Source organism: Mytilus edulis, chromosome 1 (genome assembly GCF_963676685.1).
Source record: "Mytilus edulis chromosome 1, xbMytEdul2.2, whole genome shotgun sequence".
Classification (NCBI taxonomy): Eukaryota; Metazoa; Mollusca; class Bivalvia; order Mytilida; family Mytilidae; genus Mytilus; species Mytilus edulis.
In genome coordinates, this window is record NC_092344.1 from 80,842,595 (window position 1) to 80,986,773 (window position 144,179).

A 144,179-nucleotide genomic window follows, 5' to 3' on the forward strand; every position below is an offset into this window, starting at 1 on the left:
GCCATCTATAAGTACCAGAATCTATGACAATAGTTATCAAAGGTACCAGGCTTATAATTTAATACGTCAGACGCGCGTTTCATCTTCATGAGAATCATCCGTGACGCTCAGATCGAAAAAGTTAGAAAGCCAAACAAGTACCAAGTTGAAGAGCATTGAGGACCCAAAATTCCCAAAAGTTGTGCCAAATACGGGTAAGGTGATCATTCGTTTGATGTGTTTGAGATTTTGATTTTGCAATATGATTAGGGATTTTCCATTTTAAATCGCATCTATAGCATAAATACATGTAGCAAAGCTATTCAAAGGCTGGGCCTGAGTTCATGATGTTCAAACCTCAAGAAGACCGGAGTGGAATTTCTGTGAATCTGTAACGGAAAGATGTATTATGGTGAGATAATTGCTGGTTCAAATTGCATGAAGAAACTTTCAGTTCACTGAATTGAGTTACTGATGGTAGTAAGGGGCTGGACTTTCCTTAATGTTACTAGAACGATGTTTGCACTAGCCCAAAAAAGCACATATTGACGGGTGATTGATAGTTTCGTACGAAGATAAGCATTAAACAAGGTGATAAGTTGAGCCTCTTCGCAATCTTTAGTAATCATGTGCTCCGGTCGTGCTTCAGTGATTCCCAATATAAGCAACCAATTTTTCCCCAGAAAAGGGGGGACCCGGGCCCCCTGCCCCCCTAAATCCGCCTCTGATATCAGATATTCAATATCCATGATAAGAACTTGAAAAAATACTGCAGCCGAAAAATGAAAATATAATCTTATTTCTAGAAAGAGAATGTTATATGTGATATTGTCAAAGTAAAAAAAAGAAATGATGGGTTGTCACGTCTTTTAAACCAGAAAGTTGTCATCGGCATACTACTCTAGAACGTAGTCCTATAAACATATGACCCCGGGGGCATTATTTACTATTTCTATTTGCTGTTCTGATATTTTATATTTACTATCAATGTGCCACCCGAAAAAAAATAAAAAATGAAAATATCAGTATAAAAACGTTAAAAATTGAATAAGAATGCGAAGTCATATGTTATAGGACTACTCTAGAACGCATTATAATATCTATATGGTCATCTAGCTGGGATCCTTTCATTTCTCTATCCTTAAAAAAATTTAGATCATTGTTTTCCGTTCTTTGACTTGTACGTTTTTTCCCCATTTATCCTCTATTCGGCTTAATGTTTTTGCCACTTTTTGGTCCAATTATCAGAGTTGTCCGATGATTCAGTATTCTCTTTTATGTAAAACTCATCCAGACCCTTATATATATTTCATAATGTCTTCGTGGGGTTCTTTGTGTGCTTAGCGGAGAAGTAGCCGATTCAAATTCAAACATTTGTTTCATTCGTTAGAAAAATTGCTACATAAACTAAATCCACACAAAGCAAGTGGTCCGGATAACATCAGTGGACGTGTATTAAAAGAACTAAAAGCACAAATAGCACCCATGCTTACCACCATATTTACCAAATCTCTGGAATCGGGAAAAACACCAAAAGACTGGAAACATGCAATTGTTGCACCAGCATTTAAAAAGGGTGAACGATACAAGGCTGAAAATTATAGACCGATTTCACTCACTTGTATTTGCAGTAAGTTGATGGAACATATAGTGACAAGTAACATCATGAACTATTTAGAGGCAAATAACATTCTTTACGACCTCCAACATGGTTTCCGAAAATCCAGATCATGCGAATCACAACTTATTCAATTTATACAAGAACTTCATAACAACAACAGCAAAAATATACAAACAGACCTCATTATTATGGATTTTGCCAAGGCCTTTGATAAGGTTCCCCACAAACGTCTACTCTATAAACTAAAATACTATGGCATTCGAGGTAACACTCTAAAATGGATTCAGGCTTTCTTATCAGACCGTACGCAAACAGTGGTAATAGATGGAATCCACACAAACAGTGGTAATAGATGGAATAACATCAAATACAGCACCAGTAACATCAGGTGCTTCATAACCATACTTTAGAACTAGTAACATCTGCAAAATATCTTGGCGTAACCCTACAGTCTAACTTAAAATGGAACATTCACTACAACAACATCGTATCAAATGCAAATAAATCTCTTGGCTTTCTTAGGCGAAACTTAAAAATTTCTAACTCCAGTATCAAATCCCGTGCTTACCAATCAATAGTGAGACCAAAACTTGAATATGCCTGTAGTCTATGGGATCCACACACAGCAGATTATAAAAATAAGCTAGAAATGGTACAGAGGCGTGCGGCCCGATATGTATGTAACAATTACCACAACACCAGTAGTGTTACATCCATGTTAAACGAACTACAATGGCCCTCAGTCAGTGAGCGCCGCCTCAAAACCAGACTTATCATGTTCTACAAGGTCATCCATGGACTCATTGCAATCCCATCACTAGTCCTCATACCATCAGATACTAGAACAAGAAAATTACATACTCAAACATTTCGGCAAATATCCACCTCTAAAGACAGCTACAAATGGTCATTCTTTCCGCAAACAATCATTCAATGGAACATGTTGCCACAAGTTGTGGTAGCAAGTCAAACCATTGAAATTTACAGAGATCAGTTGACACCAACTGTTCTCCACAACAAAATTTAATTCTATAAATAACAATGTACATATTTTTTAATCACTTGTTGTTTTCTTTCATGTAAATATCACCAAGTATTCTACTAAGTTAAAGATAAATTTTTGTTCATATTTTTTAATCATATACTCCGCGCATGCAACAGTTCGTAATCTTCAATAATAATGAAGCTGTGACTGTATATCAGAAGAAGAAGAAGAAGAAGAAATCCAACACACGACACCTCCGCTCCGCACTGGTGAACATCAAGGTGCACTCGATCTGTACAGATATTATATAACCGAGTTTGTCAAATATTCGTAAAATAAGTTGATGGTTTACCTCGGACACTTCGGTTTGAATTTAAAAAAAAACAGTATACGGAAATAGCGTGAAAAAATGTATGAAAACCCTTTACTGTGTTACATAAACACTACATAAATCAATATTTCGAAACAAACTATAGTTTTACTCCAATTAATGATATGCAAGAAATGCTTATTCATCCGCAGCACCGAATTCGTGTTCCTTTGGGAAACAACTACTAAATAAACGAGGAGCAGCATGGAAAATCTGTCTACAAAGAATTTTATGAATAAACATGTTTAAATGTATATTACATAAAAATCAGCCGGGATGAAGTATATATAATCGGGGATATATTTTCGAGTAGTCAGAAAAAATTACAGTGTTATGCGGTCTAAAATGGAAACTAAACGAACACTAGATTATCGAATTAATATTTCCGTTTTATTATTCAAGATAAATCCATAGGACATTTGTAAGGGTAAGAATTGTTTAGTTCGCTCAAAGCTATGTCAGGGAATATCAAATTATTACAATCCTGCTCAACTGTCCTAAATTGTGATGTTGTTTGAGAGCTTAGTGGTTTAGAAATCTCGGGAATACATTTTTGATTGTGTTGTTGTCACGTATTTTCAGGTAACTGTGACAAAATGAGAAATTATAAGTCAGCACAGTGCTGAGATGGTATGGAGTATCTTATATTTAATTGCAAGTGTCGAATTAACGATGCATAGTGACAGTTTGGTCAAAAGTTACTTGAACTATGTAAGCAAACGTTCCAGCGGCCGCCATATTGAACGAAGTATGCTGCGTTTCCTGTTTACAAATACTGATGGGGAATAATGGTTTATAATCCTATTCTGTATTTGTCATATGACAATTATACGTCCCCAATTACACTAATTGCATAATCAAAACAAGTATGTCGCTTAATGACTGGGGAGATGATTGAGATTCAAGAAAGAACTATTCTGTGGTCATATTTAGTATTTTGCCGGGACTACTTTTCATATTGGTGATCACCGGTACCCCCAACTTGGGCAGAGAAATAATAATAAAAAAAAAATTTGAAAGTTAAAATTACATTCTCAATATGACTATTCTTTACCGAACAGAAATTCTTGTATTTGGAAACTTCTGAGGTCAAGTTGTTAAAAATCAAAACAGCTGATCTGTAAACCTTCTGCAGACTTCTTTAGGAGGGTGGCAATGGGGATACCTTCATGACGAATAACGGTAAAAATTCTTGCCAAATGACGATAATGGTAATTTTTGGTGCATGACGATATACTATGCACTCTCTTTTAGACGATAAGAAAAGCGAATGATTTTGATGAATCGCGTTAATTTTTTTCCAAAAATAACAGTAACGTAAACGATAATTATTTGAGACCTCTGACGAATCACAACAGGATATCTTGACAAATCACAGTAATCTTTTAATCAATTTGACACTAACGGTAGCCTTAAATGGCCATTTGACGCCTGATAGTAAAGGGCATTACTACCCTCCTTCAGGGATATATCAGTATATCTCATCATCTGTGTCCCTTGATGGACTATGATGCGCAAAGTTTTCCCAAAAAGTAAATTTAATTAATTGAACTACTTGAATAATAATTAGTAATCAATGCCTAGTGATCTAAGTAGTCTTACTACTTTATCACTAATCATGCTAATCTAGTCAACACTGAGGCTGTTTATTAACCAGTGGAAAAAATACAATTATACAACAGTCTACAAATGAAAGTTGAAGTTATAAACTGAGACAATTGTAGTAATATTCTCAGGTCACAGAATAAAACATGCAGGGTTTCCTCTGGGTCAATTATTTTTTTCGTCATCACTTTCACCGAAATTATACATTTTTCGCCAATTTTTTTCTCTTTTTTTCGCCAAGTAACGTAATTGATTTTTCGTTCAAAAATTTCCCCCCCCCCCCTTTCAATAAGATGAGTTTGTCCCATTGTTGTCCATGATCAATCTCTCAAACTTTTTTTTTGCTTCGAACACGTGCGTCGCAGAGTGGATAATAAATCCTTTATGTGACATGTTACAGACGCCATTTAACCATATTATTTTGTCAAACAATACTATCAACACCTTAATTAATTAGACATTTGTTGTAGATAGCTATAAAATGCAATCAGCTGATTATTGATTTTCTGTCAAAATCGTAACGAGTTCAAGGTGAATTCCGAGTATTGTCTGATCAGGTAAAGTTCGAGAAACCCCCCAAAAAAGTAAATAAACAACATGGATGAAAATAAATTGTTTTCTATATATTTCTTTCGCCAATGACAAATTTTAATCGCCACAACTGTTATTTTTTCGCAAATTGTGAAAACCGTGACCGCCAGCAGTCACCCTGAAAGCATGCAATATAGCGTTGAACAGTCAATGACAGTACAAAAAATAATGAACTTATTATAGTAGTATACAATTGCACTGCACTTTCTACATAGATGTATATGATCATTAAAACTAAACTATAAAAAATGTTAACCAGGAGCGAATAATCTCTCGTAATTTAAGTCTCACCACTTCTCCATATGATTCTGAAGGAGAAGAAACCCTCTTATTCTCGAGTATGACTTCTGCAACTCAAATTATGTCTTTCCAACAAATGAAACAACATGTGTTTAATGTGCATTATATCAAGTGTCTTTAATGTATTAAATGGGTATCTTATGAGTTATTGGACAGTATACATGGTACACTGTATATGAGCTGACATAGAATAATATACAAAGATGCATAAATCATTGTAACCATTTGCTCTTCAATCCAGGTGTCATGGTAGCTTAGGACCTTGTATGAAACTTAAAATGGAAAAGTTGAAATGCTTCATATTAAGCATTGAACATATACTAGTACATGTAGTTCTATATACTAGCCCAAACAATTCAATTATATGAATTGCTTACATGTTATTGTATATACAAGTAGATCCTGTAATGTTTAGAAAATAGGAGCCCATATTCAACATGTCTTTTGAGCTTCTAACAAAATATTCAGTAGCCCATCTGGTTGTGAAAGTTTCCTCTAAGTACATACATTGTACATGTATATAGGCTGGGCTAACAAATAAAATATTTCTCGAGTCAAACTTGATACACAATGCAATCTATCTATTTACCTCATTAATTAAGTGGAAACATGTTTATAATTATTAAATCTGATTTGTTTCTTTCAGATCATGGAGTCATCTAGTGGGGGAAGTAACATCCCCAAAATTATGGTGTTTAGACCTACCATGGAAGAATTTAAAGACTTTGCCAAATACATCACATATATAGAATCACAAGGTGCACAAAAAGCTGGCATAGCAAAGGTAATATATAAATTAATATATATTTACTTGTTTACAATAATGACAATGTTAACCTTTATTTTTATTTATTTTGTTCAAATATGATTACATAGCATACATATATGTATATAGTTGAAAATACTTCAGATGCTTAGCATTACATTACATATGTAAATAGTATATTATGGAAATGGACAAAATGTTCTTTCTGTGTATTTTGCATTGTATTTTGCTAGATTTTTAATATTGACGGTCAATATATATATTAAAAAAAACAGCATTCATATAGTTAGTTTAAATATATATGTTTAAACTAACTATGTAAATATTATTGTTATACTTGAAAAAAAAAGGCTTCATGTGATGGTGATAATCAAAGAAAAAAGAAGACACCATATATGTATTATGTAATATATTAAGATATTTTAAAATGGCTCCCTTGAAATGACATGTACATGATGTAAAATAATTTTGAATTTTAATTATTTAAGATTATTCCACCAGCAGAATGGAAGCCGAGAAGAAATGGTTATGACGACCTTGAAATGACTATTCCTTCGCCCATTACTCAAGTGGTTACAGGATGTCAGGGCTTATATCAGCAGTATAATATACAAAAGAAAGGTCTGACTGTGAAAGAATTTGAAAAATTAGCCAACAGTGAAAGGTACGAGAAGATAGCAGTGACAATCCGTTTAACTGTTAATTATATGATTCAAATTTTTCGTCGTATATTGCTATCACGGCGTCGTCGTCTGCGTCGTCGTCTGCGTCGTCGTCGAAGTCCGACTACTTTTAGTTTTCGCACTCTAACTTTAGTAAAAGTGAATGGAAATCTATGAAATTTTAACACAAGGTTTATGACCACAAAAGGAAGGTTGGTATTGATTTTGGGAGTTTTGGTCCCAACATTTTAGGAATTAGGGGCCAAAAAGGGCCCAAATAAGCATTTTCTTGGTTTTCACACTATAACTTTAGTTTAAGTTAATAGAAATCTATGAAATTTTGACACAAGGTTTATGACCACAAAAGAACGGTTGGGATTGATTTTGGGAGTTTTGGTTTCAACAGTTTAGGAATTAGGGGCCAAAAAAGGGCCCAAATAAGCATTATTCTTGGTTTTCGCACAATAACTTTAGTTTAAGTAAATAGAAATCAATGAAATTTAAACACAATGTTAATGACTACAAAAGGAAGGTTGGTATTGATTTTGGGAGTTTAGGTCCCAACAGTTTAGGAATTAGGGGCCAAAAAGGGACCCAAATAAGCATTTTTCTTGGTTTTCGCACCATAACGTTAGTATAAGTAAATAGAAATCTATGAAATTTATACACAAGGTTTATGACCATAAAAGGAAGGTTGGTATTGATTTTGGGAGTTTTGGTCCCAACAGAATAAGGGGCCCAAAGGGTCCAAAATTAAACTTTGTTTGATTTCATCAAAATTGAATAATTGGGGTTCTTTGATATGCCGAATCTAACTGTCATGACTGTGTATGTAGATTCTTAACTTTTGGTCCCGTTTTCAAATTGGTCTACATTAAGGTCCAAAGGGTCCAAAATTAAACTTAGTTTGATTTTGACAAAAAAGGAATCAGTTAGGTTTTTTGATATGCTGAATCTAAAAATGTACTTAGATTCTTGATTATTGGCCCAGTTTTCAAGTTGGTCCAAATCGGGGTCCAAAAGTAAACTTTGTTTGATTTCATCAAAAATTGAATAACTGGGGTTCTTTGATATACCAAATCTAACTGTGTATGTAGATTCTTCATTTTTGGTCCTGTTTTCAAATTGGTCTACACTAAAGTCCAAATGGTCCAAAATTAAACTTAGTCTGATTTTAACAAAAATTGAAATCTTGGGGTTCTTTGATATGCTGAATCCAAAAATGTACTTAGATTTTTTATTATGGGCCCAGTTTTCAAGTTGGTCCAAATCAGGATCTAAAATTATTATATTAAGTATTGTGCAATAGCAAGTCTTCTCAATTGCAAAGTATTGCGCAATGGCAAGAAATATCTAATTGCACAATATTGTGAAATAGCAAATTTTTTTTTAATTAGAGTTATCTTTCTTTGTCCAGAATAGTAAGCAAGAAATATCTAATTGCAAAATATTGTGCAATAGCAAGATTTTTTTTTAATTGGAGTTATCTTTCTTTGTCCAGAATCAACTTAAATCTTTGTTATATACAATATACAATGTATATTCACTTTTTACTACCAACTGATAAATTAAAATAATCTTTACCATTCAGTGATAACAAGCAGTTTTTTTTACATCTTAATATTTTATGATGTATTTAAATGAGTAGTTATTGTTGCAAATTCCATTAGAAATTTTAATTGAGATTAGTTTTGTAATAAGGGAAAGGGGGATGTGATTAAAAAAATTGGGTTCAATTTTTATCATTTGAAATTTCATAAATAAAAAAAAAAAATTCTTCAAACATTTTTTTGAGAGGATTAATATTCAACAGCATAGTGAATTGCTCTAAGAGAAAACAAAAATTTTAAGTTCATTAGAACACATACATTCTGTGTCAGAAACCTATGCTGTGTCAACTATTTAATCACAATCCAAATTTAGAGCTGAATCCAGCTTGAATGTTGTGTCCATACTTGCCCCAACCGTTCAGGGTTCAACCTCTGCAGTCGTATAAAGCTACGCCCTGCGGAGCATCTGGTTCACATTTGAAACATTGATACACTGAAATTTCTTAAGGGTTATTGTTTATTAATTGTATGGGGGATTTGTTCAAAGGCATCTAATAGTAATAATGAAGTTGAGTTGGAAACAACTTTTCACACAATAATTCATAATATATCTCAAATTAAATGGATTTAGGTTTTAAGAAAATGTGTCTTCCAAACTTGCATTACATTTAACAAGTTAACAAAACAGAAATTAAAATAACCAAACATCTAGAGGTCAATGTAAAAAAAGACATAGCTCTGTCTAAACTCGAGGTTCAACTAGAAGTTGATATATATTCTACACTGTATGCAAAGTGATCAGTCCTCAAAACTAATTAATGTAGTATTGAATGCTTGTAACGCACTCTGTATTTTCTAATTATACAACACAGATACCGTCAGAACTAAATTGGTAATTCACTAGCTGACCAAACCATTAAACAGCAAATCATTCTTCAAAACTAACATTATTTTCCTGTTATATTTACATAACATGACCATACTGAAGTTATGTAGTTAATTAATTTATTTTATATTTTTTATCCAATAGATACAAGACTCCTAGACATTTTGACTATGAAGAACTTGAAAGAAAGTATTGGAAGAACATAACATTTGTGAATCCAATCTACGGAGCTGACATATCAGGAAGTCTGTATGATCCTGATCAAGATATATGGAACATTAATCGTCTTGGAACCATCCTGGATTATGTTAATGGAGATTATGGTATCAAGATAGAAGGCGTTAACACAGCTTACTTATACTTTGGAATGTGGAAGACGACTTTTCCTTGGCATACTGAGGATATGGATTTATACAGCATTAATTATGTTCATTTTGGTGCACCAAAGAGTTGGTATGCCATACCCCCAGAACATGGAAGAAGACTAGAAAGATTAGCTGCAGGTAAAATATTTTTAATTAAGTAAATCTGTCTGTGTTAAGAGAAATGAGATTCTATAGCAGTAAGATGAGTTATTAACTTAGTCTATTTTGATAAGCATGAATGAATATAAATCATTTTGAAATTGTCCTAATTGTTGTACATGTATTTGATTTTTTTTTTTCTTCAAAGATAATTTGATTGGAATTTTAACGTTATTTTAGCTCAAGTTTTTACAGATGCATATTAAATTGAGATATAACTGATTTAATTATATTTATTTCTTATATATTTTTGTTTGTAAGATTGTGATGTCTTTTAAACATTAAGTCAGATTACATAAGCAGATTCTTTCTTTTTCAGGGTTTTTCCCTAGCAGTTACCAATCTTGTCCAGCTTTCCTGAGACATAAAATGACACTTATCTCACCAGCAATCCTGAAGCAATACTCTATACCCTTTAACAAGGTAAGAATATCTGAATTAGTAAATTACTAAATATTCAATATAGGATAGCTATCCATCAGACTATAATATAGATCTGAAAAGTGGATTTATAGATAAAGTAAAAAAAAGTTGTCCTCACAATCTCAATAAAAGGAAAGTTGCCCTCACTATCTCAATAAAGATAGATTTTCGTTGACATAAGTTGAGTTATACTATACATTTATTTCCACATACATAAATTTGGTTAGTAAAAACTAACCAGTTTGCTCTTCATCAACATGGCCAAGGGGAATAACTGTTAACTCATTATGGAAAACTTTCTACGTAATGATGTAAATGGCATCGAAGAACTTAGGTAATCATTATGAGCAATTTCCCTAAACATAGAAGTTAGAATTGTAAGCTTTTATAAATAATATAATATTTTGACATTGAATAGAAATGACAAGTTTGATTGTATTTGGACCCAGGGATTTTGACTGCTTGCTTGTCTAAATTTTAAAAAGTGGTAAAAATTAGTGAAACAGTTAAAAATTTAACTGGAATTTGGAGCCAAGAATTAACAAATGTTTAGGATTTGAAGTGAGAGGAACTTAAAATTTTAAGTATGTATAATTCATTGTTTTTATTTTCAGATCACACAAGAGGCTGGAGAATTTATGGTCACATTTCCTTTTGGTTACCATGCAGGATATAACCATGGATTTAACTGTGCTGAATCTACTAACTTTGCAACAGAAAGATGGATTGAGTATGGAAAAAGATGTCATCAGGTAAGGTTGCAACAATTCAATTTTCAGAAAGAAAATGGTTGATTCTATTTTTACTCTCTGCTCAATAATTTTAGCAAATACCACTAGATGGAAAATAGATAAAATAAAATATAGTAACTATATGAATAATAGAATGTTTTTTTTCCTTCTTAATTTAATTGCAAAATGAAACCAAAATTATGGAAAGGGGTATTATGTTTGTGTTATTGTTTACAGGAAAATTTGAGATAAAAGAAACTTTGTGATAACTTTTAATTTGTGACACTTTTCTGTTCTCTTTCTAAATCAGATATAAGATTAATTTGTATCTAATTCTAAACAAAATTACAGGACATTCAAAATTCTTAATTGTTTATATTTGCAATTTTTTAAAAGTTTTGTAAATAAATATATTAACCATAAATCTTATACATTATAGTGCAAATGTAGGAAAGATGGAGTTAAAATAAGCATGGATACATTTGTTAAAAGATTCCAGCCTGAAAGATATCCTTTTTGGAAAGAGGGCAAGGATATAGGACATCACCCTGAAGATGATCAGAGCAAATTATATCACAAAAACAGGTATCTATTTTATTTTTTACACACTTGTCAACAATAGACCTATACTTGTATTTCACTGCCATTCAGAAGGCTTTTGAAGAATTCTTTAAAACAATCTCGCTGTGACTTTAAGATGAAGAACAGAAATAAAAGCGCTGTTCCTTTGTCTTTTATGTTTTTTGCTGTGTATATACTGATTTTGTGTCATGAATGGATACCCCATATTCTTTCTTTTTATACGACCGCAAATTTTGAAAAAATTTTCGTCGTATATTGCTATCATGTTGGCGTCTGCGTCGTCGTCGTCGTCGTCGTCGTCCGGCGTCCGAATACTTTTAGTTTTCGCACTCTAACTTTAGTAAAAGTGAATGGAAATCTATGAAATTTTAACACAAGGTTTATGACCACAAAAGGAAGGTTGGTATTGATTTTGGGAGTTTTGGTCCCAACATTTTAGGAATTAGGGGCCAAAAAGGGCCCAAATAAGCATTTTCTTGGTTTTCGCACTATAACTTTAGTTTAAGTTAATAGAAATCTATGAAATTTTGACACAAGGTTTATGACCACAAAAGAACGGTTGGGATTGATTTTGGGAGTTTTGGTCTCAACAGTTTAGGAATTAGGGGCCAAAAAAGGGCCCAAATAAGCATTATTCTTGGTTTTCGCACAATAACATTAGTTTAAGTAAATAGAAATCAATGAAATTTAAACACAATGTTAATGACTACAAAAGGAAGGTTTGTATTGATTTTGGGAGTTTAGGTCCCAACAGTTTAGGAATTAGGGGCCAAAAAGGGACCCAAATAAGCATTTTTCTTGGTTTTCGCACCATAACGTTAGTAGAAGTAAATAGAAATCTATGAAATTTAAACACAAGGTTTATGACCATAAAAGAAAGGTTGGGTTTGATTTTGGGAGTTTTGGTCCCAACATATTAAGGGGCCCAAAGGGTCCAAAATTAAACTTTTGTTTGATTTCATCAAAATTGAATAATTGGGGTTCTTTGATATGCTGAATCTAACTGTCATGACTGTGTATGTAGATTCTTAACTTTTGGTCCCGTTTTCAAATTGGTCTACATTAAGGTCCAAAGGGTCCAAAATTAAACTTAGTTTGATTTTGACAAAAAATGAATCAGTTAGGTTCTTTGATATGCTGAATCTAAAAATGTACTTAGATTCTTGATTATTGGCCCAGTTTTCAAGTTGGTCCAAATCGGGGTCCAAAAGTAAACTTTGTTTGATTTCATCAAAAATTGAATAAATGGGGTTCTTTGATATTCCAAATCTAACTGTGTATGTAGATTCTTCATTTTTGGTCCTGTTTTCAAATTGGTCTACACTAAAGTCCAAAGGGTCCAAAATTAAACTTAGTCTGATTTTAACAAAAATTGAAATCTTGAAGTTCTTTGATATGCTGAATCCAAAAATGTACTTAGATTTTTTATTATGGGCCCAGTTTTCAAGTTGGTCCAAATCAGGATCTAAAATTATTATATTAAGTATTGTGTAATAGCAAGTCTTTTCAATTGCACAGTATTGCGCAATGGCAAGAAATATCTAATTGCACAATATTGTGAAATATCAAAAAAAAAATTAATTAGAGTTATCTTTCTTTGTCCAGAATAGTAAGCAAGAAATATCTAATTGCAAAATATTGTGCAATAGCAAGATTTTTTTTTAATTGGAGTTATCTTTCTTTGTCCAGAATCAACTTAAATCTTTGTTATATACAATATACAATGTATATTCACTTTTTACTACCAACTGATAAATTAAAATAATCTTTACCATTCAGTGATAACAAGCAGTTTTTTTACATATTAATATTTTATGATGTATTTAAATGAGTAGTTATTGTTGCAAACTCCATTAGAAATTTTAATTGAGATTAGTTTTGGAATAAGGGAAAGGGGGATGTGATTAAAAAAATTGGGTTCAATTTTTCTCATTTGAAATTTCATAAATAAAAAAGAAAATTTCTTCAAACATTTTTTTGAGAGGATTAATATTCAACAGCATAGTGAATTGCTCTAAGAGAAACAAAAATTTTAAGTTCATTAGAACACATTCATTCTGTGTCAGAAACCTATGCTGTGTCAACTATTTAATCACAATCCAAATTTAGAGCTGAATCCAGCTTGAATGTTGTGTCCATACTTACCCTAACCGTTCAGGGTTCAACCTCTGCGGTCGTATAAAGCTACGCCCTGCGGAGCATCTGGTTTTACTTTATTATTGTACTCTCACTCAAGGAGGGGGTGCTATATTGCATTTGTCTTTTCCACCCATCCAAAATATTTCTCATCAGACTTTTGAACTGAACAACTTTATATTTGGTTAGCAGACCTCAAGTGATTAGCTAAAGATTGTAAGCACTCTATGGATCTGCTGACAATATTTTCCTACTTGCTAATACTTTTAAATTTCAATACATTAAAGAATTTAAACATTTTCTACATACATTTAATGAACAGACAATTTTCTGACATGGTTAAAGAATGGTCAATGTTTATTTACATTATTTGTTCATTTGTAGAGATACCAGCAAATTGATTGGAGCTAACAGTTCAGGGACAGTTTCCAAGAGACATCCAATTTCTACTTCTACAGATGATTCACCAAAGAAAAGAGGTCGACCTAAAACTGAAGATACATCAACAGATATTAAATCAGAAGTAACAGAACAGAAAGTGCAAAATATTATCAAAAAGATAAAAGAAGATATGGAAAAGAAAACAGATGGTACCTTTCATTTCTTATCCATGTGAATTCTAACCTCTTAACAACTAAAAGTGCATTTCTTTTATATTTGGACAAAATGCTGCAAAATTAACATAAATAAAAACATTTTTACATGTCCAAGTGAATTAGATCCCCTGCTGGGATAAACAAAGACAATTGGTGTTTGCCACAGTCCCTCTATATGGAATGGTGTAGAGTTCATCAGATTTGTTCACCTACTCAGTTTATGTATGAATTTAACATGTTAAGTGGTAAATAAACTAAGACAATTTATTTTGTGGTTTGCCAGATAACAAACAAATTGAAAATTCTAGTTCACTGTTGTACTATCAGAATTGTTTAATTAATTTACATTGATGATATATTTTTTCAACATACACATGTCACATGTGAAATTGGTCTTTAACTTCGCTATTTCTTTTATATTTTTCTGAAATTCTGGTGATTTTTAATTTTAGAAACAGATAAGAGTGGAGATGAAGCAGATGGAGGTAATTCAGCTTCTGATACAGAAGACGAAGAAGTGGATATTTGTGGGAAGGAAGATACCAAAAATTTACCGTCCAGAAAAAAAATAGATATGTACTTAGAAGATGTCAGAAAACCCAAAGAGGAAAAACAAAAACACAGTCCAAAGTCATTTCAAGCAGCTTTTGAATCCTTAGTAGCAGCAAAAGGTACTAGTTTTTACTTACCTTCACAGAAAAAAGATGCAAATTTCAAAATCCCAAAGAAACGAAAATCAGATGAAAGTGTATCTTCTGATTCATTAGATGATCAGCCTCCTAGTGCTCAAAAGTCTGCTAGCGCAACATTATCATCTCCAACAAAGAAAGTTCGACATGATTCAGGAGAAGTTAAGACAAAGCATAGACAGAGTTATCCTCCATCTTCTAGTTCTAGCTACTCTTTTATGCCATTATCACAGCAGGAATCCACTCAAAGCAAAGAAGATGAATTCAATAGACTTAATTTCTTAATGCCAACAATTAGATGGATAAAACAACAGAAAATGCTTCAAAATTGTACCAGTAAACCAGGAACAAGTCCTCTTCAAATGCCTTCTCCATTTATTCAGACAACAGGTGATCATTTATCATTCAGTGACCTTTCTAGAGGTCAAACAAAGGACAATGAGATTATTGTATATCCCCAAGGAGTCATGGTTTCAAAACAGCAGACCACCAACATAGCTCCTAAATCACCAAGATCACAGCAGGCTTTATCACCAAGATTACAACAGGCTCTTTCACCAAGATTACAACAAGTTATATCACCAAGGTCACATCAAGCTATATCACCAAGGTCACATCAAGCTTTATCACCAAGATCACAACAGGCATTACCACCAAAGTCTAAACAGGCATTATCACCAAGAACTCACACAATGATATCTCCAAAGTCAAACCCTACTGTTTCGTCTAAGGTTTATGATCCGTATTCTAAGCTTGGTTTACATTCACTTGGAGCATCTATTAAATCAGAACATCAATATTGTAATAGTTACAATGATCACAAATCACAAGTATTGGATTTGTCTGTTTCTACTGCCATGTCTACAGCCAATGATCATATGAAAAACTCACCTTTGTTTAGATCATTACTAACAAGAGATAGTCCTTCAATATCCACCAATATTACTGTAGCTACAGCCACAATAAAACAGGAACCATCCATAAAAACAGAAAAACACGAATTATCCACATCTACCGTTACTTCTACTACAGAGACTTATCAAAATACTTCTGCTAGTATGACAGCTGTTACACAAGTTTCAAATAGTATCTCTGTCAGTCATTCACCATCAGGAAATTTAATGAATTTATCATCGGTAGTTTCTTCGTCAGATACTACACCATCTCCTGTAGTTGTCAAACCACCAATGAAACTAACAGGAAGTCAACAAGACTTATTTTCTAATATGAATCAGGTGTTTGAATTAGCTTCTAGTGTACTTAACCCTAAAAAGGAGGTAACTGAGTCAGAATCAAAGGACAAATGTTTAAGTAGTAGTACCGTATCCTCTATATCAAATGTGTCATTAGTTCAATCTGCATCAGATCAAAAGAGAACACCGGGACATGTTAGAATTATTCAACAACAACCAAGAGCAGCTGGTCAATCACTTTTATCACCTGATATTAATTCTAGACAAGTTAATTTATTAAGTAGTCCACCAAGATTGGTACAGCAAACAAATTTAATGGGAAGACAGAATATTGCCAGAGGCTCCACAGTCATTTCTCCAAGATCTCAGAATACCACTGCAACCCAGAGACCAGCATTTTCTAATGTTGGCCGTGTGATTCAGAATCCCATTCGCTTGGGATCTCCTGGGAATTTTCTACCAGGTCAGAATATTGTTCTGCAACAGAATACCTCTCAGCCGCAGACTTTTTTAGTGAGTATACCTGTGATGACTACCTCTGGTACTGGCGCTCCCTCTATGCCTACTACAATTATTTCCAGTACTAGGGCATCACAGGTTAATAGCATAGTAGGCAGTGTTAATAAGGGTGTAACTGAGACGAAACCAACTCCTCAGCCAATTCAAGTCATTAATAAGGCTACAAATTCACTGACAGTCAACCAACTCTTAAAGGCTTCAAGGGAAAAGGCAGCTTCTGTGAAAGTAGGTTCAGCACCTAATAATGGCAACACTAATACCATATTGGTATCTGCAGGAAATCCCATTGTCTTAGGAAGTAAAGTTGTGCAGGTACAACCAAATCTGTGTCTAAATTCTCAAACAACAAATGCGACAAAGACTGTGAATGTTGTAAATGTGATACCTACACCGTCTCAAAGGAATGTTATACCGACACCATCTCAAAGGAATGTATCATATATCCTTACACCTTCAGGTGGCTCTGTGCAAGGAAAACAAGTGATTAATGTTAGTACAACTCCAACTAGTGTTGTTCAAACACCGACTACTTCCAAACCAGCATCAGCTCTTGTCAAAAATATTGTAAATCAGACAACTGTTAAACCAGGATCTCTTTTATCCAAATCTGTGCCACAGTTTGGTGGTAGTCCACAATTTGGAACTACTCAGTTTTTATTACAAGGTGTAACACAGATTCATCCAGCACCAGCAAAACATTTTCAGGTAGATTCTAAAACGCCATTATTTCAATCCATAGTGTCAAAAACTCCATCTCAAGCCATAAGTTTAGCCAAATCAGTAAATAGTGCTTCAATTCAAAATAGTGTAAATAAAACTCCTATTTCTGTTATATCACCACACAATGTACAGAGTTCTGTAACATCAAGTAAATCACTTGATACAATGGACAGTGATCAAGCTTATGGGGCAATTGTTAGTCCTAATAAGGTGTTACAACTGGTACCTCAACCTATTGTTCCAATCTCACAAGCATCAAGTAAATCTAGTGCTGAAACTATTAAACCAGTTGTCTCATCCAGTAATTCATCAATGGTTGTCAAGGAAGTGGAAAGTTGTAAGGAGGTGAAAAAGGAAAAACCTCCAAAGAAACAGTCATTATACAAAGGTGGCCCTAATGGAGAATTACTTCAAACAATGGTTCAGACTTCTAGTTATAGCTCATTTTCTGGTAGTGGAGCGAAATCAAAGGGAAGGAAATCAGAGCCAAGTGAAGCCTCAAACTCTGATGACTCACCAAAAAAGGTAAATTATGTTAATAAGGAGGTGCTCTTAATTAATACCTTTCAGGATAAGTTTCAGCTGTAAATGAAATTACAAAACACAAATTCAAAATAATTGTTCAGTGTAAAATAAAGCATTTGTTTTGGATTGAGATGATTTTTGGTTATGCATATCAATTGTTTCAAATTAAAATTGAACAACATGGTCATTATGAAGGAGGTGCAGAACAGGATGTAACATATGGTTTATGTTAAAATGAAAAGTTTCTTTGAAGATAATACACATGAAGCATAGATAAATACTCTATATAAATAAATATTCCATAATACATATTTCTGCAATAATTTTAATCAGGTATTCTGTAGACCAGAACTTCAAAACATGTAAAACCACGAAAACAGAGTGAGTCATAATGAACAATCAATTCACTCAACAAGAAAGAAACAACTATCTTCAACAAAGCTTAGAGTAGACTTTTTGGGTACAAAAATACATAAAGGATTATTGATTCGATTAAAAAGTTTAAATAAATTGTTTCCGGTTCATTAAAACTTACAGATTAAGAAGTCTACAAAGTATAGGATTTTCATTTTATTTGTGGATTTTTAATGCTCATAAAAAATTGTGTATGTTGGTACGAAGTCCTTATATAAATACATTTTAGGCAATGAAAAGATCTCAGCAGTCTAAGCAAACAGCTGATGAACAGAAGAGAAATCTGAAAATGCTAACAGAAACATTAAAGAATCGGTTAGATGAAAATCAGAATCCCACAAGTCAGTCTGAGGCTTCATACTCATCGTCTGAAGAGGTACCTAAAAGGAAGAAGAGAAAAAGTGGCGAAAAGACACCAAAAGTAGAAAAGAGGAAAAGAAATGATTCAGAAAAAGGTATTTTATATTTTCTTAGTAAAACATTTAGATTTGTAAGAGAAAAATTTTGCAGTTAGGGAGATTGTACAACAATACAAACAACAAAACCATACTGACACTCAATCGAAATTGAACTCCTCAATATGCACATCTACAGCAGATTTATTTCATTTGATCATCGTGGGTTTATATGGGAATTAAAATAATACTGATATGTCTATTTCATTGATTGAACTACTGGTACATTGTATACCAGCAGATATAAAACTGAACTGAACATATCTTGGGTAATTATACAATACCTGGCATGTCTGGTATCTATTTTATATGTATGTTTATAAAAGATATTTTAAATTTGATATAAAGCAATCATCGTTGATAATTTTGGTTAATGAAATTCTTTTTAAGTAGATGTCTTTTTCTTAGAATATCTTCTGTTCAAGTTACAAAAGTATTATTTTGGTTTGAAAATAGTTTACCAATACATCAGAAACAAGTAAAATTTGACATTTAAAGATTAAATCATAAAAAAAAGTTCAGTTTGTTTTTTAAAGAAAAAATCTTTTAAAAATCAAGGGCAGATAAGTATATTGAATTTGATAGGACAATATGTTTAAATTTAATTTTTAAATAAATTTTTCAAGAAAATATGGCCTGTGACCCCTTATATTTTGGGAGTGTTTATGAAAGGCAATTCTCTCATTGAATTTTAAACAAATCTATGTAAAATATTTCCTCAATAAAGAACCCAATTAAAAATCAAAATATGATAGTCCACATCTTTAACAAGTTTCATATTATCAGCCTTGTTGAATTTTTTTTTTAGATATTGGTGTAGAACCTGTGATAATACCCACAAGCATTACAACAGAGCCATGGACAAAACCTATCAGAAATTTATGGCAACATTTACTACTGAACTTTGCTGCAGAACAGACATTTAATCAGACATTAGCCAAGGTGGAACCTTATTGTAGCATCTGTGCACTGTTCAAACCACTATCTGTAAGTAATTCTTATTAAAATATATCATACCTAAGAGTAGGGAAAACATTCAGTAAATATGAAAATATATGGGAAAGATTTACTGAGACAGTACAACAACATTTACAAACATTTTTAATAAAGATCAGAAAAAAAATGTAAAATTATTATTATTATTATTAGTTATATGTTGGAGTACAGGCTCACTGATTTTTTACATATATAAAATTACAATTTTTAAACAAAACACTTTCTTTTAAATATATCAATTTTTTTAGGTAAACAGATAAGAAGGGAAACAAATTGACAAAACAAAGCAAAAAATATTTATTAAAAACAAAAATTTATGTTAGTAAATATTAAATTATTATATTTTTTGTTACAACAGTTGCACTTTCCCACTGATTACCAAAAATGATCACCAAAATAATGTTTTTCACAGCCTGACACAGGTAACACCTGCCTGATATAAGCAATGCATATGCTCAGATATAGATAGCAAGTCTTGTAATAGTATATTTTTATTTGAACTTTCAGAGAATATCTTCTTCAAAGGATGGAAGCAAACCAGCAAAGAATGTGCGTACCTTACCAATGATTCCTGAAATGTGTTTTGCTTGTAGTAAGGACAATAAGAGACCATTTGCTGTGAATTCATCAGTAGACAAAGAAGGCCTCAGCCAAATTTTGACTTGTGAAAACTGTAAAGTAACAGTTCATGCCAGTAAGTTTGATAATTAGCTATCAGTCTGATATCTCCTGGGGTCTAAAAAACAACAAATGGAAGGGTATTTTGGATTATCATAGTAATCTAAATTGCAGTTTTATTACTGAAAAAGTTGTGCAGGATTAGTTTCCGGTTATAGCAATTTTATAAAACAAAAAGGGTGTTAAAATTTTTGGATCTTCGTTAACTGACAAAAAAATTCTTTCTTTAGTATTTTAATTTAAATTCCCTCATGATTTGCAATTTTAAGTTTCCATACCCTATTTTACAAAACTAGAGCAAATGAAAATGATTATTGTTATGTGATACATTTTATTAATTTATATTTCAGGTTGTTATGGTGTGTCAGATGTACCCAGGAATAAAAAGAACTGGACATGTACAAGATGTACTAGAAATCAGTTGTCAGCTGTAAGTCTTTAACTAATCACACACATCAAAATAAATAAATCTCGCACACATCTTTCAAGGAAAAATGAAAAGAATGGATGCAAACCTTCCAATGTAAAACGTGTTTGTAATATATTAGTTGAAAACAGTAATCCTTTTTTAATGACATATAATTTAAAAAATGCTAAATACAACAGAAACCTTTCATAAGCTAACTGATTTATTTTTTTGACCAGTGCAAATTAAATTTTAACCACAGCTATTCAAACAAGAGACCATTTTCATAATACTGACTTTTGACTCTGGAATTTATATTTTTTCAACCGGTTAATTGTTCTGTAAGACATCCTGGTACTAGGTCAAGTAAAAGCAACGTAAACAAGTAGAATCAAGCTTTAAATTGGTACAATTTGGGGGAAAATTAACTGTTATAAGTTTTCTATTCATGACAAAATCATCAGAAAACAGTAAATTTCCCCCCAAAATTGCACCAATTATACATTTGATTTACGATTTTGTTTATTCTTGACTGAGTACTAGGATGTTCAACTGCAGAGTAGGTAAAATTGAGAATGGAATTAGAAAGGACCAAAGACAGGTAACCTGTTAAAAAATTATATAATACAGTCAAAAGTCAGTAATATGAAAATAGTCTTATTGATTTTGATTTATAAAGAGCTGTTCATACAATACAGATTTGATATTATGAAGAGTCATTTAGAATTTTTTAGGTAAATTTGGATAACACATAGACAGTGTCTGGTGTTTGGATTTGACCTATCAATTTGTGTATTATTGTTTCCTTTAAATGTTTACAGGAATGCTGTTTATGTTGTCTACGAGGTGGTGCATTAAAACCTACTACAAATGGTAAATGGTGTCATGTTGTTTGTGCTTTAGCTCTGCCAGAAGTTAAATTTGTAAATATTCACAAGAGAGAACCTATAAATGTAGATACTATCACAGTGGAAAGGGCTAGGCTGGTAGGTTTTGTTTTAAAATTCTCTGGAAATCGTAACTATGAAGAGCATTTTTTTAATTTTGCTTCATTTTATTTTGACTGCAGCTTTGTTTATTAATTTTTCTTTAAATGATTGAGAATTGAATGGAAATAGACCTTAGTATTTATTTGTCTATAAATGTATTCTTGATGTCAGTATGATTACCTGTTTTTAACCTGCTTGTGTTAGACTCATTAACAAACAAGTTGCATGTTGTCAATGTATATTGCTAATACAAGACATTCAAGCAAATGCTTTAATAGATGATTACCTTTTTTTCAGAAATGTATGTTTTGCCAACCTTTACAAAACAGTGATAAATCTTATGGAGCATGTATCCAGTGCTCCAATGGTAGATGTACCTCTTCCTTCCATGTGACATGTGCTTATGCTGCCGGAGTAATGTTTGAAACAAGTGACTGGCCTTATCCTGTCTATATCACATGTAACAAACACAATACAAAGGAAAAGGTCAGTTGACGGCAATTCCTTAAAAAAGAATGTATTGGGTTAATAAAGAATTCAACTTCCATCTGTTAATGATGTTGTGCAGTCTTTGTGTCCTTTTGAATGCTGTTTGGTCCAATGATAACTTTAAAAGCAATGACATTCCCTTTATATGACACCTCATCAAAAAAGATCCTTCCAGATGATTAAGAAAACTTTGTGTAAATGTACATTGCTGGAAGTGGTTTGACACCATACGTAATTCTGCATCAGAATTTTAACATTTGGATGTTTAGCAAACAACAATATATCAATCAATCCAGCATACTTTGTACTATACCGTCATTCCCGATGTAATCAATTATTGTAGTAACTTCTAATATTACCTCGTATTTGTCCTAAAATTATCTAAGTGCTGATTTGAAATTATTGAGGTTTCAGTAGAAATTATATGCTGGTATAACCAGTTCTATGTATTAAAATGCTTTCTAAAAGTTCTAATTTGACTTTTAAAATCTTATTTGTTTGTCTTTGATTTAAATCGGATAATCAATGAATTTGATAACAAATGTAGTTAGTAATATATCTGATTCCAGGTGGCTAGAGACAGAGAGTTGACAGAATTAAAAGTAGGAGATAAAGCCTATGTAAAACACAAAAACACAAGATATTACCTTTGTAATATTGTAAAAGTAGAAGGCCAGACATATTATAGTGTGGACTTTGAGGATGGCTCATTTAGTGATGATTTGTATCCAGAAGATCTCGATGTAAGTTATATAATAGGAGGTTATTTAAGGATAATAGTATGATGAATATCTTTGATTTCTAGGATGAAAACGGAGGGTTTAATTTTACACACAATGTTGTGTATTCATGAAAAAGTATGAATGAGGTCAAGATGGAATGCCATTTTGCATTAAATTCAGACAAACTTTTTGAAACAAGACCAAGTTCATTTTCTTTTAGGTTGTAATTTTCTTTTGGATGTAATACCCCTTCTGATTGGCTGTAAGTTTATAGTCTACCGGCTCCAAGACATAATTTTGTGAGGTCATCAACGTCTTTTTCATGATTTACTCCTTATAAATGAAATCTAGAATTAAATTTTAAGGAATAACTGAAATATTTTTTTCTCTCTGTAATAACCTTTAAAATGTGGTGCACACTTTTAGATAACCCTTGTGTCAGTTTACACCACTTTTCTGATGTCATTTCTTCATAGACAGAAAAAAAATTGTAATAATTCCTCTAGTAAACATTAACAGAACAAAAGATAACAGTTAAATTCTGATGTCAATAGACATGAACCCATATAAAGTGAGGGATATTTCAGAACTGGATATTGATAATTTGAAAGTAAAATTTGGGATTTTTTATTTCAGAACTATGATGTGTCTGATGGTCCACCTCCTGTTGGTGCCAAAGTATGGGTCAAATGGACAGATGGTGATTTATATGGAGCAACATTCAGGGGAACCAAAGATCACTGCATGTATACAGTAAGTACACACTATTGTATGACTTTTCATTATATCATTGTTATAAAATTGATGATATCTTCTGCAATCACAATCTTAGTCTTACCTGATGGGCTGTAATCAGCAAAATTGTAAGTCAATAAGGAGGAAACGGTTTATTAGAAAATACAAAAAGCAATCTTGTTCAAAATTATTGAGCTATTTTACTTTAAAATAATTGTAAAAATATAGATCATTAAATAAAAGATTTGACCAAATTCTGAGTTATAAATAAAGTTCCATGTTTAATAGGTGTGTGTTGGTGGCCTATGTATAAAGTATATAGTTTTTTTTAAAATTACACAAGTAGAAAGTAGTGCACAGTGTATGAATTATTTTTTTACCAACAACTTTTTATATTGTTTAAGGGAGATAACTCAACTCAAAAAATGGCCTGATTATGTTTCTATGCCGAATACGATGCTGATAGATTTAAGTTGTAAATGAAATGTAAAGGCAAAAAAGTATACTAATACTAAGATGGTTCACTTGGCAATAGTTTTAATTTATGTTTTCATAGAAAAATTTCAGAAATTAAGATTATGTATAGTATATGAATGATAGATAAATAATTGAAAAAAAATGTGGGAGAAAGGACAAGGTACGATAAGGCTGTTTTTGAAGTTCATTCAAACAAACTCAAAATCTAAGGGAATATTTAATAAGTAGCTCTCCAAAACAAAATTTAGAAAATGAGAAAATAGGGGGGCCAAAAACAGGCCTTATCGTACCTTGTCCTTAAGGATGACTGTATTAGTTGTTGGTTGGTAGGTGACATGATGCAAATGCACCGCAAAATGATTATAAATGAGTTAGATATTTTGGAGTCCATAGGAATAGAAAAACAATGAATTTTAATGATGTTATTTGTATTTAAGATTGAAATGGCTGATGGTACCGAAAAACCACATAAACGAGATGAACTATGGCTGCAGACGGAAGAACTACCAAAACAAGTCAAATCAAGACTGGTAAGTTACAGTTTCTGGAAACATTAAATGAAGAAATTAGTTTAAAATTTAAAAAATAATAAGACATGAATTGATAAGAGATACAAAAGTAAATTATCAAGCAATACAGATAAAATATGTCATCTCATGGATTTGTATATCTTTCTATACAAAATTTGTGAAAAATGTGATTTAAGATAGTTTAGAACCCCATTGGGATAGGTTGAAAATATAGCAAATTTTAATTAAAATCTGAAGACTTCTTAATTAAAATAAATGAAAAAATTTACATCCAATTGGGATTTTTACTTGAATATTATCAAATGAACATTTTTTTTTCCAGTCAACTGCAACAGAGAGAAGATTTAATTTATTCTATGATGATGAAATTGAACATGAAATTGCAGAGCATGGAAGGAGAGTCAAACCAAAGATCTCCTATTCTAAGTTACTTGGTGACAAATGAAGATATTGTGCAATAACATGGCAGCTTAGATTGCATGAACTAGTTCTACTGATATCACATCTCCCTTTATCCACTGAATAGCATTGGTCTTCCCCTGAAGGATGTTAAGTTTTATTCAGCCAAATAAAATAACATTGTTAGTGAACAGATTCACACAGTTAAATTGACAGAGAAATTATTTTTTTGACAGTTGTATTAAGAATTCATAAGTTAGAGTTGTTGTTTGGATTATGTTTGTTACAAAATTGTTTTAGGTGTTAAAAGTTGGATCTTCATTTGTATTCCATTTTTGTGGAAACCAAGAAGGATTTATTTCATGCTGATAGTTAAAGTCAGAGGTGAAAATATGTTTTTTCTCCCTTTTGGGTAATCCCAACTTTTTTTCAGTCATTTCAATATTACACTTTGTAAGGAAAAAGAAAAAGTAACAATTTTGTGTTGTTTTTTGTTCTTGTCTTATTTACTTAATTATTTATTGACCAGGACAGTGTGAACTATAAGAAAGATGATTTTACAAAGCTGACTACTGTGATGATTATTTATTTTTACTAGAACAAGTTTTATTAACTTTTGTCTTGTGGAAAAAAAATCTCTGATCATCTTTGTATGATTAATTTCATGAATGTAAAGTATTCTAAAACAATATTATGTGAAAATTAAATTAACTTTCTTTTAAAAGTGAATACAGAAATTATTTTTTTTACAGGGTTTACTATATTGTAACAGGCCTCCAAGTTAAGTTTTCCAGCATTCTTTTAAAGCAGGTTCCCAATTTGCCATATTTGGGGAGTGATAAAAAAAAACACAAGATGATGTATAATAACTGGATCAAAGTCTGATTATGAAAACTATCAATAGTTAACACACATGCAAAACAGAAGACTTAAAAATGTTGACAAATTGGTTGTATTTTTTATTTCACATGTAAACAACATGTTTTCCTTAGTTTTACATGTCTATTGCTTTTTATGAAAGCTTAATTATGCTTTTTATTGAAGTTGATATCTGTAGTTTATTTCTGTACTCTACTTAATATTTATGTTTGTAACTATCACTTATGACTGTCATTTATATGACAAGTGAATTGAGATATTGTGCAGAAAATTCCTGTAAATTTATTTCATAACCTTTGTAGATACACTCCTCAGGAACACTGTTATAATTATATATATAGAACAAGTATATAATATTTTCATAAAGGCAGCAAGAATTTTAACATGTAAAAATTCAAAAATGTATTTATTGGTTTATAGATAAATTTCATTATATAAATAACCAATTCATTGAAAATTTAAATATATAAAGCATTCTATTTGGCTCCACATCTACCCTAGGCTTGTTTTACAGTCTGTTAGTTTTTTTTCTTTTTTAACCCTGTTTGTGCTACTTTTGAATTACATCACTTGTTGAAGTAACCTTAAAGTGATTTTATACTTCATTTTTTTTAAGATTTTAACATGATTCCTATTTAAAGAATAGGTCTCATATGATTTGATTTTAAATGTATATTTTCTTTTATTAATATGCATTAAATGACTATCAACAATCTAACATTTTCTTAACATTATTGTATACCTTTTTCTTGTACAGTTCATATTATGATTTGTAATATGAATTTCATATTTTGTATATTTGTACTCTTGTAATAGATCAGTAAGCGGTATCACCTGACAATATCATTGAGTTTTTTTGAGGCATTTTTTCAACAGTTTATTTTCATTATTTCATCGCCTTGATCACTCTTATAAGTATAAAAAATATTTTCACCTAGATGAAAGTGCACAGTTTTTGGGGTTTATGGATATAATGATATTATTTTGAAATACTTACTAAAAGTATGGTATAACCATTCCAGAAAATTGATATGAAATAAATGGATGGTAATAAGTTTTAATTCCACAGGGACAGATAGCTCAGACATGTTATTCATACCCTATGAATACAGTAGTTCTGAGGGTTAAGGACAAGATCTTTTCGTCTTTTAACTTTGTATGAGACAAAGTGTACGATCGAACAGTCTTTTGAATTGTCTCTTTCTTGAAAATATTATGAGTTTTCAAAATTAATACTTAATGACCTAGATTTCCTGAATCTTATCTTACTTCAATATATATATATAGTAAACAAAATTGCTTCATCCAACAGAAAGGTGAACCATTTCAACAGTACCATTAGACAGAAACAGTAGTATGTTTAGTTTATTTCTCTTCTTGAACATGACAAGATGTTTATTTTTTGTTCCCCCTCCCCTTTTAATTTAAAGTATTTATTAATTTTATTAGGAGTAATGAATTATGACATTATTGAGGAGAATTAAGCAGTTGTAAATTTGCGATTGTATATTTATTACCTAGAAGAGGTGAATTGTTTATATATACTTTTGTATATATTGGTACCATTGTGTTGTGTGTGTGATTATCATGCATTAAAATCAATAAACATGTGAAACTTAATCTTTCAGGTTTGTTCTGGTTTTCATTATGTTCTTTGCCTCAAATTTGGAAGATAAATTAGCAATAAAAAGATCATCACTTGTGATGTAAAACATGTGTCTTCACCTTAAAAAACGAATACTGTGGTGTACTAGAACAATTGTTATCAAATCACCTGGCTAAAACAGGTAGTTTGAGCTATTGCCATCACATGGTATGTGTTATCTTTTTATGTACATCAACTTTCTTCTTGGAAATTGCCAAATGAAACCAAACTTGACCACAATCATCCTTAGGGTAACTAGTTGTTGAGAGAAGTTGCGGCAGTGTTGAAAAACGTCTTAAAAGCTTTATATTTAAGAAGGTAGAAGACCTGGATCCTTCATACTTTGTATATAGATGCCTTTTGTTTTGAAATTTCTGTTGATCCTATTGTCCTTGACCTAATTTTCATTGTTCAGTGATCAAGCCCACTAACCATCAGCCACATTAACTTGAAACTCAGTACACATATAGAAATAAGAAGATGAGCTATGGTTGCCAATGAGACAACTTGAGAACAGAACATTGATAAAATATGTAGACAGCAAGCAAAAACCCTGTCAAAATATAAGTGCATACACTACAGGCACCAGGACACATTCTACTGCATCCACACAGCACATGTTTATTATGATGGGAACTTTAAATTTATGTCATATTATGTTATTTTCCAAATGTGAAAGAGTGAAACCAGTACATTCTGGGTTAAAACAAATGGTACCGGTAGTTTACCTCAAAGTTTGGATCTGATCAACTTGTAACTTAGTTAATTAGGACATAAAACATAATATTAAAGAATCATTATTATATCAAAATAAACTGTTTACAACACTTTAAATAGTTTTTTCTACATGGGAATAGATTATAATACCTTAGCTGTAATTTATACAACCTTAAATTTGTTCTTTTTTTACCAATTGACTTTTTCTATAAGTGCATCATTGATGAGTTATGAAGATAAAACAATCAGCTGGCTACAAAATTATATTCCTGGCCCAAAATTGGTCTTCAGGCGCAGAAAGCGTAAATTTTGATATTTTTTCATCCTATATCTTGACTTGGAAGACTGAGTTATGCTGATAGATGTATGAAGAGTGGACCCAAGTGAACACATTAACCACAACAAAGCTTAGGTCAAAGTGAAATAATCTGAGTTCAGCAGTCTAATAAAGAATATTTGGAATTTATTGATTTTTTATACGCCCGTCAAAATTTTGACGGGACGTATTATGGTATACAAATGTCCGGTGTCCGTCCGTCCGTCTGTCTGTCCGGCGTAAACATGTCGCACCGTAACTTGAGAACAACTTATCCAAATTTCATGAAACTTAACATAGTTGTTTCTTATGATGGTCAAATGATCTGTATACTTTTGGTGAAAATAAGATTAAAAATTTTTGAGTTACGGCACTTTGTAACTAAAACAGGGGAGTGTTTTTTTTTCACATGTCGCACTGTATCTCAAAAACGATTCTTGATTATGGCTTAAAACTTTACACACTTCTTAGTTATATTAATCTTAATATCTGTATACTTATTGGTGATGATTCAAAAATTATTTTTGAGTTATTGAGTATTTTGTAAAAAAGGGGGAGGGTTTTTTTTACATGTCGCACCATATCTCATAAACAATTTATGATTATTGCTTAAAACTTTACACATGTCTTTGTTTAATTAATCTAAAGATCTGTATACTTTTTGGTGATGATTTAAAATTTCATTTTTGAGTTATTGAGTATTTTGTAAAAAAGGGGGAGTTTTTTTTTTACATGTTGTGCCGTATCTCAAAAACAATTTATGATTATTGCTTAAAACTTTACACACTTCTTTGTTATATTAATCTAAAGATCTGTATACTTTTTGTTGATGATTCAAAACTTTATTTTGGAGTTATTGAGTATTTTGTTAAACAGGGGAGGGTTTTTTTTACATGTCTCGCCGTATCTCAAAAATAATTTATGATTATTGCTTAAAACTTTACACACTTCTTTGTTATATTAATCTAAAGATCTGTATACTTTTTGGTTTTGATTCAAAATTTTATTTTAGTGATATTTAGTTTATGAAAAAAAAACAGGGTTAGGGGTTTCATATGTCCCACCGTGTCTCAAAAACAATATATGGTTATTGCTTAAAACTTTCTCAGAAACTATTTATGATATGTATAAAACTTCCACACAAGACGTCGGGCGTATCATGCGCTCATGGCGCAGCTGTTTATTACATTTTTTGGCTTCAACTGGAAGCAGTCGTACCCTTAATGTATTTCAATTATAAACATGATCAGTACTTATTTTCCTGTGGGTTTACACAATTTTTGGAAGTTATAGGCCTCTGAACTGTGTGTGTCTGGACGCTGAAGGGAAACCCACCCCTCGCATTTAAGTTCAAAATGTACCTTAAACCTGAGAAACACGTCAATAAATAATAAATAAAGCTAATACTAACAATGACCACTGCCCTTTTCTCGATCTTGATATCTATATCACTAATGGAAAGCTGAATACTAAAATTTATGATAAAAGGGATGATTTTACATTTCCTATCGTTAATTATCCGTTTTTAGATGGTGACGTTCCCTTGTCACCATCTTACGGTGTTTATATATCTCAACTTGTACGATTCGCTCGTGTATGTAACAATGTTTTAGATTTTAACGAGAGAAATTTATGTATTACTGAAAAATTATTACACCAGGGTTTTCGATATCACAAACTAGTCAAAACATTTACTAAATTTTATCATCGGTATAAAGACATCATTCGTAAATATAGCTCAACATGCAGACTTCTAATACGTTCAGGTATTTCACATCCAATTTTTTATGGAAATATTCTTTATAAAGCACAAAGGTGTCAGTATTCACCTCAGAAACTTACAAAACCTTTGAATAGACTTATTAAGAAGGGATATAATTACGATACTGTTGTCAAGTCATTAAAGATTGCATATTTTGGCGTTAATATTGAGTCACTGATAAGGTCTTTGCATCGGAACTAAACACATTTATTCTAAAAACAGTTGTTGGCATGACACAGGTTATGTTCTTCTCATATATGTTATGATGGTATGATACTAAACCCCTAACAGGAAGGATTGTGCCTGATGTTCATATGATGAAATCATAATCTTTCAGTCAGTTTAATTGAAGTCTGGAGCTGGCATGTCAGTTAACTGCTAGTAGTCTGTTGTTATTTATGTATTATTGTCATTTTGTTTATTTTCTTTGGTTACATCTTCTGACATCAGACTTTGACTACTCTTGAACTGAATTTTAATGTGCGTATTGTTATGCGTTTACTTTTCTACATTGGTTAGAGATATAGGGGGAGGGTTGAAATCTCACAAACATGTTAAACCCTGCCGCATTTTTGCGCCTGTCCCAAGTCAGGAGCCTCTGGCCTTTGTTAGTCTTGTATTATTTTAATTTTAGTTTCTTGTGTACAATTTGGAAATTAGTATGGCGTTCATTATCACTGGACTAGTATATATTTGTTTAGGGACCAGCTGAAGGACGCCTCCAGGTGCGGGAATTTCTCGCTACATTGAAGACCTGTTGGTGACCCTCTGCTGTTGTTTTTTATTTGGTCGGGTTGTTGTCTCTTTGACACATTCCCCATTTCCATTCTCAATTTTATTAGAGTGAGGGAACATGAATCAACTTCAAAGTTAATGTCATACAGTTGACCTCTAAAAGTATGGAGAGCCTTTGGAGCCAAATAACAGCATTTTGGAAATATATGGCTCCTGCATGGTAAGGGTTACCACTACTTATACACGAAAGGACCATGTTTTTATGAAAGGTCTTTTATTGTAGTGTGTTTTTTTAGAGCCAGGCTATGATTAAAATTACAATAGTTAAATTTATACAAGAATCAACAAATTTTTACTTTCTGAATGTGGTAAAACATTAAAGGCTATAAACTACTTTGATTTAATACCTTGTTAAGAACTAAAATAATATTTCATCAGATAAGGGAAGTTGGTAATGTAAGTATGTATGGACATAGATACCTCCGTTTACAGAGCACCCCTCAATAGCTGCAAGTGTACAGTGGAATCTGTGTACACTCCTCCCTATTGGGATTAATGGTGATGTGTCACTAATATATTTACAATGTTTAATATTTACAAGGACAATCCCCACCCCAACAACCGGGGAGTGATGGGACACTGGGCAGAATCTGTTATTATGGTGGAGGAAGCCAAAGTACTCTGAGAGAACCCAGGGCTGCTCGGCAGGAACATACAAACCGAAGAGATATCCAGCAGATTGATCCCAAGGTCAAAGTCGGGAGAAACTTTGACCAACTGAGCCCCCCCCCCCCCCCCATACTACCCATTATTTATTTAAACTCCAGTGTAGGTACCAGAGATGTGTGTGAGAGGGTGAATTTTACCATTCTGATGTACTGATATTTTTAGCACCCTGAGTGAGAATCTAACTCAGGACCTTTAGCACTGTAGCCATCAGTCTTAAACACTAGACCACGAACTCACATAGTACAATTCAGGAAAGTTTGAAGTTTAATTAAACTTAATAACTAGAATTGTGTACACTTATGATAAGAATATGGGAGTAACTTCTTTTATGTGTCCCATTAATGATTGTAGGCTTTGGTGTTGAAGTTTTCCTGTCTGTACATCAATCCATCCAGTATACAGATAAAGTTTTGGTTGAAGGTAGTTCCTCATGAAGTATCATTCAGTTTTGTTTACATCAACTTGAAACTTCTCACACATTGTTCATTATGATGAGAACTTTTAAAACTACATGTGTGTGCCAAACTAGGATTTTGACCCAGATTTCATGTTTCCGCTGGATATGAAAATGTGACAGGATGAGCAGTGCTTGGTATCTTTTTCTGTGGAAGCAAATTTATGTTTGTTTTTTTAATTCTCTGTCCTCTTTATTTTCCAGACAGCTCATCTGTGTCCCCTTTTTGAAAGTGATGGATGTGCAAGTGTACTTCTTAAACTGAGGAGATGTACAATGAAAATTGACCATTAAAATGTGCTCCATCAATTAAATGTTCTCTGTAGATTCCAACATTTACTTGTTGTGGCATAAAAAAACAACATATTTTGTAAATAAGATAATTTATTTCAACAAAGTCTCTGTTGAAACAGTACAAATGATAAGACTTACAATGGACATATGAAGAATCAAAATTAAAAATCTGTTACATGTATAATTACTGCATTCTAAGATGAAATATGAAGCACTTTTAATTAATTACCCCTGGAAATAATAATTGTCATGTTTATATGAAAATGATCAAGAAAATTTTCTGAATAATAGGTAGCAATAAGGTAAAATAAAATCCCTAAAGTTAGAAATGAAATGTTAATTTCCAGTGATTTTGTTGCTGTAGTTCTGTAGGATAAACCTTCTACTGATTTTTCTTCATCTTAAATATAAAGTTAAACCCCAACTTGTGAAAAAAAAAATTCCTCTAGTCACCATTCTGTTATGTTTTGCTTAACAAAAGACAAAAATTCTTTCACTAATGAAAAAATTATAATCTTCAATTTGGACTTAAATCAAAATCTATCTTACAAACTTGATTTAAGCTTTTATCATGTGTACAAATAAAGTTATTAGAGAAACAGGTGTCGGTTCTTCCATTATTATGTTCATGCATGGATATTAGTAACCAGACACTAGATGAGACGGGCCCCATGAAACTTGAATTATCTGGCACATTTACATATTTTTTGGCATACTTGGCATTGCATGAATGGTGAAATTTTGTTAGATGTAATGTTATATTTTCGTAAAACGGAAATTTTCTGTAATTTTTTTCTAACATTTATCAATAACTAATGTTTGAGTTGTCTAGCCTTTTGTATTTCTTTTCATATTAAAATGCAGCAACTATTATTAAGTTTACATAAAAGCATCATTTTATGACAAAATTGCACAAAATTAATACAAACATTTATTAAATTGTTCACAGCGAAAATAATCAATACTGAAAACTACTACAGATAAATCACATTTCACTTTGAAGTCACATGTGCATAATGTGACTTAAAGCAGGTGTACTTTCTTATTAATTATGTGTAAAACTGTATTGTCTAATGAACTACTGCAAAAATTTGGTGATTTTATTTTCTACTCTTCTGTTTGTATGAAAATGAAAAACTCTATTTTTTCTATAAAAAATAACAATCGAATGAAAAAATTTTGAACAGTAGACACAAACATGACTTTTTATATTTTTATATAGAATTATGACTTATCATTGAGCACTAAAGTAAAGGGAAAAGGTGTCATAAAGACTCCTTGGTTTTGAAATTTATGAAGAATAAATTAACTGATTTGAGAAAAAAAATATAACTGAGATTTTTATGATGTCACTTAAATAGCAAATAAATTATAATGATCATAAAATTCATTTGGAATAAAAAAAAAAAATTCAAGTTATGGTTCCTATAATATCTAACCTTTTAAAGCAAAATATCAGTAAAATGATTTTGATGATGTTGATGTGTCAAAACACTCTTTCATAATCAGTAGGAAGAAATTAGACCAATATATAGCTAATTTTTTTTTGTGTATTTCATACATGTATTAAGATTGTATCTAGCTTTAATAATTTATAAGATATACATGAGCAGTTCAATTAGTACTGTTCAACTACAGTGTGTTCATTATTTTCTGTAAGAAATGAATTTATTCAAAGATTAAAATAGTTTCTTTAAAATGGTATGCAGGCTTCGGAAAAATATCCACAAAAATAAATGAATCCATATTTAAGTGTGAAAGATTTGTAGATTTGATTTCAAGGTAATAATTATGTCTTTACTTGAAATTAGGTTATGGCTACCCAGTTGATTCATGATACTGGCAATCACAAGATCTTATTATTTAGTATTTTTCATTTGAGATAACTTTTTAAGCAATGACCATGAATACTGCATTTTCATATTTTACAATTATCTTTTGAACATAACATAGAAGTGTGCAAATAATGTTCAGCTGTATTACATATAAATATAAACTCTGGTACCATACATTTATGTTAAAGAGTATGGTGACCCATTACTGGTAAACCATAAACAATGAAGAGGACATTTTTACAAACTAAACTAAATCAAATTTCACTAAACTATAACCTTTTCTTGTGTATATATATAAGGCAAATTTTAAATTAAACACAAAACATATTATGTGTACCATGTGGGCAAGCAGAAAGTTTATTTGCACTAGTTTATATCCAGACAGATTCCTTGCAAGAGGTTTGATTGGATCTTGTGTTTACAGTTGTAATTAAATCATTTCCTTAAATTTGTTGGCAAGGTATATAACTGTGTCAATACATGTATTTCAAAAGGTGTGTATTGCCTGATATTAGATAAAGAAAATAAGGAAAACAACACCCATGTGTACTACGTCGATTGTGGTCAAACAATTGTCTTGTATAAATGCAGAACTCAGTGATAAACATGAGTGTAGTTGTCTTTAGTTTATCTATTTATTTTTATAAAGCTTGATAAGATCATTAATATAAAGCCATAACTATCATGTTTTCACTTTAGTAACAAGCATTTAAACAGCATGCAGTCAAAGAAAAAATTATGCCACACAAGAAATGTTACTTAATATTTAAATTCAATTCATTTCCTAAGCCAAACTCACAGAAGAGGTCAATATAACAATTTCACTTATATATCTTGTTGGAATTGACTCATGGTAGATTCTATTCTTACACCATATTATCAGATTTTTAAGTTTCCATCATGGTTTTTACTCGGGTGAAAGTTTTGACATTATGATTGTTTGAGATTGCATTAGGAGCATTTAAATCAGGTATTCAGGTAGCCATTGCTAAAATCATGTGAGTAGAAATAAAGGTATAACTTCTGTTCAAATAAAGATTCATAAAACTTGGAGACAAGTACATATTTCCTACTGAGAAAGTTTGTTCCAGAAATTTCATTATCAAAAGTTTTAAGTTTTGAGCCGACAACACTTAAACAGGTAAATGCAAGCAAGTCAAATATCAAGACTGCTTCAAAAATGTCAATTTAAATTAAACAATGTTTCAATTTTAAGAGTCAATTGAACCATGAACACATGCAACAAATCTGCTTGACCCCTAAAATCTAAATGTTGTAAAACTTTAGTTGACATTTATAATTAATTATCATCTGAATATAATCATTATTATTCCTATGTGGCACATCATTTAAAAATTTAACATATAATGGGTGCATTAAGTAAAAAATAGATAAATTAATTTGTTTAAGGATGACACGAGGACAAATATTTACAATGTATAGGTTCATCCAATGATATTTATACAATGTTAACAAGATCATGTATCAAAAAATGCAACAAAATTTTACATCTCATATATGTAAAATGTATAATATAATACACCTAACATGGCTACATTTATATATTGCATCTCAATCTTATATGTTTAAAATTGATCAAGCTATGCTAAATATGGGGATCTCGCTCATTATAGACCTTATCATCATACCAGTTGTTTCCACACAGAACTAGATCTTGAATAGCTTTATATCTGTTCACATTATAATACTTAGGTAAAATGTGTCCTTTTACATGAAAAATACGTTTTAATCTTTTTGTACTTAAAGTTAGAATAAACAAAAGCTTATCTCAAATATTTAATTTTTTATCACTTAATTTGCATCTGTGAGTGTGTGTCTTATTTTTCTTCTGTTAAGTATATTTCACAACTATATATTTTTTTTATTTTACATGTTCAGAGCTCAAATAATTCTCTAAAAAAAATGATAGTACTTGTATATATTAATTTTCATGAGGAAAAGACACTTCTTCAAATTGTTTCAGAATTGAAAACATTTATTGATAAAACAACAAAAATCTAAGTACAATAATAACAATTTAATTTAAAATATAAATAATGCAATCTTATATTCCCCATTCAAGTTATAGCAAAGCTATAAATCCCTGATGTACCATATAACTGAAACAATTTGAAAATAAAAAAAACAAGAGTCCTGGCATGATACAGTCCCTGATGTTCCACATACATTGTCAACCAGTAGAACTGTATAACCAATCCTGGTTTGTCTGTTTTGGCCAGCTCCAGCACTTTTTGCTATATGATTTGGTTATCACTAAAATGTCTATATATGTCAAGGTCTATGAAATCTACAAAAAGATCATTGAAAAATGTGAATACAGTTATTCAATGATTATTGCTAAATTACAGTACAGAAAAGATTAAAAAGAGAGCTTCACATTCTTCTGTATTTAAAGCGTAATAAATAAATTAAAATATTTCCAAACATGATTGTAATCTGAAAATTTCCATGAACTGCAATTGTATGATTTCTTCCGTGCCACATATTACACTTTTCAATAGCAAATATTTCAGACATGGTTACTTATTTTGTAAAACAAATAATTCTGTACTTCATGTACTCCTTACAACAAAATTATTTTTATTTATACTTTGTACATTATTTTGTTTGATAGCATTTTGTCCAAGGAAATAGCTGTCTTTCTTTTTTGTTTACATCTCTACCCCATTTTACATTGGTTTTGTGTTTACGTTGCCTCATAGATCAAATTTGTTTGTTTAATGTACATGTATGTTTGCTTGTTTTTGATGATGTGTCTTTTGATTGAGTTGAGCCATTTCAATTGATATTTTATAGCGTTTTTCTGTGTTGTGATGTTTCTCTTTTATTTCAGGTAATGGTGAAGGTAGGCGCCTGTTAAAATGTTTGCAAACAGGCTGAATTTGTTTGCACCTGTCTTAATTCAGGAACCTGTTGTTCAGTGGTTGCCGTTTGTTGATGTAGTTTATAAGTGTTTCTTGTTTCGTTTTTTTTTTATATATAAGACTGTTGGTTTTCCTGTTAGAATGGTTTGTCAATTTTTGGCACTCTCTATATATTGCTATTCTGTGTGAGACAATTCTCCAAGTTGAAGGCATACTTTGATCTATAACGATTTACTTAAAAGAATTGTGACTTTGACAAAGAGTTGTCTCATTGGCACTCATACCACATACCTTTATCAATTAACCAAGAAATCTAAAAGACAATCTTGAAAAGTTTTCTTTGAACTCATTATATAATAAATAACTAAAGAGCTGCTGAACCATAGCCTCCTATGCTGGTAGTGTTCCCTTAAGTGGATACCAGATAGGTTGTCTGATAAAACAATTAGCGGTATTTCATTATTTACTGGAATAAATTGGTTTTAATATAACAATTGCATGTAGCCATAAAGTAGTTTGTAAACTTACCTAGTTAGATGTTTACTTTCTTCATGAACATCCATTTCTTTGCTTTTAAATTCATTTAATTCTTTTCTAATTGCAGCCTGTAAAGCAAAGAATAAGAATTCTTAGTTTTAACTCTTTACAAATGAGTACTACTAATGTATATCAAAACTTGTGCTTCTCCCTTTGTATGTAAAACCAATTAGATGAAATATTTCTTGTGAAGAAGCCTCATAACAAGAAAATAGGATACTGGAAGTTGTTTGCTTTTTAAAAATATGCTTAAAATAACAATATTTAAGAATTTTTCCTTTGCTTTATGTGTTTTTTAGCTGTGAATGTTCTGATTTTGTGCCATGGATGAATATTCCATATCCTTTCTATTATTCATCATATAATTCAATAATTTAATTTTGGATGTAACACGTCTTCTAATTGGCTGACGTTGTTTTGTTTATCAGCCCATAGACATAATTTAGTCATGTGACCGTGGCGTCATCAATGTTTTTTCATGGTTTTTCGGTTTAAAATGGAATTTAGAACTAAATTATAAGAAATAACTATTATTTTTTCTGTCTATTCGAAATTACATAAAAAATGTGGTGCTTACTTTAAAATAACCCGCTAAACGCATTATTTAGTGTGCACCACATTTTTGATGTTATTTCTTCATAGACAGAAAAAATATTACTGTCTTTCCTTACATGCTTTTTTCTCTATCATAGTTCATGATCTTAAAACTATAAATAGACTGACCTTATCTTTAGGTGTTAACCGTGTCCAAGGTTTATCAGCCCTTCTGTCATACTCGTGACATTCTGTCCATTCTACGTAATCACTAAACTGTATAATTTTTCTTTCTTTTAGTTCTTCAATACTTGGTCTAAAACTTAACTAAAATATATAGAAAACAAACTAAATTCATTGCAAGTGGTTGTTGGTGCAGTGAGTGTCCACTGTATTTGGTTAGTAATTTTTAGATCATTTATAAGAACAATTTTCTCACATGCTTAGACCTACATACAGAATTTATAGTATTTAATTTTCAAACCAAATTTTTAAAGCCTGTAAAATAATTTGGTTAATAAACTTTAAAGGAATGCATGAAATTTTTCCAGCTCTGTGCATTTTTACAATGATTGATTTTGAAAATGATTTAAATCTTTTTGGTCATGTACCAAGGGTTTAAAAAAGATTCAATGACAAAGAGTAGCTTCTATCTTAAATTAAAAAGTATTATTGTCTGAAATATTTTAAAAGTCCAAATTTAGAAATAACTGTGGTTGATATGAAAGTACAAGGGATCATCATCACTCAGGTTATACTTTTATTAATCTTAACGTTTTTTGTCTCTGGTATCTCATCTCTTTGTGTATTTATAGCAATTTCAAATTGATTGATTAAAAAAGTAAAAAAACAAAAGCCAAAGATTATAATAATTACCTTTCTTATCAGAAATTTTTTCTTCTCTTCTTTTTCTTTTCTAGCGTCTTCACTACTTTGCACTATTAACAAATATTGAAAATAATTCTTCATGTTGTTTTTCAAAACATTTAAACAATCTTGTAATAAACTACAGTTTGCAGACGTAAGAACATTCATCATATTTTTCAACTGTTTGTTAGAGACATTCATATTTTCATGGCAATTCATTGTTGTATCTATATTGTAAATAACTTCACTGATCAAGTAGATCTTATGGTGTCAATGCATGAAATGAAAACAAATTCTGTGTCACATGTCATTTTATTTATAGATGACCAACGTTCTGTCATGTTTAGACGTAACACCTACATATAAATTACATTAATCTGATTACAGGTCACTGGGTCACCTGTTGATTACAAATTTAATCAAATAAAGAGAAATTAATTCTATGACATCCATTAATTAATCACATAATATGGTCTTTTTTAATTACCTTTATGTTTTACAGCAACAAATTAATGCTAATCTCATTAGCTCAATTTATTCTAAATAAACAAAATACTAAGTTTTTAACAACAGAAACATTCACAGGATATTTTTTTCTTAAGACACTGTAATATTAAACAGAATTCCTTACAAGCTACAGCTTACATTAAATTTAATAATAAAAATACTACGCTTTTTTAGACATGTACACTTTTCTGTACTTCTGTAAAATAAATTGTGTCCACTTACTGTGTAAAATATTTCTTTGTTCTAATTCTTCTTGAGACGGACGCAAACTTAATCGTCTGTAAAATATAACAAACATTATCATTTTACATGTGTAAAAGTATGTCATGCAATTGCAAAAATGTCAAAAAATTTAGCAATAGGTAAATTATTAGAATTTTGTCATATTTTGTATTGATTCGTCACAAATTTCTACGTATGCAGTTTTCATATGACCTATCTTCTCAAAATCAACCTTAATAATATTAAGGTTGTAAAATACTTTTGTCAATAATAAATTTTAAGATACTTTTGACTGCCGGCAACTACTCAAGATGAGACTCTTCATATTTTGGGTCAACAGCACTATAGAAAGTGTATAAAAGTAATTCAGAAAAATGTTCTTCAATTTTTTTAACTGTTTTGTTAATATATTAACAGTTATTGAGGAGATAACTGTATTGTGTTTTAAGCTTGACCTTTGTAAAATGTAGATTTTATTGTCTCGAATCAAGTTAACCTAGGGACACTTAGCAGAACTAGGTGGATATTGCGTCAATAAAAGCAAATAAACAGAACACCTTCAGGTTACAGATCTACAGATTCCTTCTGGTTTTTATTTTGGGGGAAGGGTATGAGGGGGTTGGATTCATAAAATCTTTTCGGTTTAATAGAATGAAAACAATTAGTAAATTCTTGATTACATATCGTTTTCATGAAATTTGATATCCAGATAGCCATTTAATAAGGTGACATTTTATCACTAGACTTTCTTTTTTTGAAATGTCATTATAACATTGACCCTGGGTGTTAATCTGTTCTAAAAACTATCAGGTGTTTAAATCATAATAGATCAAAAGATTAAATCAAAATGACACCAAACTGTTATGAATTCTTTATAATTTAATTTTTTTTACCAAAAAGATTAATAGATAAATATATTAAAATAGACATTATTTGTTATCCAAGGTCAATAACAAGCACTCTCACACTATCATATTTTTTAGGTTTTTTTTAATATAAAAATTCTGCATCTATATAAATCAAGATATAAAATCAGAGTATATATTTTTTTAAATGTCATATAATTGATTTCTACCCTAACTCTTTTTAACTGTTTCTGACATCATCTTTTTGAATATTTGCTTTGTGTTATATAAATGAATTTGACTTATTATGGATGTGTTTGTTGTTCTGTTGATACACACCTAGTTATGTGTTATATAAATGAATTTGACTTATTATCGATGTGTTTGTTGTTCTGTTGATACACACCTAGTTAAAGCTGTTCCTATGGCAGACCTCCTCTCTGTAAATTGATCTTCTGTTACAGAATGTATAATATTTTTCTCTACTAATTCATGCCGTGTTGGTCGAGCGCTTAAAAATTTTGCTAAACTATCTTGGCGAGCTACTTTTGCTGCTAATGAACCTGCAAAATTTTTTAATATTCATGTTTAATTTCTCAAACTTTAAAATTCTACTTCAGCAATGTCATGCAATAACTAAATTTTTTAAAAGATTATCTGAATTTGTAACAATAATTTTTCTAGTTTCTATGTATTGACTGAAAGTTTTGAACAGATCAATTATTGATCATTTGAAAGAAATGTTACAAAGGTCATCAAAACATTAATAATGCATGTATTTTTTCAAATTAAATATCACCAATGCATACATATATACAATCATAAGATTTGCACAAAAAAACTGTGAAAATATTTCAATTGACCAGTATTTGCAAGTATTTCCTGCCAACCTGGTCACTACTTGAATATTAGTCAATACTGGTCAATTGAAATATTTATATTACTATAGAAACCAGTCCTAGTCTATAAATATGGATATAGACAGATACAGTCACTTTTTACCACAATTTGTATAAGAACTAAAAGTAAAAATTATTGAGTAAATAAGTGTTAGAAAATGTAAGAGAAAATCTTTGAAATAATGCCTTATCGTAAGATAAACTCATAGGGCTGTTTTTACTGCCTAACCTTGTATAGGACCAAAATTTAAAAGAAAAGACAAATAACACCAAAGCCTTATTTGAAAATTAATAAAAACTATAACTGAGTCAATCATCAAAATGGTACCGTTCTTGAGTGTCTTGAATTTACAATTGAGAGTAACTCGTAAAACATTAGTGTATTTCTATTACAAGATTTTTATATTTGGTTGCTTTTCTAAATAATTAAAAACCTACTAAGTTCTTGTTCTTCATCTTCTTCCTCATCATCACGATAACGAATCTCTTCATCATCTGACGAGGAATCATCATTAGAATGGAAAGACGTGGTAGTTGGAGGAACTGTTGGCATGGAAACAGGAATAGGTACATTTTCTTTATTGCTGTCTGTAGAAAAATGCCTGAAATAAATAATAAAGGGTATTCATACTTCAAAAAAAAAAAAATTGCCTTTATGAGAAAGAAAAAAAGAATTAATAACATCCACTGTTGCTTGTTACTTTAAAGAATTTTTCCTGCAGCTCAGATGTCGACAGTAAGGAAGCCAAGTCAATTTCCACAATCTTGTTTATTTCATGTTTGCTTGCGGACAAATATAATTTAACTTGGAGCCTCTCTAGAATGTACCAAACTTAAAGGATAAGTGAAGAATGCAGCCAACAGTATTTCTAAATAATCTGAAATGGTGGACTTTTTAGATATCTTTAAAGGATTACCAGTAAAAATATCACCAAATACTGCATTTTCTTTTATAAAAGAAATATTTGATACTACATGTATAATAACAAAGAAATTATGGAATTGTTTTTAAACATTTTTATAACAAAATATCATCAATGCAAACACTACTAAAGTTCTGATTCATTGGAACAAAATTATTTTTGTTTCTTCAAAAAGGTTAGTCCTAGAAAGATATATAATCTACCTTGGCACTGAATAACAACCCTTTACAGTTACAATAAGACCACAAGTAACAACCAGATGCTCCGCAGGGCGCAGCTTTATACGACCGCAGAGGTTGAACCCTGAACGGTTGGGGCAAGTATGGACACAACATTCAAGCTGGATTCAGCTCTAAATTTGGATTGTGATTAAATAGTTGACACAGCATAGGTTTCTGACACAGAATGAATGTGGTCTAATGAGACTTAAAATAATTTTTTTGCCTTTTAGCAATTCACTATGCTGTTGAATATTAATCCTCTCCAAAAAATGTTTGAAGAAATTTTCTTTTTATTTATGAAATCTGAAATGAGAAAAATTTAACCTCCCCCCATTTTTTTTTTCGCATCCCCCTTTCCCTTTTTCCAAAACTGATCTCAATTCAAATTTCTAAAGGAGTTTGCAACAATAACTACTCATTTAAATACATCATAAAATATTAAAATGTAAAATAAAGTGCTTGTTATCACGGAATGGTAAAGATTGTTTTAATTTATCAGTTGATAGTAAAAGTGAATATACATTGTATATTGTATAAAACAATAATTTAAGTTGATTCTACTACTATTCTGGACAAAGAAAGATAACTCCAATTAAAAAATTTCTTGCTATTGCACAATATTGTGCAATTTGATATTTCTTGCTATTGAGCAATACTGTGCAATTGAAAATATTTGCTATTGCACAATACTGTGCAATTGAAGATTTCTTGCTATTGCGCAATACTGTGCAATTAAAAATTTCTTGCTATTGCACAATATGTTTTTGAAAGATACTGTGTCCGATGGAAGTTAAACGTTAATTTATCGAAGACAAAGGTTCTTGTGTTCTGCAAACGAAAATCAAGAACATTACCAAAATTTCAAATATTTAACCAGTCTATTGAAATTCAGGATTCATATCCATATCTAGGACTAACCTTTAATTATAATGGTTCATTTGCAACAGCAAAGAAACGTCTTAGCGAACAAGCGCAGAAAGCTCTTTTTAATCTCCATACAAAGATAAGTAACCTCTCAATACCTGTCGACTTACAATTACAACTGTTTGATGCACTTGTACTTCCAATTCTGACATATGGATGCGAAATATGGGGATTCGGAAACAATTACATGTTGGAAAAAATCCATCTACAGTTTTGCCGGAGTGTGTTGAAAATTAGAAAGTCGACACCAAATTTTATGACATATGGAGAACTTGGTCGTACACCAATAGATATCGTAATAAAATGTAGAATGGTGTGGTTTTTGAACAAACTTCTCACCAATGAAAATAAACTTAGCAGTATACTTTATTAAATTATGTTCAACTTAAAAGATGATCACACTTTCAAATGGATGGATCATATTAAATCGATCCTAGACAATGCCGGACTAAGCTATGTTTGGACTCAGCAATCACCATTAGATATAAATCAACTAAAAATCGTACTGACAGAAAAACTAAAAGATTCATTCATTCAACAATGACATAGTCAAATTGACAACTCATCCAGAGGAGAATTTTATGGACTTTTTAAAACAAACTTTGGCTTAGAAAACTACCTTTTAAAATTAACACCATTCGAACGTAAATATATTTCAAAATTAAGATGCTCCAATGTAAAAATTCCAGTAGAGCTGGGAAGATGGTATAACAATCCAAAAGAAGAGAGGACATGTAATTTGTGTTTAACTGCAATTGGCAATGAATACCATTATTTATTTGAATGCAACTCTATATTAGTAAACCAGATGCTCCGCAGGGCGTAGCTTTATACGACCGCAGAGGTTGAACCCTCAACGGTTGGGGCAAGTATGGACACAACATTCAAGCTGGATTCAGCTCTAAATTTGGATTGTGATTAAATAGTTGACACAGCATAGGTTTCTGACACAGAATGAATGTGTTCTAATGAACTTAAAATTTTTGTTTTCTCTTAGAGCAATTCACTATGCTGTTGAATATTGATCCTCTCAAAAAAATGTTTGAAGAAATTTTCTTTTTTATTTATGAAATTTCAAATGAGAAAAATTGAACCCAATTTTTTTAATCACATCCCCCTTTCCCTTATTCCAAAACTAATCTCAATTAAAATTTCTAATGGAGTTTGCAACAATAACTACTCATTTAAATACATCATAAAATATTAAGATGTAAAAAAACTGCTTGTTATCACTGAATGGTTAAGATTATTTTAATTTATCAGTTGGTAGTAAAAAGTGAATATACATTGTATATTGTATATAACAAAGATTTAAGTTGATTCTGGACAAAGAAAGATAACTCCAATTAAAAAAAAATCTTGCTATTGCACAATATTTTGCAATTAGATATTTCTTGCTTACTATTCTGGACAAAGAAAGATAACTCTAATTAAAAAAAAGTTTGCTATTTCACAATATTGTGCAATTAGATATTTCTTGCCATTGCGCAATACTGTGCAATTGAAAAGACTTGCTATTGCACAATACTTAATATAATAATTTTAGATCCTGATTTGGACCAACTTGAAAACTGGGCCCATAATAAAAAATCTAAGTACATTTTTGGATTCAGCATATCAAAGAACCCCAAGATTTCAATTTTTGTTAAAATCAGACTAAGTTTAATTTTGGACCCTTTGGACTTTAGTGTAGACCAATTTGAAAACAGGACCAAAAATGAAGAATCTACATAAAGTTAGAGTGCGAAAACTTAAAAGTATTCGGACGATGACGATGACGACGCCAACGTCATACCAATATATGACCAAATTTTTTTTAATTTTTGCGGTCCTATAACAAGAGTTCTACAAACAAATCTGTCTCACCTGCTGCAAAATTTAAATGTCAATATAACTTTATTCTTAAGGTCAAATTATCTTTTGATGTTGCAAAAATTTCAGATACACATGTACCTTACTCTTTATTAGAATATCAACTTTTAACATGGTAACTACGACATCAATATAAGATAATTGTTAGTTGACAATTACTGACGGACATTTGTACAATTTCAGACAAAAACAACAATGTCACTTGTGTAGGTTTCTTTCAGCTTCACAATACTGTAGATTCAGAAATTTTTGCTTGCATTAATTATTGTGATTTTTAAAGAAGGGACATGAATGCCAGATTAATTATTGTGATTTTTAAAGAAGGGACATGAATGCCAGATTAATTATTTTGATTTTTAAAGAAGGGACATGAATACCAGATTAATTATTGTGATTTTTAAAGAAGGGACATGAATGCCAGATTAATTATTGTGATTTTTGAAGAAGGGACATGAATACCAGATTAATTATTGTGATTTTTAAAGAAGGGACATGGATACCAGATTAATTATTGTGATTTTTAAAGAAGGGACATGAATACCAGATTAATTATTGTGATTTTTAAAGAAGGGACATGAATGCCAGATTAATTATTGTGATTTTTAAAGAAGGGACATGAATACCAGATTTATTATTGTGATTTTTAAAGAAGGGACATGAATACCAGATTTATTATTGTGATTTTTAAAGAAGGGACATGAATGCCAGATTAATCATTTTGATTTTTAAAGAAGGGACATGAATACCAGATTAATTATTGTGATTTTTAAAGAAGGGACATGAATGCCAGATTAATTATTTTGATTTTTAAAGAAGGGACATGAATACCAGATTAATTATTGTGATTTTTAAAGAAGGGACATGAATGCCAGATTAATTATTGTGATTTTTGAAGAAGGGACATGAATACCAGATTAATTATTGTGATTTTTAAAGAAGGGACATGAATACCAGATTTATTATTGTGATTTTTAAAGAAGGGACATGAATGCCAGGTTAATTATTGTGATTTTTAAAGAAGGGACATGAATACCAGATTAATTATTTTGATTTTTAAAGAAGGGACATGAATGCCAGATTTAGTATTGTGATTTTTAAAGGAGGGACATGAATGCCAGATTAATTATTGTGATTTTTAAAAAAGGGACATGAATACCAGATTTATTATTGTGATTTTTAAAGAAGGGACATGAATGCCAGATTTATTATTGTGATTTTTAAAGAAGGGACATGAATGCCAGATTAATTATTGTGATTTTTAAAAAAGGGACATGAATACCAGATTTATTATTGTGATTTTTAAAGAAGGGACATGAATACCAGATTTATTATTGTGATTTTTAAAGAAGGGACATGAATACCAGATTAATTATTTTGATTTTTAAAGAAGGGACATGAATACCAGATTTATTATTGTGATTTTTAAAGAAGGGACATGAATGCCAGATTTATTATTGTGATTTTTAAAGAAGGGACATGAATGCCAGATTAATTATTGTGATTTTTAAAAAAGGGACATGAATACCAGATTTATTATTGTGATTTTTAAAGAAGGGACATGAATACCAGATTTATTATTGTGATTTTTAAAGAAGGGACATGAATACCAGATTAATTATTTTGATTTTTAAAGAAGGGACATGAATACCAGATTTATTATTGTGATTTTTAGAAAAGGGACATGAATACCAGATTAATTATTTTGATTTTTAAAGAAGGGACATGAATACCAGATTTATTATTTTGATTTTTAAAGAAGGGACATGAATGCCAGATTAATTATTGTGATTTTTAAAGAAGGGACATGAATGCCAGATTTAGTATTGTGATTTTTAAAGAAGGGACATGAATGCCAGATTTAGTATTGTGATTTTTAAAGAAGGGACATGAATGCCAGATTTAGTATTGTGATTTTTAAAGAAGGGACATGAATGCCAGATTTATTATTGTGATTTAAGAAAATACTGCATAGATTTTAAGGAATCAATATCACAATGTACCTCCTTATCATTGGGATTATTACCCATTTACATTATTAGCATTAATAACAAGAATGTGTCCAAAGTACAGGGATGCCCAACTAGCACTATCATTTTCCATGTTCAGTGGACCTTGAAATTGGGGTAAAAAAGCTAACTTGGCATCAAATTAGAAAGATCATATCATAGGAAACTTGTGTACTAAGTTTCAAGTTTATTGGACTTGAACTTCATCAAAAACTACCATTACCAAAAACTTTAACCTGAAACTTGCACTATCATTTTCTATGTTCAGTGGACCATGAAATTGGGGTAAAAAATCTAATTTGGCATTAAAATTAGAAAGATCATATCATAAGGAACATGTGTGATAAGTTTCAAGTTGATTGGACTTCAACTTCATAAAAAAACTACCTTGATCAAAAACTTTAACCTGAAGCGGGACAGACGGTCAAACGGCCGAAACGGACGCACAGACCAGAAAACATAATGCCCCTCTACTATCGTAGGTGGGGCATAAAAACCTTGCAATAATTTCTGAATTTACAGCAGTTATTTAAGTCCTTATTCTTTATAATGCATGCTCAACTTAAAGCATTTTCGTGGGTACCAATTTTTGTGGATGGAGGAAAACTTTCGTTGATATTTAATTTACATTGTTTTGGCAAAGTTTGCAAATATTTCTTTAAAAAATTTGTAATTGAACATTTAAATTTGTGGTTCACTTGTACACACGAAATCTACAAAAATTGGTATCCAACAAAATTATTGAATCCACAGTACAAGTGATAACAAGAGTTTGTCATGTAACAGAATGATTTAAAAAAACAGACATAGATGGTTCTTAATTCCTTTTTAACCTAAATAAAATCGTAAATCAAATACTAAGATTTATTTAGTACAAACTTACGCTAAACCACCTCTAAGTTTTGGCCGCGCCATAGCACTAGATAAGGGTGTAGATTTTGGTGAAGGCTTTGGTGAGGGCTGTTTTATCACATTTGATATCTGAGGTGTAGTTATAACATCTACATGAGAAAAGTTCACATGAGAATGATTATCATTTTTATCTCTAGCCACAGGCGTGACAGGCTTAATATCCCCTCCTCCTGCTCCACCTGCCCCTTTCAAAGCACTTTTTTTAGGTATTAATGACAAGTCCGGTTCACTAGCAGGGACAGGAGCGTATCCCTCAGGATATATTATTTCTGGCTCTTTTTCTTCCTCCTCTTCCTGCTTTCCATTCCTTTGTTCTTGATTATCTACTTGTTGTTGTTCATTATCTGAAAAATATACAATTTTCTTAAAGAAAGAAAATTTGGTGTTTATACATCAGCTTATAGGTCTTATCATGTATAGACATTATCTATCAACTTACCAAAACATATAATATATCTGTTGCTTAGCCCCAACATGTATCATTTAAGATAAATTATATACCAGTACATAAATGGTTTTTGATTGGTATTGACTGTATCATAGATGGTTCTAGTTTGGTCTATCATGTATCATAGAAGTTTTTGGTTTGGTATCTATTATATTATAGATGGTTCTATTTTGGTATCTGTTGTTTTATAGATGGTTTTTGTTTGGTATCTGTTATTTCATAGATGGTTTTTGTTTGGTATCTTTTATTTTATAGATGGTTCTATTTTGGTATCTGTCATACCATAGGTGGTTTTTGTTTGGTATCTGTTACTGTATAGATGGTTCTAGTTTGATATATGTAGTACCATAGGTGGTATTTGTTTGGTATCTGTTATTTTATAGATGGTTGGTTCTATTTTGGTATCTGTAATACCATAGGTGGTTTTTGTCTGGTATCTTATTTTATAGATGGTTCTAGTTCTATATCTGTTGTATCATAGATGGTTCTAGTTTGGTATTTGTAATACCATAGGTGGTTTTTGTCTGGTATCTTATTTTATAGATGGTTCTAGTTTTGTATCTGTTGTATCATAGATGGTTCTAGTTTGGTATCTGTAATACCATAGGTGGTTTTTGTTTTGTTTCTGTTATTTTATAGATGGTTGGTTTTATTTTGGTATCTGTAATGCCATAGGTAGTTTTTGTTTGGTATCTGTTATTTAATAGATGGTTGGTTCTATTTTGGTACCTGTAATACCATAGGTAGTTTTTGTTTGGTATCTTATTTTATAGATGGTTCTAGTTTGGTTTCTGATGTATCATAGATGGTTCTAGTTTGGTATCTGTAATACCATAGGTGGTTTTTGTTTGGTATCTTATTTTATAGATGGTTCTAGTTTGGTTTTTGATGTATCATAGATTGTTCTAGTTTGGTATCTGTAATACCATAGGTGGTTTTTGTTTGGTATCTGTTATTTTATAGATGGTTCTAGTTTGGTATCTGTAATACCATAGGTGGTTTTTGTTTGGTATCTTATTTTATAGATGGTTCTAGTTTTGTATCGGTTGTTTCATAGATGGTTCTAGTTTGGTATCTGTAATACCATAGGTAGTTTTTGTTTGGTATCTATTATTTTATAGATGGTTGGTTCTATTTTGGTATCTGTAATACCATAGGTGGTTTTTGTCTGGTATCTTATTTTATAGATGGTTCTAGTTCTATATCTGTTGTATCATAGATGGTTCTAGTTTGGTATTTGTAATACCATAGGTAGTTTTTGTTTGGTATCTATTATTTTATAGATGGTTGGTTCTATTTTGGTATCTGTAATACCATAGGTGGTTTTTGTCTGGTATCTTATTTTATAGATGGTTCTAGTTCTATATCTGTTGTATCATAGATGGTTCTAGTTTGGTATCTGTAATACCATAGGTAGTTTTTGTTTGGTATCTATTATTTTATAGATGGTTGGTTCTATTTTGGTATCTGTAATACCATAGGTGGTTTTGTTTGGTATCTTATTTTATAGATGGTTCTAGTTTGGTATCTGTAATACCATAGGTGGTTTTTGTTTGGTATCTGTTGTATCATAGATGGTTCTAGTTTGGTATCTGTAATACCATAGGTGGTTTTGTTTGGTATCTTATTTTATAGATGGTTGGTTCTATTTTGGTATCTGTAATACCATAGGTGGTTTTTGTCTGGTATCTTATTTTATAGATGGTTCTAGTTTGGTATCTGTAATACCATAGGTGGTTTTGTTTGGTATCTTATTTTATAGATGGTTCTAGTTCTATATCTGTTGTATCATAGATGGTTCTAGTTTGGTATTTGTAATACCATAGGTAGTTTTTGTTTGGTATCTGTTATTTTATAGATGGTTGGTTCTATTTTGGTATCTGTAATACCATAGGTGGTTTTTGTCTGGTATCTTATTTTATAGATGGTTCTAGTTCTATATCTGTTGTATCATAGATGGTTCTAGTTTGGTATTTGTAATACCATAGGTGGTTTTGTTTGGTATCTTATTTTATAGATTGTTCTAGTTTGGTATCTGTAATACCATAGGTGGTTTTTGTTTGGTATCTGTTGTATCATAGATGGTTCTAGTTTGGTATCTGTAATACCATAGGTGGTTTTGTTTGGTATCTTATTTTATAGATGATTCTAGTTTTGTATCTGTTGTATCATAGATGGTTCTAGTTTGGTATCTGTAATACCATAGGTGGTTTTTGTTTGGAATCTTATTTTATAGATGATTCTAGTTTGGTATCTGATGTATCAGAGGGTTCTAGTTTGGTATCTGTAATACCATTAGTGGTTTTTGTTTGGTATCTGTTATTTTATAGATGGTTCTAGTTTGGTATCTGATGTATCATAGATGATTCTTCTCTGTTATTTGTTTTGTTTTGATGTTGTGTACCTATATATTCAGTCTAATCTAGGTGTATGGGTGTGAGTAAAATAAAGACAAAAGTTACCCCAAATAAATACAATACAATTAAAATGCCTACTTTTTGTAACTTCTACAGCTGAAGGTTTATCTGATACAGATGTATCTTCTTTAGTTGTAGAAGTTTCTTCTTTTGTTGGAATGGCTGTTTCCATGGTAACCTCCTTTGGATCAGGTTCTGGTTTATCAGCATTGGGATGTTTAGGAAATACCATAGGTCTTGCCTGTGCAGTGGTTAGAGCTAAAACAAAAGTGGGATGTTTAGGAAATACCATAGGTCTTGCCTGTGCAGTGGTTAGAGCTAAAACAAAAGTGGGATGTTTAGGAAATACCATAGGTCTTGCCTGTGCAGTGGTTAGAGCTAAAACAAAAGTTGGATGTTTAGGAAATACCATAGGTCTTGCCTGTGCAGTGGTTAGAGCTAAAACAAAAGTGGAATATAATCTTTTCTTTTATCTTATATTTGTATTAGAACTCACTTGCAAAAGTGGTCTGTGACTGAATTGAATTAGTATGTCTATCTTTAGCCAGGACTTTTATTATTCATATTGTCATCTGATGAAGTAATCCAGTTATTTAGGTGAACAGTTTTTCCTGCTGGCCATAGCTTTCTGTCTGAACCTGTCCTTGTTTTCTCATTATCAGAAATTTTATAGCGAGCAGCTCACTGCTGGAGTGAAGCAGACATAGTTTATCTATGTCTGAACCTGTCCTTGTTTTCTCATTATCAGAAATTTTGTAGCGATCAGCTCACTGCTGGAGTGAAGCAGACATAGTTTATCTATTTTAAGAACCTTGTTTTGTTTCTTGTTAACCACTTGTTATCCCCTAAGTTTTTTTTAAGTAAGTCTGTCTGTTATTCATAATTTTTTGTTCATGTTATTGCATCTTCATTGTGTATCATAAAATGTGTAGTCTTAAATTAAGCCTTTGGTTTTCTTGTTCAAATAATTTTACATTTTGTTATGCTTCATGCTGCCAGATGTTACAGCTGACTACACAGTATGGGTTTTGCTCATTGTTGAAGGCAGTTTGGTTACTATCAGCACTTGTAATTGCACTAACAGATGTGACTTCCCCTATATGTCATACCTGGTGTGTCAGCACTTGAACTAACAGGTGTGAATTCATCTTGTTTAGTTCTGACATGTCATAACTGGTGTGTCAGAACTTGAACCAACAGGGGATTTCAGCTTAAGTTGTTATGAATTCCTAATGTGTCATCACCAGAATTAACACATCTGATTTAAACTTGTGTAGTAATGACATGTCATACCTGGTGTGTCAGCACTTGAACTAACAGGTGTGATTTCAGCTTGTGTAGTAATGGTTGTACACTGTGACAATTCTGTTGTTACCACTGAATTAACATTCTCCCCTGGGTTAAGTTTCTCTGTCCCCTCAGCTTTATCTGTATCTGTGCCTATAAAAAGAGAATTATATTAAATACACAAATGAAAAGTTAACACTGTAGATCATTTTGCTAACAGACCTGTTACCCTGGAGTTACATATATGAGTGTTTGATATGTAACTCTGTTTGAAATATAAATCAAAGGTAAAGACACATCTGGTAACTCATGCATTCGTAACACATAAGCAGTGGTTTTCTGAAAATCAATGTATTAAATTCTGTTAGATTAAAACAAATTACAATGTCAATATTGTAAAAGCAAGGCACTGATATCTTATTAAATGGAGTCATCAACCACTTAAACACTGCTTATAAAAAAGATGTGGCATGATTGCCAATGAGACAACTCTCCACAAGAGACCAAATGACACAGAAATAAACAGCTATAGGTCACTGTGGGGTCTTCAACAATGAGCAAAGCCCATACTGTATATATACTTCTTTTAGTTTTTAGGGAGTTCCGTCTTGAATTTTCCTCGGAGTTCAGTATTTTTGTGATTTTACTTTTTGTCCCTAACTATCGATCCCCTCCCCCATATTTTAATGTAAATATAACAAATACAAATGTACTATAAGACCATTTTTTATTGAAATGTTCCATCTTTTTAAAAACATCTCCTTTCATTCAGGAATATATATATAAGACATACTATTCCTAGTTTAATAAATCATTAGTTTAGAATCTTATTTGTTTATCAGTAGACAAATTAGCAGGTTCTCACATTTCCAATTGATTTTTTATCATGTAGAATGTCCTTGTAACAATTCAATCTTATATCTAATTTCCACTTTGCTGCTATTCTTACAAGACCATTTAGTTTATTATCTACTGATTGTACAAATACTTATTGTTTTTAACATCAAAATGTCTTAATACCAGTTATCCATAGTTAATAATTCACAATCTCCCATTACTTTTGTTCATGCATTTTCCATCCATGAAGTTCAGAGTAAAACTTTATCTGACATTTGAATTTCTACACACACTATCATGAAACCACTAAGTGGATACCACTACTGATGGCTCTAAAGGATTCAGTATCATCCTTCATGTTTATTCATTTACTATGTTGGTGATTATTACATATAGCTTAATGCAGTTCATATCTAAAATTTAAAATAGCAAACAATCTGGAGGTTAAGGCTCATTTCAATTTTTGTATGCCTTATTGTTTCTTATTTTTCCTTTTCAATATGTTGTCCATGTGTATACACCTGATAAAGGTAAATCTAAATGAAAGGACTCCCCCTAAAATATCATTCTCACAGTAATACAAATGACAGTATGCTTAAGTCCATCCAGGAAAACGGTAAGAGCAGGGTCAATTCAGTATTATGCTTAAGTCCATCAAGGAAAACGGAAAGAGCAGGGTCAATTCAGTATTTGTATTTTTAATATATCATCATGATTATGCATATAAAAGAAATATGAATATATCTTTAATAAAAATAAAAAAGACAATTTCAAGCAAAATGTATTTATGTTCTGTTTGAAAAATAAAAAATAAAAATAATAAAACACTGAATTAAGAAAGGATTCAATCACAACTTATTCGGCTTCAATACATTACAATATTTTCGTATTATAATCAACAAAAAAACAACAACAACAAAAATTATATTTTTCATATAAACAAAGAGAAAAAGAGAAAACATTTACCTTCAAGTACACCTGTGAATATTTTGACAAAACAAAGTACTAAGACACATGAATGGAAAGCCAACAATTAGCACTATATGTAAAACATAAATTTCCATGGTAACATTGCCATCATATAGTCAAAGATATTAGTAAACCACTTCCTTATAAGCTATACATTTTAATCATTGAAATCTGCTGCTTGTAACAGACAGAACTAAAATAATTTATAAACACAAAAATCAATAAAAGATTAAATTGAAAAAAAAGACCCAAAAGACATGAACATTAATTTTGGAAAGAAAGAAACAAAACTGTTACAAAAATTTGATCAGCTGATGGTTTGGGATTCTACCTAGAAAACATATATTGTTGACAAAAAATCAGGGCTCTTGCTGTGAGAGAATACTATGAACCTTTATGTATATAAAGGTTAAATACATAAAGGTCAAATTCTTTTTCATGACTTAGAATTCAGTATGGGTCAAGGTTTACAACAGTTAACTTTTACGTTCTCCCACTTGGAACATATTTCATCGTGATATATTGGACTTATAATTGGAGGTCAAATAGTTCCTTATTGCACCTACTCCTGTATCCATATAAAGTGCCATTCAAAATAGCTACGGTACGTACTTAGGGGCTCTTGTTAAAATTCAAAATGAACTGACAATCTCAAGAAAAAAATTCTATAACACAAAAAAATGAAGCATCTATGTGGTTATTGTATAAAATGTAAGATCTGTTTACATCTGGCAAAAACGTGATAAGGTAACTACCAATGCTTCTACACTCATCCTCTTCAACAGTAACTATGGTAATTCATAAACAACAGTAAATATACATTTCTTTAAACAATAAGGAGAAAGTTCAACAATGATGTTCCCACTGGAAGGTTCAGATTGCAACTCATATTCTTATCACATTACATTAATTCAAATTGTATCTGATTTTTAATTGATTTTAAAAATTCATTCCCTTTTTCTTACTGTGACCAATTTTGGTCTGCTAACCTGAATATTATGCTATCTTGTGGTAGGTTCTGGGAAAAAGGACAAATTATAGAAACTAAATATCAAGATAATAAAATAAACAATTATCTGCCACTACAAGGAAAGTATATATCCAATTATTGAAATTTTCAACTCCCTGCTATGTCTTGTTATTGAGAAAGTTGCAATAATTTATAAAATTGGTAATTATGACAATAACTATTGAAATCAAATTAGATTAGGTCCTATCAAAATTGGAAAAATATTTCTATTGTCCATAGAATTACATTTTATTATTTAGTAGTTAAAAATTGCCATTAATGTGTCTGAAAGCAAAAACAATTTCTTGTATGTCATAAAGCAGGAAAAATATTGTTTCTTTTTCCCTGTGAGGAATGACAAGTTTTATGAACAAAGAATCTCTTTATTTTCAATTCTCCATGCTTTGTTATTTTGAATTTCTATACAGAAATAGAATTTTTAGATAAATTCTTGCAATACCTAATTTCTGTTTTTCTGATACACATTCAAACATCATCAAATTTCTCAAAACATGCTCCTTATCATGTACAATTAGCAAAATATTTACCTAATTGCCTAGCTTGATTAGTTCAAAAGTTCTCATTACAAAGATAATCTTTTTCTAAAAGAATCAATCTTACATTCGGCCAAATTAACATTACAAAACTACCATAAGAAATACTTTAATATAATATATCCAATAAGTTAAGAATCAGAAAGAAAATTTGATAGAGAAAGAAACTTACATGTAGCTCTAGACATTACCATCATATTTAAGAAGATGAAGCAGTTATGTAACACTAGCTGACAATCCTTATCTTGATCAGCAGGTACAATGTTTACATCATGTTGGTAGTAGGTGTAAAATAGTGCTGTCTTACTCTGCCAACTTTTACTTCACAAAAGCAATGTAAACAAGTGTGAAAGGTAAGACAAATATTTCACTGATGAAAAATATTAATAAGCTGTTGTAAATGATCGAATTTTTGAAAGTTGGTAATTAGTACACTTTTAAGCAAGACACTTAAAACAAATGGGATTGAGAAGATATAACAGGGGAATTTGTTGATTAAATATTATTTTGTAATCATAAATCTCAGTTATATATTTATTACACAAGAATGCAACTCAATCAGCTAACAAAGAAACATTTTCACAGGGTCTCTTAGTTTGGATTCTTTTACACCAGTGAAAACTGATTTAATACACCAAAAATCAGGTCAAAAATGTTGGGGGTCTTGTTCAAAGTAAACTTAAAGGTCCAAAACATTACAAAAATGTCCATCATATTTAAGAACATAATGTATAATTGATTTAAATTGCTCCTCATTTAATATCTGAAAAACAACATAGTTTTGAATTTACAAACAATCAAGTACAACAACTCTGGAAAGGTAAAAGTGAATGAACACAATCAAACTTGAACTGTCTATAGTGATCAGAAACATTCCATAACATTTCAATCAATTTGAAAAAGGGGTTCTCCATATATTTTTATCATCACAAACCCACAAAATTTTGAATTTACCAACAATCAACAATCACAAAGTGCTGGCTACTAGACAATTGCTAACCATAGTTACTGGTAGTCCTCTAGTCAAATTCTGATAATCTTCGACTCCACATCTAACATGCGGGAAACCTTTAATTAAACTCACTACTTCAAATATATATACACAATTTATATACTAACGCATCAAATTGTACTGCATGTATTAAATTAAACTAAAAGAATAAAATCCCACTTTCATCAGCACTTTTTACTCAATGACTTATAAAAAAAGGAGTAGGGACAATAAGGCCCTTATTTGGCCCAAAAATTACTGCAAATTTAAAAGTTATCATACATATTTTTAAATAACTGAAAACTTGACCAAGGTATAAGGTACTAAGAAAAACAAAACAAATTTGATACCGAACAAGTAACCATGGCAACAAATCATGACTTAATTTGCATATTATGTTAAATTTTGTGATTTTCCTTGTTTTTTTTCACCAAATTTTAAGTATATTTTAGATTGAAAAAGTATGTGCACACTGCACACCCAAGAAACAACTTTATATTTGGTGAGATTATGCCAATAGTTATAATAAAGCTTCTGTTAAATTATTTTGTTGTTTCTTGGCTGTGCAGGATGTTTCCACAAAGGAAAAAAAGACAGAAAACTGCATAAATTCTGAATTTTTTCATCGTTTTTGTGAAAACAGTACATATTATGATGTAATTGTGACATCATCAGATAAAAATCTTTATGTTTTTCATTTAATATATTTCTTGACCCGATGCATTTCTTATAAACATTATGTGCCCCTACTCCTTTATCTTCTTTTCTTTGCCTAGAAGAAGGCAAAATATACAATTTAATAATCTGCCCCATAGGCAACTTTAGTAGCACTCTTCAATTTACTCTTTTCAAGAGTTAACTATGAAGTAGACAAAAAATAAAAATATAATCCAATCAGGATGAGTGATATTCTCAATTTTAAATAAGAATAAAGGAGATGCTGGGAATAGATAAATGGGACAGCAACCTAGCAACACAAGATAAACCCAAAGAGGATAATATACAATGATCAGTTTAATCTTAACAACATTTCTGTACAGATGATACTAAAAGATTTATTTAGACCATAAATTACATTGTGTTGCAGGTTTTGTATCTGTGTTATCTCCCTTACACAAGCAGCAATGTAATTATTAATATCCTGATGATATACATAATGCATATTGATACTGAAAGCCTATTTTTACAAACATTAATTGGCAAAAGAAATGTATCTGGTCGACTCAAGAATGTACTTTTGTTAAATATAAAATTTTATGAAAATTGAACGAGCCAAATTAATTTTAGTTAAGGTGTTGGTTACCACCTTAACCCAGTCACATTCTGTATGTACCTGTCCCAAGTCAGGAGGCGGTAATTCAGTGGTTATCCTTGGTTGCTGTCTGTCCTATTAATATTTTGCATAAATCATGAACTCGGTTTTCAGATATAAGTTGTTTCCCATTTTGACATGAGCTGGACTTTTATAGCTATCTATACAGTTTGGGTTTGCTCATTGTTGAATGTCATACTATGCGCTATTATAGTTGTTTAAATCCTCGTCCTCAGGTCTCATTGGCAATCAGATCACATTTACATTTTTATAATGACAACCATGCTGAACCATTATTACAGTGATTTAAACCAATATAAATTGTAATTGTACATATATTCATTGATTGAAAAGCCACAAGTTATGCTGAGTCACTGACATAGTTCTATTTTAGAAGACCATGTGTGAGTTCAGTAGAAACAGACACCCCTGTGTTGATAAATGAATGTTCAGATCATTGAGATGGTTTACAGGTAGTCAAAAGAAACAATACAAATCATCTGATTCTTTACATTCAAGTTTGATACTTGTTTGATCGTGATAATTGAAGAAACTAAGAAAAAACAAAAGTACTTGACTTTTCTGATATATTAAAAAAACAGTTTTGATGTACAGACTTAACTTAAAAATACAACAACGTTAAAGATTGGAATATGCAATATCTCAGCAGGGGTTCAAATTAATAGAGGTCAGATGTCCATTACCTTTATTAAGGTGGACCTTTATCAATAGAATAGTTCTTATGCAATATTATGCAAACGTTATGGATATTCCACTCCTGGGAGTACATTTTCTCATTGTTTAAGCTTTTTGGCAGCCATTCATAATCGATTGAATTTCCTCGGAGTTCAGTATTTTTGTGATTTTACTTTTTATCATTGTATCAATAAGCTTCTCAAAACTAATTTAAATTTACCTAAAACAAAGTATGAACAACTGCTTTAAAGCAACAGGGAAACTGATCAAAACTTAAAGCTGAGAATGGTAAGGTGGCCATATTTCAAAGTACAAAACAAATCTAAAACAAGAGGCTGTCAGAGCGACAGCAAACCGGATTTATTAACATTTATTTGAGTCTTAGCATTTTCCAATATCACAAGAACCATAACTCCTGAACAGTTAAAGTAAAAATCATCAATATCAAACTTGACCTCCATTTTGTTATCAGTTAAAGTAACAACATATTAAAATTTGAAAAGCTTTCGTTGAACGGTTCATGAGTAACAGCAAGGACATTACTGGAAACACCATTTATTCAAAATTTTAAGAACTATAACTTATGAACAGTAAAAGTGAAAATCGTCAATATCAAATTTGAGCTCTATTTTGTCATCAGTAACAACATATTCATATTTGAAAAGCTTTGGTTGAATGGTGCATGAGTAAATGCAAAGACAAGACTGAAAAGGCCATTTTTCATTCTTTCAAGAACCATAACAACTGAACATAAAAAAGTCAAAATTGTCATTATTGAGTTGACCTCCATTTTGTCATCAGTAACAACATATTAAAATTTTAATAGCTTTCGTTGAATGGTTCATGAGTAAATGCACGGACAACATTTGGCTGCCGCCCACCAGACCAACCAACCGCCTGCCGTACAATCGTAAATCAATAACTGACATTTTCATCGAAAATCAGGTTAACAAGCAACCAATTATTGCAGTGGCGGATCCAGGGAGGGGGGGGGTTCCGGGGGTGCGCACCCCCCCTTTATTTTTGCCGATCTATGCATTTGTATCGGGACATATGTTTTGCACCCCCCCCTTTGCCCTCCAGGGCCTGGGTTAGCACCCCCCCCCCTTTCGAAAATTTCTGCATCCGCCCCTGAATTATTGTTATTGGATTTTTCATGTTCATGAAATGAATTTTAATAAATCTGGATGTGGACTTCATCTGTAAAAAGAGTAACCTTGTTCCTGAACAGAATAGTTATTGTTGGTAAGGTTGATAGTATTCATAAGCTATCTTAAAAGTTTATATACATCTTGTAGACATCTAAATTAAGGTCAATTATGTTTAAATTTTTCGATAGCAACAGATCTTTTAATGTTATTAAATATCTATAATACTGTGGCAACTATCCTAAAATAAACAGATTTTTGTGTATTTATGATCTTTGAAGTTAATTGAAGAATGCTCATGGCTCTGAATTTGTTTGAACTAGCAAACTTCAGGTACACAAGTAAACATATTGCCTGATATGGTCTATCAACAATGCATAGATTTATACACTAAAGAGCTGGTTCAATTACTAACAAAGTAATAAAAATGATGCTTCTCCAAGTCAATCTATTTAGATGTTGAAGTATATGTGGGATACACTTGATCCTGATATCAGGAAGCAATCTCTTGTAATCCTACGCATTTCTAGATTTCTACCATAACAATACTCGTTACTAATAACCAAGAGAAATTAATGTAGAATTCCTTTACTTGTATAATAACACAAATCTCTTTTTAGACTGTATCCAATTAAAGGGACAGAACAACAAGAATACTTTCAAATACCATTTTATATGGAGTTTTAAAAGACTGCAGAAAACAAACTATTTATTTATGTACCATACCCCCTCCCCCTTATTTCTATCTATTGAGAATTTATTGTTGGTCATAGTGCCATACATTTGTTATTTGTGATTGTGTTTACAACCTTTTAAGTTATATAAGGATATGTACGGCTTATATCAATATTGGACCTGAACATTAAAGATAACAGTTCTTTCTTCCAACCTCTTAATATAGCTGTGTTTTGTTTTCTGCAATATCAATATTCTTTTATTGAAGTAACTGTCTTTTAAAGACCCCCCTTCTGGGTTTTTTTTCCAATAGATTTTACAAGGGAAAGTCAAATTAAGGCCAAATCATTTTGGTGAGCCTGACCCAATTGAGCCTGTTGTTATTGGTATTTATTTATCTATTTACATTGGTATAACATCTATGTAACTAATGATCAGGAATGTTTAATTATACATAACTTTCATTACAATAGCCCAGAAAGTAGTTCAGCCTAAATACTCAGCGTTAAACAGAGGAATATATTAAATTGATGAACTGGTAAGATGTTTGTTGGTCTCAATGAAATTCAGTGAAATTCAAACTATTTAAAATCAAAGCAATTTATTGCTGACACACAAAAGTGACACTTATCCATTGAAGTTGATCTATTTTTTTTATAGCCCTATGTGCCATGAGCTGTTGAGTTTATACTGTCTCTTAGATATCCTCTTTAAAGATGCAAATGATTTGTTGATTGAAACCTACTCTATAATCTAGAAAAAAATATGCTTCCTTTCATGTCAGCTAAACTCCTAAACCAGAAAACATTGAATTATTTTAATCAAGTTAATTTCTAATCTAAAATGAGTCATTTTTATGTAAATGTACTGAGAATGTTATAAAGTGAACCACCTTACAGCTATTAGCTCTAATAACATACCCTACACATGTGTGTAATTAGTTTATAAACATACCTTTGCACAGACAACACATAAAACAGCCTGACCCCATTGTACTGTAAAAGTCACACCTAAGTTGCTATTGTATGTACATCTTAATATATTCCTTATCTGTTACCCATGAAAACATTACACATGTTCATTACAGGAGAGAAATCCATGTCAATTTCTGTTGTCCAAATAATATGCTTGGGTAATTTTGGGTTGTTATCTGTACACTTCTATTAATCAAATACTGATGTGTCTATAGTTATATTTTCTGTGGCCAGGTATTCAAACATCTACCTGTTACCTGGTACAGATATTGTAAATCTCCAAAAATCAAAACAAGGAAATAAATTTAAACAATAAAAAGTTATAATAATTTATCATTTTCCTATTCAAACTATTTCAAAAATTTAGGTTGAAATTCCATGGTGAGGAAATTGTAAAACCGAAAGCAACTCAGGTGTAAAAATGTACAATATAAATGTTTTTCTTCAATTAAACATTTTATGACAGAGAAAGTCTCTTGACTATTACAAAGTTTATCATCATAGGACAGTACTTGATATAGACTGATGTTTACTATACAACCATAATGTCTGATCAAATCAGTGTGTGTGTAGGTGTCATCTGTAATCATATACCTAGTGATCTTGATAGAAGACATCTTAGAAATTAAGGTCACTGTAACTTTAAAGTAGCACTGCCAAATAATATCCTTACTTTCTTTCAAGTCTTTTATACAAAGTGTATGGTCTATTCTGACTGATATGCTTCATGCAGAATCAAATTTTCTAAGCGTAGTGTAGTATTCTCCGAAGATATAACTAATTATATAATATCATATAATCAGGGTAAATAACCCAAACCTCAATTAATTACTATGTGGATCATGGTGATAATTGTAGAATCACAGTACTCTTATATTAAATGTGCAATGGAAAGCATTGAGATTTAGGCCAGTTAAGTTATAACTAAAATAGCCAGTCTTGGACTGTTAAACCAGTTTAATCATAATCAATGAACCACTGAACCCCAATAATTCAGTCCTTATGTTTCGTTATATTTCATTGTTCTATGAAGGCTACATTAACACCTAAATGCATTAACAATGAAAAATCGTCAGTTTAAGTAACGATTATATGGAGCTGACTGCTGATTGGTCACCTCTCCCAGAGGACACTTATAAAATTCACGAATTAGTGAGGATTCTTAATTTGTTAGAAAGTCAGGCCCTCTTAAGTAGGATAGATTCATTACAAGGAGGGACTAAACTATTTGGGTTACAAACACTAGGCCATTTGAGGACAACACATTAAAATACAGTTAAAAATCACCAGTCACTTCTAAAATGTGTCAGAAACTTACTATTTTGGTCCACATGGTTTTGTTCTACTACAACTGTAGAGGTTTTGTTTTGGTCATTATTAATTTCGGCCGACGTCTGCTCAATTGAGGGGCCATCTTGTGTTGAAGGTTTTATGTCCAATGGTTCTTTCAATACACCCTTTCTGATTAATTCTTCTCTGGTTGATCGAACTGAAATCTTTCTTTCTAGTTCTAAAAAGAGAAAAACAAAATACCTATCACATATAAATTTCAAACTGGAATAAAAAGTTATTTTAGGTACAGCATATATATATATATATATATAAGAACCATATTTTCTTCTTGTGAATGCATACAATCTGAAAGCTTTAGCATAATTATTACACACTTTCCCTTACACTGACCTGAACACAAATTTAAATGAAAGCTACAAAAAGTTTCACCAATGAACCAAGACTGAGGCCTGTATTATCTTTTGTATGTTATAAAACCTGACCAGCTATTAGTCTACAGCTAATAAAGCATCATAGTCTCTTCCAGCAGATATAAATATTCTATTTTGTGGGTATAACCATTGAACAACTATATAGATATAAGATGTGGTCTGAGTGCCAATGAGACAACTCTCCATCCAAGTCACAATATAGCTTGATATATATATTACCATAGTTTCTACTGATTATACAAACTTGAGACACTTTTTTATAATCTGCTTTATTGAAACAAATCCGCCCTCATTTATTTGATATCTTATTCAAACTCCATAACTGATATTTGTTCTGTTCGAATACTTTTTTTCCATACTGTTAAAATAAACATTCTGAAGAACAAAAAGTAACAATATTTCAAAGACAAGCAGACTCACAGAGAAATGGCAACAGCACCATCTCAGACATTCAAAGAACAAGTGAAGTGCAAGGTCATTGAACAACCTTGAGCCCTGCACAACCACTGACAGATGGCTGACTTGGTTCTAAGAAAACCACATAAAATCATAGTGCAGACTAAAGAAAACAAAGAGACACAACCATTAAATAGATATCTCTAGTAAAAAGAAGACAACTAGTATAAGGCTATGACCAAACATAAAATCTTGTTGTATCCACCTTTCAAAATCATAAAGAAAGAACTTACAAAAAGACAATAATCTTTGTGAAAGCTAGCCTTTATTCTTAGTTGTTATACACCATTAAGTGAGTTAAAGATTGTTCTGATGTACTATACGGTTAAATAATAAATGGTATAAAATAAGAGTTGTTCATCCTGCTTCAATGATCTGTATCAATATTTACTGTATGATATCATGCTATATAATGTTTGAAACATGTAACCTTTTGTAAATACTTGCCACCTCTTATTAATATTTTTTTTAACTGGTAGCATCTTAATCTAAGTAGGCTTTCTGTAGCTTATAGAAATGAAAAATGAATACAAAAAACTGGCAACAGATGGTTTGACAAAATACCAGAATAAGTAACAATGATCTAGACTACTCCTAGAAACAGAAGCAAAGGTATACTTGTCAGATGCTGTTGTATGTCATATCTAAATATCTCTAATTATTTGAAGAATTGGGTGGTAATGGCTGATCTTTGTTTATTTCTGTTAAATGAATTGACAACTTTGGTAGATCAGGATGATTTAGAGCTTGTCATAGTGTATTAGGCCAGGATTTTTTAATTTGTTGGTTTACGGATCCGCCGACCCGATTTTGCCGATTTCCAGAATAAAAATAAAATTGACTTTTCATGCTTTTTTATTCCCGCCGACCCTAAGAAATGCATTATCCCTGAAAAATAATTAAAATAATTTTTTTTTATGAAATGAAATGCATTAATCACTAACAAAATTGATAACACTTGCTGTTGTGAAAAAAATAAAACTTCCAGTTTACGTTTTTAAATATAGACAAATCAATTATCATAATAACTGACCTTGAAATGTCGTTTGCACAAATAATTTTGCGGAACGAAACTTGTGTTTAAAACCAATTACACAATAAGTTTGTTTCTCTTATTTGTCATCAGTCCGTAAGATGCATCATCTCATAGAAATAGACTTGTCCAAATGTGGATAGGTTGAAGGCATCAAGTTGAAGTATTGAATATTAACAAATCATTTGGAATTTTCTTGTTTCATAGATAATAAAAAAATTATCGTCCATTTGGATAAAAAACGGGAATGCGAGACAACAGATTGACCCGATAATCTCGTTTTTCCAATGGACGAGTCTATTAGGTTTTTGACACGTGCGTTGAAACTTATTTTCGTACGACGTTTTTACATTTTTTTTCTTTATCAGTTTTCGTGCTTGAAGATCATTATTCACCAAGTTTTCTGGAATTGATTAAGAGCTACGCGAATCTATTTTTCTTGTTTCTGAAATGACGATTTAATTTCATCTTTGTCCGTGCACCCCCCTTTTTTTTACTGTAACTTATTAGACAATGTCATGCAATGTTTATAACAGCTGAGCAATAATATTTCATTGAACTAAAATTTAAGAAATGATGATAAAATGGCATAACAAACATATTGTTAGAAAGGTGAAATATATATTGATTTTGCATATTTTTCTGTCTTCAAAGATGATTTTTTTTCTTTTTTTTTCCCGACCGACCGACCCGACTTTTTCATGGGGAAAATCCGTAAACCAACAAATTAAAAAACCGTGGCCTTAACACCTGTCTATTGTTGAATACTATATGTTGCCCTCTTTTGAGTATTTCAGTCATTGGGTTGCTTTCTCCTCATACTCATGTACAATTAGTCAATTAGCCAACATCTTTTATCTCAGTATTTGAAATAGGGCCAAAAATCAAACCATCAGATGATACTTGAACTTTTTATAACTAATTCATCAAATTGTTAGTGTAAATGTTGACTTTAGTAAACTATCCTATTGGTTGTCACAACTGTATCAATAAACCCATTCAGGAACTTGGAAAAATATTTCCTATCCTTTCCAATTTTACATTTCTGCTTTCAAGATTTCTACAAAAGACTAACAAGGGAAAACCAAAAACTAACATATTTTTTTTTTATTAATTGTTGCACACATTTATTTAACAGTGCTAACTTTAATATAAATCTTGGAAGGTTAATTGGACATTAAGATATCTTCATGCAAATTATAGTCATTTAGTACCCTAACTTTTTCATATCCCCCATTTCATATCTTGGCAAAAACCATTTCGTACCCTGGCAAAAATTTTGTACCCTGACCTAATATAGAAATGATTTGCCTGCCTCTACAATATATAAGACCTCACACTGACTAAAAGCACACAGTGTCAATGAGATATAATAATGGATCATGTGTCAAGTATAATGATAATTTACAAGTTCAAGACTTTGTACACTGACACAATTCAGTAATGACTTATTTTGAGGGCCCTTTAGAGTATTCTTCGAAAAATATATGTTGAGTCAGCACAATTTTCAACAGAACAATTTATGACACAGTTAATTATAAGAAAGGAAATAAAAGATGGTGATTAATTTGTATTTTTTCTTGAGACACACTTACCACTAATCTGGTGACACAGTGATTTAGTATACAGAATATGATACAGAGAAGAAATACACATTCAGCTAAAGACAATGACATCTAAATGGACATTATAGATCAATTATAACATGCAGTGATGTCCAAGGGCCAACTTATTCCATTCAGAATGAAAATATTGATGTGACTAAGGTTATAACTCACTGTTGAATCACTCATCATGAAACAAAAGTCTTAAAATCAATTCCAGAAAGCATTGGATAACAATGTATGGGGAGAATTTATTGTATTTCATTCTAATATTGACAGACAGAAAAAACAATTTCAAAATTACTCTTGTTACTACAACTATTATAAAATTGGTAATATGATATAATATCAATTAATTTCCTGTTTTGTTCAAACATTCAGGTCAAATGAAATATATGCAGTAGACAAGCATATTTGAAATTGAATAAAATACATGAAAATGACATTTCTTACATATGAAAATTTGTTCAGTTTCATTTATAAAGACAATCTATAAATTAATTTTCATTTTGACAAATAAACATGTCTGCCCTTTTCCTCCTCTCACTCAGCTAATGCATAAGTTTATTTGAAGTTTTAGTTTACCATGAAGCTGGAGGCTCCAAAAGCTTGTATGCCTCACCTGACATTTTTGCATATAAAATTGATAAAATGCAAACAGTTATCAGCACCAATATTGATTATGTATATTAATGCATTGTATTAAGCAATTATATAAAAACTTGTTTAAGTCCTAAGGAGATTTGTGGTTCACAGTCAATTGTAAGCTTAAATTTTCAGTTCAAATCAAAAGACAACTGTTGGAGTTAGTTAAAGAAAATGTTAAAGGGCATACTAAGGGGCTTTGCAAAAATTAAAATATATATGTACACGATCAATTTGAAAAGTGAGCAAGGACTCAAATTTCACAATTTGAACTGAAGCTCTTTTAGAAACATGCACCAAGTGCTTTTTGAATCTTTCCAATTATAACACTTTGATATCATAGCAAATGTTTCCAAGACTTAAACATGTTCTTAGATTTGGTTTTCAACTATTTGAATATATTGAAGAGCCAGTACTATTGTCAAGTCTTAAATATGCTATGAAGGTGTCTTATTACTAAATCAGCAAAAATATGGTGTAAGGAAGCAATCAGTAATATATTTTCACTACTCTATATCACAGACAATGGTGTAAGTATATTGGTGAAGGGATCGTAGTCTAAATTCATCTTTTTGTTTGTAGTAAATGAAATGAATGATGTCCAAACACTGTAAATTTTTTGAGTCCAGAATAAGTTTTGCACAATTGATTGATTGATTTTTGGTTTTTTAACGCCACTTTTAAGCACCCGATTAGGCTATTACGTTGTGGTCAGTTTTTATTGGTGGAGGAAGCCGGAGTGCCCATATAGAAAACCATTGTAAATTAAGATTGGAGTCAAGTGCACCCGCACAAGTGGGGTGCCAACTCACAACCTCAGTGTTGACTGGCTAGTGATTACAGTAGTAACTACTTGGACCACTCAGCCACCAAGACCCCCTGTTTTGCACAATAGATACACCTTTATTGAGTGCAGTGTTGTCAGTACCAACATCTTAACTGTATTAACCAACAATGGCAATTACACTTGTGAATTGATCAAACTTTTCTTAATACATCTGTAAATATATCTCTTACCAACAGCAGTTTTTTCTATCTTTTCACTCTTCTTCTTTCGCTTCCATTTCCATGGTTTAAATATTTTACCAAAGCTAGAAAATTTACTTCTTTTTTCTGGTTGTGGTGTATTTGGACCTAAGGAGGCTGTTTTAACTTCACCATTTTTTTGTTTTTCTGTAAAATATAAATATTAAAGCACATTAATAAACATAAAGGTAAACATTGGATTTTGATTGTACCTTTTATTACAAATGTAATCCCCAACAAACTGACTTGGATAAAAAGGAAACACAAAAACAACAAACGAACCAATGCATATATAATATGCTAAGTCTAAGAATGAAAAATCTTGTTTGAAAATTATTGGGAACATTATGGATTAACATTTCATATTTAGTTTCGATACATTTTTTTGTGTTTAGCACTAGTTTCTTGGTGGAGGAAGCCAGGGTGCCCTGAAGAGAACTACCTACCTGACGGCAATCACACTCAATTAAGGATGGAGTCAAAGGCAACTGCCACATGCAGGGTTCATACTGACTTCCTCAGTATTGACAGGCAAGTTAGTGGTTAAGTAGTTGAATTAATTTGACTACTCAGCCACCAAAGGGCTTTGAGAATTTGAACAACTTCTGTTAGTTGTTAGTATTTTAATTTCTGTAATAAGGACTTTTCAAGGAACCTGACACAGACATTATATGTCATTGGTTTCTTGTTAGCTTGCAGATTTCTGAATATGTCTTAATATTAAATGATGACAAATTGAATGGAGAAAAACGTGATGTACTTGGGGCTACTTGCACGAACGTAATGTACTAAATCTGACTTCTGTCTGAGATAGTGTGTACTGTTTAACAGTAAATAATTCTAATTCATCTAATCGTTGACAAAAAATTATGCTTTAAAGTAAAGTTTTCGTAACCAAACCAAACAGTAGAGACTGTATACATATAACTGAAGTACCAGTGTAAGTTTTCATAAATAGGCATAGGTTTTACAGAACTTTATTAACACTCCCAAAAAAGTGCAAAACCCATATATAACTCCTCAACTAAATCAGCAAAAACAATAAGGACAAAAATGATCTTTCCACAACAAAGTTACAAAAATTGCTAAAATTCTAATTAGAGAAATAAGTATCTGTTATTGACTACTATTGTGAACATTTTCCACAGAAACAGATATATAAATCCCACCTAGAATTAAGGTGTACTGTGATACACAGCTGATCAGATATACAGCTGATCAATACAGATCTACCACCCAAATTATATAGCTTGTTTATCAGATCAACATCACATCAGACACAAATCATTTTATCATTAATGAGAAACTGGGTTATTTTTTCTGAATTACACAATGCACTAAAACCCCATTAGTAAACTTAATCAGTAATAAACCTTAAAATTCATATCAGAAAAATAACAATAATCTCACAGGTCAATATTGTGTACTAACTTTTAACATTAAACAAACATAAGATAGGTATATGTAATAAACAACTTGTAATAAATCTCCTTGTACAGACAAACTTTCCAAGTTATTACTGTGCTTACCCTGAACACTAAGCCTTTTATCAGACCAATCACTCAAATGTTTTACCAAAATTGCAGCTTAAATTGAATCTCTACAAACTTCAACTTTTCACAAAAACAAAAGCGGGTCAAAGTTGTTCAACATCATTAACATCAGAAATTACCACCTTAAAATGTTTTCATGGCTTTTTTATTGATGTTCCTTGAGCTATGGTTATAAACTCATCTTGACAATCAGAAAATGATATACTGTGGATTCATTGTTATTTGTTGGATACCAATTTTCATGACTTTCGTGAGTAGAGGTGAACCAAGAATTCAAATGTTCAGCGAATACATTTACTCAATAGGCTTTGTTTACGGAGATTGGTGAAACCGCGAAATCAAATATCCACGAATATGCAAATATTAATGAATCTACAGTAATGAAGACAAGATAATCATTTCTTTAACAAAAAGACAATTTCCTTATAGTGATTTTTTTCTTATCATGTATGTATTCTGCACAGGAAGAAAAAGTAAAAATAAATATCAACAATATAAAGTAGATGGTTTAGATGAGCATATTACAACTACTATTATTTCTTTAAAATTGTGTACCAAAAACTCATCAAATTTTCATGTACAATCGAAAGGTTGACATATGCAAAGTAACAACAAAAGTTTGATAATAACTGACCTTGCAAAACGTTCATTAGAGTTTGAATAACACCATTTAAATCATTTCCTTGATTTATCACCTACGTCCTGGTCACTGAATCTATCATTAACTAATCCAATATATAATTAGATTTTAAATGAACATCTTAGCATGAACATCAAAACTTAAGTTGTCATGACCGGCTCTTAAGATTTCTGAGCAAGACTTTACACTTAAACGATGTCAAAATGCCAATCAGGAGTTAAAAAAAACCCAGCAAAGCATATATTACACATTTAAAATCAACAGAAATGTAAAAAAAAAAATACACAAACAATGTTCACTGACAATAGAACAATTACACAGACTTATATAAAATTATTAACCTTTATGAATCAGAGAAGAAAATTATAGACCAAACCCTAAATATATATTCATAGAACATATGTCAATGTGTAGATTGAATATTAAATGTTAATTTATTTTCCAGTCAATTAACCCTTATACATGTAGCGATTTAATTGTCATTTATCTATAAATCTGACTAATCATATGTCCCATCAGGGTTAGGCTATTTTACCTGTAAACTTTACATATAAACAATAATGAATTATTCATGTCCAATTGAGACCTTACACTTATTCAAGACCCCTGAAATTTTATAGTATAAACCGTCATTTTGATTTATCAACACAAAGATGCAAGTCCCTAAGCATTGTTTTGGCAAGGATAAAGCAGACTCAGAATTATTTACACTCAGTACAAGATATGTGTTTTCTAATAATCTAAAGAGGGCCAATGGTTTGCAAGATCTTCACTCTTGAATGTCTTCCGCTAAATTTAATTGACAAACGCCTTCTTACCGGTACTTGCTTGTTTTAAAGTCAAAGACAAAGATAATAATAGAACAGAGTTCCAAAGTTCCCCCTGTTGCACATACCTTATCTATCAAAGGTACAAGGGCAATAACTAAAATAAAACCAACGCTTTTATCGAAATCTTAGAGAAATGAAGGCTTCAGAAGTTCAGAGAAATGCAATGTGATTTCCTTCATAACTAATATTTCAAAGGGGCATTACTTTTCGATCAGAATTTATTTTGGAAGTGTCAATGACATTGCTGATGTAAAACAATGATATAAGTTTCTTAAAATTCTGGCATTAACAATGCAATTTTCCAAATAATCAATATTTCCAAGAGCACAACTCTTTAAAAAAAAGTGCTAACAAGACTGGATGGGCCAGAACTTATTTTGGAATTGTCAATGACATTGCTGATGTAAAACAATGATATAATAGTCTCTTAAAATTCTGGCATGAATTGAATATATGAGAGCATTAACAATGCAATTTTCCAAATAATCAATATTTCCAAGAGCAAAACTCTTTAAAAATAAGTGCTATCAAGACTGGATGGACACCCAGTATTTCTTTGTCCCCCCAACACATTGCACAGGAGACAATAATCTGTGAGTAACTTCAAATTAAATAGCACAAACTTATTGACTACTTGTATTAAATGAGAGATTTGTGTTTAGTAACCTTTAATTAAAGATCAATCTACTCCCCAGTTCCCATGCTTTGGTATATCTGTTATAAATGACAGAGGTATACCTAATGAACACCCTACCTGACACATGTATGATTGATACTACTAAGTCACTGTCCCATTACATGACAGACTAATTACAGGATATAAATAAAGCATGAATGAAATTAAAACACTATAATTGAAAAGTGATAAGTCTTTGAAATTTAATTTTCAGTTGACCTGGTTAATTTAAAAATTTAAAAGATGTGGTATTATTGCCATAAGACAACTATTCACATGAGACCAAAGGACAAGGATCATGTAAACTACAGATCACAGTACAGCCTACAACAATGAGCAAAGGACAAGGATCATGTAAACAACAGATCACGGTACAGCCTACAACAATGAGCAAAGGACAAGGATCATGTAAACTACAGATCACAGTACAGCCTACAACAATGAGCAAAGGACAAGGATCATGTAAACTACAGATCACAGTACAGCCTACAACAATGAGCAAAGGACAAGGATGATGTAAACTATAGATCACAGTACAGCCTACAACAATGAACAAAGGACAAGGATCATGTAAACTACAGATCACAGTACAGCCTACAACAATGAGCAAAGGACAAGGATCATGTAAACTACAGATCACAGTACAGCCTACAACAATGAGCAAAGGACAAGGATGATGTAAACAACAGATCACAGTACAGCCTACAACAATGAGCAAAGGACAAGGATCATGTAAACTACAGATCACAGACAGTACAGCCTACAACAATGAGCAAAGGACAAGGATCATGTAAACTACAGATCAAAGTACAGCCTACAACAATGAGCAAAGGACAAGGATCATGTAAACAACAGATCACAGTACAGCCTACAACAATGAGCAAAGGACAAGGATCATGTAAACTACAGATCACAGTACAGCCTACAACAATGAGCAAAGGACAAGGATCATGTAAACTACAGATCACAGTACAGCCTACAACAATGAGCAAAGGAAAAGGATCATGTAAACTACAGATCACAGTACAGCCTACAACAATGAGCAAAGGACAAGGATCATGTAAACTACAGATCACACTACAGCCTACAACAATGAGCAAAGGACAAGCATCATGTAAACTACAGATCACAGACAGTACAGCCTACAACAATGAGCAAAGGACAAGGATGATGTAAACAACAGATCACAGTACAGCCTACAACAATGAGCAAAGGACAAGGATCATGTAAACTACAGATCACAGTACAGCCTACAACAATGAGCAAAGGACAAGGATCATGTAAACTACAGATCACAGTACAGCCTACAACAATGAGCAAAGGACAAGGATCATGTAAACTACAGATCCCAGTACAGCCTACAACAATGAGCAAAACCCACACTGCATAAAAAGCTATACAAAGGCACTGGCATGATAAAACATGAAACCATTCATAAGAGAATTCATAAATTTACCTAGAAAATCTATTGTTGCATACCAACAATGTGCAGATAATTGAAGGATTGCTAGAAACTTAAAGAAGATGATCCTATCATACTTTGACATTTGACCTTTCAATTTGAAATTGTTCATGTAATTACCAATAACAAAACAAGTACTCTGTTACATTAACTGATGGCTGCACACATTATTCCATTGGACCATATTGTGAGACTAATAGATTTAACCTGTAAGTTTAAAACTGCTGAGAATAGTTAAAGTTTTGAATGAGTTATATTGTAACTAGATCTGCTACTTCGTGACCTTAAAACTGTAAGAATCTTACAAAGTTACAGATTCAAGCTGTGAGATCCTGCCAAGTATTCAGTGACAGAGTGTATGATAATCTAACAGGTAATGTTCACACTGTATCCTGTCACCTACATATGTAGACACCAACACAACATGTCATAACTACCAGTCACAGGATGAACATGTTCTAACATTAGACAATGTTAACATGTTCTCTAGCCAAACAAACAACTCAATAATGTTAAACAAAATCAAACTGGCACACACAACATTACATTCCAGAACAAATTTAAACATATGACAACTTGTGGCTGCCGAGATACAAACTAGAGTTTATAATGGCTCACTACTTATACTACTGAACAGTATCCTTTTGGTTACCACACGTCTAAGAAAGCAGAAAAATGTTATTGTCTTTACACTGTTTCTGAGATTGAGGACAATGTATGACTTTGACCATGAAGATGTTGTCTTAGTCAAAAGATTTTAGCATATGATAATATACTTCATTGAATTTGTAGTGGAAATAAATAAGCAGAGTCCAGTAAATTGAAACAGAAATACAAGGGACAACAGCATGGTATTGTATGGTATGGGTTGATGACCAGTAATAAATCAGAGTCAGAGGCCTATTTTTTTGTGAAGTACATGTATCATCAAAATCCTATTAATCTTAAATCAAATTCCTAAGTTTAGAGAAGTGAAATGTCACAGCCAAAATATAATCTCTACAGGGAAGTACATACTCCTACACATTTCTGAAAATAATTAGAAAAGGTTAAAATTGCTTTTATGTCAAATGAAAAACTCTGTTCAATAAACCCTATATGGTAACCTATAGTTGTTAATGTCTGTGTCATTTTGGTCTCTTGTGGACAGTTGTCTCATTGACAATCATACCACATCTTCTTTTTTTTTTATACCTATCTAGTTGGTCCCATGTTGTTTGTTTTACTTTAACTCATACTAAATCAAACCTTTTATCATGATTATCATTTTTACCAAAACAACCTTGATTCGAGTTGAACCCTCTGTGATTGTAATAATATCTTCATAAACATGTTTAAAGAAATATGATCTTAAAAAGGACAAAAGTAATCAATTAACCAAAAAAAAATCATTCAAAACGAAATTGACAAGGGGTTGAAAATTGTGAAAATATCCATAACAGGAAATTCCTTTTGAATGATGATAAATGCATACACATGGCTTTATTTAAAGAAACAATATATCTGAATATGAGATCAAATAAAAAAAAAACATGAGAAAAGTCAGATCTTCCAAGGAATGGTATTACATATACAAAGTTGAAATGTTAAGGTTCTTATGATGAAATTATCTGTTTGAATAATAAGAGTAAGCAGAGAAATCAATTTGACTATATCGGCCGTTAGTTTTCTTGTTTAAATTGTTTCACATTTTGTCATGTCTGGACATTTTATAGCTAACTATATGGTACCTGTATGTGCTTTGTTCATTGTTGAGGACAGTGTCTGGACATTTTATAGCTATCTATATGGTACCTGTATGTGCTTTGTTCATTGTTGAGGACAGTGTCTGGACATTTTATAGCTAACTATATGGTACCTGTATGTGCTTTGTTCATTGTTGAGGACAGTGTCTGGACATTTTATAGCTAACTATATGGTACCTGTATGTGCTTTGTTCATTGTTGAGGACAGTGTCTGGACATTTTATAGCTAACTATATGGTACCTGTATGTGCTTTGTTCATTGTTGAGGACAGTGTCTGGACATTTTATAGCTAACTATATGGTACCTGTATGTGCTTTGTTCATTGTTGAGGACAGTGTCTGGACATTTTATAGCTAACTATATGGTACCTGTATGTGCTTTGTTCATTGTTGAGGACAGTGTCTGGACATTTTATAGCTAACTATATGGTACCTGTATGTGCTTTGTTCATTGTTGAGGACAGTGTCTGGACATTTTATAGCTAACTATATGGTACCTGTATGTGCTTTGTTCATTGTTGAGGACAGTGTCTGGACATTTTATAGCTAACTATATGGTACCTGTATGTGCTTTGTTCATTGTTGAGGACAGTGTCTGGACATTTTATAGCTAACTATATGGTACCTGTATGTGCTTTGTTCATTGTTGAGGACAGTGTCTGGACATTTTATAGCTAACTATATGGTACCTGTATGTGCTTTGTTCATTGTTGAGGACAGTGTCTGGACATTTTATAGCTATCTATATGGTACCTGTATGTGCTTTGTTCATTGTTGAGGACAGTGTCTGGACATTTTATAGCTAACTATATGGTACCTGTATGTGCTTTGTTCATTGTTGAGGACAGTGTCTGGACATTTTATAGCTAACTATATGGTACCTGTATGTGCTTTGTTCATTGTTGAGGACAGTGTCTGGACATTTTATAGCTAACTATATGGTACCTGTATGTGCTTTGTTCATTGTTGAGGACAGTGTCTGGACATTTTATAGCTAACTATATGGTACCTGTATGTGCTTTGTTCATTGTTGAGGACAGTGTCTGGACATTTTATAGCTAACTATATGGTACCTGTATGTGCTTTGTTCATTGTTGAGGACAGTGTCTGGACATTTTATAGCTAACTATATGGTACCTGTATGTGCTTTGTTCATTGTTGAGGACAGTGTCTGGACATTTTATAGCTAACTATATGGTACCTGTATGTGCTTTGTTCATTGTTGAGGACAGTGTCTGGACATTTTATAGCTATCTATATGGTACCTGTATGTGCTTTGTTCATTGTTGAGGACAGTGTCTGGACATTTTATAGCTAACTATATGGTACCTGTATGTGCTTTGTTCATTGTTGAGGACAGTGTCTGGACATTTTATAGCTAACTATATGGTACCTGTATGTGCTTTGTTCATTGTTGAGGACAGTGTCTGGACATTTTATAGCTAACTATATGGTACCTGTATGTGCTTTGTTCATTGTTGAGGACAGTGTCTGGACATTTTATAGCTAACTATATGGTACCTGTATGTGCTTTGTTCATTGTTGAGGACAGTGTCTGGACATTTTATAGCTAACTATATGGTACCTGTATGTGCTTTGTTCATTGTTGAGGACAGTGTCTGGACATTTTATAGCTAACTATATGGTACCTGTATGTGCTTTGTTCATTGTTGAGGACAGTGTCTGGACATTTTATAGCTAACTATATGGTACCTGTATGTGCTTTGTTCATTGTTGAGGACAGTGTCTGGACATTTTATAGCTAACTATATGGTACCTGTATGTGCTTTGTTCATTGTTGAGGACAGTGTCTGGACATTTTATAGCTAACTATATGGTACCTGTATGTGCTTTGTTCATTGTTGAGGACAGTGTCTGGACATTTTATAGCTAACTATATGGTACCTGTATGTGCTTTGTTCATTGTTGAGGACAGTGTCTGGACATTTTATAGCTAACTATATGGTACCTGTATGTGCTTTGTTCATTGTTGAGGACAGTGTCTGGACATTTTATAGCTAACTATATGGTACCTGTATGTGCTTTGTTCATTGTTGAGGACAGTGTCTGGACATTTTATAGCTATCTATATGGTACCTGTATGTGCTTTGTTCATTGTTGAGGACAGTGTCTGGACATTTTATAGCTAACTATATGGTACCTGTATGTGCTTTGTTCATTGTTGAGGACAGTGTCTGGACATTTTATAGCTAACTATATGGTACCTGTATGTGCTTTGTTCATTGTTGAGGACAGTGTCTGGACATTTTATAGCTAACTATATGGTACCTGTATGTGCTTTGTTCATTGTTGAGGACAGTGTCTGGACATTTTATAGCTAACTATATGGTACCTGTATGTGCTTTGTTCATTGTTGAGGACAGTGTCTGGACATTTTATAGCTAACTATATGGTACCTGTATGTGCTTTGTTCATTGTTGAGGACAGTGTCTGGACATTTTATAGCTAACTATATGGTACCTGTATGTGCTTTGTTCATTGTTGAGGACAGTGTCTGGACATTTTATAGCTAACTATATGGTACCTGTCAAAGATTCACGACCTTGTTCAAACGTACCCAACGTTACTATTGTTGACGTAACGTTATTGTAACGCAAACTTGTATGGGATCTGAATTATAGAATTGAAAGCAACACAACGTCTTTTTATTGCCTACAAAAGCGAAGTACTAACCCTAGCATCATAGCATCTTACATATTGGTACCGTGACCGATGGATAAGCTGAAAGCAGTGAGAGGAGGCCACAGAAGCGCCGTAACCAGACAGATTCACAAAACTGACGAGAAAATCAACGAAGGAGAGATCACCCGACGGGACATTCATAGTGCCATTGAAAACCTTGAACGGAAACATGAACTTTTGCAGAAACTAGACGCTGAAATATTGGATTCCTTGGATGCAGAAAGTGTGGAACAGGAAATTTTGGATGCAGACGAATTTAATCAGCATATAGACATTAATATTCGCCGCTACAAAGAATGTGATTTGGAGTTGAGATCAAGTACACCCCAGGACTCGGTGAGTCAATTAACCTCAAGTATCGTACAAAATACTAGTACAACGCATTCATCTTCAAATAATTTCAATCAGAATACAAATCAGTACATGCAAACATCGACAAGTGCAAACTCACAAGGAGAATATGAGATCAACAGAGATCCGCCATTAAAAGAAACTTATAAGTTCTATCACAAACTTCCAAAACTAGATTTGCCGACTTTTTCGGGAGATTTACTTCTATGGCAAACTTTCTGGGAATCGTACGAAACTACTGTCCATACAAACCCATCATTGACAAACGTACAACGTTTCACATACTTGAAGGCCCAGCTTCACGGAGAAGCGGAAAGTTGCATATCGGGATTGTCACTTACACACGCAAACTATGAGCAAGCAATTTCATTACTACAAGCGCGATATGGTCAACAAGGAATCATTATTGATGCACATATGCAAAAACTAGTCGATTTGCCAAACCCCACAATGTCATTAAACAGTCTCAGAACATTCTATGACAAAGTTGAAACTAGTATTAGAGGCCTAGAATCGCTAGGACAGTGTCAAACAAATTTTGGAACAGTACTTACACCCATCATCTTTAGAAAACTACCATCGGAATTGAGAACTACATTGACAAGAGAGCATGATACAAGTACATGGACCATAGACTTACTACGGAAGGCTATAGGTAAGGAGCTGCGCGCTCAACAAGCTGGCCACGCTATGAACACACATAATTTAACCCCTACCGCATCGTTTGTAACAAAGGCTACAATGAAAGGAATTTATAGACAAGTCAATAGAGTACACACAAACTCCAGGAACAACACTGAATCGAATAAACCCAAGCCATGCATATTTTGCAACAAATCCCATTCAGCTGTTGATTGTTCAGAGATTAAAGATAATGCCAGTCGTTATGAAATAGTCAAGAAAAAACAACTTTGTTTCAATTGTTTTGGTAAACATAAGATATCAGAGTGTAGATCACGATATAAATGTCGTAAATGTGACAAGAGACATCACACTGCTCTATGTAATCAGGAAACTCAAGCACCTGTACCTCCCGCTGATGCCGCCGCCGTCAATACAGTAAATGTTAATGGAGAAGAAAGTAACCCTATGTCAACGTTTTACACGTCAACACCACAAGCACAGGCACATACCGAGATACTTCTTAAGACAGCAGTAGCACCTGTATGGTTCGAGGATCGGAGCGCGATGTCTAACATTTTACTAGATGAAGGGTCTCAGAAATCATTTATTTCAGAAGATTTAGCAGCACAATTACAACTTAAACCTTGTGGAAATTCTACAATTAGTTTATCAACTTTTGGAAACGCCAACCAGAACGTGAGACACATGGATAAGGCTCAGATTACTTTAGAAATTGAAACTGGTGGATTTATTCCTATGGATGTACTGATAGTACCGCGCATTGCCGCACCCCTCAGTAATGTTACAAATGTCATCGCTTCAAAACTGCCATATCTCAAAGGATTACGATTAGCTAACCCAGTCACAGAGGATAGGAAATTTGAACTTTCTCTTTTAATTGGAGCGGACTACTATTGGAGTATTGTGCAGGATCACGTGATCAGAGGAGATGGGCCAACGGCCGTAAAATCCCGTTTAGGATACTTGTTGTCAGGACCGATGCATACTTTTACAGGAGAACAATCATCAACAGGAATGTTTAATGTACTGATTCAACATCAGCAAGAGGAACGCAGCCTGGAAAAGTTTTGGGATTTAGAATCTATTGGTGTCAAAGCAGACGAATTAGAAACAACCACCATGAAAGACTTCAATGATGAATACGAAACAAAATGCATAACTTACCAAGATAATCGCTATACCGCAAAACTGCCATGGAGAAATGATTTCAATGAGTTACCTACGAACTATAATGTCACTTTACGCAGAACTTGTAATATGATCGATAGACTCAAAAAGGATACCAACATGCTGAAAATGTATGGCGACATAATTAAGGACCAAAAACGCCGAGGGTTCATTGAGCGGGTAACAGAAAATGGAAACCAGTCAAACAGAATTCACTACATTCCTCACCATGCAGTAAAAAAGGACTCATCTACGACTCCTATACGTATAGTCTATGATTGTAGTTGTCACGAATCACCTCACAAGGCTAGTTTAAACGATTGTCTCATGTCAGTTCCGCCGATGTTAAACGATTTGACGGGAATTTTAGCTAGATTCAGATTACACAAGCACGCAGTGACTACCGACATAGAGAAAGCGTTTTTGAATGTCGAACTGGATAAAGAAGATAGGGACGTCACAAGATTTTTTTGGTTGAGTGATCCATCTGACCCAGACAGTCCACTGATAACTTACCGTTTTAGAGTCGTTCTATTTGGAACTACATGCTCACCTTACATCTTGAATGCCACCCTTAATATCTGACAATGCACTAACTTTTGAAGCTGCCAGTCGAGAAATCAAACATCTTACAAACTCAAATTCTTGTAAAACAGCCGAGATACTGAAAAACGACCTGTATGTTGACAATGTTTTGTCAAGCTTCTGGGATGAGAAAGAAATGCTGAAATTCTACAGAGAATCACGAGATTTATTGGCAAGAGGAGGATTCAATTTGAGATCATGGACGTCAAATAGCACAGAATTACTACGCTTAGCCCAATCTGAAAAATGCATAGAAAGAGATACGAACATCAAAACTCTTGGTCTTCGTTGGAATGTGAACAACGATCAAATCTCGTTTCAAAACAACATAAATACAACAACGGAAAGGATAATAACAAAACGTGAGATCTTAAAACAATCTTCAAACATTTATGATCCGCTAGGTCTGCTTAGCCCCGTCACCGTCAGAACAAAGATGTTAATGCAATTGTTGTGGAAAGAAAAGTTTGCATGGGACTGCCCTGTACCAAAAGAAATCGAATCAACATGGAGTGATTTGACCAAAGATCTAAAATTTGCAATGAACATTGAGATTCCTAGATGTTATTTTGAGTGTTCAGGAATAACGGACATTGAAACAGCAGAATTACATATTTTCACAGATTCAAGTCAACTAGCTTATGGAACCTGTGCGTATCTTGTCACAGAAAAGGAGTCTGCATTAGTAATGGCAAAGAATCGAGTTGCCCCATTGAAAAGTGTCACTCTACCTAATCTTGAACTGATGGCTGCCCTTTTAGGGGCTCGACTTGCGAAACATCTTATTCAAAATCTACATATTGGAAACTTACAAATCAACTTCTGGTGTGACAGTCAGATCGTTTTGAAATGGCTTCAATCAACAAAACAACTCAAAAAGTTTGTCGCAAACAGAGTCAAGGAAATTAAGGAGTCAAATGAAAATCAAAAATGGCGTTATTGTCCGACGGATGCAAATCCTGCAGATTTATTAACTAGAGGCATAACAGGAACGAAATTCATAAACAACAGATTATGGTTTCATGGACCCGAGTGGATAACAGACAAAACACAATGGCCAACATGGAGCGGAAACGAAATTGTTGAAAACGAGAATATAATGGAGATTCCCACTAATGAAACCTCAGAAAAACAGCACGTCTTACTCACATCTCAGAAACGTCAAGAATTTGGCATACATAAGATTATGGATATCGAACGTTATAGCAGTTTGAAGACATTAATACGTGTTACAGCCTATGTGATGAGATTTATACAAAACTGTAAGTTAGCACGGAGTGATAGAACATTGTCGGAATTGACCGTTAATGAAATACAGCATGCTACATTGACATGGATACAAACGGTTCAGAAATCAGAATATCATGAAGTGTTTAATTATTTCAACAAATCTGTGACAGTTAAGCCGTCTATTGTAAGACAATTGAACTTGTACTTTGATGAAGAAAATGCACTTCGTTGCCGCGGGAGAATTCAACATGCACCTTTGGAGGAATCAGCTAAACATCCATACTTGTTACCTCCGTTACATGGACTCACTTCACTCATTATTATGGATGCTCATATCAATCATTTACATGAAGGCGTCAACTCTACCGTAACACACTTGCGACAAGTATACTGGATACCTCGAATTCGTCAACGAGTCAAAGTTATTCTTAGAAAATGCGTTAACTGTCGGAAAGTAACAGGGCATGCTTACCAACAACCTGATCCACCGCCACTGCCCAAAGAGAGGTTACACGAGGATATACCGTTTACTGTTACAGGCGTAGACTTTGCTGGTCCTATGTATGTGCGAAATACAGATGATACAAAATCAAAGGTATACTTATGTTTGTTTACATGTGCGTCGACGAGAGCTGTTCATTTAGAACTTGTGAATAACTTATCAGAACCTACATTTATGTTAGCCTTCAGAAGATTCGCAAGCAGGAGATCCTTACCGAAGTTACTAATATCTGACAATGCACTAACTTTTGAAGCTGCCAGTCGAGAAATCAAACATCTTACAAACTCAAATTCAGTGCGCGAAAGTCTAAGCTCTACAGGAACAAAGTGGAAATTTATTACAAAGAAAGCTCCATGGTTTGGTGGTTTCTATGAACGGTTGATTGGGTTAACGAAAATGTGTTTAAAGAAAGTATTAGGAAGTAACTGTGTCGATTTAGAGACTTTACAAACTGTGTTAACAGAGATCGAAGCAACTCTCAATGATAGACCTCTAACGTATGTTTCATCCGATCTTACGGATCCAGAACCACTGACACCATCACATCTTTTGTATGGTCGAAAAATTACGCGACTTCCGTATCCAGCTAGTGAAAACAATGGACATTTTGAACCAATTAACTTTAACAAACGTGTTCAATTACAAAGAGACATTCTAAACCACTTTCAACAGCGATGGAAATATGAGTATTTGACCTCATTACGGGAACATCACAGAAGTGTAGGAAATAACGAACAATCGATAGCTATTGGTGATGTTGTTCAAATACATGACGAAACTTTAAGAAATTCATGGAAACTGGCCGTTGTCGAAGAACTCGTAAAAGGAGAGGATAATCTTATCAGAACTGTAAAACTTCGTACTAAAAACGGAACCACCAACCGCCCAATCACGAAATTATACCCAATCGAAGTGAACTGTATTGAATCTGAACCGGAGGATGTTACACGACCCAAGATGTTCCGTCAGGCGAAGTCAGATGCCCTACAAAAGATTCACGAGTGGACAAAATAACTTTTCAAATTATGATCGAAATAGACTGTTCAAATTCAAAGTGATTAATTAAGAGATTCAAATTCAAATTGATTTAGTGAATGGACTTTGAAGTGATTCAGTGATTAATTCTTTCTTTTATGATACATAGACTTTAAAGTTAAGTGATGCATTATGATTTATGTCTTCAATTTAGTCAAATTTTCATTTCATTTATATTTATATTTCACTTTCGGCGCCCGGAGTGTCAAAGATTCACGACCTTGTTCAAACGTACCCAACGTTACTATTGTTGACGTAACGTTATTGTAACGCAAACTTGTATGGGATCTGAATTATAGAATTGAAAGCAACACAACGTCTTTTTATTGCCTACAAAAGCGAAGTACTAACCCTAGCATCATAGCATCTTACATAGTACCTGTATGTGCTTTGTTCATTGTTGAGGACAGTGTCTGGACATTTTATAGCTAACTATATGGTACCTGTATGTGCTTTGTTCATTGTTGAGGACAGTGTCTGGACATTTTATAGCTAACTATATGGTACCTGTATGTGCTTTGTTCATTGTTGAGGACAGTGTCTGGACATTTTATAGCTAACTATATGGTACCTGTATGTGCTTTGTTCATTGTTGAGGACAGTGTCTGGACATTTTATAGCTAACTATATGGTACCTGTATGTGCTTTGTTCATTGTTGAGGACAGTGTCTGGACATTTTATAGCTAACTATATGGTACCTGTATGTGCTTTGTTCATTGTTGAGGACAGTGTCTGGACATTTTATAGCTAACTATATGGTACCTGTATGTGCTTTGTTCATTGTTGAGGACAGTATCTGGACATTTTATAGCTATCTATATGGTACCTGTATGTGCTTTGTTCATTGTTGAGGACAGTGTCTGGACATTTTATAGCTAACTATATGGTACCTGTATGTGCTTTGTTCATTGTTGAGGACAGTGTCTGGACATTTTATAGCTAACTATATGGTACCTGTATGTGCTTTGTTCATTGTTGAGGACAGTGTCTGGACATTTTATAGCTATCTATATGGTACCTGTATGTGCTTTGTTCATTGTTGAGGACAGTGTCTGGACATTTTATAGCTAACTATATGGTACCTGTATGTGCTTTGTTCATTGTTGAGGACAGTGTCTGGACATTTTATAGCTATCTATATGGTACCTGTATGTGCTTTGTTCATTGTTGAGGACAGTGTCTGGACATTTTATAGCTAACTATATGGTACCTGTATGTGCTTTGTTCATTGTTGAGGACAGTGTCTGGACATTTTATAGCTAACTATATGGTACCTGTATGTGCTTTGTTCATTGTTGAGGACAGTGTCTGGACATTTTATAGCTAACTATATGGTACCTGTATGTGCTTTGTTCATTGTTGAGGACAGTGTCTGGACATTTTATAGCTAACTATATGGTACCTGTATGTGCTTTGTTCATTGTTGAGGACAGTGTCTGGACATTTTATAGCTAACTATATGGTACCTGTATGTGCTTTGTTCATTGTTGAGGACAGTGTCTGGACATTTTATAGCTAACTATATGGTACCTGTATGTGCTTTGTTCATTGTTGAGGACAGTGTCTGGACATTTTATAGCTAACTATATGGTACCTGTATGTGCTTTGTTCATTGTTGAGGACAGTGTCTGGACATTTTATAGCTAACTATATGGTACCTGTATGTGCTTTGTTCATTGTTGAGGACAGTGTCTGGACATTTTATAGCTATCTATATGGTACCTGTATGTGCTTTGTTCATTGTTGAGGACAGTGTCTGGACATTTTATAGCTAACTATATGGTACCTGTATGTGCTTTGTTCATTGTTGAGGACAGTGTCTGGACATTTTATAGCTAACTATATGGTACCTGTATGTGCTTTGTTCATTGTTGAGGACAGTGTCTGGACATTTTATAGCTAACTATATGGTACCTGTATGTGCTTTGTTCATTGTTGAGGACAGTGTCTGGACATTTTATAGCTAACTATATGGTACCTGTATGTGCTTTGTTCATTGTTGAGGACAGTGTCTGGACATTTTATAGCTATCTATATGGTACCTGTATGTGCTTTGTTCATTGTTGAGGACAGTGTCTGGACATTTTATAGCTAACTATATGGTACCTGTATGTGCTTTGTTCATTGTTGAGGACAGTGTCTGGACATTTTATAGCTAACTATATGGTACCTGTATGTGCTTTGTTCATTGTTGAGGACAGTGTCTGGACATTTTATAGCTAACTATATGGTACCTGTATGTGCTTTGTTCATTGTTGAGGACAGTGTCTGGACATTTTATAGCTAACTATATGGTACCTGTATGTGCTTTGTTCATTGTTGAGGACAGTGTCTGGACATTTTATAGCTAACTATATGGTACCTGTATGTGCTTTGTTCATTGTTGAGGACAGTGTCTGGACATTTTATAGCTAACTATATGGTACCTGTATGTGCTTTGTTCATTGTTGAGGACAGTGTCTGGACATTTTATAGCTAACTATATGGTACCTGTATGTGCTTTGTTCATTGTTGAGGACAGTGTCTGGACATTTTATAGCTAACTATATGGTACCTGTATGTGCTTTGTTCATTGTTGAGGACAGTGTCTGGACATTTTATAGCTAACTATATGGTACCTGTATGTGCTTTGTTCATTGTTGAGGACAATATAATGACCTATAGTTGGTTACATCCACATCATTTGGACTCTTGGTGGAAAGTTGGCAATCATACCATCTCCTTATTTCAATATGTATCAAAAAGCATGCATGTAAAGTTAAATCAAAGTTAAGTGATCTTGTTTTGTTTTACTATAACTGGTGATCAAAACATCTTAACCATCCCCAAAAAATTTCCCATGAAAGAGTATATTAACTGATTTGATTTCGACAAAGAATATTATAAAAAGTATTTAAATTTCCCTTTTGTATTCTTCCCTATTTATTTTAGTGATGTATTCAATTATGCATATAAAGTATCGTTTTCTTTGGAGTCCTTCCAACTAACTTCACTGAGAGTGTTACATTACATGAACAATAGTCTACAATATATATATAACCTTTTAAGCAGAAAATTGGCTAAATTTAAACAGCATGATATTTCTGTATGATGAAAATTGATGCTGCAAGATATGCTTTTATATTGATCTGCAATGTCATGAATGTAAATAGACTTAGAATTTTACTATCAAACTTGAAAAGCAAAAATAAAGATTTTTCATATCCATTTATACCACAGAACCCAAAACATGGGCTTTAAGGTCAGATTGGTTGGCTGATTGATTGTATCTTGCTTTATATCATGCATAAATTAGCTTAATACAGTAGGTATGTACTGCAATGGTGGGACGACTAGAACAAAGGGATTGCTAATAGGAATTTAGGATATGTTGGGATAGGGGCAGAATTTTGCTAGCAATAGGCTACCTGACACACCTTTAGAGGGTTGTTATAAGGGTTGTTTAGTGTACAAAAGAGCATGATGGCACCTATACATAGCACCTATTCCATTGATGTGGCTGTATATTGATACTTTAGCAAGGTTTTACTACAGAATGAAAATCTAAATCTGCAAATGGTAATATAAATCTTATGGACATGATGGATGCTAAAAGAAGTTATGTATACCACCAAGAGAGGTTTGACAGGAATAAAGGAAGCTAGGAATAAGGCAGGGAAGGGGAGGGAACCCAGAGAAGAGGAGAAATAAAAAGCAATGATATGCTAAAATTGTGTTTGAAGTAGAGGGGTGGAATGGGGAGTATAGGGGAATCAAGAACCCCTTACTCATCTTTCCCCTCATAAAAGGAAAACAGTGGACAAATGTTTCATTTTTACATAATTGATCATGGTCAGAGTATAGTACATTGTAAATTCCCTGAGGCTAAATTTTGATGTTGCAGTTTAAAAATGTTTAGGCAATAATACATAAATAGATAACAAGTACAAAATGTATATGAAATAAAAATAGACCGGTTCAAACTAACAACCTACTCCTCATACAAAAAAGACAAACAAACATGGTCCAGATAGCTTGGTTTAAAACAAGCATAGGTTATTATTTACAAATATTGGTTCAAAGTGTTTCTGATATGAAAAATTACATACTTTACAATTGATATCACTAACTAAGACTTATCAAATTAGTATTGCATACAAGTATGCTGTACATGTATATATATAATAATAAGATGAATATTGGCATGATTGGCATGATTGGGGGAAATTGTGTTTTCAATAGTGAACATTTCATAGAAATCAGTTAAGAATTGATGACTTAACATGCCTAAGGAAAAGTTTGAATAACTGTATTTGTATTAAATTATAATTTTCATTTGCACCTTGCAGAATGGCTTAATTATTATAATGTACAGTACATGTACACACATCGAAATTAACATGTTCTTTGAATCAAAGAACAATAATTCATTTTGTCACATTTCATGACATGAATAAATGACAATTATAAAGGTTCTTATCTTCTCTCAAATGTCTCTGACATAAACAACAATACATTTTTTAAATACTGTGCCAGATTCTCCCACTAATAAATTTAACAATAAAATAAACATTATGACAGTGTGTTGCTTTGAGAATAAATCTTTTTTTATGTCCAGGATTTGACTACAATCCTTGTCTGCTGTCAAACTGTAACTTAATAAACAACTATAAATTATGTATTAAGACGCACTCTTATGTTTAGACCACTATGAGACTTGTTTGTGTGACCAGATTGGAAAAATAATTTACCCTCCCCAAACAACCACACACACAAAATAAAAAGTTTGTATTATCAGATTGAATTAATCCATTTTCAGTACAATTCAGAAAATTAATTTGTACAAACATTTCCAGTGTGAAGGATTGGCCATTGTTATTACGACTTTTTCTTCATTTAAAAAAAATATTTGCTCAGTAAATTGTAATAAAAAAACACTACCAACTTGGCACGGACAAGGATTTGTATACTACAAATCCTTGTCTAGGATCATCTGGATGATCAAGGATCGTAGCAATATTTTCTATAAAACCAGGTTTAATCCACCAGATAAGAAATTGCCAAGTAAGGAATATGACCGTTGTTATCCATTCTTTTGATGTGTTTTAGCTTTTGATTTTGCTATTTGATTGGGGACCTGCCATTATCCTCGGAGTTCTGTAGTTTTGTTATTTTACATTTTCTTTATACTATAAAACATATGGTCCTTACTCTTTCAAATCCAAAAAATCAAAGATTATCAAGGAACTAAGAATGTATTCTTCCTCTTTCCTTTTTTATCATTTGAAGAGATTATATGATAGACAGGTTTAAATTTTCTTTACATAAAATCTTTGCTAATTCCTTTTCTTAGTATTCATTATTTCCAGCACCGATAAAACCAATCTGTCCTTGCCCTAAGCTTGTATAAACAATGTGTAAGTAAACAAATCTATATGTTATAACTTAAACCAATAATTATCAATGTATATTAAATTTACAAGGACAATACACTGGACAAATGGTTATTTTTAGATCAAGTACCATGTACAAACAATTTAATAGTATCAATAAAACCACAACTATTAAGTCCATCCTTACATAGTGGTCAATACATTTATGGTATTTCAACAGTGGCATGCCACAAATAGATAACAATTGGATGTTCTGTTTAGAATAAAAGTGTACAAAGAATATTTTCAAATTTACTACCATAAAGATATATACAACAATGAGCAATTATAAATACTAAATGAATGTAAAAATAAAACGATAATACCTTTGTCGTCAGCTTTTATCTCTTTTTCTTTCTCTTTTTTTTTAGATTTCTTTTTTCTTCGAAACCTCATATTTTTTTGTCACAAAACTAATCCATTTTCTTTACATAAAAAAGCGTGAAAGAAATCTCAGCTGTTTAAAGAAGTATCCTTTTTGAATGAATGAAAAATAAATTCCTTCTCCTCAACAGTTTAAACCACCTTGGTACATTAAACTTCAAGTTAATACTCTACTATCTTTGTAGAAATTTCACACACGAATGAATTGTGATTTTCCTTGTGACAGGTCTATGAATCTGACACCCCTTAGGCTCTGTGTAATATACGATTTGTGTAAGTAAGACTTAGAACACACCTACTGGTATATAGATATGAATATCATTAATACACCTGTGATAATCTAGGTCATCAACAAGAATGTGAGTACTACATCCTTTCTATACCTAAGATCTCATTTCACTTAATTTCACAGTTAATTTAACAATGTTGATACAAGTTATTTTCTGGTGTTAGTACTTTAACCATACAACTGGCTTAGTGACTTCACATGTTCAAATTCACTATAATTATCCAAATATTTATAAAATTCCAAATATTTGATGGGATGCTGTCTAACGCTGTGTTTTCCTAGAATTGTTGTTTGTTAGTGAGAATGACCAGAAACCAGAACATTCCAATATAAATTGATTTAACCAATACAAAGGATTTCAGAAAGGTAAACCCTAATCAATATTATATTATTTGTAAACAGAGCTGGACAGGTTAATGATTTTACTATCAAATTTGTGTTATTAGCTGATAGCTTGATCAGATAGGGTATTAAAATGTTTATTGTTATTTTCTCTTTTTTTCCTTTTTTTTTTTTTTATCAATTATGATCATTAGCCTAAACTTTGCTGTTGTAAAAATGCAAGTACCACCCATTATTGTCAATTTAATTGTACGTTTTTTTGGTTTAATTCCTCCCATTTAAGAAATTGAATACTATTTATTATAAGAAATCAATTACAAACATGAAAACTGATGTTGTACAAGGTAGGACTGATCTGATTTGATAACAATTTTGTTTTTAAAAGAGTACTTTCCAAATATGTAAACAATTCAGAACTAATGACCAAATCAAACTGAAGCTGCAGTTGTCCCCTGCAGTTGTCCACAGTAAAATGAGATTTTTAATTCTTGACTTTTACTTTGAGGTTGGGAGGGAGTTCCTAATAGTTTAATCCCTTATACCTATTTTCATGTACATAATAATGTATGCATTTTTCTGTCCTGACACCTGTGACACATCATATTAAATAACTTGACAACAGAATCCATTTAAAAATAAAAATATAGGTTGAAATGTATCAGAATTGCACTTCAATGCCTGCACTCATCCTTATCAGAAATGATATACCATCCAAATATGGAACTATTAATGTTAATGATAAGATAAAATTTGATAAAAATATCAAATCAAACAAGGGAATATCTAAGTACTAAAAAACTGTAATATAACTGGTAAGTACTGGTTATAAAATATATGGTCCAAAATATATGCACAACTTTCTTTGTGTTAAAAAAGTTGTATTTCTGTAAAACTAATGGACTGCTGTCATGCAAACTACTAATAGTACTGCACTAATAATGTTCAAACAGCCTACACCTATGACAGCAGGGTTGGAAATTGTTTTGAAATAGTGCTGTAAGCTGCACAGAAATATGCAAAAATAGTTGTTGACAAGGAAATTTGAGTAACTTTCAGTTTTTTCTAAATTTTTAAAAACTTTAAGATTAATGCAATAATTTGTGAATTATGTAAAAGCAGTAATCATCTTTTTGTCACCTATTTATGTAGTACATGTAAATATGGGTAATTCGTTAGGTCCTTTCTCTAATAAAGTTTTCATCTTGCAAAAAATAAATTTGATTGGAAATTAATATAGACAAATTCATCAATTTTTCCGTAAAATGTATAAAGGAACATACCTCTAGATTGGTGAAAGTGATGCCACCAATTTGAACTTGATCTGTGTTGGGTAAGGATAAGAATTGTGTATATAAGTACAAAAGCATATGGTTGAGGCAACCAAATTATAGAAAGTTGTTGACACAGAGATATTCATATTCTGTCAGCAGAAAATTCGAAAAAAAACACCATCTAATGGACAGCAGTATTGCTAACTTATTCAGGGTTGCTGGGTCATGACCTAGGGGACAGGGCCTCATTTAGTTGTCAAACTAATATGCAATGATAGTACATGTAATGCAACTTTATAGAAAATATCATTAATCTATCACAAGTGGTTAATACCAAACTATTACAGGGTAAAAAACTAAGTAACATTGAAACTTGCTTATTAGTTAAAAGACAGTGGACATTGACCTAGAGGGTAGGGTCAGAAAATATTTACCAAAGACCAGCTGGTATGATCAAACTTTATGGAAAACATCAACGATCTATCACAAGTAGCTCCAATCAAACTGACTTTAAAAGCAGAAAACATAACAATTGATGAGGATGTCACAAGTGTCTAGAAAATTAAAAAAAATGTCTTGCCTAAAGATAGTTTTGGATTAGGTGAGACAAAAAAGCTGTAGGTTACTGAGCTTTTTTCCAAGCTGCAGGTCATAAGAATTGTACAGGGAGAATCCCTTGTAGAAAGAAAACTAAATGACAAAATTTTGAAATATTTGAATACAGACAAAGCCAAAGGTTAATAGGGAGGGGTAAGCAATTACAAGGTCAACCCAACCACATTCTCTATGAGCCTGTCCAAAGTCAAAAGCCCGTAATTCAAAGGTTGCTTTCTGCCTTATTTGTTTTAATTTGATGTTTTTAAGGATAAACATGGACATCAGTTTTCTTTTTTTGAATAGTTTTTAAACAAAACCTTTACTGTTATTTGAGATCATTTATATGACAGAAGACCCCCATACTACCTTAAATGTTCAAAGTAGATTCCAAGATACTCAGAGACTACAATTGACCCTGTGTTTTCAGAGGAAAGAAATGTTTTCATTAAATTTGAAACAAAGTACACGTAGACCCATGGACAATCACAGACAATTGTAGGACAGATGGCAAAAGCTCATTGACATTTTATCATTTGGTCTAGATGAGTAAAGACCTGAACATAAAATGAAATTATATTAAATCTCCTTTATAGAGGTACAAAAACATGAAGTTTATTACATTTTTTTTTTTCATTTTCCATTTGTAGAGATTTTTAAGTCATTTTTAACCATATTTTATATTCACCTCATAATAGCATTCTTAATTATCATTTTTACCTGCAAACTTATAAATCAACATCTTTGCAACAACAAAAATCCCTATTGTTTTATATTTCAGTGTATTCCCATGAGGGTTTAAGCATGGTGGTCCCCACATGCATTAATTAAGATCCTTTTCCATTAAAATATGAAATAATTCGCTATACCCTTTATAGGCCTCATCCTTCATAATTCATGGCTACCACAGTAAACCCAATCCCCAAACATCCATTTCTAGGCCCCATCTTTCAAAATTCATTACTACAATCCTTTCGGTCACCTCCCATCCCCCCCCCTTTAAAAAATGTCTTAAAAGAACACAGTATTGCTGAATGTAAAATGATTGTAGTCTCTCTAAATAGAATTTACATGATTTTTTTTACATATGCTTATACACTTGCAAATGTGTCAAAATTACATTAGTCTAATGGCCATCATGTCAAAACTTTCAAATTAGAAGGATTGTAATACCAAACTTAATCTATTGGGACAAGTCAAATATTGATCATGGGCCCTAAAACTATCAACCATTTTCAAATAAGATTTTTTACACACCATTATTCTTGCTATTAATTTACGTGAAGTTTTTATTGTTATATATGTATAGTTGAAACCCCTACATCATAGCCTACATGTAAATAAATCTAATGTCTCTGTAAATCATTGTCATAAATCCACCAATGAAAGAAGTTGATTTTCAAATAATTAAGGATTAACATATTTTTCATGCACAACCTATTCATGTTCTTTAAGTCTATTTTTCAAGTTATTGAACCCAGCCTAAAAAAACAAAATATAAGTAGCTTGTACCAGTGAACTACATACTACGAATTTGCAATAATTTAATATTACCATCTTTAAATAATTATTTTAAACTAAATTCACCTTTGTAATTTCATCATAATAAAATGGAAAGCACCAGATAATTTTTTAATAAAAAGTTTAATCAGAAATTTTACACTTGATATATTTTGCAAAATAAATACATTACATGTACTATTTAACTATTTAAATAATGCTAAATAATATACATATATATCAAATATTACATCGAAGTTATTTCTTACTTCTAAAACATAATGAAATGTTGTGAATAATCATTGTAAGGAATTTGCCTATAACTTGCCCTCTATTGGAAATAAACACAAAAAATATTTTTTTTAATTATTTTGATCAGATGTTTTCATTTTATTTAATTTAAGCTTACATTTCACTAGTACAAGTTACAATCAAATTCTAGAAAATCTGGCTAGGAAACATGTAGTTAAGCATTGAAATGTCTGATACTATCAGATGGTGACAACATGTGTATGTCTGAAGGCAATATTTCTATGTAGTCCTTTAACAGCAAAGTGTAACAGATGGCTTTGATGACAAGATGTAATATTAATCATTTATCAGCTGATCACACAAAGCCATTAGTGATTTATCAGAACTATTGCCTGATCATAAGTCAGGTATAGAATATTCAGATTTATCTCCCTTGAGTCAAATCATTTAAGTCATACAGAATTATCTCCCTTGCATAATGTGACTGCACAGTTCAGTTTACCCAGTTTTTCACTTTAAAGATAAGTTTAGCTCTAACAAATATCAAACAATCAATTTAAAATAACATAAATTTTACATATTTATAATATTTTGTAAAAGCCATGCAAAGATTTATAATAATATAGGGAAAGAATTTGGATTCACCTTACCGGTATATTTATTATTCCTCATTCTATCAAACCATATTAGAGAAAGCTCTCATTGCTATCCACTAACGAACAAATTCTCTAACAAAAAACACAAAGTTTCAAATAACTTTTTGTCCCAGTATACATAACAATCATCTTAGATATTTTATATACTGCATGCAGAAGGAAATCAGCTGTGTATGGGCATTTTTACAGAAAATTGTGAAACTAATTGATTATGATTTGCAATTGAGTTAAATTTGCAGAGACAAAACTGTCATTTATCATCTAAAAATAGATGTCCATTAAAAAATAATTTGGTTTTTGCTAGGATCTTGAATACTGTTATATAGAAAAATTTGCTCCTTTACATAATTAGCTTATAGCCTTAAGTTCGTTTCTTTTATCATGCATACTTTTTAAGGCTTAAACGCTGACATATGATAACAGGTTTATCTTTATTTGTTTTGAATTCAACTTTCAGGTATATTTCATGTTTGTTTTTGTTGCAATAGTAGATAAGCGTGGTAAGATTAAAGCACATACTCTATCAATGATGTAATATATTCTTAAGATATATTAGAGGCTAAAGTATGCATCCAGAAAGAATGAAACACTGTTAAATCTTTATCTTTAACCAATATACATGTAGGACTATTTATGTTTTATTTCTTCGAATAACTAGTTTCAAACTTTTTCATAATTGTTTTTCAAGATTAATCTCCCTTTTTATAAAAATATCAGTCTGTTATTTACTTTTGTCTATGAACATGACAGCTTCAATATTCATAAATGTCAAGCTGAATAAAAAATACTCTCTAAAAAATATTTAAAAAATATCAAATGCAAATTGTACAAAACTTCAAGGATATATACTTCAATGATAATCTATGAACATCAGAAATTTATTTTTAAAAAAACTTTAGAAAACAAGAAAGCACAATATAAGAGCTGATAATATATAAATATCTTTTCAGTCATCTGTCAAGCTCAATTTGAAATGAAATTCAAAATATTACTAAAACAAGTCAAGCACTGAAAGAAGTAATGCAAATTTATGGATATACTCTTGTTCATCTGTAGAAATGTTGATACAACATTAAAAAATAAAATACAAAAATACCTCCATCGCTGTCTGAATCGCCAGGATCATCTGTACCTGTCAAATACACAAGTTCAAAATGAAAATGTGTAAACTATAGTCTGTCAATCAAATATCTAATAAAATTGTAACGAGTGATCAGTAAGGAAGTATGGTAAGTCTTACCTTGCATACTAATTATAATCTAACAGAGTAGTTTAGTATGAAATTAAACAGGATGTCACGTGTAGTTTCAGTAGTAGAGGAAACTGTCACTAACTGTAAGAGGATAGGATTTTATCAAAAAATCATCAGGAATCAGATACAAGTACATGAATGTTACAGACAAATAAATGTTAAATTTTATAAGTTTCACCATATTTGCCCATTTAGAAAAACACATGAGGCTGAGTTTCAAGGACAGTGGGGATCCAGATTATTTTTTTAAAAGAAGGGGCCCACTCCAGTCATGCTTAAGCGATTCCCTATATATAATCAACCAAATTCTTCCTACAAAAAGGGGGCCTGGCCTGGGAACCCTGGCCCCCCTTAATCAGCCTCTAAAGGAGCATGTTCTGTACATCTATTCTAGTAAAACTCCTTCTCTGTGCATGGTTCAGTTGTAAATCTATTAATACTGTAAATTCAGAAAACATTGTATGCATTTTATTTTAATATTGCAATTTTTGAAGAATGAACAAAATTGTGAGATTAATCATTGATATTTAGGAAAAAGCTGCATAAATAAAAACCATGCAATAATTTCTGAATTTACAGTATTACTCTCAGTCGTCATTCTTACAAAAGTTTTGCAATATTTTCTCTTGTTCTCAAATTCCATAAAATATTTATAGCACTTGAGTTAATAATAGTCTAATTGACCACCATTAGCTTCAACTGTAGATCTAATGAACCTGTCAATGTTTTTTACCTGCTTCTGCTATATTCAGGACAGGCAAAGCCTACAAAATCCAAACAATGTGTCAATGGTGATCATGACACCTTCTTAACCTCCATTTATTTTATTTATTTTGATAATTTTATTTCAAAGTATGATTTAATGTCCATGATGTTTTTCTTTTATTGTAGCATACATGTACATGTAAATGTAATTTTTTTTATTCAATTCCGTAATTTTGTCCAATCCAATTTTGTGACATAAATAATCATGCATGTCGTAAGAAAATTAAAGTGCACTAACTTCAAATTTTCAAAACTTTTTAATTTTAGTTTGAGTTTATAATTTAGCTCTAAATCTGACAGCACTTTAAACTCCTCTGCAATACATTTGCAAATTAGTGCTAAATAGTATGCTTAACAATTTCAAATACATAATTCCTGCAAAGTTTTGTGTGAGATTAATACAGTACCAGTCATAGTTTAATTTTAAGATATTATTACTGTGAAAGTCATAAGCAGCAAAAGCTAAGGTGTTTGTGTTGAGGCTCTGCAAATCAACCTTCTTTTAGACTTTATACAAAAAAAACTAGAACAAAAGAATTGTACTTATAGGCGCGCATGTCTATTGATCTTATATATCTTCATGTTAAGTGCTTTACAGAAAATAACCAGGTGCTCCGCAGGGCGCAGCTTTATACGACCGCAGAGGTCGAACCCTGAACAGTTGGGGCAAGTATGGACAAAACATTCAAGCGTGATACAGCTCTGAATTTGGATTGTGATCAAATATTTGACATTACATGTTTTTTTTTTACACAAAACAAATGTCAAGATTTTACAAATCAATTAAAGATTTCTTCTTCAAACTTTTTAAATCTAAAATTAAATAGTTGACACAGCATAGGTTTCTGACACAGAATGAATGTGGTCTAATGAACTTAAAAGTTTGTTTTTTTTGCCTTTGAGCAATTCACTATGCTGTTGAATATTAATCCTCTCAAAAAATGTTTGAAGAAATTTTCTTTTTATTTATGAAATCTGAAATGAGAAAAATTTAACCCCCCCCCTTTTTTTTCACATCCCCGTTTCCCTTTTTCCAAAACTGATATCAATTCAAATTTCTAATGGAGTTTGCAACAATAACTACTCTTTTAAATACATCATAAAATATTAAAATGTAAAATAAAGTGCTTGTTATCACTGAATGGTAAAGATTGGTTGGTAGTAAAAGTGAATATACATTGTTTATTGTATAAAACAATAATAAAAACTTCATCAGCAACATTTTATATTGGCAAATTTCCAATGAAGTGATTTACATAAAGTTATTGGCAAATAAAAATAGAAAATGACATCATAGTCATGTCTGGCAAATGTCCAACATACATTATCTAAAAACATTTTAGATAAGATAAGGAAAAAAGCTTCATCAGCAACATTTTATATTGGCAAATTTCCAATGAAGTTATTTACATAAAGTTATTGGCAAATAAAAATAGAAAATGACATCATAGTCATGTCTGACAAATTTCCGACATATATAATAAACTACTATTCTATACAAAGAAAGATAACTCCAATTGAAAATTAATTGCTATTGCACAATATTGTGCAATTAGATATTTCTTGCTATTGTGCAATACTGTGCAATTGAAAATTTCTTGCTATTGCACAATACTTGATATGGAATCGGATTGTTTTAATCTATCAGTTGGTAGTAAAAGTGAATATACATTGTATATTGTATAAAACAATGATTTAAGTTGATTCAACTACTATTCTGGACAAAGAAAGATAACTCCAATTGAAATCCAATTGGAATTTCTTGCTATTGCACAATATTGTGCAATTAGATATTTCTTGCTATTGTGCAATACTGTGCAATTGAAAATATTTGCTATTGCACAATACTGTGCAATTGAAGATTTCTTGCTATTGCACAATACTGTGCAATTGAAGATTTCTTGCTATTGCTGAATACTGTGCAATTGAAAATTTCTTGCTATTGCACAATACTTAATATAATAATTTTGGATCCTGATTTGGACCAACTTGAAAACTGGGCCCATAATCAAAAATCTAAGTACATGTTTAGATTCAGCATATCAAAGAGGCCCAAGAATTGAATTTTTGTTAAAATCAAACTTAGTTTAATTTTGGACCCTTCGGACTTTAATGTAGACCAATTTTAAAACGGGACCAACAATTAAGAATCTACATACACAGTTAGATTTGGCATATCAAAGAACCCCAATTATTCAATTTTTGATGAAATCAAACAAAGTTTAATTTTGGACCCCGATTTGGACCAACTTGAAAACTGGGCCAATAATCAAAAATCTAAGTACATTTTTAGATTCAGTATATCAAAGAACCCCAAGGATTCAATTTTTGTTAAAATCAAACTAAGTTTAATTTTGGACCCTTTGGACCTTAATGTAGACCAATTTGAAAACGGGACCAAAAATTAAGAATCTACATACACAGTTAGATTCGGCATATCAAAGAACCCCAATTATTCAATTTTTGATGAAATCAAACAAAGTTTAATTTTGGACCCTTTGGGCCCTTTATTCCTAAACTGTTGGGACCAAAACTCCCAAAATCAATACCAACCTTCCTTTTATGGTCATAAACCTTGTGTTTAAATTTCATACATTTCTATTTACTTATACTGAAGTTATGGTGCGAAAACCAAGAAAAATGCTTATATGGGTCCCTTTTTGGCCCCTAATTCCTAAACTGTTGGGACCTCAACTCCCAAAATCAATACCAACCTTCCTTTTGTGGTCATTAACATTGTGTTTAAATTTCATTGATTTCTATTTACTTAAACTAAAGTTATTGTGCGAAAACCAAGAATAATGCTTATTTGGGCCCTTTTTTGGCCCCTAATTCCTAAACTGTTGGAACCAAACTCCCAAAATCAATCCCAACCTTTCTTTTGTGGTCATAAACTTTGTGTCAAAATTTCATAGATTTCTATTAACTTAAACTAAAGTTATAGTGCGAAAACCAAGAAAATGCTTATTTGGGCCCTTTTTGGCCCCTAATTCCTAAAATGTTGGGACCAAAACTCCCAAAATCAATCCCAACCTTCCTTTTGTGGTCATAAACCTTGTGTTAAAATTTCATAGATTTCTATTCAGTTTTACTAAAGTTAGAGTGCGAAAACTAAAAGTATTCGGACGACGACGACGCCAACGTGATAGCAATATACGACGAAAAAATTTTCAAATTTTGCGGTCGTATAAAAATTGCCGAATTTTTAATAATTTTTTTTTACATTTACATGTTTGAAACACTATAATTCATTTTAAATTTTTAAATTCTTATAAATTGCAGATGGTTAACCTTGAAAGAAATAGTTGATTAGCTAATTGCAGATATTGATTAAAACTTTTCTGTAACAAAATATATTTCAATCTGTACAAAAATATGGGACTGTCAAGTTTATAACTAATCTGGTTAGGCAGAATTTATCAAAGTATTTGTCTACATTTTGCTCAGTTTTGAAATCAAGTGAGCCTGTAGAGTCTGACTAGTCTGGAAGTTTTGTTTGCCTGGACCCTAATGTCATGTATGTAATGACACAAAAGTTAACCTATTCAGGGACTGAAACACAAGGATGAATGTATTATACATTTACTCAGATTTATTTATATGAGGAGACCTACATAAATGTAGGCCTTATGATCAATAGCTCAGCTTTCCAATACATAAATTTGCTATATATATATGACTTCATTCAATGATTATGTTTAAACCCACCAGCAAAAATGCTGTTGATAAACAGTGATATCTGCCTATTAACAACAGTTACAAAGTTAACCAGATGCTCCACAGGGTGCAGCTTTATATGACTACAGAGGTCGACCCTGAACGGTTGGGCCTAGTATGGACACAACATTCAAACTGGATACAGCTCTGAATTTGGATTGTGATTAAATAGTTGACACAGCATAGGTTTCTGACACAGAATGAATGTGGTTTAATAAACTTAAAATTTGTTTTTTGCCTTTGAGCAATTCACTATGCTGTTGAATATTAATCCTCTCAAAAAAATGTTTGAAGAAATTTTCTTTTTATTTATGAAATCTGTAATGAGAAAAATTTACCCCCCCCCCTCCCCCGCAGCCCAATTTTTTTTCACATCCCCCTTTCCCTTTTTCCAAAACTGATCTCAATTCAAATTTCTAATGGAGTTTTCAACAATAACTACTCATTTAAATACATCATAAAATATTAAAATGTAAAAAAAGTGCTTGTTATCACTGAATGGTAAAGATTGTTTTAATTTATCAGTTGGTAGTACATTTTTAAAAGTGAATATACATTGTATATTGTATTGTATAAAACAATGATTTAAGTTGATTCAACTACTATTCTGGACAAAGAAAGATAACTCCAATTGAAATCCAATTGGAATTTCTTGCTATTGCACAATATTGTGCAATTAGATATTTCTTGCTATTGCACAATATTGTGCAATTGAAAAAACTTGCTATTGCACAATACTGTGCAATTGAAGATTTCTTGCTATTGCACAATACTTAATATAATAATTTTGGATCCTGATTTGGACCAACTTGAAAACAGGGCCCATAATCAAAAATCTCAGTACATGTTTAGATTCAGTATATCAAGGAACACCAAGAATTCAATTTTTGTTGAAATCAAACTTTGTTTAATTTTGGACCCTTTGGACCTTAATGTAGACCAATTTGAAAACAGGACCAAAAATTAAGAATTTACATACACAGTTAGATTCAGCATATCAAAGAACCCAAATTATTCAATTTTTGATGAAATCAAACAAAGTTTAATTTTGGACCCTTTGGGCCCCTAATCACTAAACTGTTAGGACCAAAACTCCCAAAATCAATCCCAACCTTCCTTTTATGGTCATAAACCTTGTGTTTAAATTTCATAGATTTCTATTTACTCATATACTAAAGTTATGGTGCGAAAACCAAGAAAAATGCTTATGTGGGCCCTTTTTTGGCCCTTAATTCCTAAACTGTTGGGACTAAAACACCCAAAATCAATCCTTACCTTCCTTTTATGGTCATAAACCTTGTGTTTCAATTTCATAGATTTCTATTTACTTTTACTAAAGTTAGAATGCAAAAACTAAATGTCTTCGGACGACGAGGACAACGTGATACCAATATACATGTACGACCAAAAAATTTTCAATTTTTGCGGTCGTATAAAAAAAAGCAGGGCGAGATAAAAATTTAATATGTCATGTTAGTGGCAGATTGATTTTAAAAATATTAGTCACATTTAACTTATTGAGCTTGATATGTGTTAATACTCCTTAATAGACAGTTCAGTAACATGCAAAGGACACATTTCAACAAAGATCTATGAGAAGAAAACAAAAATAAACACATAATTATTTTATAACAAAAACATATGATCCCCACGTAAATTGTTCTCAACACTCTGAAATCTTCTGTCATCTTCAACTTCTAGTATAGATGCATTTGCATCTTGACTTCATTGATTGTCTCAAGTGCAATATAGTTATCATAAAACTCAAATGCTTCTCTCAAGGTTCTCTTGCTTCAAATACAAGCAGAGAATCTTTCTTTGGTTTTATGAAATTTTTGTTGCCTTGAAATGCTTGAATGTCTTTATAAAATTCCTTTGTAAGTCAATTATTTGAATTTGAAAGTGAGGGAAATAAATTAACAAGTTTCTACTCTAATGCAGAGTAACATTACAAAAGTTCAGAGTTCATGCATTTATAACTTGTATGTCAATTGATACTTGGACATTTTACTTACAAAGAACAACTACTACACAAGTTTATAAATCAATCCAAATTATAATTTATATACCAGTCTCACTTCTACCTAATTGTATTTTTATGAAAACTATTGCAATATATCATTTGCTCAAATGTGATGCTGTATTTTGAAAAGAACAACATTCACAACGACAGGCTACATGCCTTTTGAAGAAATAATGGCTGTGAAAATTAACATGTAAATGTCATTCATGGTAGTCATGGTAGTACAAGTGTCATCACCATCCCACAACAACCAGACATTTTCTACAGAAAATTAAAAAAGAACCCCTGAAAGATAGGGGAGACAAAACAGGCCTATTTCATTTTTTAAAGACATACGTACACCGTCTAGCTGAAATATCAACAGAAAATCTTTAGCATCCACAAAGTACATGCATAGTGAAAACTATCTCAGAATTCCAGCTCAGACAAACCCTTTTATAATTCAGCTTCCTACCAAGACAATTAAAATTGGAACATCCGATGTCACTAAGATTCAAATCTCAATTTGATGAATGACCTGGAGACCCGAGTAATTCTGAGTAAACTTGTCATAGGTTATGGTTATTGTGACACGACAACAAAAAGCATTTTTTTTTCCATGTATGTCACAGTTCAAAATGATTGACCTACGGTCAACTGTGGTAATTTAACTAATTCTTTTAAAAAAAACTTTAGATCGGTTAAAAGCAAGATGTTCACAGATGTTGTAAGGGGTCCCCATTTGTGACGCAAGTAATTAAGGGTTGACACACTTTGAAGTAAAGTCTCTGATTAGACTAAATAAACAGTAGAACATGTAGAAAACAATCAATGCAATTTGAAAGGCATTTAAAAAAAACTTTCAAAATGTCTATTAAAAATTGCAAGTAAAGACTAATTTCCGATAACAAAATACAGGAGCAACTTATTTCTTTATATGTTACCAATAGCCATTGTCATTAGACAATTGATACACGCAGTGTTTCACTGTTGTCTGTTGAAACTGACAAAGTGACAGGTACCTAAAATTAGGAGTCTCATATTATTTGAATGAAAGATGGAATAGAAAACAGGACATCCTTAATCATAATTCTGTCAAGAAGTAACTGTTTGACATACAAATTTTCAATACATGATTTAATAAGTTCAACCAATTCAATTATTGTGAAAATTGACAAAGGAAGTGACTAAATTTTGAACTGGAATTTTAAAGTTTATATCGACCGGGGTGGGGACATTTTCTCTTTGTTTAATGGCTGATTTGATAGAAATTTGTTTATTATTACCCTTGACAGACAGTGTGTCTTTTTGTTCGTCCAGGTTTGGTTGAGGATCACTGTTACTGCGCTGTCGTGTGTATTTTTGTCCAGTTACACTTTCATCTGTTTTGGTGGCCATGATCGGTGATGGCCATTTTAGGGATTACTTCCGGTTTGATTGGGGGTCAACATTTTATAAAAAAAAATATCTCATTTTAAAGATAGGTTTTGGCAACTGAAACAAAAAAATATCAATCTGTTCACATAATTTTTTATTTTATATTTGATAAACAATGGTCACCGGAAGCATCGTGATGTTTACTGTTACTAAAATTAGAAGTGAAAGTCAAGGGCACATGACTAATGACGTCATCTAATCAGGAGACATTGTGAAAGGGGTAATAGTCATAATATTCACAAAAGACACATAAATACATATCTACCTTTCATTCAAGAAGAAATATTGTCAAGAGGAAAATCGAATTATTGTCGATAACAGGTACTAGATAATATTTTAATTGATTTTGTTATTAAAGTATGATCAAGCATTAAGGTTCATCATAAGGAATTGAAAAATATGGCCGTGTTTACACCTCCAAAATTACTATGAGTACAGACAAACTGGTACATCCAGGAAAGTTTTAAGGCATGGCAGGAACTAGATATATAAAAGTTATATGAAGTCTACGTTTCAGAAAATTAAAAACTTACCTGGATTTTGATGTTCATTTTTTTCCAGTCTGCAGAAGATAGCAAAATAAACAAACACCCGAGTTTCATTTGATACGGTCCACTCAGTTACACAGTTTAAACCTGTTAAAACACCTATTGTTTACAGGTGTCTATTGTCCATCTATTGTCCATTTAAATCAATACTACTCACAACATTGATTATATGAGGGGAGATTCTCAATCGTTTTCACTACTTAGTTAATTTTTGCACCTTCTGCAGGAACGAAAAAAAATGGATAGCAAAATCTAGAAAAGTTTATAATTTTCTGAAACATAAAATGCATTTAAAATTTATATATCTAGTTCCTGCCATCCCTTAAAACTTTTGCAGGTGTATAGGTTAGTCTGTACTCAGAGTAAAATTTAGGGTGTAAATACGGCCATTTTAGCCAAAAGGTTATGATGAACCTTAATTCTAATTCAGAAAAATAAATAATTGACAACAATAATAAATGTCAAATTGATTATTATGCTGATTAAGGAAACATAGGTTAAAAAAATGCAACTTGGTGTTTAAAATACTCATATAACATGCTGTCTAACAGAAAGAATTTGATCTACAGTTTCAGTACTAGAATATAAAGGTGTGTGTTTTTTAAGATCAATAATGAATAAACAACTTCCTGAAAGTCATGACAATGTATATCCTATTTCCTCACCTTTATTACAGTTTGGAAATCTGTAATTCAAGTGTTTGGTTTGATTTTGAAAATTCGTTTGTGCCAATAAAATATTGTCTATTGTCTATTGTCTATGAAAATCTCACATTCACCAAATGTACAGTTTTAATGAAAAGATAGTTATCTATATATGCAGTTGTCTTCACTGCAAAAAACAATGAAATCTAGAATACTTATCAATTTACGTTTGTAAATACATTAATAATACTGTATACATGCATCTGATGTGTGATTTGCAAATTCAAATGGGGATAAATTTACAACATGTAGCAGCAATATTCATATTTAGATTTACATACAACATTCTGTTGATGGAAAAAAGTAAAAATCAAAAATGTTTTCCAAATATTTTTTTCAAAAGTGGAAGTATTATGAAAGATAAATAGAACCTTAAGCTTACTGACAGACCCATCTGTAGTACCATACCCCTCATCTAATAGGCTATTAGATGACAATACATTTGAAATCCACAGCTCAAAGATTAATTTTTTGATTAATTGCTGCTTTATGTTGTGCATGTTCCATATGTTCTGAAAGGTCTAATACGCTGATGTAGCAAAATGTCATATTTACGAAATTTATACATGTAAATGTACATTTGTATGTTTTAATAAATTAAATCATTTGAATTATACATTTTTTCTTTTCAGATCTACTTAAGTAAAACAAGATGTCTCGTTTATACCCAACATTAGAAGATATGAAGGTTGACCAGATGCAACAGGTAGGGTTTAAATGTCATTGATTTAGAAAAGTCCTGGCAAGGCCCTGTTTTAGTTGTTAATTACATGTATTTTGTCAGTTATTTTGTGATTATTTAAAATTGTTAGGTATATTTGTTTACAGCTTCAGTTATATTAAATTTATGATGCACATTCTTTACCTGATAATATTATATCCTTTTAGTGTACTTCATTTAAAAGTGCTGTGTTCCATTTTATGTGTAAAATGTACTTTGTTTATAAATTCTAAATTGACAAGAACAACCAAAATGTATCTCTTATATTTTAGGCTCAGCATCAGTATGAGTCATCAGCTGCAAGTCAACCAATCACATACCCTCAACAAGGGGCACCTGCTACCTACCCACAACAAGGAACAGCAGCTCCCTACCCACAACAGAGTGGATCATCTCTGTATCCCTCACTAGGAGAGTACATGGGATTAAATCTCACTCCAGAGTTTCTTGAACAAAACATGCCAGTAGTAGCACATGTAAGTTTTAAATCCTGCAAACTGAAAAGTTTTTTTTCCTAATCTGCATTTTAATTTAAATATTGTTAAGTAAACATTTATTAAGGCTTAGAGCATACCGAAGTATCTTTCAATTTTCTCTCTCACTTTCAAGAATAGATTATCAATTTTTTTCACTAATAAATCATTGAAGACTGAAACATCTATAATCAATACGAAATTCACTGAAAGAAAAAGAATATAGGAAAAATATCTGGAGTCAATGTTTAAGTTCTAATTTGATTGGAAACACTAATAGTCTATTGTATATAAGTATTTATTAAATGTTTCAGAATATGCAGATAGCTACTACACCAAGTCCTAGTCAGTCTATGATTGCACCAATAACTGGACAAGGAAACAAAGGTTTAGTAAGAGCTGAAATCAAAGGAGGTGTTAGGGAACTAGTAGCATGTAAGGATGGTGATGGCAAAATAGGTCTTAGATTACGTCATATCAACAGTGTAAGTCATTTATCTACAAAATAGGTCTTAGATTACTTCATATCAACAGTGTAAGTCATTTATCTACAAAATAGGTCTTAGATTACGTCATATCAACAGTGTAAGTCATTTATCTACAAATTCATTCAAAATAATTTTTAAAAAATCACAAAAGGAATTTAAAAATGTATAAAATGAACATTTATTCAAAAACAAATTCCACCTACATCCTGTACATACTACATGTAATTGCATGAAGACTAAAAGTTATCAATTCATTAATTACATCAGTATAAAAATATTTAGAATTTGATGAAAATAGATTTATGTCTAAATTTTACAATTATTTTTATACGACCGCAAAATTTGAAAAATTTTTCGTCGTATATTGCTATCACGTTGGCGGCGTCGTCGTCGTCCGAATACTTTTAGTTTTCGCACTCTAACTTTAGTAAAAGTGAATGGAAATCTATGAAATTTTAACACAAGGTTTATGACCACAAAAGGAAGGTAGGTATTGATTTTGGGAGTTTTGGTCCCAACATTTTAGGAATTAGGGGCCAAAAAGGGCCCAAATAAGCATTTTCTTGGTTTTCGCACTATAACTTTAGTTTAAGTTAATAGAAATCTATGAAATTTTGACACAAGGTTTATGACCACAAAAGAACGGTTGGGATTGATTTTGGGAGTTTTGGTTTCAACAGTTTAGAAATTAGGGGCCAAAAAAGGGCCCAAATAAGTATTATTCTTGGTTTTCGCACAATAACTTTAGTTTAAGTAAATAGAAATCAATGAAATTTAAACACAATGTTAATGACTACAAAAGGAAGGTTGGTATTGATTTTGGGAGTTTAGGTCCCAACAGTTTAGGAATTAGGGGCCAAAAAGGGACCCAAATAAGCATTTTTCTTGGTTTTCGCACCATAACGTTATTATAAGTAAATAGAAATCTATGAAATTTAAACACAAGGTTTATGACCATAAAAAGAACTTGATTTTGGGAGTTTTGGTCCCAACAAAATAAGGGGCCCAAAGGGTCCAAAATTAAACTTTGTTTGATTTCATCAAAATTGAATAATTGGGGTTCTTTGATATGCCGAATCTAACTGTCATGACTGTGTATGTAGATTCTTAACTTTTGGTCCCGTTTTCAAATTGGTCTACATTAAGGTCCAAAGGGTCCAAAATTAAACTTAGTTTGATTTTGACAAAAAATGAATTAGTTAGGTTCTTTGATATGCTGAATCTAAAAATGTACTTAGATTCTTGATTATTGGCCCAGTTTTCAAGTTGGTCCAAATCGGGGTCCAAAATTAAACTTTGTTTGATTTCATCAAAAATTGAATAAATGGGGTTCTTTGATATACCAAATCTAACTGTGTATGTAGATTCTTCATTTTTGGTCCTGTTTTCAAATTGGTCTACACTAAAGTCCAAAGGGTCCAAAATTAAACTTAGTCTGATTTTAACAAAAATTGAAATCTTGGGGTTCTTTGATATGCTGAATCCAAAAATGTACTTAGATTTTTTATTATGGGCCCAGTTTTCAAGTTGGTCCAAATCAGGATCTAAAATTATTATATTAAGTATTGTGCAATAGCAAGTCTTTTCAATTGCACAGTATTGCGCAATGGCAAGAAATAACTTATTGCACAATATTGTGAAATAGCAAATTTTTTTTTAATTAGAGTTATCTTTCTTTGTCCAGAATAGTAAGCAAGAAATATCTTATTGCAAAATATTGTGCAATAGCAAGATTTTTTTTTAATTGGAGTTATCTTTCTTTGTCCAGAATCAACTTAAATCTTTGTTATATACAATATACAATGTATATTCACTTTTTACTACCAACTGATAAATTAAAATAATCTTTACCATTCAGTGATAACAAGCAGTTTTTTTACATCCTAATATTTTATGATGTATTTAAATGAGTAGTTATTGTTGCAAACTCCATTAGAAATTTTAATTGAGATTAGTTTTGGAATAAGGGAAAGGGGGATGTGATTAAAAAAATTGGGTTCAATTTTTCTCATTTGAAATTTCATAAATAAAAAAGAAAATTTCTTCAAACATTTTTTTGAGAGGATTAATATTCAACAGCATAGTGAATTGCTCTAAGAGAAAACAAAAATTTTAAGTTCATTAGAACACATTCATTCTGTGTCAGAAACCTATGCTGTGTCAACTATTTAATCACAATCCAAATTTAGAGCTGAATCCAGCTTGAATGTTGTGTCCATACTTGCCCCAACCGTTCAGGGTTCAACCTCTGCGGTCGTATAAAGCTACGCCCTGCGGAGCATCTGGTTATGAATGTTAAGAATGTGACAAGATAGAGAGTTGTAACAGGATGATTTTATTCACCATTTTTATGTCGAAATGTGCTTTCAGTAATCATTTTTGTGCATAATATTTTTGCAATCACATGAAGTAATCATCAAATTATTTCTAAACATCAGGGATTCTCAATAGATTATTACAAATATTTTGAAAAAGCATATAATTGGATGTATGTGAAAACAACTACCAATGTGCTATGAATTCTGTGATTAGAGAAATGGTGTTATAATGGTTTAAAAGTAGTAGTGTTATCCCCCTTTGGTCATATTATAGGGGTCAACAATATTTTTGTCTATAGTTGCATCCACTCTCATGAAAGTCTTTCTCTCCTTATGTGAATCATATTGTTTTCAGGGTTTGTTTGTTGCTCTTGTACAAAATAATTTGCCAGCAGCTCTAGCAGGGTTACGGTTTGGGGACCAGATTTTACAGATCAATGGACAGAATGTAGCTGGTTGGAATACAGATAAAGCACATGAGTTCCTGAAAAAAGCAAACCCTGACAGAATTACATTTGCTATAAGAGACAGGTAATTTACTGGATAGTTTATCAGTACTTTAAAATATCTTACATGTACCCTATAGATCCTGCTTCTTTTAGACAGATGATGATGTTCAATTTTTTTTCTTAAGGAACTCTGTAATTATTAAAAGAAAAAAAATCAATACATAGAGATTTTAAACTGAATAATATTTGATGGAGGGTTGCCATAAAAAATTCTAAAACTGTTCAACTACTTGATTGGAAATTGTTTATATTATTCTTTTAACCTTTTCCTTTGCTTTGCTAATTGCAAAATAGAACTTGTCTGAATATTTAAAGTACAACAAAAGGAGACTTGTTTGGATTTAGAGACACACCAAAGCAGTCTTTTTAAAATAAGTAATAGTAAATAGGAAGGAATTTTATAAAACAACTATAATAAAGTCTGAACCTGCCCTCACCACAATCCTTATCACTATCTACAAATTCATAACAACTAATATAAAAAAAAAAAAAAAAAAAAATTTAGATACAAAGATGTTATCGTAAGACACATTGGATTTAACTATAAAAATGGCTTTAAGTTTCTTGACAAAAAGCGGCAAAAATTATATAAGGAATTAAAAACTTTTTATTTTGCAAAGAATTAATTATTTTGATAATCGAAATATTATTACTTGCATATACACTTAGATCAAAATTTCTCATTATATATATATATTTTCAGACCGTTTGAAAGAACAATAACAATGCAAAAAGACAGTGCAGGGTACATTGGATTTGTATTTAAAGATGGAAAAATTAAATCCATTGTGAAAGATTCATCAGCAGCAAGGAATGGAGTGTTAACAGACCATCATCTGATTGAAGTTGGAGGCCAGAACGTTGTTGGTTTAAAGGTAGGTGTAAATCATACCACAGCTTCCTCTATTATATCTTAATTCTTATTATTTCAAAGGATTGATTTTTTTGAAATAATAAAAGAGAATGAAGAAGTATTTTTGAATGTAATTGATAATATTATGAATCAGAATAAAGAACATTGAAAAACTAATTTAAAGATGCATATGCTTTATTTGAAGATACTGGTATTTGAAAAATGCATATATTTTCTAATGTACATGTGCATTTTAGGAACTTTCTGTTTTGAATTTTCCTAGGAGTTAAATATTTTTGTGATTTTACTTTTAAATTTAGGTTCTTATAAACACTTAATTGATATTTCATGTTATATTTATTCTTTATCTGTATTTATTTTGTAGGATGACAAAATCTCAGAAATCATTGATGCTGGTGGTAGATCTATCACAATTACACTAATGCCATCATTCTTATATGAGCATATAGTGAAATGGTAAGTTTTTTAATACATCTGAAGTCTATATATACGTCTTTTACTTTACACTGTGAATAGTTATGAAGATAATTCCCTTCATTTTGAGATTGCTAGGAAATGACCTTTAATAGTTTTATATATAAAAGAGAGGATTATTCATTTATGGATTGCCATCATAACAAAATAAAAAAGGATTAGCATTCAAACTTATAAGTCAAAGAAATAGAGCACACCATGACTGAAAGAAAAATACCAAACAGGCGTAAGATCATTCCTAAAAACTCTACATAGAAAACTTAAGATTCAATCAGAACTACAACAAAACTGGAACATTAAGATGTTCTAGTCCTACCTGTAATGTCTGTTAGGAGGTTTATTTGAAGAAGAGATACAAATGGTGGTGGTTCTTTCTGGGCACTCAGCTTTCCTCCACCAATAAAATCTGGCTGCCACAATTTAGCCAAAAGTGATGAGAGTTGCATTAAATATCAAAAATCAATCCAGTTAAATCTAGTGATAATCCTGGATATCATAATTTAGCAAAATAAATTAATCCTTAATTTGGAAAATTTCTGGTATATGCAGAAATAATTCAACATTAAAAATCTCCCACTCAGTCTCCCTTTGTATAACTATATTGATTTACTATTATATGTATTAAGATGCCATTATGTTAATTCATACAGAATTATATATTTATTTTGTAGCATGGGTAACAGCATTGTAAAGAAATTGATGGACCATAGCATTCCAGATGTGTAAAAACAAATAAAACATAGACCATAGACCAAAATGTATAGAGAATGTCCTGTTATAAATATGTCTTTTTATATTAAAAACAGTCTATTATGAGATAGTTGTGGACCCAAAGGCTATTAAAATTCTGTGATAAAGATTAAAATCAAACCACTAGAAATCCACAGAACTCTCTGTTTAAACTGTTCTGTTGATAAAAGGGGAATTTATATGTTTGTGGTTACTTTTATACTAGTCTGATTTGTTTTTCTTCCTAAGGTAAAAGCTAAACAGGGAATCTGTGAAATATGAATGTTTCTTAAATACACAATTTCCCCACAAACACATGTTTGGAGTTAAACATTTTTATTTTGTAAAGACCTGTATTTTAGTATATTTATACTTCAAAAACTGAATTTATAAAAAAATATATAAAATCATTATTGTGATAAAAATAACACTAGTTTATTGATATGATTGTAATTAGTGTTGTTGTCTTTATTTTTTATGGCTATGGGAGCACGCATTGTTTGCAGCAAAGTAGCTGGAATATTTTTAACATATTTTTACTTACTTCTGCATAAAAACCATAATTATAAATAATGTAGGAATTACCATGTAATTTATTATCAAGCTGTAATTCATGTGTTATATGATATAATTATTTTGATGTAGTCATTTGCACAGTTATATAGTTTTGTAGATATATGTGTGATTATTGTTCATTCTGCATTGTTCTAAACCAAAAATTTCATAATAGTTTTGTGTAAAATATTGTGAAAAAAATCTTCATGGTAACCACTTCAGTCATTTAGTAAATATTTGTTATTCTCATAAGCATATTGGATAAATTTCCTTATGTCAGTTTATTTTGGAAAATTGAAACATTTTCATTTGTCTCTAAAATATAATCTAGCATAAAAAAAATCTCTTTTTGTTTTCTTGGTATATGAAGCACTCTTTTGAAGTCAAATATATTTGTAAAATCTTTGCAGAAAACACTTGTGTTCTCTTTTTTTTAGACTGTCAATGTATTTTGCTAAAATTGTGGTATACTATTTTGTTAATTCTTTGTTATTTGATATTAAAAAAATCATTCAATATCTGGTTGCTTATTATGATATGTACATTTGTCTTCAAATACAGTTTTACTATGTGTCTCTTTGACACATTCCCCTTACTATGTGTCTCTTTGACACATTCCCCATTTTCATTCTCAATTTTAATATTCTCTTTATTGTTAACTATACTGAACTTTATTGACCCATTGCTAGGTGCATAATACTCAGCGCTAAATGTTGCAAGCATATTTTAGGATAACTTGCTTTGTTTGACAGAGTAATAATTATTGAAATGATAAGTTCTAACTCAAATGGCAAATAGTTGAGAGAAAGACCTATGACAATATTGAGACACTTCCATTCCAATGATGTCCAAGCTTCTTGGTCCATGTGAGTTTGCAACCATTAAACCAATTGTCAAAAATTTGCTGGCACAAAGCACATGGAACATGTAAATAAAAGAAAGTTTGATAAATATCGTGACAGCTACTGAACAACAGAAATATATACCTGTATTTAAAAGACACAAAAAGTCTCCAATCATGAAAAAGAAATGACATTGTATTGCAAAATATAAATCAACAAGAACAGAAAAAATATGTGAATGATTTAAACAAAGATTAACCAATCCGATTGAAGAAAGCCCCATGATAAAAACATATAAAATAAAAAACCACAATGTGACAGTGAAAACCACTTATAGCTCTTATGAATAAGGACGGATTCATATAAGTCATGACAGGGATACATTTCTTTCATTATTCTTTAATCCTGCCAATGTTTTGACTATTGTTACACATGAGATAAAAGTCGTAAAATATTTGTGGAAACAGCGACAGGATTAACTTTTTGTGTACCATAAAGCTTTGATGCTTCATACCTTGTATACTGATGTCTTGTGTTATCTGATGGTATTGAAATAAAAGATTACAACCACCGAATAATTTCTAACTTTTATATAGAATAATTATAATATAGATGCACGGAAAATTAAAAAAGTATATAGACACATTAACAATGTCTGAACCAATTAGGGAATACAGGTTTATAACTAAATATAAGATTACAAGGTTATGCATCACAGAAATACCAATAGGTTAACATGTATAGACATAAACCATCGTAGGTATCACATACATACCTATAGAATGAATTGTACAGATATAATACATTGTATGTATCACATATCCCCATAGATAGGTTAACATGCACAGATAAAAAAAAACATCGTATGAATCACAGAAATGCCCATAGATCGAAATGTACAGAAATAATAAATCTTAGGTATCACAGACAAACTCACAAGTCAACATGTACAGGTATAATACATCGTAGGTCAACATGTATTGGTATAATAATCGTAGGAACCACAGGTCAACATGTTCAGATACAATACTTCTTAGGAATCACAGAAATATACAGATATAATACATCGTAGGTATCACAGGAATACCAAGTCAACATTATAATGTGCTTCTTTGTTATATATCTGTTTGTTTTTGTAATGATTAAGGTTAGATCACAATGTTGACTGCTGTACCCCTTTTTTTGACATTTATAACTATTATGTCTGTTTGTTTTGTTCTCACATCGTTGTCAATATAAAGGAATTTTATACAATGTCATACAAATAAAGGCAACAGTAGTATACCGCTGTTCTAAATTCATAAATCGATTGAGAAAAAACAAATCCGATGTAAAAAAACTAAAACTGAGGGAAACGCATCAAATATAAGAGAAATACGACACAACAGGAACACAACATTAAAATGTAACACACACAGAAACGAACTATTATATGACATTTATAATATAAATGGCCATTTCCCTACAAGTGGGTGGTTACGTTAGCTATAAAACAGATATAATACATCGTATGAATCACATACCCATAAGTCAATATTTCCATCCTGATATCTATGATGAGTTTATGTACAGATATAATACATCTTATGAATCACAGGAATACCCACAGGTCAATATTTCAATCCTGGTATCTATAATGAGTTTATGTACAGATAATACATCGTAGGTAACACAGGAATACCAACAGATCAACATTTACAGATATAATACATCGTAGGTATCACAGGAATACTCACAGGTCAATATTTCCATCCTGGTATCTATAATGAGTTTATGTACAGATATAATACATCGTAGGAATCACAGGAATACTCACAGGTCAATATTTCCATCCTGGTATCTATAATGAGTTTATGTACAGATATAATACATCGTAGGAATCACAGGAATACTCACAGGTCAATATTTCCATCTTGGTATCTATAATGAGTTTATGTACCGATAAAATACATCGTAGGAATCACAGAAATACCCATCAGTCAACATTTGTTTCTTTGTTATTTATCTATTTGTTTTTGTAATGATTAAGATTTTATTACAATCTTGACTGCTGTACCCCTTTTTTGACATTTTTTAATATTATGTCTGTTTGTTTTGTTCACACATCGTTGTCAATATAATGGGATTTCATGCGACTGTCATACAAGTGGGAGGTTTAGCCAGCAATAAAACTATTGTTAAACCATCATTTTCTACATAAGAAAATGCCTGTACCAAGTCAGAGAGATATGACAGTTGTAATTCATTCGTTTGATGTGTTTGAGCTTTTGAATTTTTCATTTGATTAGGGAATTTCCGTTTTGAATTTTCCTTGGAGTTGAGTATTGTTTTATTTTACTTTTTTTCAAATTCATTATTTTCCAATTGAAATGTAATTAAATGATTTAGTACACATACACCTTTACTAATTTTAAAAGTATATAATCGTGGTGTAACAGTTCAATGGTGTAAATTAAATAGATTAACCATTCACGAACCACTCCAATAATTCTATAGTTTTATGGTTATTGTCATATAAGAATATCGTATCAAAGGAAGTAATGGTTGAAGCCAGTATTTGAATAACAATTGTTTGATATTTTGGTTAACTTATATTGTGGTCAGTTTCTGTAACTCTAGATGGTATTATTTGACAGATGCTTTGATTGATTGCAATAGCTTTTTATATGATTTCTATTGGTTTTTTTTTTATTTTAAATTTGATAACCGTATCTAGCTGTTTTTCTTCCTATAGTTTTTCTTATATATATATATAGACTTGACAGATGAGAGTTTCTTACGTATTTTGGTTAACGAGTAAATTTTGTACAGACATGTAAATAAAGGCAATAGTTAATTTACAATATAATGTAACAGTTGTGTCCAACAAAAAAGAGTATTTTTATGTTGTAGATTAAGACAGATATATGTAAAATATTTCACACAGTACGTTTTTAAGTATTTCTGCCTGTTGTTTCCGATAACTTTTCCTATTTTGACTCTATGAGAGGATAAAATTTAAACGAGTTTGTCAATACTTCTACAAGAGGTTGGAAAAATGATAGATATTGAACAGTGCTGCTTTCAAAGTTACACCAGATTTTTTAAATTATGGACGTCATCTCGCTTGTGAAAAGTTGAGTTCCCAATCGATCAAAATTAAAGGACAAGAAACCCTTAAATTTTGACCCTTTTGGGTAAAGAGTGCATGAAATGAAGTCAAAACCATATGGTACTGACTTGATATTTAAATCTTCAAAAGTTGATAACCTCTTTTGACATAATATAGTGTATAATCATAACATTTTATACATACTATCCATAACCATTTTTAGAAATTTATCAATGAAGTTTCTTCTCAGATTTTCAAGTTACGAAATAATGATAAATAACTTTTTCAAGGTACAGGAAACTAATATCTTTTTTAAAATGTCAATAATGTCATTATTAAAGTAATCTTTAAAATTTGAGTTATTTTCCATTGTCCACAATTGTAGTTGAATTAGCTACAACCAATGGTTTGTACAATGCAATGTTTAGTTTTACTTCCTACTGATAAACCAAAGCAATTTTTGTAACCCATGTTGTTTTCTCTTAATCGATTTATGACTTTTCAACAGCGGTATACTACTGTTGCCTTTATTTATCCTTCAGTGCTTCAAGAACTTTGAGTTTAGTCTTTTGTGAGGCCACAATAAGAGTTTCTGTTCGTAGGACGAAGTTGTATGTTGATCTACACTAGAAACAAAATATACCATTGAATATTGATTTCTGATGTTAAGATCATCTTTATATTTCCTTTTCTTTGCTCTACGATAATGTTATGCATTTGTATTAGCATTAACACATTTCATGTCCATGGATATTGTTAAGTCCTATCCGTCAGTCACGGTCTTGATTTAGGATCTTCTGCTTAGTTAAATATCAAAATTTGTGACTAAATCAGTTTGTGGGGAAACACCAGTGGAAGGTTAAAACTCTGCTAATAAATCTACATTTTGATTTCAATGTTTGCATTTAACTATTTAAATACTTACATGCAAGACGTATCTCTGTATCTCTGTATTAACAGATTATCTGTTATTCGTCTGTTGCTACTTTATTAGATGTCTGGTATTTATCGATTACAGTTATGCCCACCTTTGTCTTTTTTTTCACGGTCATGTGGTAGAGTTAGAAGCTTAATGTGGTCCGATTGTTCATACCATTTGAATTCTTTTTTAATGTAATGCAAAAGAGGGACGAAAGATACCAAAGGGACAGTCAAACTCATAAATCTAAAACAAACTGACAACGCCATGGCTAAAAATGAAAAAGACAAACAGAAAAACAATAGTACACATGACAAAACATAGAAAACTAAAGAATAAACAACACGAACCCCACCAAAAACTAGGGGTGATCTCAGGTGCTCCGGAAGGGTAAGCAGATCCTGCTCCACATGTGGCACCCGTCGTGTTGCTTATGTGATTACAAATCCGGTAAATTGTCTAATTAGGTAGGTCACATTCATGAAAGGGAAGGGGATTGTAGTTACGACGTAAGGAACATATCCGATATCATTTGTGAAACGGTTATTCCATAACGGTCAACCAACTCGTGATGGCGTCCGTAAAATTTACGAAGGGATGATTTCAACTTCACCATTTGGAACTCTTGGTTTAATAGCTTCCTTTTGAGCAGTAACCCTCTATCAAGAAAATCATGATAGGAAATGCAAGCACGGGAATATCGTATCAATTGGGAGATATATACCCCGTATGCAGGTGCTGCTGGAATGTTGCTACTTAGAAATGGAAAGTTCACAATTGGAAAGCTAAAATCATCCTTTTTGTCGTAAAGTTATGTTTTCAACCGACCCTTATTGTCAATTTCTAGATGTAAGTCAAGATATGAAGCTGACTTAACTGTATCTGTAGTATCCTTAATCTCCAATTCGATGGGATAGATGCGTTCCACATAGTCACCAAATTTTGAATTGTTTAGTGGAAGAACGTCATCTATATAGCGGAAAGTAGAGTTAAAGGATATTGCTAACTTCTTATCTTTCTTCCTAAGAAGTTCCTGCATGAAGTCAGCCTCATAATAATAAAGAAACAAGTCGGCAAGTAGAGGGCACAGTTTGTTTCCATTGGGATGCCGACAGTCTGTTGAAAAACACGTCCTCCGACCGTTACAAATATGTTGTCCATCAAGAAATCAAGCATCTTGATAATATCGGTTTCAGAGAATGTTTTGTTTGAATCAGAGTGATTCTTTACAAAGTATGATTTATCCCTCCCTAAGACAAGATACTTGTATCTACGTTGCATTCAATATGCATTCACTGATCTGCTACAGTGTGATGCCTCCTCATCGAATTTATCATAATAAGACCAGCGTAACTACTGGCTCAGGAATCCTTTATCCGATTGGAGCACACAACCATCCCCATTTTCATTACTTGATGAGGTTCGTGTTGCGCTCAAGTTGTAGAGTTTTCACTTTGTTTCAGTGTTTTTTTTGTTGTTTATTTTGTTATGTCTTGTTTGATATTTGTTTCCCCTATTGTACTTTCTCTCCTTTGTGCATCATATTTGACTACAGCAGGATTTTGAAATTCAGAGATGATTTTCAAAAAAAGTGCCAAATCCAGAGTGTTGCAAACAAAGAAAATAGTGCACGTGGTCATGCAGAGAAAAAAAATACATGTAAGTACTAAGAATACAGGCAATTAAAAAAAATAATCTGAGAACATGACCATTACTCTTTTATAAATCTATTTCTATAAATGTTCGTTAGGCTCGCTCTTTTGAAACGGCAAACCAAATTAGTTACATCTGAAATAAATGTGTGGCTCATAAATTAATATTAATTAAGAAATTTTTCACCAAAAGAGGAATCAGAAATCGTTCATCAAAAAACAGAAGAAAAAACATATTCACAAAAGTACAGAAATAAAACAACCATTTTGGTCACCTCAACTTTAGAAAAAAAGCTCCATATTTTCCAGCTCATATTAGGGTCAATACCCAATATTCAGCGATTTTGTGTATTATGGTTTATCATGGATATGCTTACCTTGTAAATTTAGAGTTTATATACACAGTTGATTTATAAATATTCGAAACATGTGGGTTAGCTTCCCAATGCATTTATGCATTGGGAAGTAGTTTTATAATGTAAGAAATACTGTTCAGATGGTACAAATATCGTTCTTTAAGCTCCAGATATTTAGGTACCAAAGGCAACATAAGCTATATCTAAGTTGGATAAATAAAATTGACTGCCGTTTGTCTGTATATACTTTCCCCTGTCAAATACATTCCATTTATTACCTGTGCTTATTGTTAGGGATTACTTTCTTATTAACATGAAATGTCAACACATACATTATTGTCCTTTTGTTCATGGTGGATACTTGTTTCATAAGTCATCGTGACAAGATTCCTTATTTACATATCACTGTCGATTTGTTGTAGTGGTGTAACTATGGTATGTCTACTCACTCCATCTTTAAAAAATAAGATTTTTTATTATACTGTCAAATAAAACGTTTATTTTATGTATTCTTTTCCAAGTTTTACGACTAAAAGGCATACTATTTATACATACGTTTTAGTCCATAACTTGGGCAAAAGAATCAATTATATATTTATATACAATATAAGGATTTTACATATTAAAGTTAATCTTTCTTTTAATACTGTTTCAGCTGTTGTTTATGACTCAATTTTATGTTTCTTTATCAATGTTGATATGGAAATGTCATTTGACTGACCAATACTTATGTTCCAATGCTATTTGACTTTTAGCTCAGATGGGTTGCACTCAGTAGTAAAATAATACACTTGGTCTGTTAATTTTCCTATAAGTTATACGCGATTGTTTCATTTTTTATGTTCCATACGATTGAAACATCTACTAGTAATTTGGTATGATCCCGTTTATTCACTTCCGAAATCACAATTGTTAACCGATGATCAAGGAATTCTCATTTCAATGGTTAGGCCAAGTCTTATTTTTATGCAAAACAAATAACAAGAATTATACGTGTAAAATTGTCCATTTGAAAGACATGAACTAGAATAACACATTTTACTTCTAACCGACAATCTTATAATTGAGAAAATCCAATTCTAAAATCTTTCTATATCCGTTTTCTGGTTTTTTTTTCAACAGCCCTTCCCTTTTTGATATCGAAATCATGAATTTGTCTTAGTGCAATTTTAGAGGTTGCGTTACAAAAATGTTACGTGAGAGTATAACTGCTTTAATTCTCAATGACCTCAAACATTACCATGCAAAGCAATTTTCATGCCTATCCTTAAATGAAGAATAGGGAATTTTTCAAAGAGTACCAAAACATCCGAAGACCACCAATGGGTCTTCAATACAACGAGAAAATCCCGCACTCGGAGGCCGACTTCAGATATTTTTGATTTCAAAAGTTAACAACCACTTTTTGTATTTTTTACGAATCACTTTGAATCTTTTGAGGAACAGCTAGATGTGTACTGTAGATGTTCGAAGGCAGACGTACATTAACGTTTTGGTTATTTCCGTTTTATTGGTGTGGTAAATGCCTCATATGTTAGAACACCCAGTCTATAGATTTGAGATACATTTGGCTATTAAAACAACGAACTCCAAGGTTATTTCAAAAAAGGGGAAAGTCCACAAAAACTGACAAAATCCAATGTTAATCTTCATCAAACATCAGAACAAATAGAAACAACCGTCTTATTCCTAACTGGTACAAATTTTGGTTTCAGCGTTCATGTTGGAGGTAAATCCATAAAAGAGAGTTTCAAACGAACGAAACCTATAAAGTGTTGCTATTATTTATAATTTTACTCTTCAACATCCAGCTATTTTAATTCGTGTGCTGATATGTCTTATTTAGACAGAAACACACGTCTAACGTACCATATTATATGCATGGTATCTGTAGTTGAGTTTTATTTTTATTTTTGTTGTAAATGGTATCAAGCAGCATGGATGAACCACAAATTTCTTACACAAAATTACTGATATTGTCATTTGTATTTAAAACAATATCATGCTTTCATTTTCAAATACAACACACAAAAGTATATTATGTACAAATCATTTAATACTAACAAAGTCTACGCTCGACTATCTTTTTCCCAAATAATACCACCTTTCCATTTTAAAAATTTGCTTAACTTCAATGGTTTTCCAAAAACTCGTTTTTTGGGAATGTATGACCGCGATTTGAAAAATGCCACAATATTACCCGCATCAAGAATGAAATGATTCCAGTGCATAAACACGTACTGAACATCTAATGTGGAAAACAAATCACTGCTTTCAGTTAACAGATTGTTATTATGGTTTCGGAATGATATATCATATTTTAAAACAATCTTATTAAAAGGAACAAAGTAAGCTAGATCTTTCCACGTAATGGACGGTATAACTTTTTGTGAAGCAATGTTTTCAACTGTTATTTCTTCTTCATTAGCAGACTGCACAGTTGCAGATGTCATGTCCTTATCTTCGTATGACAATTTTACAAATTCTTTTTTACTGGATATTGCGTTCGCAAGCAATGTTATGCGTTTCTCAAATTTGTTCATTACTACAGACTTGTAAAATGCTGGAAACAGTTTATTAAAAGGTTCGACAGATACAACATTGTGTCCAAGCATTGCTGCTGTAAGACTATATAATCCTAAATGTGATCCAATATCTAGGAGATTAAGGTCCTGTTTTTGTGCTAGTAATAGTTTGAATTCGCGTAGTAACTGTTTATCCCATACACCAGTTTCAATAAGTGATCGTGAGAAATTAACATCGTCTTTCGGATCAAATAAGCAAATATATGTTGTTTTGTGAAGATTTTTAAGCGGAATGCACGAAGAATTACTCCATACTGGTAATGACCAATCATATACACGAATGTTGTCTAATCTTTCGATAGTTGAATTGTAATATTTCGGTTGATGATGTTCTTTCATTTCTTTACGAATAGATGACGATGTGTTGTTTGTACGCTTCCTTTGATTCGGTGGGCTTACATTTGTTTTGCTATCAGAAAGTAGTACTACAGCCTTATCTATTACGTCATCTTTTCCCGACTCTATGACGGGAAGTTTTGATATTTTTGATTTTGTCCAGTTTTTTAAATTCTTCTGTAATTTTCCTAAATCAACACTGGTAAACAAATAACATATTAATATAAGTAGTACAAGAATTAATCCACATAACAATGCTGCCCTATTCACCATAGTACTTGGTGTTCTTATATAACGCCTCTTCAAACACAAAGTTTTTACCAACATATTTAATCATTCCCTTTCACTTGATGTACACAGATGTGGGTTGATGTAAAAATATACTAAGAGGATCAATGATATTACCGCTGCAGTTGCTAAAACAAGCCACATTTTAATGTCGACACCGCAAAAGTATAATCTTATTTTGACACGTAAAATTATATAAATGTAAACATTTTCTTTTCATGTTTTATACAATTTTGATATCTCAAAGAAATATCATGCAAAAGTTAGTTTTATATTTTACGTTAGCATAAGAGAAGAACACTTTTATATTGATTATATCTTACAAACTACACAAGAATAAGGCTAAAATAAACTGCAGCTGTTGCATTGCTATTGTTCAATTCAATAAGGTATATAAATTGTTTGTATCAGAATTACTTGCAAAAAATGTACTGATCTTTTCAGATACTATATAATTTATTGTACGAGTGCTTCAAAAAAGAAAAAAAAACGAGTCTCATTGAGCTTTATTCGGTTTATAAGCGTATATCAACACTTTATATTTATATTTTAAGCAATGTAAGTATATTTCCTATTTTCTGAAATCTAATGTGAGTGATGTTCTGATGGATAATTGTCTCATTGACAAGTATACGACATAAATCTCCTTATTTTGTTTACTAGGATGTAGAACGTACAGTCGATTCCATTGAGTGTGTAGCCAAAGGTAATATCTTTGGTAAGCTTGCTTGTTAGCTGAACCGTGGAGTCATTGTTAGGTTAGATAAACTACCTTCATTTAAGAGTAGACTAGTCCGACAGATAACCATTTTATCTGTCTGATGGACTAGGCTACTTCGAAAGGACAGTAGTATACCTGACCTAATAATGACTTAACGGTCCAGCTAAAAAGCAAGCCTACCAAAGATATAACCTTTGGCTACACACTCAATGAAATCAGCTGTAAAAACAACCAGTAACCGATTCTATTTATATATCTGAAAGTTGATTAGAATATATTTATGATGTCCAGTCCTGTCACTCCATCAATAACACCTCAATGAGTGCATATCCTATTAGAATTAAGATGAAAAGTAAAATAACTAAAAAAACACCGAACTCCAAAGAAAATTTAAAAACAGAAAATCCACAACCAAATGACAACATCAAAAGCGCAAACACATCAAACGAGAGGATAACAACTGTCATATTCATGCCTTGGTACAGACATTTTCTTAATGTAGACAATGGTAGATAAAACTTGGTTTTATAGCAAGCTAAACTTCTCATTTGTATTCCAGTTGTACATGTTGTGTAAAATCCAATTACATTTACAACGATGTGTGAACGAACCAAACAGACATACTAGGTAAAAACGTCAAAAAATAGGGATACAGCAGTCAACACTGTGTTATAATAACAAAAACAAACAAATATGTCAACAACAAAAAAAAACCAAAAAGCCTAAAAGGTATATAGACAAAGCACATTAACGATACTACATTAAACTATAATGTTCTAATTTATATTGTACATGACGCTCGCACATGATAACATTATACGCACGTCTTTAACAGGTGTGTGTTCCTGACTCAAACAGAGTTTAGAAAAAAAAATAACGGATATCGACACTCAATTAGTTTTGGCGTATTAACCTATAAGCCTGGTACCTTCGGTAACTATTTACACCACTGAGTCGATGCCAAGTGTATTAAACTATAAGCCTGGTACCTTTGATAACTATTTATACCACTGAGTCGATGCTACTACTGGTGGACGTTTCGTCCCTGAATGTACCACAAGCTAAGTAGTTAGCACTTCGGTGTTGACATGAATATTAATTATATGGTCAATTTTATAAAAAAAAAAGTATAACCTATTCGAAACACTAAGGATTTTCTTATCCCATTCATAGATTACCTTAGCCGTAATTGTCACAACTTTTTGGAATTTTGGGTCCTCAATGCTTTTCAACTTTATACTTGATATAAGCGTCACATATGAGTCTTATAAATGAAATGCGTGTCTGGAATATTAAACGATAAGCCTGGTACCTTTGATAATATTCACGGTCACCACCACGAATAGGTTGACCGGATAAGATGTTTCTGGGTCTCAACTAACTCGCTTAATGTTTTAAAATCTAATGAAACCTTTAAAGACACAAAAGAACGCATTACCATAGGGTTACTTGAACATCGAAAATAAAGATTGAAAAAGTTTCAGAAATATAATTTACATTTCTATAAATATTTAGAAATCTAAAACGTTTTTGAACGTATTATCAATAACTGTGGAATCATAGAAGATAGCAAGATGCAATATCAAAACGAAAACAATAGAAAACATCATAGCTTAAACAACAAAAACAATAACAACAACAACAATTTTTGTCAATCAAGACGGCCCGAGGAGCAGTACAATTACAGTTTAAATTAAAGCGTACAAATAATTGTTGTGATTTTTTCATTGAACTACTTGAAATTATAATACATGACAATAAAATAAAACTACATAGAAGGGATACAACCAAAACAGTATATATTCTTAAAAAAATGAGTGATTAAGGTTTATCATAAGGCAGACTTAGTGTAATTGTAATTGTAATCGGTAATCCGCTGTAATTGATTAGAATTTTTCAATTAATCATTGTAATCATTAATCAGACAACAATCAGATTACATGTAATTTAATTTAATCAATTACTTTTCAAAATACCCCGTAATCCTGATCACTTTATGATTACATTCTGATTACAATGAAAAAAACTAAAACTGTGTTTATCGTCAATACATGAACATTTTTGTATTCATATTTAATAAATATTTAACATTTTAAAATAGTTTTGTTTACTTGTAAAGCATTTAAACTGATTTGCATACTTCAGTAAACAAATAAACTGTTACAGTATTGAAAAAACATCATAAGCTTAAGCAGAGACATATATAATACAATTATTGTGAATATATTCACAATTTAAAGATGAAAATATAGTCATAATTTAAAGGTGTACATATATATATATTTGAAAATAAGTGTTTTATTCAGTTAATTCTTTTCTTTAACCCTGAATTATAATTATTGATATTGTGATTTTTGTCAACTTTGAATTGAAAGGTAGGAAGCAACTAAGGTTTGTTATTATTGCAATTACCAATTGAGTATAGCTGTAGGACAATATGTATGATAAAAGATTAATCAGACATTTGAAAATTTATGATATTAGTACAAACTAAATTAAAAGTTTAACAAATATCTTGTTTCAAATAAGCAAATTATTGCAAGCATTTGGACTGGACAAGTAAAATGGAATTTTTTTTTAGAACTTGTATTTTGTTTACAGTTTTATTAAACAATTCTATTAAACGTAAAATTTTACATAGTTTTTAACTGGTAACTTTATTTCCTCCATACTTTAACTTCCATAAACTGCTCCTTGAAATACATATATAGTCTTAAAGAGGTTATAAGGCAAATTCTTTACAAAGCTTTATTCTATTGAGGTCGAAAAATGTAATAAACATTTATGTTTTATCAAAAAGATGAAGTTTGAAAAAGTTATCATTCAATAAAGCAAAAACATACTTTCTAAAAAAAAAATGAAAGAGTTATACTAAACATTTATTCATTCACATTATTCAAATAGTTATCAAATGTACCAGGATTATAAGTTAGTACGTCAGACTCGCGTTTCGTCTACATAAGACTCATCACTGACGCTAATGTTTCTTTTTAAACTTCATTGTATCAGATGTAATCATGATTACTTTGCCAATGTAATTATCAATTTAATCCGACACTTTAAGAAATGATGTAATCATTAATTTAATTTAATCGTACAAATGACAAAGTAATTGTAATTTAATCAATTACATTGAAAGTAATCAGACCCATCTCTGTCATAAGGAATTGAAAAAAATATGGCGGTGTTTACTAGTAGACATGTTACGAAAAGGTATATTCACGACGCTGAGGTTGACAAATTACAATTTAAATGTGGGGAATGTGTCAAAACACAAAAGAGATTATACCTGTGTATACATTGAATATTATTTAAAAACTACATTGTTTCTTTTGGAGGCAATCCGTATGGAACGATCATACAATAACATTTTTACCATAAGACATATAAGAAATAGATATTAATAAATTCCATAATATTTTCAAGAAACTCTAATGCAAAAAATGGGAGGGGGAGCAGTCATGTAAATGCAACGGAGACACGGGGTACATTCGTGTGTAAATTTTTCTGCGAGCCCTTGAAAAATTGAAAGACCTTGCATTATAATCTGCTTTATACCTGCTCGTAAAAATATTTGTAACGGTCATTTTTATATAGTTATGGAAAGCAAACAAAGGTGATGTATTTTGATCCAGTTGTTTGCCACCTAAATTTTTATCTAGCGGGGTCTGTTGTAACACACCTAAACACGATTTTTACACAATTTCAACTTGAAACATGTTGCGTTCTAGTTTAGAAAATTTATACTGCCGGTCACATAGCTTCGAGGGCGTGTATTTTCTTCCTTTATTTCCTTCCAACTTTGTCTTAATTTAAACCGTTTTAGCTCAATTTGTATTTTCTTTATAAGGGGTTTGTGATTGATTGATTATTGGTTGCATTGCGTCCAGTGGTAAATATGTAATGCCTGTTCAGAACGATAAGAGGTTTGTGAAAAATATGACTCACTACTCATCAGTTGAACATCCCTGCAGAGTTTCAAAGGCATTACATAATGACTTTGCTTTTACACATTAACACCACCTTATGCGTTTTGTGGAAATTCGCCAACCGTTTCATAAAATGACAATAGGAAAATGAACACCGATAACCGATGGGTATTTCCTCTATTTAAGCTAACAATGCTAGGGGTTTTCTAAAAATATTATTATGGCGTTTTTATAGATGTGTACCTATTACTACTCTACGGATGTACCAGTTGTTTTTTTCAGGGAGAGGGAGGGGGCTAGAATTGAGTTTGAAAAAGGCATCAACAAAGAGCTTAACCACGAGCATAAAGAAGAACATGTAAAAAAAATGAATTTGCGTATATCAGAGCGTCGGGTATATGTCGAACACGCTATAAGGAGCTTAAAAACTTTCAGAGTAGCTGGAAGCTTATGGGGATACCCAAGAGTAAAAATCAACCACACTGTAGAGCTTTGTGCAGGATTAGTGGAGCGATAGATTGATTTGTTAATGAACTGTAATACAACATTAAAACTCATTTCTAATTGGCTTACTATGTATATATTATCAATCTAGAATCGAATGAACTTGTATAATTCTCAGCCCCCTTTTTTCTAGCGCACCCGCTCTTGCACATGTACAACTTTCATTTCGTATGAAAGCCAGAAATGATATCAAAAAAGCAATTGTAATAATATTAGGATGTTACATCATGATGTTCTACATACATGTGATTTGAATTCACCTAGACACAGGATTTAAATTGTATCTATTATTAATGTTTTGACACCGTCCCCAAATTTAAAGTGTAATTTGTCAACCTCAGCGTCGAGAATATACCTTTTCGTAACATGTCTATTAGTACAAACAAACTTATATATTTCGGACAGTTATAAGGCATGGCAGGAACTATGTTTTTAGTTAACCAGGCGGAAACCCAGTTGAAATAGAACAAAACAATCGGAGCTCTTTGTTAGAGAAGGCGATAAATGCTTACTGTAATGTTTAATATAGTAACAAAAATTTTAAAAGTTAATAAAAACAAATAAAACGACAATTTTCTTCCAAATTACGAAGTGTTTTATTTTCAAAACACCATTTGCATAAGTTTTCAATTTATCTATTACATAGTAATGCAGAACAATTAGATATCAAGTCGACGACATGGGTATCTATCAAGTTGGATGTAGAAAATGCATAACCTCCGATTTTTTTTTTACCACGATCGGAGAACATATCAATCTACTAGTTCAGTAATTTTCGTGTCTGCCCTTCCATTATGTGACTCAAGGGCCGAGTTCACTTAAAACTCTCGAGTTAACTTTACTTACTCGGGTTTCAACAATACGATTTAACTTGAACCACTCGAGTTAACCACTCGTACTCTGGTTCCAAACCTCACCAAGCCAGGGTAAAACTCGAGAAACTCTTGAATGACGTCAAACCAATGAGAATATTTTTTTTTTTTGCTTGGACAGGGCCTTACCCAAGAGTTACTTAGAGTTGTTCCGAATATCAACTCGAGTGCGTTCAGGTGATAATCTATTAACTCTGAAGTCGATTGTAGAGTTTCAAGTGAACTCGGCCCTTACCCTTAGGGTAAAAAAAAATTGCACTATACTATTTACGTTTTCATGAAAATTAGTACACATAATCTTCTTACGTAATCAAACCAAATAACATTTTAAAAAAGAGGGGTCCATGAACTCGTTTTCAAGTTAAATCAGTTTGAATGTTAAAAAATCAGCCGAAAACTGCATCTTTTCCCGAAAAGTCACTGTTTGACGTCGCGAAAATAACAATTTACGCTAGCAACGTCATAACCTCCCCTGTAACTGTATCGTATGCCCTTTAAACTTTTCCAGATGCATAGGTTTGTCTGTTCTCAGAGTAAAATTTGTGGTGTAAATACGGCCATTTTAGTCAAAAGGTTATGATGAACCTTAAACATAATCAGTACCATTGTATTATTAGAAGAAGAGATGGGGCTACTCATGTTTTATCACTTCATTTTGCTTTTTTAGTCTTTATCAAACTATCTATTAACTTTATCATTATGTTTTAAACAAATGAATCTTCATTTGACACCAACCATTCAAATTTTGATTGGTCATTAAGAGTTTTAAAATTATTAAATTTGGAGGATAAATCTAAAATGAAAGTGGACCTTTCAGTTTTAAGTGATTGATATTGAATTAAAATTAAATTATCTAAACCAATTTGTAATCTAATGACGTTTCAGAAATCATAATGAGGTCATATGCATACATTAAACAGTTAATGGTACTGTTGCTTAACAAAACTGGGCAACAGCTAGAATAAACAAATTCTGGTAAATCATTTATGAAAAGTTTAAACAATGTAGGGCTCAAATTATCCCCTTTGACAAACATCAATACCTGATGGAAAGTTTTCAGTTAGTGTGTTACTATTAGTTTTTACACTTATCTTTAATTACATTATAAAATAAATTACTCAATCCAAGCTTCCTAATTTAAAAAATAAGGCTCAATGCCAAACCTTGTCGAAGTTTTTTTTTTAATCAACAAAACTGGAATAGAGGCGTTTATGTTGTTTTGTGTATTTATCAATCAACGTTGTAAGTACAGACATGTGGTCACTAGTTCTCTTTCCTTTACAAAATCTTTTTTTGCTCTGGATCAACTATATTTCTTCTAGTTATGAATTTTTCTAATCTTTTATTTAGTATTTTTAAAAAGAGTTTTCCTACACAACTACCTATCGTGATGAACTTTAAATTTGAGGGGTCATCTTTAGATCCGCTTTTATGTAATGGGACGATAAATCTTTTGGCCCATATTTTAGGAAATTGTCCTGTTGTTATTACTTTGTTAAATATCTTTACAATACATTTAAGCAGATATGATTTCCTGCACTTGAGCATCTCATTCATTATGAGGTCAAGCTGCCTGATTAATTGTTTTAAGTGATTTCACTGCTTCATTTATCTCTTTTCTGTAATTTTATAATCCAATTCTATGAAAATGTTATGTTTTTCTAGTTTATTAAGTGAATCAATTAGTTCTTTATTTATAGGTTGAATTAAGCTTTCTAAAATAGTGTAACCAATAAGAGTTTGATATATTAGATGTATTTCCTTTCGTAGAGGATTCATTACTGTGAGACTGTAGCAAGGCCCAATATTGGGATGGATTGCTATCTCATGTTGTCTAATACGCAAGTTCCGAGATAGTAACTCTCCAGTGATGAAGACGCAAAACGTCGCGTTACTAACCGGAAGGTGAGGTGGGACACGTATCCACAACAAACAACAAAGTTAACGATGGCGGCGGAATTAAATAGAATGCTAAAACCAGCTTTACGCTCATTTTTAATGGAAAGAGGAATGACGGTATCTGATTATAGTGTTCAACAGCTGAGAGAACTTGCTTTTAAAGCTGTTGAATTGGATTTACCAGTTATTTCAACACCAGATGACACAGACTCGTTTCTTCAATTTAGGAGTACTGTTGTAGTAAATGGAGAAAAAGTAACTTTTCCGACTGTCTTTCAGTGTGACCAGAAGGGGTGGACAGATGATTTGAAGAATATTCCAGTATTTTCTATGGCAGACGTTTTTGCTTATCTTGTTTCGTATGCTAAATGGACACCATCACGACTTAGAACTTACAAGAATGAGAGGGGCTTCCGACTTTCAAAGTCAAATCATATTTCTTCTGCTGAAAGCTTCAACTTACCACATGAACACTTTTATATAAAAGCTAGGTGCATCAGAGAAACATCACAGAAAGCTGATCCCTACATGACTTGGTGTTTGGTTAATTCTGAAGGTGTGTGCATATCAGCAGGATGTCATTGCACAGCGTAAGTAGTAAATAAGTAATCATGATCAATCATGGCACAGTGGCGGATCCACAACTTTTTATATAAAATGCCATTAAAGGGGCCCACTGACTGACATAAGAGGGGTCCCCTTCAGTCATGCTTCAGTGATTCCCTTTATAATCAACCAAAGTTTTCTCATGAATTAAATAGTGATTTTAAAATATCTGGGAAGGGGGGGATACATTGTAAGTATATAAGATTGTTAAAAAGTACATGTTATCTCTGATGCATGAAATATAAATATTCTGTCACAGCATTAACCCCAAAATTTATATTTTCTTTCTAAAAAATTATGAAGAAAAAAAACCTGATTTCTTAAGGTGTCCAAAATTATACTTTTTTTAATTTAAGGGGGATAAGCATACTTGTTTCAATATTTTTTAACTTATTTTTCTGTATATGTGACATGTTCATGCAGCTGTGTTTATGTATGTAAAAATGCAGAAAAAACTACTATAGTTGGATGTTATATATATTAACAAATTCATAGTTAATTCAAAGTCCTTGTTAAATCTCTTATCTTCAGTTCAGTTAAGAAATTAACTGAGAGTTTACTGATCTCAGTAATTTAGGTATTTAATCTATGATATCTGAAAAAGTTTAAACTAATTCAAATATTGCTTTTTCCTCATTTGATACTGAAACATTTTTGTAGGTCAATATACAGTTCATTCTTTATGAAATGTACAATGTACAAATGTATACATGGTATATTGTAATACTTTAAAAAAATAAATTAACAATTTACATTTAAATGAAATCCTTTTTCGTCTTCAAAATGATTCACACTGTGTTACATATTCTTTTTATTTAAATCAAAAATGTCTTTAAAGTTATAATCATTTATTTATTAAAGTCTGATGCCCATATGCATTCTTCTATTTATTTCGACAAAACTAATGTATGCATACTTCTTTAATATTTTATCCTTAAATTTTCTTAACAAGTCTGTTAAAAAAGGTTCTTCCATCTATAATTTTCTAGTACACTTATTTATATCTTCTACATGACCAGTCATTTAGATTTGTGTAATTTAAGAGATAACTGTATTGTATTTGAAGCTTTAAGGACGTCCATCGGTAGTTTTACTGTCGCAAATTTAGTTTACCTGGCGACGCGGAGCGGAGACAGGTAAACGGGTATTTGCGACAGTAAAACTACCGATGGACGTCCGCAAAGCTTCAAATACAATACAGTTATCTCTATTCTAATGCAAAACAAGTTCATAATTAAATTTCAATCATAATTTCAGTGTAAAATCTTCATTAAAAAAAAATCCGCGAAAAAATGTTATCTTCTTTGGTCCCTACACTACGTGACGTCATAGGTATGCTTCCGGCGTCAAACATAAACAACGGGCGTTTTCTGGCTTCTGTGCCGCTTCAGAATGTAATAAAATTTGATAAAAAGAAGATTTTTAGACGCAAGAAGTGAGTTTGTTGTTTATTATTGTAGAAATAACATGTCAGTACATTCCGAAATTCAAAATGTCGGCTTCCTTAGTAACAGACAAGGAGATAGAGAATTTTACGCTTGCTGTCATCCAATCAGAACAATTGTTACAAAATAATTGCATTAGAATATCTTATTTACTAATAAAGAAAACAATTTATTTAACAATGCCTATGAAATTTTGTGGTATAAGATGTGTATATAGTGTATATGATCCATTTTTTTTTCATTTTGTATGAACTTACAGACTCATTATTTGTTTAAACATTATATGTATATGTATTTATAAATGGTATATGGATAAAAAGTATACATCAGTGAGACAGCAACTGAACAACAAAAAATAAAAATTGATTTATATTAGTTGTAATAACTTGTTCACAATCCTGTATATGAGTCACTTGAGCTTTGAACTTTGAAAAAAATGAAAAGGTATCTATATTTTGAGAATTACATGATATTTAAGGAGGATAATAAATTCAAGAGCCAATTTAAAAAAATGATCTCACATTGAATTCAAGTTGATTGTAAGTCATGAATAATACAGTATACTTCAATAAATCTTAGTTGTACATTTTTTTTGTGAAACCTACTCCAGTGATAGAGTAAAGTAAAAATAAGAACTTATCTTAAATTGTCATCTGGGCATAATAATCTAAACATATAACTGTTCTTTACATACATGTATATATATCTTTTATACCCCTGAATTTCTTTCTCTATTTTTCAGGGATGATGGAGGATGTAAGCATGTTGTAGCACTGCTATTTTGCCTAGCAAACTGGTCTGACAGACACATAGATAGAAACACAGAGACATGTACAGATACCAAATGTGGTTGGGATATTCCAAGAAAGGTATCTGTTCCTATGAAACTGGATAGTATAGAACATACAGTAAATTCCAGAGTACAGCCATTTGAACATGTGTATGACCCAATAAACCATGATGACAACATGTCTGATGTAGAATTTGAAGCAGGTCTCCACAACTTAATTCAAGGTCATGACACCCAGATTATTGAAGTGCTTGATAAATCTGAAGACAGTTTAACCATGCCTAAATCTATCATTGAATCAGCAGAAGACTTCTTGGAAAATTCTTCTTTTTTGGAATACCTCAAATCAAAAGTGAACCAGGATGACTGTGACCAAATTTATTCTTTAACAGAAGGTCAGTCTGATAATCAGAATTGGTATGAGTACAGGCTAGGTAGGATTACTTCATCAATCATTCCTCTTGTGTATCACTATCAGGGCAATGATAAAAACAATTACATTGTCAGACAGATATTGGACAAAAACAACAATTTTTCAACTCCTGCAATGATTTATGGGAAAGAAAGGGAGCATCTTGCAAGAGACTTATACTACAAGGAATATATTTCTGAACATGAAAAGGCTGTAGTTGAACTATAAGGACTGATAATAAACAAAGATATTCCACATCTAGGAGTTTCTCCAGATGCTTTTGTTAACTGTAAATGTTGTGGGAAAGGCATTGTAGAAATTAAGTGTCCATACACATTCAAAAATCTAACATTAGATGAAATCAGTGAAAAAAAATATCATCTTACCAAAACCTCTGATGGTGTCATTAAATTAAAGAAAACTTCAAATTGGTATATACAGATTCAATCTCAAATGGCAATTTCTAATTTACAATGGTGTGACTTTGTACTTTACCTTGAAGGAAGTATTAAAACAGAAAAGCACAAATTACATGTTGAGAGAATTAAATTTGATCCCCAGTTGTGGAGTAGTGTATTGAACAAAGTTAACTTGTTTTACAGTAAATATGTTGTCCCTAAATTAATCCAGGATTAATGAAGATCTTAGCATGCTAAGCATATATATTGATAATAAATTGTTTCACTAATGGTCAGTATTGTGTTATTAGTTCAATTACAGAAACAGTCAGTGTGCATGTAAAATTTGTAATTGTGACTACTCTAATAATATATGGGTCTTTTAAATTTTTATATTATTGTTTTATTGACGTTAAAAATCATAAAAAAGTGATATTAAATTGCAGTTAACTTAAGTACTGTTTTTTAAATTCATATCGTTTGTTTTAACATATATTTTAACTACATGTATTGATACAGTACGCACAGAGAGTATGTAATCGCGAACTCTAATCACCGATTTCCGAGTGTAGCGGTGTGACACCGCGAATCACGGATTATACTCCCAATTTCCTCCAAAGATTCTCTCCCAACACCGCGTGGCTGTTAATTGGTTTATTGCCCATCGGATGTACTGAAAATTAATGACGCGTGACAACTTCATCGGATTAGCCAGATTTATTACCTTTGTACATTTAATCTATCTTGATTGCACCTGTGTGCTTTAAAATACGTTATTTAAATGTCCTTTCATTGTCAGATAAAAGTGTGACATTTTTATTTAAAATAAGATAATTATTCTTGTATGTATATGCCCATGTCATTGTCATATGACATACAACGTACAAACGTATAAAAATACGAATAAAACACTTATTTTGTATTTTCATTATAGTCCGATCAGGTCATAATTTTTGTTTTTTCAACAAAGACGATTTTACCACAATTAGAACCTTTTATGACCTACTCAGTGAGCAATATTCGGTTCATTAATAGTTCAATATTATATAATTAATATCAACTGGCTTAAAACAAAATGATGTTTTTTACGGTAATATGTCCAATCTAAATTAAACCCAAGAGTTAATTTAACGGATCAACAAGTGAACTCTGTTACTTTCAATTTATTTTGAAATGTAAAATATTATGTTTCACTACCTCGGTAGATTACCGTCTTGAAATATTTGAATTTAAAAAAGAAACTGTAAAGTGACAAAACGTGTGGGATGGGTTAATTTTGATACATATCTTTGACCTGAAAATAAAATGAAGATTAAATAAACAGCAGCACCAAGTGTTTTGAGCATTTTGAAATTTAATAAAATTAAATAACTCAAGTTTGAGTTATTGTATGACATTTGAGATAAATGGTGAATGTACATGTGTCCATGTGACATGTATGCCCCAGCTGGTAAATGATATGAAGATGCATTTATGTGTTGTGAAAATAAGCAGGGGAAAAAATTCTTCAAACAATTAATATTTAAATTTCAACCTTTTCTCTCAGAAAAAAATTAATTACATTTAACCATCCCCATTCATAGAAGCCAAGAAATTTACCGATATTTACCGCCCTGGACAATACTCCCAAAGTGGTCAATAGGTCCGAGACCACAATTATTTCGTAGTGCATTTCTTTTAGAACATAAATGAAAATAAAAAAAATCCCACCTGCGCTTTCTCAAAGAAACTTTTACAGTGTGTTGTACTACTTTTGGGACAAATTATATCAAAATTATAGAAAACTTCATTGGCTCTAACTCAAAATATGGACAATTTTATGTTTAGGGCGTCTTGAAATCTTTTGACAGCTTCCGAAGTGCTAATTTTCAACCTTTTTCAGCTGGACCAAATCACTACTTTCCTATAAAATTCTGGACCCAAATTTTTTTAAAGTGTAATTTCACCCCCTTCTTGCAATTTGAGGCATTAAACATGGAGAAATAAATTTGGAAGGGGTATAAAAATTAATGGCAAGTAACCCACTGTCAACACTAGAGAGTATATTCGTGAACAATGAAAATTAAGGGACGACAATTGTGGTCTCGGACCTAATAGGATAGAAAGAGTTGACAAATCTTAAAAAAGCTTGGTATGACCATAGCTTATTGAAAATACTTTAAATGGTAAGAAAAGTTACAAATAATCTATCATATTAGTATAAAAGGGTTTTAGGCCAAGTAAGACTGGAAAAAATTTAGGGTCTATTTAGGCCGTACCACATATTTACATTAAAATTGCATATTGAAATAAAAAGTTGTGTCTTTTTTATCATTTCTATACTCATGTGACATGATACAACAAATTTGAGCACAAAAAGACTCTTGCAATTAACTTTTCTTACAAACAGTATGGTCTGATACAAAATTTTTTGCCTTTTTAGGGAAAAACTTGCATGCAATTTTTTCTCAACAGGCTTATATTTAACCCACTTGCTATCCTACAGAAGAAAAGAAAGATATTATGTGAAATGGAACAGGTACAATAGACATTGTAAAGTGCTTTTGATACAAATTTAGTGAGGTCTTTATTATGGACTGCAAATTTTATGTACCAAGCTCCCCACTTTTTACTTCATCCAAACAGGGCGTTAGACAAGGGTCATTTATACAACTCATTTTGCACATATTGTTTGAGATAATCTTCTTTTCTGTAGATTCAGAGTTCATAAATAAGTAAATGAACTAGATAAAGGCATAGAAACACAAATATTGACACATAAAAACCTGTCAGATAGAAAGTCAGGATGCCATTTATGCATCAATATTGAAAAAGCTATAAATGCCTATATTTTTTTTTTATCTTTTCATTATCATACTTTGTACTAATTATTCAATGTGGATCACTGTTTATTAAAAGAATTTACAATATAATCATGATAAATAGAAATGAAAGCATAAACAGTGATTTAAACACTTTCTAAATTCCATTTTATATGTAATTGACCAGGTAGAGAGTGTTTTTTTTATAGTAATGACCACTCAAAATTTCAATCGACCAGTATTTGCCAGTAAATGCCAGTATTTCCCGGTATTTACCACTGGCATGGTCAATACTAGTATTGACCACTTTTTTGCCAACCTTGGATTTTTGCCGTCATTGTTCCATGAAATGAGATAGCAGTCGACTAAAAATCAGTCTGACGGGCATGAGGACCTTGCAAGGTATAAATGTACGCAAATACAAAATATATTTATCCTTTTACTCATAATAAGACAGAAATAAACATTACAAAACTTTTTAACTTTTTTGTTCTTACCTGGCAAATATTCAGTTGTAACAAACTTTTCTGTGCTAATGACCTCAACTTCTCCACAAACATAAGGTATAGCCGAAAAGATAACTTGGCTCTCAGGGATGGATCCATGATGATGATCAGAGTTACATGCATGCATTGGAGATTCAAGGTTATTGTCTGTTCCAACGTGTGTTGAATTGCTGGTTTTTCTGTAATATTAAATTAAATATATCATTATATAATAAAAAGAAAAACATATATTTTGTAAATATAAATGATATACAAAGTATTTATTGTATCGACAGTTAACACATTATTAATGTTCATGATAAAAAAAAAAAGGATACATGTACATGTACATATTAAAAAAATATAAATAAAACATTTGTTCTCAATTAAAAACAATCATTAATATACTTTCAGGTAATTTTTATAATGACTGACAAACTGCTATTTACAATTGTGGTCATACGTCTCAGTGTTATAGCTGTATGAAATTTAATAAAACTGAAATAAAGATTAGGTATAATATTTTGTATATAAGTATCCATCAAAGATGCATAGAAAGGATAGATTGAGAAGAACTGGTATTCATCCTCAATTTCTTGTTTATTTCTGTTTTACAGGATACATTGTAAGTAAATGTTTTGATTTCTTTCAATGTTGGTATAACGCCCCCTTTCAATTGCTAGGGAATGGGCACTGAGATTAAATTTTCTAAAAACTGATAAAAATATACATAATCAGTAACAATACCAAAATCTCTCATATAATGCAGCTTTAATAAATAATAACATAGTCATACATTGTATTAAAGTATATGGGAAAAAAACTACATCCTACTCCTCTTAAATCCAAGCTTTAAACATGTAGCTGTTTACCAATTCTTCATCTTAAAAGGTAATAGATTATTTTACAAAATTAAATGCCATTTTTTGCATTCTGATCATGACAGATCTTAAAGTTTTTGCATGATAATAATAAACAACGGATATTTATAAATAGGATTTTTTATTCAAAATTAAAGTATGATTCTGAAAAAGCCCCCGCCCACCAAAAAATGGTGCTGAAAATGGCAAAGTCCAGACTTGCAAACAATTTTGGCAGCACTTCTCCTAGTAAATATGCTTTGTTACACACCCATCCTCTATTCCCTAGACCATACAGAAGGAAATCAAGAAAGATACATTGTATCAAGAGGTGCTGGGCAGGTTTATTTATATGACATCAAACCATACACCATCTCAAGTCTTAACTACATGTATAGTATTGAAACTAAAGAAAATCTACAAACCTTGCACCATTGCTAGTAAGCAATCTTTGAAAACATTCAACATTGTAGTATATATTTTTTAAGAATGTTTTTGTACCATCCCCTTTCTTTCCTGTTCAACTGTTGTAAGCACAGGCACTTGTTTAGAACTATTAATGGGAAGTTCGACTTTCCATGCTTCGATTATAATAGAGAGTCGACCTTCCCATTGATACAAACCTGTTCCTTTGGTTCATAATCATACTCATCATAGCCCTGTACAAGTAAGATCGATACTTTGCTTTTTTTTTTTGAGGGGGGGGGGGGATGGAAAGGACACAAGAACCGTGGAATCTGTTAATTACCTTTCACTCAACGGCTTCTTAAAATTGTTGTAAGGAAACAGTGTTGGTAGAGTGTTGTTGTTGTTTTCATCAAAGTGCAGTGAACAAATACGTGTGTATTTCGTTGGAGTCCAATCATTCGGCCGCCTAATCAATCTCAACCAGTCTCGCCTTTCCTTTGCATTCCTTGTCTTATTCGGCAGAGAAATAAATGTCACACCTTGCATCCAAGGATACTTATTCAGTTTGTTAAACTTTCTAGTTGATGCGGTGCAGTTTGGAACACAACAATGATGGTGTCATCCTGGTTTGCCCACTTTTAATTACATGTATATGTAAACATAGAGGGAATTGTTGTTTTAACAATTATAGTTTATTTCTGAATTATAGTCATATTTTTTACCTTTTATTTTACCTGTAAAATTAAAAAAGAATATTATATTCTGCTATTAAATCAAGGAAAATGTGCAAAAATTTTCTATATTTTATATATATTTGGCAGGATAATGTATTTTATTAAAAAAAAAAAAGGAAAAAATGTGTACTAAAATGAATTAATTTTTCAAGTAACAAATATTTTTAATTATTGGTACATTCTGGAAAAAAAGGTGAAAAGTAAAATAATGAAACTAAATATCTAATAGAATAAATCTCATTTGAATATCTTTTGATTTATTCAACTTATTTTTTTTTAAATTTCAATACAATACACTGTTTCAAAATTTAGTAAAATATAAAATTATCCAATTAAATTTAACAACTAGAATATAAATGCAACTGTTCAGTAGCTATTGATCAACAACACCAGTTACAACTTTAACCAGAAACACTATCTATTGACTACGAGACAGCAACCAACAACGCAGACAGTATGTCCAGGGGTAACCGTGAAAGGCTGCTTCTTCCACTTTACCCAGTGTATATAGCGAAAGGCACAGAAATATGGACTACAGTCCTATCAATGTGGACTACAGTTCTATTATAAAAAAAAATGAAGATATTACCTAACTGATACGACGAGCCGCAGTATTATTGGTACCTCTTGTTCCATTTATAGATTACGTGACAGAGTTTTTGGTTGAAAACTACCGCTTTCTATTGAACCACTATTACACAGAAGGACCCCGCACCATGCACAAATCACCTGGAAGGATGGCACAACAAACATAAGAAGCGACTCAAACACGCCAACCCAAACATCTACGAGATCATTGAGCTACTGAAGAAGACAAAGGCACTAACAAAATGCAACATTATCCAGTATGCAGCAGGAGGAACCCGCCCACCTTAAAGACGACCATTCAGAGTAATAGACACCAGACTCGTATACAGATACCAACAAGGACCCATCAACGTGGTAGATTACTCGGACGCAACATCTCATCTTCTCCATTTGAACTGAACAATGAAGTGAATTATTGCTAATTGTGACTTTGTAAATATATTAAATGTTTTGTTACTTTTGATGTAAATATAAAAGATTGTATTTCTCATCATTTTACATGTAGTGCCCTTATTACTTTTTTTGTGCTTTGATTTCCTTATGCAATGCATTTATAAAATTAATTAATTTATTAAATAAAGTTTGCAATAAAAGAGAACTCAGTGTATAAATATATTTCTTTCATGAAAATCATTCAGAAACTAATGAACACTTTTATAACTGAATATCATTTTTTAGTTATTTGCTGTATATGTATGTTGAATTAATTGATTGAATTGATAATAAATTACTGAGAAAAAATATTTGATTTTTTTAATTATTTTTCGATACAAAAAACAACCTGAATATCTGGAAAACACTTACAAACTATATACCTAAGTTGGAACAGACTATACAATTGTATGCTCATTAAACCTTTTGTCTATTTTGTTTTCTTAACTAATAGATAATTGGTAGAATTAAAAGTGGGCAAACCAGGAGTAAACCACAATGATAAACCACCATTTTCCCGCAGGCGTCCTTAGTAGTCCCACCTTCCGGTACAGAAATACACGGAACGCAACATCAGACCGGAGATTTCACTCAGTAACGATAACTCAGACAGGAACCCGAAACTTGCGTATTGTACAATAAGATCTTTACGCAGCTGTTTCTGTTAATTTTTCCTAGTTTTTCTATAAAGTTTTTAAAAATTAAGAAATTCCCTCTAATTTTAGGGTCATTATTATATATTTTAAAATATATTTCCTTGTCATCTAGTTGTTTACGCATCATCTTATTGTTTATGCACTTTAATTAAAGAAAAATAAAACAACTTTGGTTGTTTCTTTTTATTTTTAGTATTTGGATTTAAGGAGTTAGGGATTTTAGGTAATATTTGTTTTAAAGATTTATCAGCTGCCTCATAGATTATATCATTTAGTTTTAATGTCATATTGCCATTTTATACCTTTATGTCGTTTTTATCACTTGATTTACCAAATAGCAATTACCATATGTATCATATGGTAATTGCTAAATTTTTTGTGACCATGTTTAAACATTGATGTTCTAATTCCCGACTCTGCTTATTAGAATTCAGTATCATGATCGGTATCGAGTGGAAACAACTATACAAATTAATGACTCTAACTTTATTTCGCGTTATACGTACAAGCTGAGTGTACAATGGATTACGAACGTTACTTAAATGAAACTGGTATTGGTAGGAAACCATCACCAATCCGAGCACAACATGCAAAACTAGTATGTGAGTACAAAACAACAGTTAATATAATTTTTAATTTGAACATCTTTATTCATATTGGATCGGGAAACACGTTTTGCATCTTATATTACTCCTTTTCAAATTTGCGGGTACGAGTGCTGCCTTGTAGCGGCAGTAGTCTGCTCTTTTTCGAACCCTCCAAGGGTATTTATAACGTGCAAGAGATATGGCTCTCTATTAACACGTGTCAGCCATCTACAGTACCTTCCGACAAATAATCATCGTTTCCTCGAGACCATACTACCAAATGGTGTCAAGGGAGAGCCGAAAATTCAGTCCCTGAAATTTTCAGCCCGGACCAGGAATCGAACCAGGAACCTTTGTGTTAGTAGTCTGATGCATTAACCATTACACCATGGCTCTCTCAGCATTTAGTTGTGCTAGAGTTTCAAAACATTTAAACGCTGACATCGATACATTGACTATGCACGAAAGAAAAGAAAATGTTGAGAGTTTGTGCGTAATGTAACAATATAACTATCAAAAGAATTGAAAAGAGCACAAAAAAATCATTAACGATTTCGAGATACTATCTAGCTTTTCTTTAAATGTAAATAAGACATAAACATTTTTTTAGGTCTTGAACCTGAGGATGATGCCATATATTTAACTGGAGGGTTGCCGAACCACAGTACCTTTCCTGCTGTCAAAGCCACTTTCCAGTTAAGGTGAGTTAATATAGTTATTCGATACTTTTTGTGTTAGCTAACGTTACGTTATCATTTTATTTATAAACACGTCAATCGTCATGTCACCCAACAACTTTTATCTTGGATTAAAAAAAAGATATTAGCATAATGTCAGAGTTTGTTTCATTAATAGTCCGATTAAAAATTTGTAAATTACATAGAAATTAAGGTTTCAACTCCTGCAGCCAAAGTTAAACCTTTGCTTAAATTTTTAAGCGCTTATTTTGTCACAGAGCTGTTCAATTGTCAGGGCCGTAACTAGGACTCGGAAACAAACGAGGCAGGGAATAAGGGGTCAATGACTGAGGCAATAATGTAATGTTTAGATCAGTCGCCTCCATCTAAAAATTTTGATATTAGGGTTCGAAAATATCGGACATATCTTGTGACATCCATTGTTGTATCATATTTACCTTATGAAAAACTGTATAAGATTATCATAGCCGACTGACAGATACTTGCCTTGATTTTTTACCATCAAACATGTATCCATTTACAATAGGGTTCATGTGTGGTATAAGAAAAAAAACCGACAAGTTTGTGTGGTCAATAGGGCCGACCGTGCAAGGGCTTTATAGCCAGTGAATGTCGTTAAAAACTTCCATTTGTTGTTGTGTGGTCAACGCGTCATTGAAAATAACACATATTTGCAATAAACATTTATACAGCACAAATAGTGGATCCTACTCACTGTCTGTGAAGGCAATTTCGACCTGTCTTGTGCCACTTAGATCTCATCGTTTGATTACTTTATTAGAATTTATTTACTTTGCTAATTATATAAATACTTTACACACTTGAACTAATAATGATACACATTTAATACTATCGAGCCACCTATACCATGTTTAATTCTGTGACCGTCATTTTTTTGCAAGACTAAGTCATTTTTTTCTAAAATGGCAATTTGGTTAATGGTTTTGCAAAATCTGTATATTATTATCCTATTAAAACATATAATTATTGACATTAAAAGTTTTATCATATGCATTACTGTAGAATAACAAAAATTGTAATGAATATAGGGTTCTATTTTCAATTACAGAGATGGCTCATCTATTGAACTTGACCACAATGCCACGAAGGACGCTTTACAGTATGATGCAACTCCTGGGTACGATTTTGATAAATATTGTTTTAATATTACTTAAATTTCGCTTTTCCCTATTTTCACCACTTGGAACTCTTGTTTTTATTAGCTTTCTGGTGAATAGCATCATTCTATCTAGGAAATAATGATGGGAAATACTTTTCCTAAAATACTGTTTCAAAATGGAAAATTCACAATTGAAAAGTTAAATTGATGTCTTTAATTGTAAAGTTTTTTTCAACCGACCCTTATTGTCAGTTATTTCTAGATGTAAGTCAATATATGAGAATAACAAGTGTATCTGTTGTATCCTTGTTCTCAAGTTCGATGGGACAGATGTGTTCAATATAGTAACCAATTTGTGAATTATTAAGCGTGAAAAATTTATCATTTATGGGGAAAGTTAAGTTAAAGGAAACCTCTAATTTCTTTTCTTTCTTTCTAAGAAGTTCAGGTAGGAAGTCAACATCATATAAATAAAAGAACACGTATGTAAGAAGATTAGTCCAGTTATTTCTCATGGGAATGCCAAATGTTTGTTGAAAAAACAAATTATTATTATCAATAAATTAGATGATGATTTGAGGGGATGTCGTGTACAGTCCATTTTCTTACTGTGTTTATTAATTTTAGATACCTAATGGGCATTTATTTTATTTATTGAAACAAAAAGCATCAATTTACAGAGTTCAGATGAGATGCAAATTCAGCTTACGCAAATAATGAACTATCTATGTTTTGTTTTCAAGATTAAAAGACTTTCATTTAAACGGACTATACAATTTTGACAGTATTTCGAATGGTTTCTATACCTCTTTGTCTTTCGAATGTGTGGTTTCTGAGCGTTCCCAACGAAGGTAAATCCAGAAAAGCACTTAGGACGCTTTGTTAAGTTTTATTTACAAAATGGTTTTTTTTCAGGTTCAAAGAGTTACTTAATTGGATATACGAGCTGCAACGACGAGTACATAATCCTCCAACCTACAATAACGATAAACATCCTGGAGAAATGAAGTGCATTATGACAAATGGAGCACAGCACGGACTATCCTTGGTGCGGATAAGTTGTAAACAAATATTACGACCTCTTGGTCCGTATGACGAGATTTAATTTACAACATCCTTCGATTTTAACACAAACAGTTGTTATAAAAATATTGTCTGTTTCTAAATGCTTATCTGTCTAAAGATTTATTTGATGCGACTTCAAAGA

At 31.7% G+C, this 144,179-nt stretch overlaps 5 protein-coding genes across 16 annotated transcripts in view; 4 read left to right on the forward strand and 1 right to left on the reverse strand.

Annotated features, from left to right (window-relative positions):
* The first annotated feature begins 3,070 nt into the window (after nt 1-3,070).
* On the forward strand, nt 3,071-27,742 carry LOC139491734 (lysine-specific demethylase 4C-like). Its single transcript, XM_071279568.1, has 19 exons — nt 3,071-3,382; nt 6,098-6,235; nt 6,706-6,881; nt 9,460-9,818; nt 10,159-10,262; nt 10,877-11,014; nt 11,433-11,578; nt 14,096-14,301; nt 14,760-17,953; nt 18,597-18,822; nt 19,631-19,809; nt 20,326-20,512; nt 20,847-20,926; nt 21,724-21,888; nt 22,189-22,377; nt 22,950-23,123; nt 23,739-23,855; nt 24,752-24,844; nt 25,167-27,742. The coding sequence occupies exons 2-19, from the start codon at nt 6,101-6,103 to the stop codon at nt 25,287-25,289; spliced, it is 5,991 nt and encodes a 1,996-aa protein (XP_071135669.1). The 5' UTR covers nt 3,071-3,382; nt 6,098-6,100; the 3' UTR covers nt 25,290-27,742.
* A 5,104-nt stretch (nt 27,743-32,846) lies between these two features.
* On the reverse strand, nt 32,847-103,546 carry LOC139491743 (phosphatase and actin regulator 1-like). 10 transcript variants are annotated; one of them, XM_071279586.1, is made up of 15 exons: nt 103,415-103,546; nt 95,489-95,524; nt 68,560-68,715; nt 63,399-63,590; nt 52,922-53,068; nt 51,905-51,946; nt 51,707-51,844; nt 48,735-49,107; nt 42,344-42,507; nt 41,413-41,569; nt 40,162-40,217; nt 39,442-39,503; nt 38,755-38,892; nt 38,023-38,099; nt 32,847-36,917 (listed from the first exon to the last, which is right to left on the reverse strand). In XM_071279586.1, the coding sequence occupies exons 1-15, from the start codon at nt 103,524-103,526 to the stop codon at nt 36,902-36,904; spliced, it is 1,866 nt and encodes a 621-aa protein (XP_071135687.1). In that variant the 5' UTR covers nt 103,527-103,546; the 3' UTR covers nt 32,847-36,901. The 10 variants fall into 10 exon arrangements, with proteins under 10 accessions (XP_071135687.1, XP_071135731.1, XP_071135681.1 ...); XM_071279630.1 differs by lacking the exon at nt 103,415-103,546 and adding an exon at nt 95,633-95,689; XM_071279580.1 differs by lacking the exon at nt 51,905-51,946 and having other exon boundaries at nt 51,707-51,886; nt 103,415-103,541.
* Nucleotides 103,547-103,651: 105 nt separating this feature from the next.
* Nucleotides 103,652-112,476, forward strand: LOC139491789 (syntenin-1-like). 3 transcript variants are annotated; one of them, XM_071279668.1, is made up of 8 exons: nt 103,652-103,922; nt 104,516-105,523; nt 105,811-106,014; nt 106,326-106,496; nt 109,173-109,348; nt 110,030-110,201; nt 110,565-110,656; nt 111,346-112,476. In XM_071279668.1, exons 2-8 carry the CDS (start codon nt 105,470-105,472, stop codon nt 111,398-111,400), a joined length of 924 nt encoding a protein of 307 aa, XP_071135769.1. In that variant the 5' UTR covers nt 103,652-103,922; nt 104,516-105,469; the 3' UTR covers nt 111,401-112,476. The 3 variants fall into 3 exon arrangements, with proteins under 3 accessions (XP_071135769.1, XP_071135763.1, XP_071135775.1); XM_071279662.1 differs by having other exon boundaries at nt 103,652-103,886; nt 105,450-105,523; XM_071279674.1 differs by having other exon boundaries at nt 103,719-103,785; nt 105,450-105,523.
* Nucleotides 112,477-129,969: 17,493 nt separating this feature from the next.
* LOC139491544 (uncharacterized) lies at nt 129,970-133,930 on the forward strand. Its single transcript, XM_071279295.1, has 2 exons — nt 129,970-130,542; nt 132,746-133,930. Exons 1-2 carry the CDS (start codon nt 130,001-130,003, stop codon nt 133,431-133,433), a joined length of 1,230 nt encoding a protein of 409 aa, XP_071135396.1. The 5' UTR covers nt 129,970-130,000; the 3' UTR covers nt 133,434-133,930.
* Nucleotides 133,931-141,013: 7,083 nt separating this feature from the next.
* The window catches only part of LOC139491555 (kynurenine/alpha-aminoadipate aminotransferase, mitochondrial-like), a 9,734-nt gene continuing 6,568 nt past the window's right edge, over nt 141,014-144,179 (forward strand). The window contains exons 1-4 of the mRNA XM_071279307.1: nt 141,014-141,169; nt 141,765-141,855; nt 142,922-142,990; nt 143,888-144,020. Coding sequence (XP_071135408.1) covers nt 141,088-141,169; nt 141,765-141,855; nt 142,922-142,990; nt 143,888-144,020 — 375 coding nt within the window. The 5' untranslated portion in view covers nt 141,014-141,087. The remainder of the gene's footprint in view (nt 141,170-141,764; nt 141,856-142,921; nt 142,991-143,887; nt 144,021-144,179) is intronic.

Coding starts and splice junctions, on each gene's coding strand:
- LOC139491734 (XM_071279568.1), top strand. CDS start 6,101: ATGGAGTCATCTAGTGGGGGAAGTAACATCCCCAAAATTATGGTGTTT. Junction 10,263..10,876: donor ACTCTATACCCTTTAACAAG/GTAAGAATATCT, acceptor TTTTATTTTCAG/ATCACACAAGAGGCTGGAGA. Junction 23,856..24,751: donor AAGATCACTGCATGTATACA/GTAAGTACACAC, acceptor TTTGTATTTAAG/ATTGAAATGGCTGATGGTAC.
- LOC139491743 (XM_071279586.1), bottom strand. CDS start 103,526: ATGGCCACCAAAACAGATGAAAGTGTAACTGGACAAAAATACACACGA. Junction 41,570..42,343: donor AGATGAAGAACAAGAACTTA/GTAGGTTTTTAA, acceptor AAAATTTTGCAG/GTTCATTAGCAGCAAAAGTA. Junction 40,218..41,412: donor ATAGGAACAGCTTTAACTAG/GTGTGTATCAAC, acceptor TATATTTTACAG/ACGATTAAGTTTGCGTCCGT.
- LOC139491789 (XM_071279668.1), top strand. CDS start 105,470: ATGTCTCGTTTATACCCAACATTAGAAGATATGAAGGTTGACCAGATG. Junction 106,015..106,325: donor ACATGCCAGTAGTAGCACAT/GTAAGTTTTAAA, acceptor TAAATGTTTCAG/AATATGCAGATAGCTACTAC. Junction 106,497..109,172: donor GATTACGTCATATCAACAGT/GTAAGTCATTTA, acceptor TATTGTTTTCAG/GGTTTGTTTGTTGCTCTTGT.
- LOC139491544 (XM_071279295.1), top strand. CDS start 130,001: ATGGCGGCGGAATTAAATAGAATGCTAAAACCAGCTTTACGCTCATTT. Junction 130,543..132,745: donor GCAGGATGTCATTGCACAGC/GTAAGTAGTAAA, acceptor TCTATTTTTCAG/GGATGATGGAGGATGTAAGC.